The 139,625-nt window shown below is 51.9% G+C and overlaps 4 protein-coding genes and 1 long non-coding RNA gene across 12 annotated transcripts in view; all 5 read left to right on the top strand.

Moving 5' to 3' along the window:
* Window positions 1-186, top strand: part of LOC102400900 (galectin 3 binding protein) — a 10,293-nt gene extending 10,107 nt beyond the window's left edge. For both annotated transcript variants that reach the window (XM_006064118.4, XM_025279623.3), the window contains exon 6: window positions 1-186. This exon is cut by the window's left edge and continues 1,145 nt beyond it. The gene's annotated coding sequence lies outside the window, so the exon portion shown is untranslated.
* Window positions 187-1,983: 1,797 nt separating this feature from the next.
* On the top strand, window positions 1,984-17,386 carry LOC112583626. Of its 5 annotated transcripts, XR_006640768.1 has the most exons (5): window positions 1,984-2,544; window positions 2,665-2,838; window positions 7,494-7,629; window positions 15,637-16,601; window positions 17,249-17,386. It is a non-coding gene; the product is annotated as an uncharacterized LOC112583626 (long non-coding RNA). The 5 variants fall into 5 exon arrangements; XR_006640767.1 differs by lacking the exon at window positions 2,665-2,838; XR_006640769.1 differs by lacking the exon at window positions 1,984-2,544 and having other exon boundaries at window positions 2,553-2,838.
* A 17,087-nt stretch (window positions 17,387-34,473) lies between these two features.
* TIMP2 (TIMP metallopeptidase inhibitor 2) lies at window positions 34,474-86,257 on the top strand. The gene is made up of 5 exons (XM_025279622.3): window positions 34,474-34,909; window positions 71,912-72,012; window positions 74,283-74,391; window positions 84,362-84,486; window positions 85,943-86,257. Exons 1-5 carry the CDS (start codon window positions 34,780-34,782, stop codon window positions 86,138-86,140), a joined length of 663 nt encoding a protein of 220 aa, XP_025135407.1. The 5' UTR covers window positions 34,474-34,779; the 3' UTR covers window positions 86,141-86,257.
* On the top strand, window positions 47,868-59,277 carry CEP295NL (CEP295 N-terminal like). The gene is made up of 3 exons (XM_025279621.3): window positions 47,868-50,135; window positions 51,084-51,226; window positions 57,384-59,277. Exon 3 carries the CDS (start codon window positions 57,557-57,559, stop codon window positions 59,231-59,233), a length of 1,677 nt encoding a protein of 558 aa, XP_025135406.3. The 5' UTR covers window positions 47,868-50,135; window positions 51,084-51,226; window positions 57,384-57,556; the 3' UTR covers window positions 59,234-59,277.
* Window positions 86,258-96,289: 10,032 nt separating the features above from the next.
* On the top strand, window positions 96,290-129,056 carry USP36 (ubiquitin specific peptidase 36). 3 transcript variants are annotated; one of them, XM_025279620.2, is made up of 21 exons: window positions 96,290-96,469; window positions 98,763-98,926; window positions 102,466-102,735; window positions 103,197-103,418; window positions 106,418-106,528; window positions 107,562-107,664; window positions 109,887-109,954; window positions 110,405-110,475; window positions 111,117-111,199; window positions 112,675-112,786; window positions 114,963-115,103; window positions 116,091-116,191; window positions 117,086-117,221; window positions 119,538-120,176; window positions 120,738-120,868; window positions 122,684-123,274; window positions 123,700-123,893; window positions 125,396-125,497; window positions 126,147-126,262; window positions 126,574-126,725; window positions 126,905-129,056. In XM_025279620.2, the coding sequence occupies exons 3-20, from the start codon at window positions 102,483-102,485 to the stop codon at window positions 126,703-126,705; spliced, it is 3,306 nt and encodes a 1,101-aa protein (XP_025135405.2). In that variant the 5' UTR covers window positions 96,290-96,469; window positions 98,763-98,926; window positions 102,466-102,482; the 3' UTR covers window positions 126,706-126,725; window positions 126,905-129,056. The 3 variants fall into 3 exon arrangements, with proteins under 3 accessions (XP_025135405.2, XP_006064175.3, XP_006064176.3); XM_006064113.3 differs by having other exon boundaries at window positions 96,291-96,469; window positions 126,929-129,056; XM_006064114.3 differs by lacking the exon at window positions 96,290-96,469 and adding an exon at window positions 96,547-97,640 and having other exon boundaries at window positions 126,929-129,056.
* Window positions 129,057-139,625: the final 10,569 nt, after the last annotated feature.

Here is a 139,625-nt window from a genome sequence, read left to right as displayed (position 1 = left end):
CCCCTGCTTCTGTTGATCTCTCTGAGCTTACGGAAATTACTGGAAGACTTCAGCTACTGCAGACTTCCCTGGTGGCTCAGATGGTAAAGAATCTGCCTGCAACGTAGGAGACCTGGGTTCAACCCCTGGGTCGGGAGGATCCCCTGGAGAAGGGAATAGCAACCCACTCCAGTATTTCTTGCCTGGAGAATCCCATGGACAGAGGAGCCTGGCAGGCTAGAGTCCATGGAGTCGCAAAGAGTCAGAGACAACTTGTTGCAAAGAGTTGGACACAACTGAGCAACTAACACTTCCTTCCTTCCTTCAACTAGCGCACTCACAAGCTGAGAACTCCCACTTCAACTGCCTGGCTAATTTGTTGGGAAGCAATGAGATGTGAGCCAGGAGCTGTTGGGTTTCCTACCTGGCCTTTCACTTTCTCCACCCTCTGCTGTCCCTTGTCTGAGATCATTAAAATTGCACTGTGGTTCCCAAGTTCTCTTGTTCACGCAGAAGAGGCTGTTGAGTCCATAGGGTGTTGGGACAGAGGATGATTCGCTAGGCCCTGGGATCAAGTAATGAGCTGACATAGTCCCTTCTCTGTGAAGCTGCTGCAGTCTCGTGGGTGAGACAGGCCATCACAAGTAAGCAAACACTTGGGGTGAGGACCAGAGGGAATAATGGGTGATGGAAACCAGAGGAAGGAAGGTGGGAGGCACAGGCTGGAGCTACTTTAGTGGATCTCAGTGGAGAAATGAAGAGTGCGAGGCAGCAGGCGTTGGGGAAATGGCAGGAGGGTGTGTGTGTTCCAGGGAGAAGGAACAGTAGGTGATCGGAATCTTGGCCCCATCAATCTTCCCACTTGCGCACCGGGAAGAGGGCAGAGATTCTCTTCCCAGCATTGTTTGTAGAAATGGAAATTTGCAAAGAACCTAGAAGGCCAATGGGATGCTTGAGCACAAATAAAAGACACCCACAATGTGGAGGGTCAGGCAGAAGAAGGGTGTATGAGGAGACTGGAAGACCCACCGAGTCTAGGGCAAGGCAAGGGAACTGGGCCTGGGGTCCCATAGGGAAATTGCGTTAGAATGCCACCACCGGGTTCTGGGCGCTGGAGGCTGCCCCCACCGCAAGCGGGGCAAGAATTCTAAACTGTCCCCGCTTCTTTGTGTTACACACGCTCCAGGCACCAGGCTCTGGTGGAAGCATCTGGTTGGCCAGGCTCAGACCACGTGCCCTCCACTCTTGGCCAGGGTCTGAGAGAACAAGCATCTGGACTGCTCTGGCCTTGAGAAGGGAGGCGGCACTAGACTCACCCAGTGGGAGTGAGATTCAGAAGCTGGGCAGCCAGGACGGCAGCTGTCCACGCCACACATGCCTCTTCCCTCCAGCCCCACGAAAACAAGAGCAGGGACACACAAAGCCTCCCCCTGACCCCACGCAGCTTCACCCTTTGCCAAAAGGCGCCCCCAGCCCCGGCCCCCTCCCAAGATCCAGGCCCACCATCTTGGCCACCTCTATGGTGGTCCTTTGACATCTTAAAAATCTACCACTTTGTTTAAACCACACTGATGGCCATCACCACAGTCGAGGACTGTAGCTGGTAAAGGAAGACAGGAAATGTTGGTTATCAACGTGCTCCAGACACACACAGGGGAGCGGCAGTCTCACTGACGCAATGAGCCACAAACCCACAGCATCCTCCTCTCCTACCCGCTCCCTGGGCCTCTGCCCAGAGCCAGCACCCCAAAAGTGAAGGTACAGGCCTGGTCAGGTAACCGGAACCTTTCCTCCAGAGTGCTCCGGGCCCTGGTGGATCCAGACTATAAGGAATCCTGCAGCCCCACCTCGAGCCATGGGATCAGCTGTTTGAGGACATGCCCGAGGAATCCCCGAGTTCCTTCCATTCTCCTTGTGGGCGTTCGAGTGGCAGGCTTGTCCCCCTGACAGTCAGGGTCCAGCAGCCCAGGGTAGGCCTCCCACCTTCTTTCCTCACCCATCCCATTTGCCTGAACACATGAGTGGTCCCCTTGGTCAGATCTTGGTCTCAGCTTCTGGCCAGCGGAGTCTGGAGGTGTCTCTTAGTGGAAACATTCCTTTCGTGGGTGTAAAAACTCTAAACCAGCAGAGTCCAGAGTTAGGGGGACCGGATGCAGAACGTCTGGCCCTGGGGAAGATTAGCAGGACTAATCTGTCCTGCTCGGCCACCACTGGCTCCCGCACTGGGGGTGCAGGTTGGGGAGGGACTCACCCTGCCACAGACTGGAGCCCAGGGCTGGGTGTTGGTTTGGGGTTGTTTTGTTCTGTTCTGTTCGGCAGTAAATGATGAAAGAATGTATTGAGGAATCTGGAAGTTGGGCGGTTCCAGAATTGGCTAATGTGCTGTTGATGTCTTCAGACCCAGATCCTTCTGTCTTTCGTCACTGTTATCTTGAGCCTTGGGATTTGTCCTCACCCTCCGATTCACAGGCCAGCTCCGTGTCATGGGCTACTCTTACGACAGAAATCCCTTGACCTCGGCACCTGCATGCTCTGGGAGCAGCCGTCCAGCCATCGTGCCGGTCGGTGAGTCCAGGGCTGGTAACGCTAAGGTGGACTGATGGGTGGGGAGGACCAATCCAAATCTAGTTAAATGTCGACTCCTTGGATGGCAGGTAAGCTGCCTACCTTGTGCTCTGACTCCAGGTTTTGGGTCACCACTAACGGCCACAGCAGCACCAAGTGTGGCACACGCCACCTCAAACGTCCAGAGGGGGTGCCCTCTTCTAAGTGGCCAGGGCCACCTGTCCTTCGGCTGTGGCGTAGTGAGACGGCAGGGGGAAGGCACAGAATCAGCGAGCTGGCGCGGTCCCAAAGCAGGTGGGTGTGTGTGTGCACGTGAGAGAAAGAATTGCTCACAACAGCCGCATTCCAGGTGTTGGGCTCTACAACTCTGCTCCAATCAGGCTGTGCCTGGAAAAACAGGAGGGCCCACTGGGATCTTCACCTGGTCTAGTTCAAGATAGTCTGCTAACCAAGCGTGTACAAGAGCCCACAAAGTCTTTCCCGGGAGCTCCCGGTCACTTGGTTAATGGCCAGGAGAAAGGTTGTCAGGACTACACACTGTTGAAGTCCAGGGCCTAAAAGGCTGACCACTTGCCTCTGAGGGGGCTCTGAGTGACCCAGAAATTGGGAGGGGACCACAACCCTCCCATGATGGCTCTGCTCGGGTTTTTTTCTCAGTGATAAGAATTAAGTAAGAGTTTTGCAAGCTGCTCATCTATTTTGGTCCTGAGCATCTCATGAACAGCTAGCCACATCCCTCCTATTGCAATCAGGAAGCCCTCTCAATGGCAGTGTCTCTAGAGTGGGCCCTCTCTGGCCTTCAGAGATAAGCCACAAGGGCACTTTCTAAAAGGCTGGTGGCTCCTTTCCCAGTGATCTCACCAGGTCTTGGGGCAAACACAGCTGTCTGGGTCTTTCCAGATTAGAGGCTAGAGATTGGCTGCTCACAGTACATTCTTCAGGGGTTCTGGCTCCTGGATTCCTTTCTCTATATTGTACCAAGGAATTCTTGGCCCCCAGGGAGGCCAGTTTTCAGTCAATGAATTGAGGAGATAGCTAGCATCACTCTCAGCTGCTCAAGCTAGTGAGGAAGCTAGATCCCTGATAGATGTACCTATATTAGGTATTTTTAGCTTCAGCTTCATATAATGACAACTGAAAACAGCAGTGGCTTATTTGAGATCCTTTCTTTTTCTCTCACATAGTAGAGAGGTAGTCTCCTTCTCTTTCTACACCATTTAGTATGTGACTGCCATTCTCAAGGTTTCCTCATGGTCCATAATGCTGCTGGGGTTCCAGCCATCATGTCTACCTTCCAGGAAGCAGGAAGGAGGTAACAGAAAAGGACAAAGGGCTTTCCCCAGTCATCTATCCCCTGAGATGGAATGTTTCTTAAATTTTTCACCTAAGGTGCCTCACTTGCTTCTTCCTTGCTTAGTCCCATTAAAAGCAATCATCTCTGACCCTGCAGTGCTTGAACACCTCATTCCAGGGAACCACAGGCAATGACTGAGTCAGCAGCTTCACCACCGGGGGCAATGCCAAATTCCCATCCCTGGCAGCCAGTGGGATTTGGAAAAATGACTGTCCTGGGGTTTAACATACACATATACCTACACATATTTATATCTATGCACACATACAAAAATGAGCTCAGTTCATTTTGATATTACATCTACATACCATGGACCCACCACTCAGACCCAGACAGTGAAACCTTCCCTCATCCCCAGAAGGCTTCCTTCTGCGTCTCCCCCTGGTTAGTACCACCACCCTCAGCACAGCAACTGTTCCGATTTCTGTCAACATAGATTAACCTTTCCTCTTCTTGAACTTCATATAAAGGAATCAGAGTATGTGCCCTTCTGTGGCAGCCTTGTTTGGCTCAATATTTTGTCCAAGATTTACATGTGTTGTTCCAGGCAGCAGAGCAGAATTCCATTTTCTGAATTCACCACAATTCATCAACCTGTTCTGCAGCTTTGGGGCTGTTTCCAGTGTTTTGGTGTTTGGGATAAAGCTTCTATGAGCATTCTTGTGATGTGCTTTGGTGGACACGTGGGCTCATTTCTCTTGGGTGTGTACCTAGGAGTGGACTTGCTGGGCCATGCATTTAGCTCTCCCAGCGCCCAGTCTCCCTGGCAGCATGCATGAATCACTTGCTCTATATCCCCAGCAGCACCTCACAGCCTCAGTCTTTTTAACTGTGGCAGCTCCAGTGTGCGTGTGTGTGCAAATGGGTCTTTCTCTGCTTTCAGCCCCTGGTTCCCTGAAGGTCCTTTACCTGATATCCATTTCTACCACCAATTTCTATACCAGCCAACCTTTTTAGTTGCTGAAAATAGAAACCAGCTCTGGTAAACTTAGGACTTCCCTTGTAGCTCAGACGGTAAAGCATCCGCCTGCAATGCAGGAGACCCGGGTTCAATCCCTGGGTTGGGAAGATCCTCTGGAGATGGAAATAGCAACCCACTCCTGTATTCTTGCCTGGAGAATTCCACAGACAGAGGAGCCTGGTGGGCTACAGTCCATGGCATTGCAAAAAGTCAGACTGGGTCACTGACATTCACACACACACTGGTGAACTTAAACAGAAAAGGGATTTACAGAAGGAATTAGGAAGCTCGCAGAATGAGTGGGGAGGCTAGAGAACCAGGCTGAGGAACTGAGCAGGAATTAAGGAAGGTTAGTGTTCCAGGTACTGGCGACCCACTCCAGTACTCTTGCCTGGAAAATCCCATGGACGGAGGAGCCTGGTAGGCTGCCGTCCATGGAGTTGCTGGGAGTTGGACACGACTGAGAGACTTCACTTTTACTTTTCACTTTCATGCATTGGAGAAGGAAATGGCAACCCACTCCAGTGTTCTTGCCTGGAGAATCTCAGGGACGGGGGAGCCTGGTGGGCTGCCGTCTATGGGGTCGCACAGAGTCAGACACGACTGATGCGACTTAGCAGCAGCAGCAGCAGTGTTCCAGGTGGGCTTCCCAGGTGGCACTAGCGGTAAAGAACCTGCCTGCCAATGCAGTAGACGTGAGACATGGGTTCAATGCCTGGGTCAGAAAGACCTCCTGGAGGAGGGCATGGCAACCCACTCCAGTATTCTTGCCTGGAGAATCCTGTGGGCAGAAGAGCCTGGCAGGCAACAGTCCATGAGGTCACAAAGAGTCAGACGCGACTGAAGCGACTGAGCAGCCGCAGCAGTGCTCCAGGGAACTTTCCACAAGGAGCTAACCACTCGGAACTTAGCGGCTCACTCCCACCACAATTCATCTGTGTGTGATGCACTGAGCTCGGCTGTGACGGGCCATCTTGGCTCTGCACAGGGTTGGCTGGGCTCACTCACGTTGAGGCTTCATCTGGGACAGCAGGAATCGGGGGGGGGGGGGGGGGGGGGCGTGGTGTTCCCTCTATATCGTCTCCCATCCTGGTGGACAATGACCCAGGATTGGTCACCTGGTGGCAGGGTTCCATGATTCAAGATGCAAGGCCTCCTGAGGCCCAGGCTTGGAACTCACCCCCAACATCCCGGGGCCAGCAGGGAGCCAGCGGTTGGCAAAACAGACTCTATCTCCTGCTGAAAGGAGTGCTATTTGTAATCAGCTCCTTGTACATAACCAGAAAGCCAAAGACGGCAGGACCCAGAGAGTCGGGTTAGAAGTAAAACCACCAGAAAGGATTTCCCTGGAGGTCCAGTATTTAAGACTCCAGGCTTCTACTGCAGGGGCATGGGTTCAATCTCCGGTTGGAGAACTAAGATAAAAAAAAAAATATATATATATATATATATATATATATAAAACTGCCAGCCCATGGATGTGCTCACTGCCTCATGGGACCCCGGCTTCTAGATGCTGTCGCTGTGGCCAGTCCACCGCTGCCAGCAAGCTCCCTGGACCAGCCCTGTCTCACTGGCCACAGGCTGAAGACTCAAGGCCCTGAGAGGGCATCTGAGAGCAATGACCTGGTCTTTTCAGCTCACTTGATGGCAGGTTTCCCAAACACAGGAGGGAGACTCAGCTGCACTGAGGAATAAATATATTACAGGCTCTCTGAGGAGTGGAAGACTATACAGCTGTGCAAAAGGACTTCAGGGACCCCTCGTGTGCTGACGTGAAAGAGATGCAAGACACACCATCAACTTGGACAAATGTGGAACAATCGTGCATTGAATACTCACTGTTGTCTATTGAGTCTCCGTTTCCCACGTGTTCTTTCCCCAAATGACCCAGAGGTTCCTTTGGGACCTAACCCCCACCCCCTCCACTGGGCAGCAGCCCCGGGTGACCCCTGGGAGGGGCCCAGGGGAGCCCCAGTTACGGGTTTGGGGTGCGCATGGTTGGGGGTGAGGAGCTTGTGGCCCATGTTGATGCTTCTGTTGGGGGAGGGGATTTGTGGGCAACTTTCCCCCCTGAGGACACTGGTGTATCCTTTGGGCAAGGAGAGGTTTTTGTTTGTTTGTTTTCTTGTAATTTATTCAATTTACTTTTTCATGGAGGTGAAAATGTCACATAATGAAGTCTTTTTAAAAAGCCGTTTCCCCCTGCTCAGGCCCTCAGCCTCTAGGTTATGGCCACAGCCTCACACAAAGCAGCTCAGACCTCCTGAAATGGCCAGAATTCAGGAGGACTGGTTGGTGCCTCACCCATGTGGCCCTGGGTGAAGGTGGTAGGCCCCGGGGCCTCAGGGAGCGCTGGACAGGAAAGGTCTGATGTGGCAGCAGCTGATGTGCCGAAGGAATGTCGCTGGTGGGGACGCCAGGAGCTCAGAGCCAAGCATGTGGTCGTTGCAAAATGTCAGGGAAAGAATGCAGAGCCCTTCTCCCAGCTCCCTGGTCCCCACACAGTCGCTGCCCGAGTGCCAGTCCGATCCGTCTGCACAGATGCCCGCACCAGATATATGCGTTCAGGCTGTCAGGACAGGAGGCTCTCCTGGAGGCTCCTCCAGGCTGAGCCAGGGTCTCTGCCTGCAGGAGACAAGCACGTGACCGGCAGAGATGGCAGAGACAGAGAAAGAAGGACCCACACACCCGGAGAGAGGAGCAGTTGGAACCGGTTTGGAGGAATCATGGGGAGCCGGCTGCAGGCTGTGATCTAAAGAGAGAAAAGGTTGGGGTGTTGGGAGAGGGGCTGAACAAGGCTGAAGATGAACCTAGGAGTCTCAGGGAGGCCAGGCAGCCGATCCAGAGGGGGCGGAGGGGCCCCAGGACGGAGCTGTCCTTATCTCGCCTGGGTAAGATAGGGAGGGAGCAGGGCCAGAGTCACGGTGGCCCTGCCTGGCTCCTTGCTAGCAAGGGCCAGCCAGGAACAGGCTTGGGGATCTCTTCCTTGCCAAGCTCACCATCACCTCTGATCCCTCTGATCCCTCTGATCCTAATCCTGGAGATGGCCTCGGACCCCAGGAGCATCCCTAGAGGTGGATCCTTCACAAGAAAAGAAGTTTCTTCTCCACCCACCCCCAAATCTTAGCTCTGCTCAGAAGAACTTCTTTTCTTCCTTAGACTACACACAGATGGTTTCTTCTTCTGAAACACTCCCCTCCTCCTCACCAGGTTAATTCTTTTTTATCCTTCAGATCTGGGGGCATCTCAACCTTGGAGGAGCCTCAGATCCCAGGCTCTTACTAAAAGGGACCTGAGCTTCTGCATTTCTAACCAGCTCCCAGTATTGCCAGCACTCCTGGTCTTCAGGCCACACTCTGGGGACCACACTCTAGGGACCAGTGACTCAGATGCCTGAACTCTTGGGAAAGCCTCTGTCTTCAGCCTGGAGGCAGCTACCCTGTCCTGTGTCCATGACACACTCTCCATCCCCCCACTGAATAATCTTTTGTTTTGCCAAAAGGTTTACTTCATTTTAGGTTTGAAGGGTTTGTTGAGAAACCACTCATCACACACAATAAACGATTTCAACATTTAATAGGGGATTATTTGACTTAATTTTGATACACAGTCACTAAAAGAAAAGAAACAGAAACAATAGAAGTAACATCACCAATTTGGGTCAACAACCTACATCCAGACTTTAAGTCCCAGTTAGGAGAGTCCCAGGCTGTGTTCACCCCACAGGTGAGACTTCAAATTGCAGCTTTGGGGATGGGGATCCCACTTATCATTCCAGGTAGCAAACTGATAACATCAATTCGCCTGCAAAACTGCAGCTCTGGCTTTATTTTTGACTTTAACAATGCTGTTTGCTTCACCTGGTGAGTCATGGGATTTCATTTAGACCCCTGGGGGATTGGCCAGGTCCTTGGGAACTTAAGAAATTCCAAGCTTATCTTATCTAAAGTGCTTCCTGACTTGGTTGCTTGCAAGCAGGCAGAGAATCTGGGCAGTGTCCAGGAGAGTCAGAAGCAGGTCAGAGGCCTGAGCCCCGGGTTCTGAAGCCCGAATAAGACCTTCCTCCATTTCGATGTCTCTAACATCCTTCCACAGGGCATGGCCAAACCTCACGTGTGTCTCTGCCACCTCTAGACTGATTTCATCTTTTCCACCATCAGATCCCAGGCACGCCCAGCACAGAGCAGCAGCACGGTAGCCTTTGAATCTTGGTTGAATGAGTGAATCAATTCATGCATTCAGACAAAACGTTGATACAAAACGATGCCAGAAGCTCCCACGTCTACACCTTGGGAGAAAAAAACCCCAACACTTAGAACTTAAATCTTTTTTGGAGTTGTAAGAAGATGAAGTGTAAAATCTGTGGAACAGCAGCCCAGTGCAGCTGGGAAACTTGTTAGCAGTGCAAATGCTCAGGTCTGCCCCAGTCTCCCTAAGTCAGAAACCCTAGGGATTGCAATCTGTATCTCCGAGCCCTCCAGGGACTCTGGGTCACTCAACTGCAAAGCGCCCTGAAGTCTAGACCAGTGATAGCTACTGGCCGCCTATGGGAGCCACCCAGAAGCTTTGAAAGCTCTTGTGCCTTGCCCCTCTGTGCTGCTGTTACAAAACTTCTGACTCCAAATAAGAGGCTTCCCCTCCAAACGCCAAATCTGTATTGTCCTTTCTAACACCACGTCTCCAGCCCTCTGACACTACCTGGAGTTATAGCAGACCCCACAAGTTAAGAGCTCAGTCCCTTAACTGAGCTGTGACTCACCCCCACTTCAGATGCCAGTTGCAAGCTAGGGTTGGGAGTTCCTACCACCCCCTCTTCAGGTGTAGGATTTGCTAGAGTGATTCTATCTCAGGGAAATACTGTCCTTACTAATAGCAGCTTATTATAAAGGATGCACGGAGAAGGCAATGGCACCCCACTCCAGTACTCTTGCCTGGAGAATCCCACGGACGGAGGAGCCTGGTAGGCTGCAGTCCATGGGGTTGCTAAAAGTTGGACACGACTGAGCGACTTCACTTTCACTTTTCACTTTCATGCATTGGAGAAGGAAATGGCAACCCACTCCAGTGTTCTTGCCTGGAGAATCCCAGGGACGGGGGAGCCTGATGGGCTGCCGTCTATGGGGTCACACAGAGTTGGACATGACTGAAGCGACTTAGCAGCAGCAGCAGCATAAAGGATGCAATACAGAAAGAGTCCATTGGAAGGTGTGTGGCAGGGGAGGGGTGCAGAGCTGCTGTGTTCACCACCCTCCTGCTCACCACCCTCCTAGCACCTGCACACAATGATCCCTGAACCCCATCTTTTAGGAGTTTTCAGGGAGACCTCATTCCTTAAGCATGATTGGCTAAACTGTTGGCCATTAGGATTAACTCCAGCCCCGGAGAAGGGAACAACAGAGGACGAGATGGTTGGATGGCATCACTGACTCAGTGGATATGAGTTTGAGCAAACTCCAGGAGACAGCGATGGACAGGGAAGCCTGCGTGCTGCCATGCATGGGGTTGCAGGGAGTTGGACACAGCAAAGCGACTGAACAACAAACACCACTTCCCAGAGGCTAGGGGGGTGGGGCTAAAAATTCTAAGCTTTAAGGAAGCTGGTTGGTTCCTGTGGCAATCAGCCCCATCCTGAGGTTACTGAGGGGCCCACCAAGAGCCACCTCATTCTCATAAGCTCAGTTTTGGTCAAAAAGGGGCTTCTCACGAACGCCAAAGGATGCTCCTCTCACCCTCTCATGAAATTCCAAGGGTTTTGGAAGTTCTTGTACCAGGAACTGGGGGCAAGGACCCAGTATATGTTTCTCAGGAGGTGACATTTTACGGTATCACAGCCCGCCCGCCCCCGCCTTTCTGGGGTTAGGTCAGCTCTATTCTGGGTAGGTCAGCTCTGTTCTGGCTCCCCAAACTCCACCTCCTTTTTGCTGAAATGGGGGTGAGGGAAGGATTAGAGAGGAGAAAGCAGGGGTGAACCAGGTGTGTGGCCAGGACAGCTCAATAAAGCGAGGGGGAGGGAGGCTGTCACAGGTGGGAGATGAGGGGTCGCTGACCTCTTTTCCCACAACCTTGCCTGGAGTGGGCCGGGGCCCAGAGCAGCTCCCCGTGACTACGTGTGTGGTGTGCTGAGCAGCTGGTCCCCATCAGACCAGCCTCAAGCCTTTCCTAAGGAGGCTTTTGCTTCAGTCACAGCAGACCCTGTATGGGGATGGGTAACTCGGGAGGAGCGTTGCCTTGGCAACACAACGACTTAGGAGGGTGGTGCTGGTAACCAGGGCTGCTTTTGACCTTCACCATCTTTCCGGCTGGTGGCTTTATCATTGCCTGCTCTGCTGCTGGGGTCTTCCCAAGTCTGCACTGAAAAGCCAGCCTCAGGGGAGACCTTTGGCTACCCCCTTCCACCCACTTTCTCATCTTAGAGGGCATTGCCTTGAATTACATTTCACCAGGAGGTGCCACTTGAAAGCATCTAAGCCAAAGCTGAGCCCCTGTTTGCCCTGGATTTACCCTGTGGCTGCCACGCCAGGCCACCCCTGCTGCTCATCCTGCAGCTATAACCAGACAAGCAAGGTGACCTCCAGTTTCCAGATGGATCCAATATAAAAGATGGTGAAACAGCCTCAGCATCATGTATCCAGGTTTGACTCCTCTCAGCTCGGTGATCTTAGGCAGAAGCCTTCACCTCTCTGAGCCTTAGCTTGATCTCAGTAAAGGGGGGCTGATACCCTTCCTCTCTCCAGGGGATGTCACTTGGGCAGCTGAAGGCTTTCATGGGCCACAGTCCCTCGCGTCATGAGGGTGAGGGTGGGTGTTAGTCTGCTCAGGATGCTCTAATAGAGCACCACAGCCTGGAGGCTTATAAAACAGAAATTTAGTCCTCACTGTTCTGGAGGCTGGAGTCGGATTCAGCACTGGATGAGGTCCTCTTCCTGGTTCATAGATGGCCATCTTTTTTTGCTGCGTCCTCACAGGGCAGAAGGGTGAAGATGCTCTCTGAGTTTCCCTTTATTAAGACATGCATGCATGCTAAGTCACTTCAGTTGTGTCCGACTCTTTGCAACCCAGTGGATGGTAGCCACCAGGATCCTCTGTCCATGGGTTCTTCAGGCAAGAATACTGGAGTGGGTTGCCTTCTCCAGAGGATCTTCCTGACCCAGGGATTGAACCTCCATCTCTTATGTCCCCTGCATTGGCAGGCAGACTCTTTACCACTAGCACCACCTGGGATGCCCTTTATTAGGACACTAACCCCATTCCTGAGGTTCCCTTTCCTGACCAGATCACCTCCTGATGCCATTGTACTGGGGGTTAGTTGTCAACATGTGGATTTCAGGGGGACACAAACATTCAGCCCATGTGAGATGTTTATGAATCTTCTATCATTGTGACCAGATGTTTGCGAGGTCCAGTTCAGTGCCAGGACCTTCAGGAATATTGACTCTTTCAAAGACCCCTGTTAGAGACCCCAGTGCCCCTCCACCCCGGCCCAGCCATAAACCTTTCCTCACCCCCTCCAGCCCACAGGTAGTGTTGCAGGATTGGGGTTCAGGCACCCCAGTAATTTGAAGGCTTTGCGTTGATTGGGGTTCAGAGAGGAGGAGAGGGGAGCTGGCCCCTGCTGGCACGGAGCCGATGCTGCAGCCGGGCAGGCCCCCGGGGGCACCCTCTCGGTGGCCCTGGCCTTGAGAATGGCAAGGAGGCCCCACCGCTGACTGCACGGCGGGCCAGGCCAGCTCCTCCGCCCCGCTGGGCCGGGCAGCTCCCTCTGACCTTGGCGGGGCCAGTTGGACATGTGCACGGGCAGCCTGCCTGGTCTCATGCAAGGTCAGAGGATTTCTGAAAGTGCTTAAAGCCTCAGCTCCTTCAAGAAGGATTCTCTTCATTGTGGCGCAGTGGGGTATTTCTGGGCTGCGGGCTGCCCAGGCCTGGACGCGCCTGAGTTTATTCACCCAGTCTGGGGGTGAGGCCCAGCTGGGGGGAAGCTTGAATGGCATCCCTGGAGGACTAGGTCTTAGGGACTTCTCCTGAGCTTCCTCAGGGTGGCGGTGAACACCCTGTAGCCCAGGAGGAAAAGGAGGCTGATTAGGTGGCTGCCCCCACCCCGTCAGAGTGGCCTGGCCACCACGGTCCCAGGGCTGACCACCAAGGGAGTTCTCTGGCTTGCCAGCCCTAGCTGTCCCGAAGCTGGCACCTGCACCCCACACGAGATCAAGAGGGCACCTCTGGGAAGAACCCAAGGGAGGGTGTCCCGAGGCCCAGAGGACGAAAACTAGCCGGGCCTCTTTAAGAATCTGTGTTGCCAGAGGAGAGAAAATGCCGAGGGAGGCCTTCAGTAAACATCTGAGAGCTTGCAGTAACAACTCCCAGCTGTGTGAGGGGCGTGGGGGCAGGGAGGCCTGCAGAGCTAGACTGGAGGGTGGGATGGGCTGAGGTCAGGCTGGGTGGGGACCGGCCAAGAACGCATGGAGGGCGGGCAGCGGGCTAAGCGGGGGCAGAGGTTTGTCCAAGCACGGTGGGCAGCAGATGAGCCTCCAAGCTGCTGGGCCTGGAAGCTTCCACTTTCCTCGGGGCCTTTCCTGAATCCTTTTGGAGATCTGTAGCCCCTCCTTGCCGCCAGTGAGGACACTGATGGAAAGGAAGTTTTCCATCCCATGGGTGCAGAGGGGAGGGGGCAGGGAAAGGTTGGTGCAACCTTTTCCAAATCAGGGTCAACAGCTCAATTGCCTGTCTGAGTGATACTTAGTATCTCTATCACACAGAGGATCAAACACAGCACCTGTGAACTGCCTTCAGCAGTGCTCTGCAAACAGCACCTGTGAACTGCACTCAGCAGCGCTCTTCTCCAGACCCATGCCCTGGAGCCCCACCTTCTCTGACCCAGGAGCTGACCTGGCTTGTTTCCCTGCCTCCCAGCTCTGTCCAGGCCAGCCCCATAGAGCCGCCACTGTGCTGCTCTAAGATGCCTGATCAGGACATTTCCCTTGGCTTAAACCCAGGTGGTGATCCTGTCAGTGCTGCTAGATATCCTAGTTAGGATGCTTTGGGTTATGAGTAAGAAATACAATTCAGAAAGGCTCAAATGTTGGAGAGGATATTATTGTTCATATTAACTGGAAAGTATAGGGGCTGTATGGGTATCATGGATGGTTGAGCCAGCAGTTCAGCCCCGCTTAGAGGGCGAGGTTCAGGCCTACCTCTTCTTTCTGTCCTCTGGAGCAGCAACTTCAGCCTCACAGTGGCTTCCCTCATGATGCCAAAATGGCTGCAGTGGCTCCGGCTCTATTTCAAACCTTTAAACGGCAGAGGGAATCTCTTTTTCCAAATTCCTGTTCTGGTTGCATTTTTCTGTACAACAAACCGCCCCCCAAATTTTTATTTTGCTGATAAACCTGCTATGTGGGCAGGGCTTAACAAGAATATTTCATCCTTGCTCCACATGGCATCAGTTGGAGCAGATAAACTGGGGCTTGGAGAATCCGTTTCAAGATGGCTCACTCATGTGGGTGACAAATTGGTACTAGAGCTGGATGGGAACTTGGTTCCTCTGCATACAGAGCTGCTTGGGCTTCCTAAGAGCATGGCACCTGGGATCCAAGGGAACAAGGCAGGAATGCGTGATTTTCCTATGATCTAGCCTCAGGAAGCCCACAGTATCACTTCCTTTGTGCTCTGCTGGTTGCAGTGGTCACAAAGGGCTGCCCGTATTCAAGGGGATGGACCACAGTCCTTATCGCTCATGGGAGGAACATCCCAAGGTTGCATCCATGAAGAGTTGGTGGGACAGGAGTTATCATTGTTGCTATCTTGGAAATATGATTGGCCACAACCCCCAGCAAACGTCTTCACTCTCTCTGAGCCACCCTGGGGCACATGCCCAGCACTAAACTGATAACCAAGGCCAGAGGATGGGTTGAGTCTCATCCCTGGAGCTGGGGAAGACTTGGCTCTCCCCAGAGTGTCTAGGCTGTGTGGGAGAGGTGTGGGTCCCCCAGGGAAAGCAAGCAGCTCAGGATGCAATCACTGCCCCCTACAGTCACATTTGTGGCTGGGGCTGTGCTAAGTGTTTGGTCTCATTCACTTCCTTACTTCTCACCACAACCCAATGAGGCTGGTGCTGCTCTTCTCTGGACTTTACAGACACTAAGATTTGTAAATTGCCCAGACCCACAAGACCAGAAGATGGCAGAGACAGAGTTAAAGGTTGGGTTTGTATGACTCTAAGCCTATGCTGGTAGCCATTCCATAGAAAAGTTGAAGGCTTCAGGTCCATGGCTGAAGAAAGCAACTTGAATGTAGAAGCATATAGCCTGGTTGCACTGGCAGCCATTTTGTGACCATGAGGAAATCCAATTTGGGGAAGAAGCAGATGCACAGAGAATGGGTAAACCTTGATCACTCACAGCATCGTCTACCCTCCATAGGGACTCTTCAATTATGTGAGGCAGTAAATCTGCTTTACGGTTTAAGACTGTATGGGTATGATGCATAGTTACTTATAATTGAGAATATCTTAACCAACAAAGGAGGCTATTGTAATATTTTTCCTATTTCATTATAGGAATTGTCTTTATGTCTGTCTGTGATTAGATAACAAGTAGCTTAGAAGAAGAGTCCATGCCTCAAACATTCCTCTATGCCTAGTCCTTAGCACAGCAAGTGATGCTCCATATTTTGAACCATCCTTGGAGAGGAAATAAATGAGAATAGGTATACCCTACTCTTCTAGAAGTTTCAGGTGTGATATGAACTAACATAACCCCCTCCTCTGCTTCCTTATCAGGTACTGTTCTATCACCGTCTCTTGTTTTCAAAGCCCAAACACAGAACACGCATCTCAACTGAGCTCCCCACAGCATGACTCTGGGGAAAGAGGTGAGGAGAAAAGCAAGTAGATGCCTGGTGACTGGAGTGGCTGGGCCATGGAGGTGGGCCTTGGCAGATGGTGTAGAGAGACTGAGGAGAGCCTTCATGAGAAACTGGGGTGTGGTGGGGATGAGGCGAGCCTGGGTGCTTTTACGCTATCAGCACATTTCATGGCAATAAACTTGGCCTCGTTGCTATAAAAACCTTCAGCTCAAGACACACAGCCTTTCTTGTTTTCTTTATTGAAGGTTAACTTTTCACAAGTTAAATTTCCTCCTACTCATCCAGCCTCATCAAGGAGCTTTGGCACATAGAGCTTTGCTGAGCGTGATAAAAGAAAGGCTCAAAAAAAAAAAAAAAAAAAAAAAAAAAAAAAAAAGACGAGCATTCCGAGTGTGTTTCTGGGAAAAGCATGTTCAGCCAACTCACTCTGTAGCCTTCCGTTCGCCTGCTCGGCTCCCAGACTCAGGCCCACCCTCAAGTGTGTGGGCAGCAGGGTCTGCCCCACCCCTGCTCGGGGCCACAGAACTTAACTTCAGAGCAGCTGGTTGGAGCCCAGTCCGAAGGCTGATCCCAGAATGGTGGTTCCCAGTCTGCCCCTTCTGTGAGAAACGAGCAAAACAAGGAAGATGTCTCAATCTTTTCAGAGTGGGATCTCTGCAGCTGATGCGGCTGGCTCTTGTTGAGACATTGGGTCTCTGTGCGGTTTGCTTTCCCCAGCGAATCAAAGACAACCCCAGTGCTCACTTCAGCAGGACACATACTACAATTGGAATAATACAGAGATTAGCACAACTCCCGATAATTCCCTTAATGGGAGGGGCTGCCCTTGCACTAAGGAGGACACACATGTTCTTGACGCCTTCCCTGGTGGCTCAGAAGGTAAGGAATCCACCCGCAATGCAGGAGACCCAGGTTCAATCCCTGGGTTGGGACGATCCCCTGGAGAAGGGAATGGCAATCCCGCTCCAGTAGTCTTGCCTGGAGAATTCCAGGGACAGGGGAGCCTGGCAGGCTACAGTCCGTGGGGTTGCAAAGAGTCAGACATGACTGAGTGAATTACACTTTCACTTCCATATTAAAAAAAGAAAAGGAGAGGAAAACTCCAGCTCGACAGGTGTAAACAAGAAGAATGGTTTAAAAACCTCATCTGACACTGAGCCCTGAATCAGCACCCCGGGGTCCTCACCCACACACACAGCCCGGCCACTCACACCTGTCATTGCTGGGTGCGGTTCTCTTGCTCACAGACCGCCACGTGTTTGCCATTTTTTCCCATCCTAGAAGAGACAGAACCATCCTTTATGTCTTTTCTGGGCTGCTTCCCCAAGAAGAGAAGGGAATTGTTGGACCAAATTCTGGATATTCCAGGGGTCAAGAAATCTCTATAAACATGATTCCTGCCACCTGGCACCTTTCCCTCTGAGATGGTCACCCCAATACAGATGAATACAAACTATTGGCAAGAAATTAAAAGTTTAACCCAATTAAATAGTGACTGCATTTTCTTTCTTTCTTTTTGGCTGCAGCATGCATGCAGGATCTTAGTTTCCTGATTGGGGATCAAACCCACGACCCCTGCAGTGGAAGCTTGGAGTCTTAACCACTAGACCATCGGGGAAGTCCCTGCATTTTCTATATGAATAAAATCATCTTTGCAAAAAGGACTGGACAGGTTTTTGAAAAATGGGGATGTGGATTTAGGGTGGTCTGGTCTATAAGACAAGCCTGTCATGGTGGTTGCACAGTGCTAGCAGTCAGGACTAACCTAAGGTCAACATGAGGGAGTGGCCAGGAGGTGTGCCCCAGTGCTGGCAATGGGCATCTCTCCACTGTTCTGGATGGTGGGCACTCTGTGTCTTACTTTGCAGGTGTGTGTCCAGCTCATAACTTAAGCTGTGTGCACTTCTCTGTATGTCCTGATATATTTGTCCCGGAATAAAAAGTGTCTTTGGGTACCTCTCCAGCCAGGGCACCCATGATGCAGGGTACGTGATCAGCTCACACACAATTCTTGATTGGTCGGTTGGCATCAAGGTGAAGTTTTGAGTATCACTAATCTTTCTGGTTTCAGCTGGTCTGGAGTCCACCTGCTTGTATCAGCAGTTTTCACTGGAGGGGGTCTGCTTCCCATAAAAGCAACTTAGGAATGTGCGTCAAACATTTATTTATCTGTGTCTTTCAGGGAAGTGGGAGTTCAGTGATTCGCTACGTGGCTGGTTTATAGCCTAAATTGTTACCAGTTTCCCTGACCAACAAATATTCTTTGTTTCTACATCTTCACATTTCCTAATCAGGAATTCTTGAGCCAGCCATGCTGAGATTCAGGGGAGGCTTGGGAGAATGAGGCAAAAACTTTTGCTTCAAAGGACAAGGACACAGGGCCTGTAGGCTGTTTCAATCCCCCGTTTTATTTGATACTCCTCAATCTTGAGGAAAACAGGTGTTGGATAAGAAAGGGAATCAGGGTTGGTTGGTTGCTTGGGTTTTGGCCATGCCATGCAGCATGTGGAATCTTAGCTCCCTGACCAGGGGTCAAACCTGTGCCCCTGCAGTGAAAGCTCAGAGTCCTACCCACTGGACCACCAGGGACTCCCTGGGAATCACGTTCTGAGTAGAGAGGCCGCTCACAAACTTGGCAGAAAAAACCGATTTTAGGGGGACTCGGTTTCAATGGGTCTCCTGTCCTCAGCCCCTCACTCACCCTCCCTGCCAACTTCTCCTCAGATGCTCCCTGCCCAGGCCATCCTGTCCTAGCCTAAGTCCATGCCCACAAGCCAGGCTATCGCCCCTCTCTGCACACACCTCCCCACCTCTGCCCAAGGAAATCTTCTCTGCCCTGACTGCCCAAATTTAACCCAGCTTTCAAGATCCAATTTCCATCATTCACATGTCTTTGGGGAGAAAAAATAAGTTATAGGGAGATATAATTCACATATCATACAGTTCACCCATTTAAAGTATACAATTCTATAGTTTTTTAGTACATTCCCAGCGATGCAGCCGTCTCCATAGGTAATTTTAAAACATTTTTATCACTTCAAAAAGAAATTTTCTATTTCCCCTGCCTCTCTCCTTCAGCCCTGAGCCTACTCTGAACACTTCGTATAAACGGAATCATACCATATGTGGCCTTCTGTGTCTGGCTTCTTTCACTGAGCATGTTTTTGAAGTTCTCTGTGCTAGCGCTTCACTCTTTGTGCTGTCTAAATCCTAATCTATGGTCCAGAGGCAGCTCGTTTTGCTTATCCAGTCATCATCCAACCGACATTTGAGTGGTTTCCATCTTATGCTGTGATGAATCCACCATTCACCTTTCAGCTTTTCCCAAGCAGCTGGTCTATGCATTGTAATCTTTGCCTCCCTCGCACAAATCTTGCCGCTACTAATATTAACTACCCTCTACCAAGGAGATCAGCCCTGGGATTTCTTTGGAAGGAATGATGCTAAAGCTGAAACTCCAGTACTTTGGCCACCTCATGCGAAGAGTTGACTCATTGGAAAAGACTCTGATGCTGGAAGGGGTTGGGGGCAGGAGGAGAAGGGGACGACAGAGGATGAGATGGTTGGATGGCATCACTGACTCTATGGACGTGAGTCTGAGTGCACTTCGGGAGTTGGTGATGGACAGGGAGGCCTGGCGTGCTGAGATTCATGGGGTTGCAAAGAGTCGGACACGACTGAGTGACTGAACTGAACTGAACTGAACCAAGGGGCTTCCCAGGTGGCTCTAGGGGTGAAGAACCTGCCTGCCGATGCAATGTATGTAAGAGACACAGGTTCCACCCCTGGGTCAGGAAAGAGGAAAATGGCAATTCACTCCAATCCCAGGAGGAGGAAATGGCAATTCACTCCAGTATTCTTGCCTGGAGAATCCCATGGACAGAGGAGCCTGGCAGGCTACCATCCATAAGGTCACAAAGAGTCAGACATGACTGAAACGACTTAGCACACACACACACGCACCAAGCACTTACTATGTGCCAGACTCCAAGTTGGGCTCTTCTTATGTCAGTAGGTTGAATTCTCACCGTAACCCCATGAGCATGGTGAGTATTGTTTCCCTTTTATGGATGAGAAAGCTCAGGTCCAATGAAATAAAGAGATTGGCTGAAATCACGGTGGAAATGGGACTTGAACCCAGGTCTTGCCTGCCATAAAGTCCTTCTGTTGTGTTTATTTCATTTTTGTCATTTCACCTTTCTTTAACTGGTTTTACATATTTTGGGGTCTCCCTCAAATTGTAAGACTCTTCAGGGTAAGGACCATGTCTCACAGTTCTTTAGTCTTAGACCTACTACCTTGTTGGACATTCTTTCCACGCATATTTATGGGAGCTCCTACTGGCTTGCAGTCTGTGGGGGGATCAGTGCTTTTCGTCTGCTCTGCAGCCCTCCCCTTAGCCTCCTCCTGGCTACAGGATGGGCATGTGCCTCAGGCCTAACCAATCAAAGCCCTCAATCCTGCTGGCCACAGTGATTGGCTTAAGGATGGGCCTAGGAGCCAAGCCCAGCCAATCATAGCCTTCTTCAAGTATTTTGCCATAGTAACAGCTGAGGACACCTGCTTACTCTTTGGGACTGGGAGCTATAGGGACCATCAAGCCTGGCACTGCCATTGGCAACTTCATCCTGCCTCCTGGGCAGAGCCTACATCAGAATGCCATGCAGATGTTAAAAATAGTATTGCAGGGAAATAATCACATAGAGAGATCTTCGGATACCTTCCTGGGTTTTAAATAAGGCAGCTACAAAGTAGAACATATTATATTACTTGCTACATATGTGTTCACATACATACATGCAAATGAAAAATGGATAATAGATGCCAAAGTACTAACATCACTTCTGTGTGTATGAATATTGATTATGTAATTTTCTTTCTGTTTATTTGAGTTTTCAAAACTCCAACTGATTTCTATACATCTTAGGGTTCTTTTTTGTTCTTTTTTTTTCTGTTTGTTTAGTTTAAACTAGAGCCCTTCAGTTCAGCCTGAGTCATTTCATTCACCTTTTTAGAGCACACACTTCTCCAACAACCCCATCATCTGCCCTGGTCCTGGGCCTTCCCTAATCTTGGCCACTCTGTTCACCTGGGTCCCTCCTGGCCACCAGGTCCTGCTGACCCAGCTGTGTTCAAGTCATGCCATCCCCGGGTGTCTCCCCAACTCTCGGAGAAAGGCAGGCCTCCCTCCCCCACTCATCCCACTGCGTGTTGTGTTTCCATTCTCGGCTCACAAGGAACCTGCAAAAAATATTTTCTTTGGCAGTCAATTAGAGAGTAGCAGCCCCAGACATGCCTTCCAGGCGACGTCCGAGCCTGGAGCGGCTGCTGCTCTGCCCTGCTGCCAGGAGACACGGTCAGAGACGAGGCCAGTGTTCTGACATCATCGCCTCAAATAGGGCTCTTGCCCCAATCAAGGTGTAAGCGATCTCAGAGCCCAGGAGGTGCAGCCCCCACAGGAATCCCCTGGTGGACCAAACCTCTCCGACCCAATGGCACAGAGCCATCCTTCTGGGTCCAGAACCTGACTGCCTTCTCCTGCTACTGAAAGGTTCAAGGGTACGAGAGTCTCACCATCAGGGAGTCAAGGGCCCGACTGTCCCCTACCCCGAGTGTCTCCCTGGGGAGGGCCTGTCCATTCCAGAGAGATGTCCCTTCCTCTTCCTCTTCTGGGCTAGCCTGTCATTCAGACCCCAGGACCTGATACACAGGTAGTTGTTGTTCAGTCGCTATGTCGTGTCCAACTCTTTGTGACCCCATGGACTGCAGCATGCCAGGCTTCCCTGTCCTTCACGATCTCCTGGAGTTTGCTCAAACTCCTATCCATTGGGTCAATGATACCATCCAACCATCTCATCCTCTGTTGGCTCCTTCTCCTCCTGCCCGCAATCTTTCCCAGCATCAGGCTCTTTTCCAATGAGCTGGCTCTTCTCATCAGGTGGCCAAAGTATGGGAGCTTTAGCTTCAGTGTCAGTCCTTCCAATGAATATTCAGGGTTTATTTCCTTTAAGATTGATTGGTTTGATCTCTTTGCTGTCCAAGGGACTCTTAAGAGTCTTCTACAGCACCACAGTTGGAAAACATCAGTTCTTCAGTGCTCAGCCTTCTTTATGGTCCAGCTCTCACAGTTGTACATGACTACTAGAAAAGAACATAGCTTTGACCCTATGGACCTTTGTTGGCAAAGCGATGTCTCTGCTTTTGAATATGCTGTATAGGTTTGTCATAGCTTTGCTTCCAAGGAGCAAGCATACCCAGTTAGTATCAGAAGCCATAGTCACTGAGCCAGGTATGGGTGTAGTCACCTGACCCTGGCTGGTCCTTTGATTCTGTACTAATAAGAATGATCTGGATAGAAGGGCCAAGAAGGTAGAGCAGTCAGGCCTAGCGGTGAAAATGCAGAGAAGTTTGAGGAGAGAAAGGAAAGAGAGGCAGGCAAATGGTTGAGATTAGCCATTCCTGGGAGTGAGAGAAGCAAGAGGGATAAAGTAGCTCTGAGGGCTCTCCATATTTCAGATGTCCAGGGGTTAACATGACATTTGCTGCACCACCTGCAGAAAGCCCACTTTAGTCAACCCATCTCATCTGGGTATTTATTCCTTACAGCCCATAGATTCAGGGTTACACGGAGAGCACCTGTTTCCAGGTGGGAAGAGCTGAACCTCATCCAAGTGGAGGGAGATGCCCTCTCCTCGTCCTTCTCCCCACCCTCCCACAGGCTGGGAGACTCTATTTGCTGCTCATCCCCATGGGCCTTGAGTTCTTGAAGAAACCGCTTCCCCAGGACTCCCAATTCTGGTGTCCAAGAGAGGGGTGTTTCAGGGGTTCATCCAAATCATAACCAAAAGTCACTCAATGGGCCCTAAAAACCACGCTGACTGGGTATGCTGACCATGCCCAAGGTATAAAATAGGTAACAGGCTTTGGAGTCTGCAGATTAAGGTTGGTATCCGGGTCCCAGCAGCCTCCTAGCTGTGGGACCTGCTTTGTTTCTTGGCACCTTCATCACCAATATCATCAGGGACCTGCTAGATGCCTTCCTGGAGGGTACCGTAGGCAGTAGTACCAGTGGGATCTCATTTTTCCAAACAAGGAAGCAGAAATGGGAAGAGGTGAAGCCTTGGACATAAGTCACACAGCTGATGATGGAGGATAAACCCCAGCTCATCTGATTCTGGGAGCTGGTTTTGCCCAAAGAGCAGAAAAAAGTCTTGTGAAAAACCCTCACAAAATGAAGTTAACACGCTTCCCTACCTGGGAAGAGAGAAGGGAGACCTTCAACAAAAATGTTCTTCCAGTGTTTACAGAGGAACTACAACGTCTGGGATTTGCTTCCAAACCGTCCACGGGGGCACGTGTTGATGGGAGCAAATTGGATGAGCTGATCGTTTTCAAAGCTGGGCACTGGGGATGTGGGTGAGCATTACACTGTTCTCTTTCCTTATAAACATGTCTGGAAGTTCTCAGAATAAAAAGCTTTTTTGAATGTATCGAGTAGGAACTCAGCCAGAGTTGAGGAACGTTATCCGGCAGAGGAAGGCAAGGCACAGACAGTGGGCATCAAGAGAAAGCTGGGAGCCCAGCCCTGCCGACTATGCTCCCTCCCCACTAGTCTCCTTCTCGCCTCCCATGTGGTCCAGGAACCCTGGGCTGTGAGTAATGCATGCGCCTCTCTGCGGGACATGTGTTTCCAATCATTCTGCTCAGCAGTGAGTCACCACGGACAGCTGCTGGCTGTCTCGTCTCCCACCCCTCACCTCCAGATCTGCCCCACCCCCACCCAAGTCTGAGCTCCTGTGTTCTCCTACCTCCAGGGCCTTCTGCCTAGGACAGATGTCGTTGTTGTTTAGTCGCTAAGTCGTGTCCGACTCTTTGCTACCCAGTGGACTGTAGCCCCGCCAGGCTCATCTGTCCATGGGATTTCCCAGACAAGAATACTGGAGTGAGTTTCCATTGCCTTCTCCAGGGGAACTTCCTGACCCAGGGATCGAACCCCCGTCTCCTGCATTGGCAGGCAGATTCTTTACTATTGAGCCACCAGGGAAGCCCATCTAGAGCAGCGCTGCCCTTGGTCTGGATAACTGTGACCACCTCCGGTCTCTAGCCCAAGCCACCCGGACCTCGCTGGTGCCCTTGCTCCTCCACTGAGCCTCTGACACGCTTTGCCATAATCTCTGTCTTTATTTCTACTGAAGGGGGATCACGCTGTAGGAGGCAAGGGGCTACTTTTGTTCCATTCACACCCCCAGCACCTGAACGTGCCTGGCCCACAGCTGGGGCCCAACGCAAACTTGCTGAATGAATGAATGAGCTATAACCTAAAGAAGTCGGGAGTCTTGGGGAAGGCAGACATGAAGATGCGTAACCTGCAAGAGAAAATGCAAGGGGTCTGAGAAATCCAGGTAAATGGGCTGCGGAAGGGCAGTTTCCATCTCTACCCCTCCCTAGGGTGACCTGCTCTTGGCCCAACCCCAGCTGGGCACCTCCCTGGGATGGAAATCAATCACACGCCCCCTTTGGCTGGCTGTGCTGACTCCTGGGGCATGGTGAGGAAGCTCCGAGGCCGTGACCAGGCTCAGTGGGGAAGGAGTGCTGGAGAGCGATGTGTCTGGTGGGGGCCTGGAGTGGGTGGGTGGGGGGAGTGGACAGAGGGTCTCCTGGCCAGCCAGGAGGCCACATCTGGGACATCCCTCTGCTTGCCCCGAGGAGTCAGATCACAATTCAGTGGGAGACCACTGAGGGGGACAGACCCAGGGCACCCTCCACGTCTGCAGGAAGCCCAGCATGCCTGGTGCTGGCTAAGACGCAGCCTCCGCAGTCCTGGTGCCTTCTCTGTGGGCATCCAGGTGACCCGGCTCTGGGGTTGGTGACACCTGTCAGGAGAGGCTGAGCTGGAGGATGCAGGGGCCACTCAGCAGTGACTCGGCGTTGGCTGTGTTCCCAGGCCAGGGGACGCTGGGGCAGGGCCGGGGCCACGCGGGAGGAGGGGAGAAGCAGCGGGACTTGGGGGAGGGCTGCACACGTGGTCGCACTTGTACACTTGTACACGTCTCCCCGGCAGGCCCTGCAGGCAGGCAGGCAGGAGACGGGGTCCCGGCCACCTCTCGCCTGTGGGCCTGGGCTGCCGTCTCGTAACTGAGAAGAGGGTGTGAGTGCCAAAAGCCAGAGAGTCAACCAGCCAGACTCACAGCTCCACACACCAGCTGGAAATGGCGGTGAGGATCCAATGAGTCACTTTCCAGGGCCTTTTTGCCGGCTCTACTTGCCGTCTTCGGATCTCTTTGTTGGTGACCAGAGACACAAAGACCCTGATCTCTAACTTGTCAGATAATTCAGCTCAAGGTTGAAGGAGGGGCTGTAGGCATTCTGTCCCCTCGCCCTCACCCTGGACGCCATGGACAACCTCTAGGGGCTGGGACCTCATCCGTGTGCTCCGAAGCTGATCACAGAGGGAAGGAGGCGGGTTCGAATCTGAAGGTGATCAGAAACCGGACTGGGGATGCAAGGAGCTTGGTGATGCCGACCACCGGCTGGCCCCGCTGAGAACCTGAGGCACCCTCAGAGAAGAGAGACTTGAGGGGGCGAGAAGGCAAGGCAGGAACACAGAAAGAAAAATAGGATTGGGGAGAGGAAGGAGAGAGAGGAAATTCTTGGGCACAGTCCTAATCATAGCCTTGAAATGAAATTTACTGCTGCACTCAGCATGGGACGCCAGCCAGCGCCGCCAAACCAGCCCCCCTTCTGTTTGGATTAGTCGATGACATCATAGCCATGGGCCATCACTCCCAACACCAAAGGAAGAGCAGGATGGCGGGCGGGAAACCTGAGCCTCCTGCCTCTGGCTTCCAGGGAGGGGAACCTGAAACCAGGAAAACTCAACCGCAACCCTCCCCTGCTGAGCTGGGCAGCCAGTCCCCCAGCTGTCCCAACCCCCCCGCTCCTGGCCAGCCCCTGGTCCCCAGAACGCCAGCTGAGGCTGCTTCCGGGAGAAAGGCGGCGATGGAGGAGCACGGATCCCATCTCTGCTCGCTGGCCCTGCTCCCTAACCCGCCCATGAGAGGAAGCACATGACCGCATGCCCAGGGCCAGAAGGAAATGGCCTGGGCACCAGAAAATGCAGAGCAGCGCCCCGAAGACAGCCACTGCTTAGCTCTCGTAATCCTTTGTTTTCCATGGAAAAGAAGCCTAAAGGGGGCTCCGAGGGGAGCCCATTTCGGGGATACCTGGGAGGCAGACAAGTGGGGAGCCAGAGGAGAAGGGCAGAGCTCCAGGGTATGGACTCCCGGGGCACAGACTACGCAGGAGGAACAGCTGTTAGGGAAATTAAAATGGACGAGGTCTTGTTCAAGGCTTCAGAAGCAGGGGAGCAGGCCTCAGATTTGTTTCTGAGCTGCCTGGACACTGCCTGGATTCCATACCTGTCTGCAAGCATAACAGGCCAGGCAGTACTTTAGATAAGAAAGGAAGTGAATCTTGGAATCTCTTAAGTCACCCTGGCCAGGTCCTCAGGTCTAAGAAGTGTTGTGACTCACAAGGTGAAACAGACAGCATTGTAAAAGTTAAAGCAGAGCTGCATTTTTTTTCCCCAATGTAGATGTGCTGGGTCTTCGTTGCTGTGTAGGCTTTCTCTAGTTGTGGCGAGTGAGGGCTACTCTCCAGTTGCAGTGTGTGGACTATCTTTGTGGTGGCTTCTCTTGTTGGGGAGCACGGGCTCAGTGGTTGTGGCCCATGGGCTTAGTCGCCCTGTGGCATTCCCAGACCAGGGATCGAACCCATGTCCCCTGTATTGGCAGGTGGATTCTTAACCACTGGACCACCAGGGAAGCCCAGAGCGGCTTTTTGCAGGCAAACTGATGATGATATCAGTTTGTGACCTGGGATGATAAATAGGAGCCCTCAGAACTGCAATCTGAAATCCCACCTGTGGGGTGGACATAGCGCTGGGGGACCCTTTCCCAGCTGGGACTCCAAACTGCTGTTAACGAGGGACCTCCCATCGCGGTTCAAGTCTGGATATAGGCTGGCTCAGCTTGGTGATGCGTATGCTATTACTTGTCTCTATTATTTCTATTTCTTTTCCTTTAATGACTGTATATTGCAATCAAGTCAATCTTCTATAAAAATTTGAAAATTGTTTATTTGTGTGTAGTGAATGGTTTATTTTTTTAACAAATCCTTTGAATCTAAAAGGATTTTGGCTTTACCCTGGTGGCTCAGATGGTAAAGCGTCTGCCTATAATGCAGGTAGACCCTGGTTCAATCCCTGGGTCGGGAAGATCCCCTGGAGAAGGAAATGGCAGCCCACTCCAGTACTCTTGTCTGGAAAATCCCATGGACGGAGGAGCCTGGCAGGCTACAGTCCATGGGGTTGCAAAGAGTCAGATAGGACTGAGTGACTTCACTTTCACTTTCTTTTGAACTTTCTGCTAAACAGTGGCTCCCTGGCCCTCCCTCACTCCAAGAAGGAGACGTGTCCTCGCTTGGAGGACTGGAGACCCCTCTGTGTCACAGAGGCAAAACATGGCCAAACATGGAGAAGAGGCTGAAAAGGCTTCCTGGTCCAGGGGTGGAACCACAGCTGTGCCAGAGCCGCCTCCCTGGAAGAAGTATTTACGGGCTGTCCATCTAGCTGTCTGTCTGCATACTTCAGATGTGGCAGTGTCTTCAAGCCAATGACTTACTTCACCGGCTTCCTGTTCACCACCTCTTTTCTTCTGAATCACTCTAGACGATCAGAGCAGCACGGTTGGTGTGGGGACTGTCTGTGAAGACTGTGCATAGTGGCGAGCAGGGGTTAAGGTGCGTGGAAGGTGCATGCCCGGGTCAAGGCTGCCTTTGCCCAGAGGAGGGAGGGGGTGTTGACAGGTACAGACGCAAGGAGTAAAGGAAAGAGGCCAGATGCCACCTTCTTAAAGATGCCTTATGGGATGGCATAAAGTATTAGCCAAGTGTTAGCCAAGGGTGCAGCCAAAAAAACCCCAATGGGAAGCATGAGTCAAGAGCAGTGCAGATGATGGAGCAAGAGCCCTGGGAAGCCAATGCCTGGAGGGCAGGTTTCAGTAGCGATGTACAGGAAATGTAGAAAACTATCCATATTTCTGCCCCCAGGGGCTGTCCATTTTAGGGTCAGACCATCATCTGAAAGGGCTTCTCTGGTGGCTCAGTGGTAAAGAACCCACCTGCCAATGCAGGAGACGTGGGTTCAATCCCTGAGTCAGGAAGGTCCCCTGGAGAAGGGAATGGCAACCCACCCCAGTATTCTTGCCTGGGAGATCCCATGGACAGAGGAGCCTGGTGGGCTACAATCCCTGGGTTGCAAAAGAGTCAGAGATGACTTAGTGACTCAAGAACAACAACATCATCTAAAAATTGCTCTCCCTACACGACGAGCAGGATCTGACATCTATCCTGTCACCTAAGTTCCTACCACTCAGAGACATGCATCACACTTTTCGGTGAACACCTATTTATACATCTGTCTGCATCCCTGCATATGCATACTGCTGCTTCTGCTGAGTCACTTCAGTTGTGTCCAACTCTGTTCGACCCTATAGATGGCAGCCCACCTGGCTCCCCACTCCCTGGGATTCTCCAGGCATATGCATACTTTTCCATAAACGAACTATCACACATTTGCTCCTGGACCCTTTTACTTTTTTTTTTTTCGGCTGTGTGGCTTGTGGGATCTTAGCTCCCCAGCTAGGAATTGACCCTGGGCCCTCAGCAGTGAGGGTGTGGATTAACTGTAGCGCCAGGAAATTCCTGTGGGCACTTTTTAAACAACAGTCTTCTTCCTATTTCTTGCCTTTCCTCTCTCCCTGGAGAACAGGCGTGGGCAGAGTGCCATCTCCTAACCTGTTCTTTGGGTGATACATGGGTACAGGGACCCCCTGCCCACTCTGTATTACTATCTGCTCTATAGAAATGGAACCTTGTCATTTATATCTTTGCAGTTGGTCTCAAGACCTGTGGTTTTCAATCAGTTTCCCTAGTTGGACAGGGAATCCTGGAGTGCTACAGTTCATGGGGTTGCAAAGAATTGGACATGACTTAGTAACCAAGATCCCCTGGAGAAAGGAAAGGCTACCTACTCCAGTATTCTGGCCTGGAGAATTCCATGGACTGTACAGTCCATGGGGGTCACGAAGAGTCGGACATGACTGATTGACTTTCACTTTACTTAGTGACTAAACACACGACCATTAGGGGTTCTGCTGCCCCTAGGACATCAGGCAATGTCTGAGGACAGTTTGGTTGGGGGTGGGAGATGCTATCACATCTCAAGGGGAAGGCCAGGCTATTGCTCAGTACTCCACCTGGCACAGGGACAACTCCCCCAGAGAAAGGTCTGGCCCCAAGGTCAACATTGCCAAGGCTGAGAAGCTGGCCTGGGCTGAAGAGGATTAATAATGAAATTAATGAAATGAAAATCAAAATGGCCTTGAGAGTGTTCCTGCCTGATCACGGAGCTGCTTACGCAGACTGTGCATTGATGTGCGGCCTGTCTTCACGCCGCACACAGCCCAGTCATCCTTAGTCACCTTCTTGTCACCTTTGGGATGTCCTATGATAAACAGCCCACCACAGAATGGAACTTCAGGGGCTGAAGTCTGAGCTGGGTGGTACCACCCACCTACTGTGGCCATGAATCTGATGCCTGGATTTGACTGGGGCAGTGGCATGACCCCAATGCCAGCTGCCCATCCGTCTCCAGGGGCCGCATATCACAAACAGCTGGGCACATGGACACATCTCCCACCCTTGCAAGCCACCCGACCCTGCTGACCCCATACCTTTCCAAGTGACGCCCACAGCCCATGGGGCCAATGTTAACTCTGTATACCGGAGTGTGTCTGGCTCTTCAGAACCTGCTGGAAGGAGTGTGGGGGCTTCATCTGTCTCTAGGGAGAGAGCACTCTAAGCTCAGAAGGAAATGGATCGTCTCCAAACTGGGAGAGTGGCTCTACCGAGAAGAGGCCCCTCTGATGCCCGTCTCTGTGCTGAGGGGACAGAACCTGGTTCAGCAGCGCCTCCTGCCTAGGGCTGTGAGGTCATTCTGACTCTGTTTACCTGCCAGGAGCCGGAAGGAGGCGGTGCTGGCACTTCCTCCTGGCCCTGGACGACGCTCACTCTGCCAAGCCCAGCCCAGGACATGCTTGCTGGGCGTGCTCCCACCTGGATGGGACCACCCAACAGTTCCGCTGGGTTCTGCCTTGAGACAGTCTCTTTAAGAAGGAGGCAGGGGCAAAGTGGGCATTCCTGGTGGGAAATAGGGACCATAGGAGTGTGATCTGAGGGTCCTAGAAGCCCCTCCATCCCCAACTAGTCTGGTAGGTGCTGCCCCCTCCTGTCTGTCCTGAGTCCTGCTGGGAGCCACAGACCTAGGCCAAGGTCCGGCAGGCTGTGGTCAGTATGCATATGGGGGCCAGACCGGGGTGTCTGGTGTGATCGGGGTCTCCTGTTAAGGCTCCCCTGTTAGCCTGCCCCCTAGGATCAGGGTTGCGGAGGCTGGTTAGGAGAGAAGCCCACAGAGGGAGCTGTCAGCCCCAGGGTCCTCCTTCTTCCTGAGGCTGGGATGTGTCCTGACCCTGACCTGCCTCCTTGTGGCAGTGGTCAGAGCTGAGCCCTCTACCTGCATTCCCCCAGCAGCTACCTGCCCTCACCCGCAGCAGCTGAGCCCTCTTGTCAGCAGAGAAGAGAGTGTATGAAAGGGCCACTGTTAAGTAATCTACTTCTTATGAGTATCTCTGGTAGATTTCTCATCAAAGGGCTCAGTTCCCATGGTCTGAAGATGGGAAGATTCTAGCTGAGAGCACAGGCAGAGGATAACGAGGAAGAACGGAGAGGTAAGGACGGTGAGGCGGGGTGCCCAGCAGCCAAGGCCACATGGGCACCATGAAAAGGCTGGGCGGGTCAGGGTGTGGCGAGCTTTCAGGGGCCATTCTGAGTGCCAAAGAATTGATGCTTTTGAACTGTGGTGTTGGAGAAGACTCTTGAAAATCCCTTGGACTGCAAGGAGATCCAACCAGTCCATCCTAAAGGAGATCAGTCCTGGGCATTCATTGGAGGGACTGATGATGAAGCTGAAACGCCAATACTTTGGCCACCTGATGCGGAGAGCTAACTCATTTGAAAAGACCCTGATTCTGGGAAAGATTGAGGGCAGGAAAAGAAGGGGACGACAGAGGATGAAACAGTTTGACGGCATCACCAACTCAATGGACATGAGTTTGAGTAAGCTCCAGGAGTTGGTGAAGGACAGGGAAGCCTGGCGTGTTGCAGTCCATGCGGTTGCAAAGAGTCGGACATGACTCAGCAACTGAACAACAAGTGGATTTCTGGGCATGCCTGACCATGCCCAGAAGGTTCTAAAATCTGGTGCTGGTGGTAGCTGCTGTCAGGAGGCACTGAACATTAAATGATTTATTGACTATCCCAAAGCCTTTGACTGTGTGGATCACAATAAACTGTGGAAAATTCTGAAAGAGATGGAAATACCAGACCACCTGACCTGCCTCTTGAGAAACCTGTATACAGGTCAGGAAGCAACAGTTAGAACTGGACATGGAACAACAGACTGGTTCCAAATAGGAAAAGGAGTACGTCAAGGCTGTATATTGTCACCCTGCTTATTTAACTTCTATGCAGAGTACATCATGAGAAACGCTGGACTGGAAGAAACACAAGCTGGAATCAAGATTGCTGGGAGAAATATCAATAACCTCAGATACTCAGATGACACCACTCTTATGGCAGAAAGTGAAGAGGAACTAAAAAGCCTCTTGATAAAAGTGAAAGTGGAGAGTGAAAAAGTTGGCTTAAAGCTCAACATGCAGAAAACGAAGATCATGGCATCCGGTCCCATCACTTCATGGGAGATAGATGGGAAAACAGCGGAAACAGTGTTAGACTTTATTTTTCTGGGCTCCAAAATCACTGCAGATGGTGATTGCAGCCATGAAATTAAAAGATGCTTGCTCCTTGGAAGGAAAGTTATGACCAACCTAGACAGCACATTAAAAAGCAGAGATATTACTTTGCCAACAAAGGTCCGTCTAGTCATAAAAGCAGAAATAGATGGTTTTCTGGAACTCTCTTGCTTTTTCGATGATCCAGCAGATGTTGGCAATTTGATCTCTGGTTCCTCTACCTTTTCTAAAACCAGCTTGAAGATCTGGAAGCTCATGGTTCACATATTAGGAAGGGGCTTTTATCCCCATGTTGTAGATGGGGAGGCAGAGGCTTGACAAGGCCACTGAGGCAGCTGGGCTGCTGCATCTCTGAGCCACAAGGTGGACCCTTTGCCCCCACTCCTGCCTATCCCACCACAGAAAGCATCCTTTCAGAGGGGATCGCTTTGTTCCTCTGCTGTAGAAGCTCTGACCTCAGAAGAAGATGAGATCCCCTCCCAGACCCTCAAAAGTCTCCTCCGTGGCTCCTCTCCCTTCATTTCTTTCCTCCTCCACCAGCTCAGGAGTCTCACTGGTCCAGGGATCGTTGTCTGTTCCGTGGAGGCCGGACCGTCCCACTTTTTGAACAGTGTCCGCTGTCGATGTTTAAGAAAGCACTCCTGATGGAAGGAAGGCCAGCCCAGGCACCTCCTTTCCTGCCTTGTGCCCAGCGTGGACCCTAATCCCCTCCTGCACCACCATCAACCTACCTGTAATGTACTTCTCATCCTCTGTGTACTTGATCATCTATGTGTCTATCTTGCCTAAAAGGCTGAAAGCCCCTAGCTTATCTATTTCTTTCATAAACTGATAAATGGATTTTAGCTTCTGTAAAGTTCAACAGCACTTTGTTCTACCTGCAATAACAAAGAAAGAAGAGGCTACAGACCGCCAACTTGTCATAATTTTCTGCATTAACTGTACTCACTAAGTTAGCATCAAACATCATTTCACAAATGACACTTTATTTTACAGAAACAGAAGCTGAAGCGCTGACTTTGGAATTGTCCGGATTCTAAGGTATTAATAACTGCTCTACCAGTTTAACTTTTCTCTAAGTTGTCTGTTTCCAAGTGATCCGGGGTGGCCACGGCTGCAATGGCTTGAAGCGGGGCTTGGGTTCCCAGCCAGAGATTGGCGCCAAGTCGCAGCAGTGAAAGCACCAAGTTCTAGCCACTAGACCAGTGGTCATTGACAAGGCTCTGGCGCTTCAGCTTTGCAGAAGAGAATCCCCACAAAGACAGAAAGTAGTGACTCAAAGGATTTATCACAAGGAAAAAGAGTACAGTACGTGCGGATAGAGACACGGGCAGACTCAGAGGGAAAGTCCCTGAGTTGCACCTTGTGGCAATTTAAATCACTTAAATGGGGCGTTTCTTTCTGGTTTCCTTTGGCCGATCATTTTGATTTGTCTGCTTCACAGTCTACATTTGGTGTGTCTCAGAATCCTTCTATATGGGCGCATGCATCTCTTAGCCAAGATGGATTCTACCAGAAAAACCTATGGGTAGCCTGGCATTAGGTCAGCATCACTCCGCTTTGACCTCCAACAAACCTTTCTGTGCCTGTGTGGTTGGGAGATCTCCTGACCTCCAGAATGAGAATGACACGGCAGAGCCCAGCCTCCTCTCTTAATTATCCTGCTGTTCTCCTCTTGGTTTTCAGTCCGCAGGGAACGAATCTCCAATCAATTTACTCTGGGGGTGCCCATCTACTGGCTCAAAAGCATGCATAAACAGAAGGCAGCCATTTTTAAAATTTCTTTCAGTATTTTCCCGTTTCATATCTCAAGTCAGCATCACATAGTGGAGTGGACAATGATTGTTTGTGTCATTTTCTCAGTTTACAACTCCTGGGCTGGATGACAAGAATGAGGCCCTACGTGTAACAGTGCCCACCACAGAGGGGGCTCAGAGACACAGACAGAGATCCCCGGGGGTCACATTTTCCATGCCATCCACACCTCTAAGACCCTCTGCCTTTCCTGGAACACAGAACTGTTTTGGATAAAGTATTTCAGCTTCCACATTTGTGGGCTAAGGGAGGAGAGCCCAGAAAACACCTTCATCCAACCCTCTTTTCTTCTGGGCCAGCTCCTCACTCTTGCCGGCTGGTCAAAATGACGGCCAGTTTATATGAAATCCTGTGTTGTTCATAGTACCCACATCCCACCGCCCCCCCCGACACTCCCCCCCACGCCCGCACCCCCTGACTCTACTGGCCAAGCGCACTTAAAATTCTAAGGCCTCCAATTGAAAAAGGCGTTCTCAGTAAGTTTCAGGAGTCCACCCAGCCACAGGGGGCAGGGAGAGGGGCGGCAGAGAACGATCCGATCCGTGCTCCAAAGTGGCACATCCTTTTCCTCATCCTTGGCCAGAATCGCAGGGATCCCAGGGGTGGAAGGGAATCAGGCAGTGTACACCTCCCGCGCCAAGCTGGAGGGGAAGGGGTGATGGGTGGGTCGCCTGGTGCCCTGGAGAGGTGGACTGCGAGTCCCGAGTGCTGAGTCAGGGTCCACTGGGCGCTGTCTGCCTGCAGTGTCCTCCCTCCCCCAACCTCTGGCGATCTGGGAGGCTGCGGGGGTGCGGCCCCGAGCGGTGGGAAGCCAGGTGCGCAGCTGGGAGCCCTGGCCGTGCCAGGCTGGGCACAACAAAAGCCGGACTTGGGGGAGGGCCGGGAGGCGCGGGAGGCGCGCGGGGAGGGAGGCGGCCGAGAGCTCCCGGAGCCGGCATTGGCCGCCCGCCACCGGGGGGCGGAGCCAAACCGCCTCTGAGCGCAATAAAAGGCCGGCTCGGCCCGCACCCGCAGCGCACACATCCATAGAAGGCAGTGGAGCACTCGGGACCAGTTCCGCGGCGCGCGCACTCGCTCGCTCGCCGCCCCCCAGCCAGCTCTCGCTTCCGCGCCGCCAGCCGCGCCCCGCGCCCTCCTCGCTGCACCCCGCGACCTAGAGCCAAGAAAGTTTGTGCAGCGAGTGAGGGCCGGAGAGGAGAGCGCGCCCGCGGAGTGCCGTCCAGACCAGCGCGGCCCCGGCGCGAGAGGGGAGCGCCCCGAGCCCAGGCGGCGGCGGCTAGCCCGAGTCCGCGACCCCCGCCCCTCCGCCCGCCATGGGCGCCGCGGCCCGCAGCCTGCCGCTCGCGTTCTGCCTCCTGCTGCTGGGGACGCTGCTCCCCCGGGCCGACGCCTGCAGCTGCTCCCCGGTGCACCCGCAACAGGCGTTTTGCAATGCAGACATAGGTAAGGACGGCGACCCCGCCCCGACCGGGCGCCCACCACCCCCGCGGGGCGCGCGGGACCTCGAGGTTTTGCCAGGGCCCCGCCCGCCCGCATCCTGCAGAGGGACCCAGCGCCCGCCTCCCGGGGGCCTTGGTGCTTTCTAGAATCCTGCAAGTTGACACCAAAATCGTACTTTCTTTTTCCCCATTCCCTCTCTCCCTTTCTTTTCCTCTCTGCCGAGATGCTTCTCAACCTCAAAATTCCACCGAAATTCCGCTGCATTTCCAGCCCCAGAAAGGGAGCCAGGGAACGGATTGGGTTTTGGCAGGCGGAGGGCCCCGGGATGCCAGCGAGGGGGGGCGGGGAGAGTGGGGGCCACAGCGCGGGGGTAGGGGCCCTTTTGACCTCGGTGGGTTGAAGGACGGGGGACCCCAGGAAGAAACTTTCACAGGTGAGATGGGACTTGGGCTCCTTTGGGCTTGGAGCTGGGTGGGGAAGAGCTACTCCGCCTGGGCCTCTGCCAGCAACCCCATGTGGGGTTCACCAGATCCGGCTGGGGCTGGATGGAAGCGTCCCTCCCTTGGGCAGGTTCCCCACGGGCTCAGTGGGGCAGCCCGAAAGATGGGCCCAGCCCCAGGGCCGTCTCCTCCCCTGCTCTGCCCAGGAGGCACACCTCTGCAGGGACAGGCAGGATGGTCCTTGAGTGGGGACCGCTTTTTCTGGACACAAGTTTTGGTGACTGGAGATGGCAGGTAGGGTTGTCTGGCTGCCCAGAGTCCTCAGCACATATCCTTTCCCCTCCAGATTCCTTGTCCCCCAAATACGAGAGCTGGCAAGGGAAAGAGAGCCCAGTTATTCTGAGCCACATAGGGGCAGGAGGCAGAGTGGGGAGAGAGAGCACCGCAGAATGGGGAGAACCAGCTGAGCTTGGAGGTTTCCATCTAGTTCTGTCACTTGCGGGCCTCCACTGCCCTGGTTTTCCTGGGACAGGTTTCACCAAGAGGACAGATGTACAGCAGCTGGGTCTCTGTGGCTCCCTCTCACTTCCACACAGGTTTATTTTCTGCTTCTAAGTCTCAGCCAGTCCCGCAGCCTGTTGCCAGGGGTGGGGAGGCTGGGCTGCCCTCACCTGTGCAGGCTCAAAGCCGGGGTCTCTGGGTTTCTCCCCTTGTCAGCCATACCACTCTGACCTCCCCACGACTCCTGGCCACACCCCAGGTGGCCCTTGGAGCTGCCGCCACCACCTGCTCCAGGAAGTCTTAAGGTGATCCTACCTGTGCGAGTCACATAGCTCAGGCCAGCCTGCACTTGGGGCCCAGCATGTGCTCCCAGAGTGGTTCCCTACAGCACCCCGACTGCGGGAAGCTCACCAATTTGGATTCACTGCTCAGGAAGATTGGCATGGGGAGGAGAGGCTCGTGCCAGTGTGGGAGCCAGGATAGGCCTTCCAAGGGGTGTCCCCTGGGAGTCCAGACCTGTCCAGGCCCCTTGCAGAAAGAGAAGCTGTGTTTCTGGGACAGGATCAGGCCCAGGCCCAGAAGGAATCCATGAATTAGAAGATTCTAGGAGCAGGAAGGGGTTGGGCTTGGGACCACCTCACACTCCTCAGCTGCACAGAGAGGATGTCCAGCCAGCCACTGCCCTCCTTGCCCAGCATCAGCTGAGGCAGGGCTGGGGCTGTTTTCTGCTTTAGATTTGGATCAAGGGCAGCACAGGTCCTTCAGGGTCCAGGAGTGTCCATGTGCCTCAAGGCTCCTTCTTGCTTTGTAGGTTGCCCTCTCTTCCACCTGCATCTCCTGGCATTTGTGTCTCAATCATTGCATCAGAGTCGTCACAGAGCCAAAACTTTTCACCTCAGCCCAGCCCAGAGGTTCCACAGGGCATGCTGATGCCAGGGTCCTGCTGCAGAGCCCAGTGTTTTTGGTCCCTATGGTTACTGTAACAAGTGACCACAAACGGGGGGCTTAAGACAGCAGAAATTGATCTCTCACAGCTTAGGGGCCTCACGTCCAAAATGAAGGTGTTGGTAGTGCAGGTTCCTTCTGAAAGCCCGGAGAGAAAATCTGTGCCAGGCCCCTCTCCTGGTAGCTCCAAGCAGTCTTTGGTGTCCCTTGGTTTGTAGACACATCACTCCCATCTCTGCTCTGTCTTCAGGTGGCCGCCTTCTCTGTGTGTGTGTGTTCTCTCCTCTTACTAGGATACCAGTCACTGGATTCAGGGCCCACCCTAGTCCACTGACCTCATCTTCGTTTGATCACATCTGCAAAGACTCTTATTTCCAAATAAGGTCACATTCACAGCTTCTGGATGGACGCAAATTTGGGGGGAATGCTGCCCAGTCTTGTTGCACGGGCAGCCCTTCTGTGCTCACTCAACTGGGGACATGTCGCAGAGACAGCCCAGGGTGTCAGACCTGGGTGGCAGTGGAGGAAATCTTGCAAAGTAATAGTCTTTCCACCTCCACTTTACATGGTACAAGTTCATGACTTCTTTGATGATGATGATGATTTCCTACTCTGACTGACAGCAGAATTGCCTGGGGTCTGGAGCTCTTTGCAGACACAAAATCTGGCTCAGACCTTGGCTTTTGTTGTTGTCAAGCTCTACAGGTGACTGCCACCAGGGAAGTGGGTCAGGGATCCGAGAAGGGTGATGGCCTCTTGCACACTGGGGTTCCCTAAAGACTGGTCTTTAATGCAGCGTGCCGGCTCCTTTCATTGTTGGCTGGTTGTGGGCTTAATAAATGGCTTGGGGTCAGCAAGAGGCAGTTGGCTTAAGAAACAGTCATGTTTCTGTCTGCCTGTGTAGAGATTACTGGGGGAAGGGTGGGGGATGGCATCTCCTTAGCTCTTGCAGCCTGTGGGATTGGAACTGGGGTTAGCACAAAGTTTGTTATGAGGTTGTGCAATTGAGGTGGAAGGGGCGGGAAGGGGTGACGGGGGCTCCTCCTGGGAGGCCCTGCTCCCTGACCTTTCCAGGAAAGTGGGAATGATCCAGAAGCCTTTTGGGTCTCAGAGCCCTGCTCCAAAGTGCTGCTGGCCTGGCCCTATCTCATCTAATGGATGAGTCCTTCGCCATCTCCTGCAGGCCCGCATGGCTCCAGGAATCTGGCTGGAAACCAGCATTGGGCTTGCTCTTTGGGCAGTGCCACTGTGAAGGAGCATGGAGTTCCTTAAGCCAGCTGAGTGACTTGGCAGACCTGGGCTGCTCCGGCTGGTTTCTGGAGTCACAGGTAAATCCAGGAGCTCCTTGGACCCAGAGGGTAAAATCTCCACCAGTCCCCACCCACCCTGGCCCTGGTGCCCAGAGCCACTGTCTTCCAGAAGAGCGCCTCCAGTCCATCTTTCTCAGAACACTCCCATCTCCAGTCACTGCTATCTGCAGACCCTCCAATGGTCTCTAGCACCAAGTGGGGCAGGGCCCGCAGCCAAGACCACATGCTGGTTGCCAGGGCAAATGGGCTGGCCTGGGGCACAGGCCAATGGGTTCCAGGTAGTGGGCTCTCGGGGAAATACACAGCAGACACTCAGAAAGGGCAGTGCCCTCTCCAGACACGTGCTGGGGGAAAGCAAGGCAGAGCTTCCTGTGAGCAGAGTGAGACCTTGGGTGCAGTGGGGGTGTGGGTGGGTGCTCTTTAAAGACACTGTTGGCAAGTCCGTTTGCAAAGTGTACAATCAGCTGTGTTTTATAATCCCAGTTTGCCTATCGGGCTTGCTCGTGTTTCAACAAGCAGTTACGGAGTGACCCGCTCCACCCCAGGGGATGGCAGGGAGATGCAAGGCATTTTCCCTGCCCTCGGGAAGGAATGCCAGGACTCTGGCTCCAGGCAGGGTGGGAGCGGGTGTAAGACTGTGTGGATCAAGGGGGACCAAAGCCCTGTAGATCCCCCCACCCCAACCGACTGCCAGGGGATGGTTTAAAGTAAACCCGACTCCATGGGCTTCGGGCAAATAATGAACAGAGTAACTGGGTCACAAGATGAAAAGCATTTGGGGTTCTGAAGAGAGATTCCAGGTTCTGATGGGAGGAGGAGGAGGGTACCGTGGCAGGGGTGGGGCACTTGAGTTCCTGGTCCTGGACAGTGTCCCTGGACGGATGTATTCTCCAGGGGGTTGACTAGAACCTGGGTTGGGAAGTGGGAAGAGATGTGTGCAGGGCTTAGAGGCTGTGCTGTGGGTGTGGCACGTGGCTGGGAGGGCCCTCTCCTACCCTACACATTCTTCCCTCTCTGATCTGAGGGCGTGGTGCCAGCTTGCAGCTTGGGGACTGCCGTGTCCTCTGCAGTCAGTGGTCTTGGATGCTAGTCCTTGAGCTGCAGATGGGCTGGGATCCCGCTCTTCCTCTTTGCCATCTCTGCTGAGTTGCCAAGGGCATCCCATATGTGCGGGTGCGGATGAGTCCCAGGCTTGGATGGGGGCATGCAGCCCTCCTCATCCTGATGCAGAGCCATTGATCCAGTGCCCAAGGCGCTGTGGGAGCAGATGAAGCCCTTGGCTCCCAAAGCAGCTAAGAGATACGCTTGGAGGACCCCAGGCAGTCTAGAGGATGGGCAAAAAAAAAAAAGGCAGGAAAAATAAAAAGTGTGTATATTAACCGAACCACTTTGCTATACACCTGAAACCATCACAGCATTGTTAATCGACTATACACCAATGTAAAACAAAAAGTTTAAAAAATGAAAAACTAGTACTAAGGATGTCATGTACAACGTGATGCCTGTAGGTAAGACGGCTGGGTGATAGATAAGAAAGTTGTTACGAGGGCAAATCCTAAGAGTTCTCATCACAAGGAAAAAAAATTGGTTTTCTTTTATTGTGTATTTATATGAGATGATGGGTGTTAATGGAATATTTCGTGGTAATCATTTCATGATATATGTAAGTCAAATGATTATGAATGCTGTACACCTTAAATTTATACAGTGCTATATGTCAGTTATATCTCAATAAAGCAAAAAAAAAATATACACTAAAGGAGATAAAGAGAAGGCAGACCGGGAGTAGGAGTGTAAATGCCACTGATTCTTCTCCCCTGTCCTGGACATGCCTCCAGCCTGCATATACACACACACACCCGGAGCCAAGAGCAAATGGTCTTGTGGCTAGGACGGGCTTTCTGAAAAGAGAAGGGCAGACTTAGGAAGTCAAGGTTGGAAGTATAAAGAACCCTAAATTGGAGGATAGAGCTAGGGGAACATGGACTAGGCGTGCTGCTGCTAAGTCGCTTCAGTCGTGTCCGACTCTGGCGACCCCATGGGCAGCCTCCCACCAGGCTCCCCCATCCCTGGGATTTTCCAGGCAAGAACACGAGTGGGTTGCCATTTCCTTCTCCAATGCATGAAAGTGAAAAGTGAAAGTGAAGTCGCTCAGTCGTGTCCAACTCTTAGCGACCTCATGGACTGCAGCCTACCAGGCTCCTCTGTCCATGGGATCTTCCAGGCAAGCGTACTGGAGTGGGATGCCATTGCCTTCTCTGTGGACTAGGCATGGTTAAGTGCCATTTCATGGTGTCAAAGTAAACAGACAGGCTACTTGGGAAAGGTGAGAGTCTGGGTACATAGCAGCAGGGCCCAAGAGGACGAATGAGACTAGACATCTGGTTTATCACGTGGAGTTTGCATTCCATCTCGAAGGACCCGAGGAGAGGCATTGAGGTTGTGCACCTATGCTTACAGTGGGCATCGCTCAGGGAGTTTGCCAAAAGGCAGATGTCTGAATTAGTGTCCCATACTGGGGCTTTCCAGGTGGCTCAGTGGTAAAGAATCCACTTGCCAATGCTGGAGACACGGGTTCCATCCCTGGGTCAGGTAGATCCCTTAGAGAAGGAAATGGCAACTCACTCCAGTATTCTTGCCTGGAAAGTTCCATAGACAGAGGAACCCGGCAGGCTACAGTCCATTGTAAAAGAATCAGACACGACTGAGTGCACACACAGACACACATGGGACCCTCAGGACCCGGGGCTTGGGCATTGGTATCTCACAGGTGATTCTGATGCCCGCCAAAGTTTGCACAGAGCCTTCGTTTCCAAAGTGGGTAACCAAGGCAACTTGGATTTGAGAAGAGAACCTTACAGATCCTTAGTGTACAGACTGACAGCAGCACTTGTGCCTAGTTTTCAAATGAGCAGGTAGATTTTGAGAGTGATTGGCTAGGTTTCTGGTTGGTTGCTACAGGGTCCGTAGACCGTGAGACCACAGGGTGTCAGGGTACAGGAGGGGTATGTGAGATGCCCTGGAATGCTGGGAGGAAAGGCAGTCAAGGGAAGTGAGGCTGGGGAGGACTTCCAGCCTGAGGGATGGTCAGGGGCACCAGCGTCTCAGAAAGGGCAGGAATGAAGCGGGCTTCCCCCAGCCCGGGGCCCACAGTCCCGGGCCTCCGAGGCCGGGTCTGGCTGGAATCCTGGAGCCTTCGGTGCCACCGTCACCGCATGGATGTGCAGCTGTAGTGGAAAAGTGATAGAGACCCAGGGGAATACTGTTTTGTAGCTGATAAAGTTGGGGTCAGCTGTGTGCAGTTAACCTCCTGGGTTAAGCTTCTGAAGACCCCAGCAGGGTGGACTGGGTAAGGGTTTGCTGTAAAAATCAAATTGAGGGGCTTCCCTGGTGGCCCAGTGGTTAAGCCTCCTAGTTTCCATTGCATGGGTTTGAACCCTGGTTGGGGAACTAAGATCCTACATGGCCTGCAGATCAGCCATAACAAATTTTAAAATATAATAAAAATTTTTTAAAAGTTTAAAATCAAATTGAGATGTTACCTCTAAAGAAGGGTCCTAACCCGGGGGGCAGGGAGCTTCCCAGATGCTGCAGTGTGGTAAAGAATCCGCCTGCAATGCAGGAAGCACACGAGACTTGGATTCGATCCCTAGGTCAGAAAGATTCCCTGGAGGAGGAAATGGCAACCCGCTCCAGTATTCTTGTCTAGAAAATCCCATGGACGGAGGAGCTTGGCAGGCTACAATCCATGGGTCGCAGAGTTGGACACGACTGATCCTTTGCATCCTTTGAACCTGGGGGATGTGGATGTGTGTCCAGAGATGGGCCGGCAGGACAGCCTTGAGCCCTGAAGCAGTCAGCTCAGCTGAGTGTGTGCGTGCCCGTTTTTGTGGCTTCCACCAGATTCTCAAAGGGGTATGTGACCTCTAAAAGGTTAGCCACTGCCTTAGAAGGCGTTCTTATGGCCTGTGGGGGGAGTAGGGGCTCTGGAACCAAAGGGTGAGCAGCCTTGAGCCCCAGCAGTGGGGACCAGGGTGAGGGTCTTTGCTGTCCCCCTGAGAGCTGTTAGACATGGCAGGGGAGGAAGAAGGAAGCTGCAGGCAGGAGAGCTGGGTTAAGGGGCTTCTAGTCACCCAAGAGCGCAGAGCAGGTACCTCACAGGGGAGGAACTCAGGAAGGAGGGAGGGTGACAGGCTGGAGGGGCGGGGCGGGGTGCGTGGGGGGCCGCCTCTGGGGTCTGGCTGGGGCCAGGCAGCCCCTAATGTGGTCAGGTGGCCAGCAGGGGTGCGTTCCCTGCCGAGTTCTGCTGGGAAAGAGAGACAGAGGGGTCTCCAGGTGTAGCTCCAGCAGATCATGGGAATGAGTGAGGGGCCTTGAAGGGAAGAGGCAGAGAAAGGGGTGGGGGCACGTGGGTTCGGAGCAGCGTGGTCAGGATGGCCGCTCTGCAGCCCACGCCTCGGTCCAGGGGTGAGACTTGGGCAGGTGCCCTGTGCCTCGGTTTCTCAATTTCCGAAGAAGTGATGATCCCTTCCTACCTCCTAGGGCAGAGGTGCAGTGCCTGGCACGGTGCCCATGGCGGCTGTCGGGGTTGGGGGGTATTGACTTTTTGCGCTCGATGCTGTGCTGGGTGTGTAACCCTCACCCCACCCCGAGAGCGGGCCGTGGCTCTCACACAGCGTGGGGGGTGCAGAGACGCACAAGCTGGGCTCTGGTGCCTCCGGGAGGGCGGCCAGGAAACCGGGAGGGAAACGGCTCTAGGTCTGTGACGGAAAAGTGACTGACGACGGTAAGCAGCAGTCACCATGGGCGCTAAGCGCTCGGAACCGTGTTCACACAGTCTTCCTGTTAATTCACCTTATTTATAATTATCCCTATTTTACAGATGATCAGATTGAGGCACCAGCTGATTCTTTTGCTTGGGTCACATGACTATCAAATAGCAGAGTAAGAAGACAGGGTTTTAAAATGAGAGGGGGCGTACGGGGGAAGCTGAAGGCGACCATTTCGGTCCACCTTGGCTTGGAGGGGGTGGTCTCTGCAGAGCATGAAAGATGGAGGACCATGAAGGAGAACTCTTGAGAGCTGACCTTGTTCAGGAGATTTCCCCATCAACTGGAGATGAGCTAAATTAAATTAAGCTGTATCCTGACAGCAGAATATTAAGCAGTCATTTTAAACAGTATTATAGATTCATGTTTATGACCTAGAAAAATGTTCAGAGTGCATTAAATTTAAAAGCCCAGGTACATCTGTATGCTTTCGCGTTTCAAACCCTGTCTAATATAATTTTTAAATGCACAGTGCATAACTGTACACTGTTAACAAAGTTATCAAGCAAATACTCAGGTTAAGAAAAACAAGACCCTGCCACCCTAAAAACTCTCTTAATTCTTCCTGGTCCCTAAGGAAAAGGGGACCTCCTTTTCCTTAGATAACCACTGTCCTGGGTTTTATGGTGAAAATTCCCTGGCTCTTTTAATGTAGTTTACTGATTCCATATTTATCTGTAGTCTATTGTTTTTTTTTTTTTAATTATTCTTATACATACACATGTAGAGAAAAGTCTAGAAGGATGTCTGTCAAAATTCTAGGCAGTGGGTGAGATCAAGGGTAATTTTTATTTCGTTCTGCTTATCTGTATTTTCTAAATTTTCTGTGACTAACGTGTGTTCATTGTATAATTATTTTAAAGTGAAAAGGCAACAAGGAGACTGGGGTAGGGGTATCTTCAGGATGGGAGAGGCGGAAGAGAAGGCTACAAGAGAGGCAGTGAGAGCCCTGAACCTAGAGGGTGGGGATTACGTCCAGGGCTGCCTCCCTTTTGCCTTGTTCCTCCGAGAAGCAGATTCGGGAAGGGTTTATTGCTTCTTGAAAAGAACTGTTACCATTTTTCTGCCTCAGAGACGTATGCTTTTTATCTGCTTTGTTGACGTATGATTCTACTGTTCACCCATTTAAAGTGGGCAATTCAGGGAGGGACTTCCCTGACGTTCCCATGGTTAAGACTCTGCATTTGCACCGTAGGGCGGCACAGGGGTTCGATCCCTGGTCAGGGGAACTAAGATCCTGGTATGCCGTGCAACATGGCCAAAATAAATAAATTTCAGTTCTCCTTTATAAGTTAATTAATTAAATTATAAATTAAATAAAGTGCAATTCAGTGGTTTTTTTAGTGCAGTCACAGAGCTGTGCAGCTTCACCACTATCTGATTTTACAGCATCCCAAGGACCCCTGTGCTGGGTTCAGTCTGATATTTCCGATGAGACTCAGGTAGTATGTTTCCACCTGGTGCTGCCGCAGCAAGGCCATGCCCTGCAACAGGACGCATAGAATGTAGCCTTTCAGGGCTTGGCAAACAGTACCCCCACTACCCCCCCCACACCTCTGATCCCCTATTACGGTAAATACGGTTTTACTGGAATGCACCCACACCCATTCCTAATACAAAGTCTGCAGCTGCTTACCGGCTGGAAAAATGGCAGCCTTGAGTGGTTACAACAGAGCTACATGAATTACCATCTTGCCCTTTATGAAAACTTTCCCTCACCCCTGGGTGTGAACTTCCTGGGGCCGACTTACCTCTCACCTGGTGGCCTGCTCCTTGCTTTCCAGAAAGATTGATGCCTTGGGGTATCATTCTCTGAACTGACCCTGAAGATGCAGTGAATCTTGAACCTGTGAGCCCGAGAGAGGGAGAGATGAGTTTCAAGGCCATAACCCTTCTGCTGTGAGACGTTCTAGGGTGGAGAGTTCCCGGGGACAGAGCCTGGATTGGGATGAGTCTTCACTTGGCCCTTTCTCATCTGTGGTCTGGAGGTCTTGGTTGAGCTTCCTGGAGACCCTGTAGGGTCAGGTCATCTTCATGACTTGGCTCAGCACTCAGGCTCTGCATCAGGCTTTGCTTTGACTGACTGATGACAGTCAAAGGCTCTAGTTAGGAGGGACTTCAACAGCTGATTCTTAACCAAGGACAGGATGGGGAAGTGGACTGACATTTTAGAGAAAAAAAGATGAAGTAAAAAATATCAGAGGAAAGGCCTGGGTCTTTGGAGCCTACTAGAGCTGGTTCTGAGTCCTGACTCTGTGCCTCTGTGAGCCTCAGTTTCTTCTGTAAAAGCAGAATTAAATGTCTCGGGGACTTCCCTGGTGGTCCAGTGGCTAAGACTGTGTGCTCCCAATGCAGGGGGCCCAGGTTCAGTCCCTGGTCAGGGAACTAGATCCCACATGCTGCAACTGAGTTCACATGTCGAGACTAAGACCTAGCACAGCCAGATAAATTTAAAAAATATTTTTTGAAAAAAGAAACTCCTCAGGGCTGGGCCACAGCAGATGGTGAGTGAATTTCTGATGAATGAGTAAAGTGTGCGAAAGCATGGGAGGGACTCAATAAATGTCAACCCCGCCCACTCCATCTAGATTTCTGAGATCCTGGATCATGTTTCTGTGAAACCTTGTGGGCCTCTGTCCCCAGAGCTCCTCGAGAAGAAAGTCATGTGCATAAAAAAAGAAATAAACCTCCTCTGACGTTCCTGCCCCCTCTGGTTTTTTTTTTGGCTCTTCCTTGTCGTTCAGTCGCTCAGTCGTGTCTGACTCTTTGTGACCCCATGGACTGCAGCACGCCAGGCTTCCCTGTCCTTCACCATCTCCCGGAGCTTGCTCAAACCCATGTCCATTGAGTTGGTCATGCCATCCAACCATCTCATCCTCTGTGGTCCCCTTCTCCTCCTGTCTTCAACTTTTCCCAACATCATCAGGGTCTTTTCTAATGAGTCGGCTCTTCGCATCAGGTGGCCAAAGTATTGGAGCTTCAGCATCAGTCCTTCCAATGAATATTCAGGGTTGATTTCCTTTAGGATTGACTGTTCTTACAACGTGAGAAACTCAGCCTGGTTTTTCTCTTCGGCTCAGCTCACTTCTGCTGCCCTTCCTTTGGTCCAGATCAAGAATTCAGGGCCCCTGGATGGGTTTTTAGTGCAGGCATGTGATATGAGGGTAGTTGAGAATTCACTGTGCAGAGTTGGTTGACACGCCCCAGACCACTGTGACCTCACATGGGTCACGTGACATGTGAGGTAGTGAAGAACAAGGACCGGGAGGGGAGGATGCCAGGAATGCATTAGACATGGAGATGCGTAGGCATGATCCTACAGGGCCCCAAGTCTAGAGAGTTTGCACACACACAATGAAGTGAGTGCCCCAGGCGCTGGAGTCCAGGAGGTTGTTAGCAGCGCTCCAGGGACTTCCTTGGTGGCCACTGGACCACCAAGGAACATGGAGTCTCCCAGGGCAGGGACCAGGGTTCAGTCCCTGGTCAGGGAACTAGATCCCCGCATATCACAACCAAGAGTTTGAATGCTGCAACTGAGACCCAGCGCAGCCAAATAAATAAATATAAATAAATATTAGACAGTGTTCCATGTATCTAGGAGAAAAGACTGGGGGTCACTCATGGACTTCAGGTCCGTGTGGATTTTTCCACTCCCAGAGAAGCGTCCCTTTTCAGAAGGACTGTTGACCCTGTGACAGGACGGCTTTGAGGGCAAACACAGTTCTCTCCTGGGGGCTTTTCTCCACAGCCCCTCCAGCATTTACCCTTCAACCCTCAGAAGCCCCTGGGAGAAATGGCCCCGCTAGGCTCTGCCCAGACAGAAACCAGGTATCTCGGGAAGAGAGGCATTGGAGCAGAGAAGTGATGAGCATGGCTGGTCTCTGATTCTCTGTTGTGACGTCTTGGCCTCTCGGGCCCATTGGCTCCAGGAGGGGGCTTCCCTGGTGGCTCAGATGGTAGAGAATCTGCTTGCAGTGCAGGAGACCTGGGTTTGATCCCTGAGTTGGAAAGATCTGGAGAAGGAAATGGGCTCCCCCCTCCAGTATTGTTGCCTGGAGAATCCCATGGACAGAGGAGCCTGGCGGGCTACAGTCCATGGGGCCGCAAAGAATCAGACACGCCTGGGGGACTGACACTAGGAAACAAAGGAACACATTTGAGGAGGTGTTTATTACTTATGCGCCAATTCTGGAAAGCAGGGAGGAACGACCGGCAAATAGTCTCCAATCAGAAGTCCCTTTTTTGGTGCAAAAGGACTTTGTCTCTTCCTGTTGACAAGGACTCAGGAGGAAGGTGGTAGGTCAGGCAGGTGTCCTCCCCTGTCTGGATGGGGAACAGTCGATGACTCACCCAAGGTCTCGTGGTCGACACGGTGCCAGGAATCTAATGAGCCAGAACCTGGCTCAAGTCTCTGGAAACAGGTTGGACGTCACAGCTACGGCCTTTCCATTGCTGTGTTCCACGTGGCCAAGAAGTGTGTTGTCCTTGGAAGGGCTGACTCTAGGTGGGTGTGTTTTATCTTAACCTGAGCAGTTCAGAAGTTTGAAGGACATTTTGACAACGCCGGTCTACAACTTTAAAAATAAGTCTCCCCTTGAATGTAAATTGGTACAACCGCTATGGACAACACTGTCGAGGTTCCTTAGAAACCTAAAAGTGGAGTTCCCATATGATCCAGCAATCTCATTCCTGGGCTTGTATCTGGAGAAAGCTGGTTTGTAAAGATACATGCACCCCAGTGTTCAGAGTGGCACTATTTGCAATAGTCAGGACATGAAAGCAACCTAAATGTCCAACAGATGAATGGATAAAGATGTGGTTTGTTTATACAATGGGATACTACTCAGCCATAAGAAAGAATGCAATAATGCCATGTGCAGCAACACAGATGGACCTAGAGATTATCGTACTAAGTGAAGTAAGTCAAAAAGAGAAAGACAAATATCAGAGGATGTCATTTATATGTGAAGTCTAAAATATGATACAAATGAACTTATTTACAAAGCAGAAACAGACTCACAGACGTAGAATGCAAACATGGATGCCAAAGGGGAAAGTGGGTGGAAGGATATATTATATAAACCACTAAATGTAAAGCAAAGTCCTATTGTAGAGCCCAGGGATATAGTCAACATTCTGTAATAAATCATAATGAAAAAACATATGTATAGTTTAATCACTTTTCTGTACACCAGAAACTAGCACAATATTGTAAGTCAACTATAAGAAAAAGAAAGGGAGAAAAGAAGTCTCCCCTTTGGTCAAGCAACTCTAAATCTAGAAATTTTTCTGCAGAAAATAATAAAGGATGTGTGGTAGCATCTCATCACAAGGGTGCTCGCCTCCATCTTGTTTATCTCAGTGTTAGATACATCATAGCCGCAGATGCTCTGCAGGACCAAAGGTTGCAGATTTTTTTTTTTTTTTTGGCCAAGCTGAGCAGCATGTGGGATCTTAGTTCCCTACCGGGGATAGAACTTGCGCCCCCTGCAGTAGAAGCATGGAGTCTTAAACTCTGGAGTCCTCCTCAAGGACTTCTTACTGAATTGTAAAATGTTCAGATAAAGGAGAAGGAATTAGACTTGCTTCTGAAATATGGTTTTCTAATTTTTCTGTGTTGAACTTGAATGACATGTGTTGTTTTTAAAAGAGTTTGCTGAAGGATGGGTCTGATTGTGGGCAACAGTGGGATGGGGCCCAGACTTTTAAAGCTGGTTTGGTCCATGTTCAGCGATGGGCCCCATGAAGAAGGGCCCGCTGAGCAGAGCAGGATCATGCAGAGGATGGGAACCATGTTCTCGGAATCACTAAGCTGGTGTCGGGAGAGCCTGGGCTTGGGAGAAATGCCTTCAATGAGGATCATCTGGAAGAGGTGGCAGCGGTGGCTGTGCTGGGACATTCTGGAATGCCATCAAAGGCCCCACAGGCTGTAGGTTTTGGTCCCCCTGACCCCACTCCAAACTTGTCCCATGCTGAAGGTCAGTGTCGATGACCTTGCTGAGAAGAGGCTAAGAGACTGGGGGCTGAGTATGCTCTGGGGAAGGAGAAATAGACATAAGATTTTGTATCTAGGGGGCCTGGAAGAGGGGCCCAGAGAGTGGGTGGTGGGGGGGCTCCCACCACGTGCCGGGTCAGGGACCAGATGACCTCTCCAGAGCCCTTCCAGCCCCACACAAAAGAGTTTCGTCCTTGGATCCGCTCTGCCTCCAAGATTCCAAGTTCCTGCTATTGACTTTGTCAAGAAACCAAACCCTGTGATCGGTTGCTTTAACATCTCGGGACCAATATCACGTCCTCCAAACTAAATTTCTCAATTGTCATATTTGTGGCGAGTGCCCTTAGTCCTAGCCGAGGTCAGGCTTGTATGATTTCTTAATTTGGGTGCTCAGTGGGGGCCCCAGGCCAGCATTCCCTCCCCCCACCTCCAGTCAGCTCGGCTCAGCAGTGGACCCTGGAGGGGCAAACGCCCCCAACCTGAGTGGGACCAGACGCCGTCCCTGTGGAAGGAGGGGTGGCCAGCGTCGTCAGGGAGCTGACCCTGAGGTGCCACAGCTCAGAAGAGAGGCGCCCTGACGAGGACCACTGTGACCGTGCTGCCAAGCTGGAACGGGAAGGGTTTTCTCCCTGCCAGGCCGTCTTTAAACATCGAAAGCACGCAAGCGCGCTCTCAACAGGCATCTTCATGGTGCCCCTCTGCCATCCCTCTGCTCATTGCCATCCCTCTGCCCGTTACTGGGCACTTCCCAGGTGGCGCTGTTAGCAAAAAACCCTCCTGCCAGTGCAGGTAGACATAATAGACATGGGTTCAATCCCTAGTTTGGGACGATCCCCTGGAGAAGGAAGTGGCAACCCTCTCCAGTATTCTTGCCTGGAGAATCCCATGGACAGAGGAGCCTGGCAGGCTACATTCCATATAGGGTTGCAAAACGAGTCAGACACAACTAAAGTGACTTAGCGTGCACGCATGCTGCTCATCGCCCCAGCTGTTTAAGCCAAATCTTCTGTGATCAGTGGACCCAGAACCGGTGTGCTGACACATGCTCGCCCTCTGGCTGGCCCGTCACTATCCCTGACTTCACCCCTGCTCTGATGTCACAGCACAGCAGCTCTGTTGTTTCCGTGGCAGCGGCTGCCAGAGTTCACCAGCTAGGGTGGGTGCTGGGCTGCTGGCGAAGGTGGGGAGCTGCGATTCCAGCCAACTTTGGTCAGTGGGCCCTGGAAACCCTATGCAGGCCACCCAGGGCCGAGGTTCTTGGGTCCGGCACCTTATCCATTGTGGGGGCGGTGTTCTCTGTGGCCAGTGGTTTGGTGAGGCTCTGAAGGGGGCCCTAGGAAGTGGGCCGATAAGGATGTCCAGGCCGCATGTCCAGAGGCTAACTGAAAGTCCTTGCACCACGGGGCTCTGCATCTACAGTTCGACTGGGGAGGATGGACAGTGGAAGCTAGTGGGACAGGATTGGGAGTGAATGTGGTGGTTTGTCGGGGGCGGGGATAGGTCATTATACAACGAGAACAGTTGTTGGTGTTGGGGACCCTGACGTAGGCGGGGTAGCCACAGTCATAAGGTCGGAGGGAAAGCGATTGACGTTATCAAGTGACATTTAGCTGGATCAGCCATAAGCAACCCCCCACGCAGCCAGCCTCGTGTCTCCCGTAATTTTGGAAGAGTCTATGCCTTATGACTGTCTTAATGAAGCTGGTTGGGAAGGTAACAGACACAATGACCGAGGCTTGTTCTCCTATGAGGTTGGCTGCCTGGCCATCTCAGCTTTCTAGAACTGTCCTGGTCCTGAATGTGCATCAGGGAGATGGTTAAACATACAGGTTTACAAACAGCATGCCAGGAGAAACCTGTGGTGGGGCCTGGCCAGGACTCATAGTCATGGTCTCTGTCCACGATCACCTCCTTGCCAGGTGATTCTGATACAGCTGGCCTAACACCCAGCCGGCTTTAGGAACCACCACTTAACTGAGGGAGAGTTGGGAAGTGAGCAAAAACAGAAATGGGCAGGGAAGTGAGCAAAAAGCGGAAACTCTGGGCAGCACCTGGGGTGTCACAAAGTGTGCTTTTAGAGGCTAGAACTCAGAGGAATGGAGTTTTAAAAATGTTTCTGATGTTTGTTTTATCCCGGCTTGACTTGAATGTTTCCAGTGATGGGTGTCTCACCACCTATCAAGTCAGCCCAATGATTTCAAGACAGCCCTGTAGAAAGTGCTGCTTTCCACCTGGGCCAATTTCTGCCTCCCTGTAATGTGTTCTCAGTGGTCTGGTCCAGGCATCTGGAGACACGCACAGTAAGTACCACCCTCTTTTCTAAACAGCTTGCCAAGCTTGTGGGTGTTTCTGATAGTGATGAGCATCTGCCCAGATGGATGTTGCTGTTATCATCCCCATCTTACAGGCGAACACACTGAGGCGCCTAGGGTTAAGAAACATGCCCTAGGTCACACAACTGCTCGATACTCTGAACCACCAGAGTATACTGTTCTAGACTTTTCTACCACCTGCAAGCATCCCTCCAAGCATTCTTGGTTCCATAGGGCTTTCCTTCCTATGACCTGTTTTTGTCTATTTTTTTCATTCTCCTGAACTTTGAGGCCATCCTCATCCGTAACCATTCTCTGTCTTTCTGAACCCTATCTGGGAAGAGGCAGCCTCTCCCTTACTCAGGTTTTCTCCTTATCTAGTAAATGTGTCATTCTTATTTAGTATACATATATTTTTTATATATTGTTTTATTTATTTATTTAGGCTGTTCTGGGTCTTCGTTGCTGAGGGCTTTTCTCTAGCCGCAGTGCACAGGCTTCTCGGTGCGTGGATTTCTCTTTGCAGTGGCTTTCTTGTTGCGGAGCACAGGCTCTAGGTATTTGGGCTTCAGCAGTTGCAGCACGTGGGCTCAGTAGAGGTTCCTGGGCTCTAGAGCACAGGCTCAGCAGTTGTGGCGCATGGGCCCAGTTGCTCTGCAGCATGTGGGACCCTCCCAGACCAGGGATTGAACCTGTGTCTCCTGCGTTGGCAGGCAGATTCTCCACCATTGAGCCACCAGGGAAACCCTGCTGTATATTTTCTACTAGGTGAATTCCTAAACATTTCAGTTATTATATTTTGATTTTGAAACTTCCAGACTATTTTGTTTGGATCCTCACACATCCTGTGGGGTGGGAATGGCATGGATATTCTTCCAAGTACCTGTTTCACGGGGCTGGGCTGGATCATTGTCCTGCTTGTTTTTGGCACTTGTAGCAGAACAGGTAAAGATCACGTTGGCTGTTTTGGTGGCCACAGGTCTCTGCCGACTCTGAGCTCACAGCTGGCTCAGACCCTCTCGTTTCCTGCTTTGCTTCTTTAGGAACTATGGTCTCCCACTTGGCACATGCAGGGTTGGACATGGAGACCCACGTGTGGGTTGTCAATGGGTTCCCAGGACACTGGGCCTTGTTAGATCTGACCAGGTGTTCAAACCTGTGAGAAATCTGAGCTGAAGCCTTGCATTCCAGCAGCATGGCTGGTTTTCCATCTCCTTGTGGGTTATTGTGTGCTGGGGATGTCACATTCGGCGACAATGGACTTGGACTCAGACGCTCGTGCGCTTGACTCATGGAAAGCCCATCAGAGCCCCAGACTCTGTTCACTCTTCTGGCTTTAGACACAGTTTTAAGACACTTCTTTGTGTGAGTCCCAGTCAGTCCAGAGCAGTTTAGAAGCTGTATGAGAAAAGGGGGCTAAGACGCCATCAGACCTCCCAGAAAGTTACAACTATGGAGGAAGCTGTGAAAAGGCGACTTAAATTATATTCTGGGGTCATTTCGTTCAGAGGAATTGTGTTGTATATGTATGGTTTTTGATGTTGTTCAGTTCCCAAGTAGTGTCCAACCCCATGGACTGCAGCCTGCCAGGCTCCTCTGTCCTCCACTATCTCCCCAAGTTTGCTCAAATTCATGTCCATTGAGTCAGTGATGTTATCTAACCATCTCATACTCTGTTGCCTCTTTCTCCTTTCGCTTTCAATCTTGCCCGGCATCTGGGTCTTTTCCAGTGAGTCAGTTCTTTGCATCAGGTGACCAAAGTATTGGAGCTTCAGCTTCAGTAACAGTCCTTCCAGTGAATATTCAGAATATTCAGAAATGTTTTTTGGGGGGTCCTATATATCCTCAAAGCTCTTGAGGGATTTTCTATATTGTAGTCCTAAAGGTAATCCAGAGTTCTAAAAAGGTCAAGTTATATCTCTTCTGTACATTCAGGAGACAGAGAAATGTTTAACTTTACGTGTGAAAGAGCTTTAATTACATGGAAAGGTTCTCTCTGGCCATGCCACTAATTGGGCGCCCTTTTATTTCTATTTTTAAATGTTTCAAAGAAAATGTGCTAAACCATGTCACCTGGGCATTGAGCCTGTGGGCCTTGGGAGAAAAGCCGGAGCATTTTTCTCGTTGCTGCGGAAATCAGGGGCCACCTTGTCAGGGAGGAGGAACCAGACCAGGTCTGGGAAAGGTGGGTGGGTGGGATGAGGAGGGGTTCTGTTTGAGCAAGAAGGATGGGATTGAGCACAGCGTAGGCGCTCGACCTGCATGGGGGACATTTGGGATGGCTCGGAGCCTGGCCGGCTGGGGAGAAGGGGGCAAGATCATGAACTGCCAGAATGTTCTCAAGCCTGCAGATCAGGGATCGACCAACGGACTCTGATGAGATGGTTAACCGAGCACATTCCTGGGCCCCCTTCCCACTGAGGCTGGGGTGGGATCATCAGTCTGAGGCAGGGCCCCAGAATCTGCATTTTAGCCAGTAGCTCAGGTGACCGTGATACAGGTGGCCTCGCGTTCTGCTTGGAGACTTGCTCTGCGGACCAGGGAGTCGGTTGCAGATGCTGAAGGGACACAGCTGGCTGAGTCAGAACAGTGGCTGTAACCACAGTGCCGGGGAGGAGGGCAGGGGTGATGTGGAGGTGCGGGGCGAGGTGGAGATGGGGGAGGTGACAAAAGCCTGGTTAGGAGGCTCAGGTGAGACCCTTCAATCCAGCCCGCCTGGCATCAGAGCCTCACCGCCTCCTTCGTGGTCACTGTTCCTCCTCGTTGGAGTGGGGTTGCCTTGGAGGCTCCATTGAGGGGTCAGAAGGCAGGAGGGCTGCTGTGGGCCTGGGCGCTTCCCGGTGGCCTGGGAGGGGGTCTGTCTTGGCTGAAGAGTCATCTAAGCCGCTGCCCAGGTGACCACCGAGGGCTGGCTCTGTGCACCAGGGACAGCAGAGGGTGAGAGGAGAATGGGCCCAGTGTTCCTCACGGCGGCCGTGCTGAGCAGGCCTTCTGTAGGGACGGGGCTGTGGCTTCCTGAGGGTTGAGGGTGGTAGTCACAGCCCAGCCCATCGCCCTCTGGGGGAGCAGGAGCAGAAGACCCAAGGGAGAACTGGATGCCCAGAGCATTCTGGTCTGGTCAGCGAGCAGGGCAGGGCTTGGAGGTGAGGGCCCCAGGGAGCTGGGGACGTGGGCAGAGGGCCCAGGTGCATCTGCCAGTTGCTCCAGGGTTTTCAGTTCCTGAACAAGGGAGCTGACTAATTTCTGGGCTTTTTCCCCAAGGTCACCATCCAGATGTTATAGGTTTTCACCCATTTGCATGTGTCTAGGAAAATCAACTGGACTGCACTGGGGCGCCTGCCCCAGCCGGCCTGGCTTGGGCTGTAACGGGGTGATTGAGTGGGTGGGGGCCTCAAGAGTGGGAGACACTCGTCCAGGTTATGCTGATTGTCACCTGTTAGCAGTGCAGTTTACGCTGTTCTCTCCAGCTGTCTTCCAAGATGGACAAAGAAACCTTCACAGCTCTGTCTCTCTCCTCATCTGTTTGGACACCCCTATGGGCATTTCTGTGCTGTGCTCAGTTACTCGGTCATGTCTGACTCTTTGCAGCCCCATGGACTGTAGCCGGACAGGCTCCTCTGTCCATGGAGATTCTCCAGACAAGAATACTAGAGTGGGTTACCATGCCCTCCTCCAGCGGATCTTCCCAACCCAGGGATCAAACCCAGGGCTCCTTCATTGCAGGCGGATTCTTTGCCATCTGAGCCACCAGGGAAGCCTGTGGCCATTCCTAAGGGTAGGAAAAGCTGTCTCTGATGTTTGGGACTCAGATTCAAACCCAGCTCATCCCTGTGAGCTGGGACAGTTACTCAGTTTCTGCGCTTCCCTTTCTTGGTGTAGGGACATGATTTCCTTTTCCTTGGGCGTGTACTTAGGTAGATCTACTTTTACCTTTTACTTACGGCTGCACTGGGTCTTCATTGCTTGGCATGGGCTTTCTCTAGTTGCAGCGAGCAGGGGCTCCCCTCCAGTTGCAGTACTTGGACTTCTTACTGCAGGGGCTTCTCAGTTGTGGCACATGGGCTTAGTTTACCCCGAGGCATGTGGAATCTTCCTGGACCAGGGATCAAACCAGTGTCGCCTGCATTGGCAGGCAGATTCTTAACCACTGGACCACCAGGAAAGTTCCATACATTTACCTTTGTATAAAACTGCGAAACTCTTTCAGAACAGCTGCAGCATTTTGCATCCCCACCAGGAACCAGAAGTCTGTGAGGGTTCCAATGTCCCCACGCCCTCGCCAACATTTGTCATTGCCTGTCTCTTTCATTGTAGCCATCCTAGTGGGTGTGAAGTGGTATCTTCATTTTGCATTTCCCTGATGAGGGTTGATGTTGAACATCTTGTTATGGGCTTTATCAGCCATACATAAATCTTCTTTGGTGATGTGTATATTTCAGCCTTTTGCCCATTTTTAAATGGATTGTTTGTTGTCTTCTTACTGGGTTGTACGAGTAGTTTATACCAACTGATTCAGGTCTTTTGTTGGGTGTGTGATTTGCAGGTATTTCCTTCCAGTCCGTGTCTTGTGTTTATACCTATTAACAATGTCTTTTGAAGTGCAAAGGTTTTTAATACTGATGATGCCAAACTTATCAATTTCTTATATTGTTTGTGCTCTTGGAGTTGTATCTAAGAATGTGTGCCCAGTCTGAGGTCATGAAATTACACTTCTGCTTTCTTCTAATTGTAGCTTTAGACTTTACGTTAAGGTCTAGGATCCATTTGCATTCATTTTTGTATATGATATACAATTTTGTATATGGTAAGATAGGGTCTAATCTTTTTTGTATGTGGATACCCGTGTCACTTTGGTTGAAAATCTCAACCATTGTGTTTAACGCCCTAGCTTTCTCTTTCTCTCTCCTCTTGCTCATCATGGGGGTTGGCAGACTGGTAGAATATGGTATTAACCAGGTTTCCACATGTCTAACTGCATGATCACAGTTACCAAAAGCTGGTGGCTATGTGACCATTGGTCAAAGACGAGATGTCTACCTGAGCAGCAGCTGCCACTTGCCAGCTGTGTGATCTGGGTCAAGTTTCTCAGTTGCTCCCTGCCTCAGTTTCCCCACCTGTGAACCAGGGGTGCACAGGTTCATTCACCCTTGCACCCTCGATAACTCCTTACCTCTAGGATTACTGGAAAACAGACGAGTGGAGGGCAGCCCGCAAAGTTCACATTAGTTGTTCCAATTGATGCAGTGGGATTTCTGGGGACCACCATTACTTTTGAGCTAAAATTTGCTCAGCCTGACTCCACCCCTCATACCCTAAGATGAAAGAAGGGAAGGGAATCCTACACAGGTGAAGCGGGCTCCGTTCAAACTGCAGTGTCCAGGAGGCGGCTCATGTAGCCCGCAAATAATGGCGGTTTTGGACACCAGCTGTGAGTGGCCACAGGCTCCATACTCTTTTTTTCTGGTATAAATGCAGGTCCTTCTTTAGGAAGGTCTGGTGGAGCACGTGTCCCTGCCTGATGCCAAAGAGATGTGAAAAAAGAGATACCACCAGCTTAACCTCTGTTTGCACTGAATTTTAGTACAAACATTCAATCTGCAGTCATCTGCGCACCTCCCCCCACCCACGCGCGCACACGCACACACCTTTCTCACCGGGGTGTGTTCCTCCTACACTCCTTCCTCCTTTCATTTATAAGTAGCTCCCTCCAGAGGGCCAGGCATTTGCACACACACCCCCGACCCGAGCCCTAACTCGTCTCCTAAGGTGGGGTCTTAACCTCAGCACTGTGGACATCGAGGGCCAGGTCCCTGCTAGTCGCAGGGCCGCCATCCTGTGCATCACGGGCTGTTTCATAGCAACCCTGCATCCACCCGCTCGATGCCTCTAGCACTGCCCCCTCCTCCAGGTGTGGCAACCAAAACTGTCTCAGAAATGGCCACACGTGCCCCTCGGAAGCAAAACCACCCTCCGCTGAGAATAGCTGCCCTACAGGTCTTGTGTGGAGGCTTGTGAGACAGAAATCGGGAGCTGAGAACGGGCCCTTGCGGGAGGGGGTCTGGAGGACAGTCTGAAGGGACGGGTCACCTCCCCTAGGCACCCCCAGCCCGCCACACTCAGAGTCCCCCCTTTGCCTTGTCTCCAGGGTCTCGCTTTCCTTGGAACACTCAGGGCAGCGCTGTGCATCTTCCTTCCGGGTGGGCTTGACCCAAAACAGCCCTGGCACCTGTGGCCTCTCGGCCCCTGGTGCCCTTGAACCTCCGCTCTCTGGGTTCCTACCACCTTCTCTCCAAAGCTGTGTCTGTACAAGTCCCTGACATGCGAAGAAGCTCGGAGAGAGCTGCTGGACTGAGCCCCAGTCCCGACAAGGAAGCCTGGTTCTCGAGGCAGAACCTTTCGGACAGATTGCTCCAGGTCCGAGAGAAGGGAGCCTTGGCCCCGCAGAGAAGACAGAAGGACCCCCAGCAGCGGAAGACCCAGCTGCTCCAGCGCTTGGTCGAGGAGCTGAAGGCAGAGTGGCCAGAGGCCCTGGACCAGCAAATTCGAGGCCTGGGGCGGCTGTACTTAGCGCATCTGTTGGGCTCGGGGGGCGAACGGGCCGAGGACCATGAACCCGACTCAGAGGGCTCGGCCCAGCGAGGAGCAGCCAGGTTGCCCAGGGCCAAGGGGAAGCACAGAGTGGCCGCGCGGGAAGAGAAGGGACGCAGGGAGGAGCTGGCCCGGCGGCAACCCTGGTGCGCCACGTCCCGGAGGAGAGCAGTGGACCGAGAGAGGCAGAGGGCCTCCAGAGCCACGGGCCCATGTCCCCCTTCCTTGAACCCCCCGGAGAGGAGTAAAGGAAAACGAGCGCCTTCCACGAAGACCGGCGGGGGCTGCCGTCACGGGACAGATGTGAAGAAGCTCTTGGCTGCCACGGAGGGGATCAAGCACCTGGAGGAACAGGAGAGTGACGCAGCCCGGGAGGGCAGGAGGCAGCTGGGGAAGCGGCCAGCTCGTCGTCAAGGCCCGAAAAACAACTGTCTGGATCAGAGCCCCGAAGGCAAAACCGACCACCTGGAACAGCTGTGTCCAGTCGGCTTGACCCTCAGAAGGGGGGCCTCGCCGCCCGCGAAGCTTGGGAACAAGAGCAAGTGGCAGAGAGAGCTGGAATTTGCCTTCGAAGAGTTGTTTGATACCAACAGGAAGCTGAAAAAACACCTGACCTCGCAGCTGGATCTCAAGCCCGGGGTGGAGCAGAGCCCTGGGGAAGACCAGGACTTCAAGGAGGAGACGCAAGCACGGAGAAGGGAGAGCCAGAGAGAGAAGGCGGAAGGAGACGCAGAGATTCATGTGGTGTCCGCCGGGGAGCCCACGAATCCAGTGGGGATGGAAGCCCACCTGACGCCGTCCAGAGCCAGCTTGCAAAAGTTTCTAAGCAAGCTCGAGAACCAGAAATACCATAGGATGGCCAAGGGCGTGGTTAAGAGCGACAGTATACTTGGGTGTCCCGAGGCAGGAACCTCTCTGGATGAAAAGCACTGGCTCTTCTGCAGCCCCAGATCCGGATGGGAGCCGCCCCAACTGGATGCGCTGGTGCAGGGCTCCCTTCAGCTTCACCCGCAAGAACAGGCAGACAGGGTTGGCTTGATGGCGGCAATGCAGAAGCAGAAAATGCAGGTGGAGCAAAGAAGACTAAAGCAGCTGGACCTGCTCGAGCAAATCGAACACCACAAGGTGAGTTTGGAGGCCGACCTCCAGACGGAGCTGAAAGACGGCAGGAGGGAACAGAGGCAAGCTCGTCGGGTTCATCCAAAGCCTGACTCCCCTCCAGACCCGGAGAAGGAAGGCGGGTATGACCGCAGCCCCACTTCCCCCTCGGCTGCCATCATCGACGATGACAGGCACAGTCAGATGATCCGTGACATTCAACAGCAGATTCTAGAGCAAAACAAGTTGCACAAGCAGTTTCTTAAAGAAGCCAGGAAACGCTTGCTGGAGTTTCAGAAAATATGTTAAAAGTGAGAGTCCCACCCATGGTAAATACATCACTGATAACTGGGCGTTCTGCCAGAACTGGTACCCAAGTCTGTGCGATTGTATTTGCGTCATCTGCTCAGAAACCCGTAGCCTCTTTAAAATGGGCCATCAGTCATCCTTCTGTGCTTTTGGCGCGAGTTCCTCTGCAGAAATCCTACTTACTCCCCATCTTGCCTTTAAAAACTAAGTCCTATTCGGAAAGAATCCTTAGCACGAAAATAAGAACCCGTGTAGGGCGCGGTATGTGGGTCTGGCCAGCGTTAGCCCAGAGGTGTGTCCTGGAGCTGAGGCTGTTTTCATGAACCGCGAGCGCAGATGGAAGTGCCAGGTACATTTAAGCGCTTCAGATGTTTTAGTCGAATAAACACAGGACTTTGAGGGGCATCCAAGGTCAGACGGGCGCAATTTCAAAAGATACATCATTGGTTGCTTAGCCAGTGGCTGAGACGTTCACGGAGAGGTCTAACAAAAATCTTTCAGTCTTTTCAAAGCAACGTCATTTCATAGGACATCACTTGGTAACATTCTTGTAAATTTAATATTAGAAAGTGGGAGGGAGGGACAGAAGGGGGTGGGAGCAAGAGAAGAAAGAGGAAAGAGAAGAAAAGAAAGGGGAAATGCTTCTCAGTGACACAGCCCTACAGACTCCTTTGGGGCTGGCAGTGGTGGGGGATGGGGGCGGCGGGGAATAGGGTGTCTGATCGTTGCCTTTTTCCCAGCTTTACCCCTGACCCAGAAGCCTCAGTAGCCACAGAGACCCTATACTGGGTGGGGCTTTATCTACCAGTTGCATACTTAGGGATTGGAATGGAGTGGACAAACCTTTTCTGCAAGGAGCTGAGAGTAGCATTCTAAGCTTCTCTGGCCATATGGTCTCTGTGGCAACTACTCAATGCCTGGAAGGCAGCCATAGACTAAATGAATGGGTGTGACCGAGTTCCAATAAGACTTGATTTACAAAAATAAGGGGTAGGCAGGCTTTGGCCCTCAAGCCAGCATTAGCTGACCCCTGGGCTTAGCATATCAAGGAGATGGGCCTCCCTCCCTTCCCTTCCAGGAACCTCAGCTGTCCTGAGTAGGAGCCCCTCTTCAGTCATGGTATGTGGGCATCACTGGGCCATCAATGGCCTTTTTAATCTTACGTATGTTTTGCACCATAGCCTAGCTGTAGTGACCGACAGGGAGTGAAGGCAGGGTCTGTTGGGACCCCTGCCTGCCCACATGTAGACGGTATAATCATCACCTGTGAGCCCACCATTCAAATCTGAGATCTGAAATACTTGCCGAAAACCAGCTTTATCTGTGTGCCCCTTCCCTTTTCTGTATGCTGTTCCTCCTTAGCTGTATTGTGTATCCGCAGAACTTGGGAGTTGTCCCCACTTCACACACCAGTACACACCCTATATTGTTCAGCTTTACTTATGCTTGACCCCTATAAAAAGGATGTTATAGCACCTGTGGTCTCTTGGAAGCTTTTTTGGACCCAGCGTAGTGAGTTCGTCCATCTCACAGGCAGGTGTCAAGTTTGCTGCTGCGTCACGTTATCATGGGACCCTCTGAGCCTCCTTCCCATCGCTGCTTGTTTTGGGCCAGTTCCCAAAATGAGAATAACATCCCTAATGCACGGGGGTCAAAAGGCCTGGCATCAGACAGTGCTTTGGGGATGTGTGGCCACCCCAGCTGGGACGGAGGTGTGGGAAAGGTCTCCTTCCTCCTTTCCTTCCCATTTTCACCTCTTTTTTTGCCTCTGGAAAATGTTGGCCTGACCTTGTGCCATTTTTCCTGTGCAAATATTGACTGGCAGACACTGCCTCACAAGCCTGGAGGTGAACAGTGAACAACACACACATGGAAACATTACATTCTAGTGGAGGATACAGGTAACAAGTGACCACAGTGACTTAGATGGCGGTGGAAGAATACTCAGAGAGGCGGGGTGAGTGACCGGATGCGCGTCTCTGAGCATCCAGCCCCCAGCCCCTGAACTTGCCCATTTGTATAGAGCAGTAATGGCATCCAACAAGGTGTTTGGTGGTTTTGGTTTTTTTTTTTTTGGTTTTGTTTCAAAATCAATAGTTTTGAATGAGGATCCTCCCACCATCTCATGTCTCCATCATGTGGGTCTCTGTTGTCTGTGGCTTTCCCATTTGAGGTAGAGAAAATGTTTGATCCCAGCCCCATTTCTCTCATCTGCTTCTGCAAAGTCATGGGTCAGGGCTGCAGAGCCGCTCAGTGTGGTCTGAGTCCAACGTGAATAAAAACAAAAGTCCTGGGGCTGGGAGACCTTTGTCACTCCCGGGCCAAATGAGGATTCCCCGCAGGGAGGGGCACAGGCCTTCAGCAGGTGCTCAGCCAGAACTCCGTCTGTCGCCATGGGATTGCCTCGGTCTGAAGGTGGAGGGGGCGCCCTGGGGTCACCGGGTTTAAAGCCGTGGCCACGATGGGACCCAAACACTGAGTAATGGTGTTCTCCTGACTCGGCCTGAAAGCCACAGTCTGATGAAGCGGCAAGCCTGCCTTTGAGTGCGTTATTTTTGTTTCCACTTACAAAGGTCGTGTTTGCGCCGCGTGTGTTCTAGGTGAGGAGTCGTCCCCTCTTGGCCACACTTGAGCTAAAAGTAGGTGTCGGGGCAGGGCAGCGAGACATGGTGGAGGGTGACTCATCTCTGCCTGGACGGTCCCTCCCACACTGTCCCCCAGCAGCTGTATGAGACACCTTGCCCTTCTCCACCTGACCTGCAGAAGACCGAAGCAGGGTGGTCTGGAGCACCCTCTTGCCCGGACCAGCAATGTGAGCAACAGAACAGCCCTCCAGGACCACCTCCTCCCAAACAGGTGACCCTCCAGTGGTTCCCAGCAGAGGCGTCACCGGTCACTTTGATCTCAGTGGTGTCCCAGGGGCCCACTGTGGCGTCTGCAAAGACACCGCCTTCACTCCTTGTCGGTCACTTTGATGCGACTGGACGCAGGTACCAAGGACCCTGGGGCAGCGCCCCCAGGACGGTTTCCACCCAGTCCTTCCAGAGAGCAGTGAGGACCCCGACACGGTGGCTCCTCCTAGGGGGTCCTCCCTCCTTCCCCATGGGCTCTTCCTCTCTGAAATTGCATCTTCTAGAACGTTCCCCTGGTTGTGTGCTTCCATCCCCACACTTGGGGCAGCTTCCTTGTTCCTGTTTCACTCTGGGTCATCAGGTCACGTCCTTGCAGCCAGATGGTGGCCCCTGGGGAAGGCCTCCATGGCCAATGGGCTGGTGGACAGCCCCGTCCCCCCCGCCCGTTTGCCCAAGCAATCTGCACGGGGCAGGCAGCACAGGTGGTACCTGTCACAGGGTCCACTCTCCACGGGCACGTGTGGGCCGGCAGTGACGGACAAGAAGCGGGACAAGGGACAGCAGTTCAGCCGAGATGGCGGGACAGGTCCTGCCCTGGTGGGGCCAGGGGGGCACCCTTGGTTTTGGATGTGTCCCCACATTCCGTGGGTGCTGCCCTGGGGGGTCCTTGTGCCTGTCCCCTCCCCCATCCGGCCAGGTGCTGGGTTGCAGCGTGCACAAGAACATCCAGAAACTCAGAAATGTAAAATGACGGGAAAATAGGTTTTTAAAATTAAGGCGTGGGGCAGGGGTGCCTCTTCCGGTGAGCAGAAGGAGGCCATAAGGTGCGGCCACTCCTTGCTTCCACGCTATTTGCTCTGTAACAGGATGGAGAGTCGATGGCAGAGTGTAGCCTACCCTCATCCCGGCCTGGAGACGAGGTGGGGTGGGGGGGTGGATTGCACCCCACACACCACCCACTCCAAGGGGCTGGTGAGCTAAGCTCACGAGGACTAGCTGAGGAGTGGGCGCATGACCTCCCAGCCCACTCGCCCAGAATCCCTCCACACTGACAGCTGGGGGTGTGGTCCTGGGATTCCCGCCTTCCCATCCCTGCCCCTGGCTCCTGAGCAGTGCGGTGTGTCGGGGTCAGCCCACAGACCACGTGCTTCAGCATCCCACGCCAGGGCCGCTGCTGCTGCAGCGTCCACGCGGATGGGGCCTGAGCCACCGGCCCGGCACTCTGTGTGTGTTCACACCCTAAAGTGAGACCTGCCCAAGGTCCCGGCCCACCAGTGAGGATGGGACCTTTGTCTGCTGCCCCTTGCTTCTCTGCTGTCCATCAGGCCCCTTCCTCAGCCTTTGGGCGGGGAGGGATGAAGGCAAGGCGGGGTAGCCGGGAGTCCTCCCAGCTTCTCTCCCAGCCTCCCGCTGCCCCCTGCCCCGCCCAGTCCTGCTCCTGCCCCCGCTCCAGGCTCCAGGCTTGGGTTTGCAGGGCTGAGCTTGGCTCCTCCTCAGGGTCTTGGCGGAGAAAGTGCAGAGCAGCAGTTCCCTCCACAAAGCCGCACTGTTCTCAGCAAATCCTCCCAGGAGCGGGATGCATTTTTTTCAAGTGATTCAGCAGCACGTGAATGGGAAGGGCCCCGAGCCCAAGGCTTCAGAGACCGTGATCAAGGCCTCTGGCGTGAGATCCCGCTGGGCCGACAGCAAGAAAGGAGGAAGGGTGGTGGGGCTTGAGTTGCGGTCCTATCCGAGTCCTGGAGGGGGGGCGGTCAGGAGGGCAGCTTGAAGTGGGGCAGTGAGGCCTGCAGCGTGTGTCTGCATGGCAAGCCTCTCCTAGAGTTGCTTCTCTCCTGCTCCCCAGGGGAGCCAAAGCAAACGGACAGAAAATGGAGATGGGCGAGCTGGTCTCCATGGAGACGGGGCATCCAGTGGACAGCCGCTCACGTGTGTGTGCTAGAATCTTGAGCAACAAGGGCGGGCCTGGCAGATCCTCAGGTAGCAGGCTCTCAAGCAGCGTGGACCAGGGCTGGGGCTGTGGTGCTATTTCCTGTTGTCTGTCTGCACCGTCCCTGCCCCACCCTTGATTCCCGAATAAACACATCTGCGCTGAGCAGTTATCATTCCAGGAGTTTTTGACCTTGGCCTGAGTCATGCTGGCCAAGTCTTGTCCTCACCCTAGAGAGCCCAGCCCTGCTCCGCCCTGGACATCTGTTGGCTCCTGGAGTTGGGGAGGTCTGGGGAGCTTTGGGGGACCTGGTGGTGGGGGGAGGGTCCGGTCTCTCACAGCTGCTGCAGGGACAGACGAAACCCTCAGTTGCCTGCAGCATCCCAGGCTGTTTCTGATTACTTCATTTCCCTGAAAGCAGCGAACTTCGAGGTCTCCTCCAGCCAGACTGAAAGGGGCCTGGCCTTGAGGCCAGGGAAGGCAGAGCTGAGTACCCAGGGAGAGCTCCCAGGGCTGTGTCCACCAAGGGACAGCTGGGAAGGTGAGGGCTGGGTGCACAATGAGGCTGGAGGGGAGGTGGGGCTGGGTGCTCCCAGGGATTTCCAGGCACCAGGCCAGCGCTGACGTCATGCATTCCTGTGACATCTCCCAGGACCCGCAGCCACACCCTGTTTCCACGTGCTGTTTAGTAGGGAGGGGCGTGGCCCTGAAACGTGGGGCATCAGAGCGGTCTGCAGTCCCTGTGAGCACGACCCTGTCTCTTAAGTCACCATCTACCCTCCCCCCACTGCTACTCCAGCCAGAGAAGTTTGTCTCCCCTGCCCCCACTAAACAAGCAGATGCAGCCCCATTGCCAAGGCTCACAGTGTCTTTACCACACACCCCATGGCCCCCTGAGATGATTTAGTTACATGCAAGCAGTTAGAACTCTTTCAGTAATACCAGGCCACAGATCTGAAAAAATATAATCATTCCATTACAGCTTCAGAGAGCAGAGCAGCCGACTATGTGTCTGGGGTGGTAGATGCAAGAAGAGGGTGCCCCTCGCTCTCCTGACTCTAGCCTCAAAGGTTAGTGGCAGCTGGGATGGAGGTGCCCCCGTTCACATCCCCCTGAGACTTGGAACACGTTCATCAATCAAAGGTTAAGGGGCCTCAGCCAGGTCGACCAGCCTACAGTGTCACTGTGTTCACCCAAAAGGGACAGGAAACCCTCAGCTAAAGTGGCAGCCCCAGGATGTCGCTGCAGGGATTAAGCAAAGACTTCGGTGGCTCTGTGATTTGAGGGTGTAGATGTCTACACTCGAGGTGCCCATTCTCCAGTGAGTGTAGACAAAAGTGTGGAATCCTCCACCCCCCTCCCAAGTACCCCAGTGGAGCAGAGCACAGCTGGAGAGTAGGGGTCTGGAGCCCAGCCTGAAATAAGTGGGGGCTAGGAAGGACTGATGCTGACGCTCCAATACCTTGACCACCTGATGCTAAGAGTTGACTCATTGGAAAAGACCCTAATGATGGGAAGGATTGAGGGCAGGAGGAAAAGGGGGCAACAGAGGATGAGATGGTTGAATGGCATCGCGACTCAATGGACATGAGTCCGAGCAAACTCAGGGAGGTCGTAAAGGACAGGGAAGCCCAGCGTGCTGCAGTTCACGGGGTTGCAAAGAGTCAGACATGACTTGGCAACTGAACAAGGTCCTGTCTGGAGCAAAATTGTTTCTATCTGAACTGTTCTGAAATGGTTGGTGTGTAATTCTTCCCAGAGACAAGCAGATGGACCAGGCGACCCTCCTGTTTGCAAACCAGGGCTCCCATTCCAGGCACAGCAGCAGAGCGGCCCCCCACCCACCCTTGACTGGGGCCAGTAGGGTCTTTGGCTGATGTGCTGGCCAAAGTCCCCTGACCCCTCCCCTGCAGTAGATGACTCTCAGGTCATGTGTCCCTCACCAGGGGGACCACTGGGCATTTTCCATGTGACTGTGAGCAAGATTGAAGAGCAGGGCAGTGGGGTCCTGGTTAATGCCATCTCCCTGGGCACCCCTCCCAGGTCCAAGCAGAGGCTGCGGTAGGTGCGCTGGCCTGGGAGAGGACTGGTGGCTTCTGTAGACGCTGAACCACCCTTGTCAGTTTGAGTCAGTACACACGTAAGGTTCAGATGGTTCAGGCCGGATTTTGACCTTGTATTTAGATGGATGTTTTTCCGAATCCTGGAGATGCCCACAACTCTTCCAGGCAGACCCGTGACTTTTTTTTTAAGCTGGAAGCTGTGCAAGGGCTGGCACTGGGCGCTCGGGATTCAGGGATGTAGAGTATGTTGGGGCAAGGCCGTGAACATTTACAAGTCAGAGTCCTAACATCCAGGGGCTGACCGTGCTCTGGGGTCGGGAGCCCATGTTGGCAGAGTGGCCCCACTGGGAAAGGTCCTATAGGATATATACGTAGCATATGGGGTGCCTCCAGAGAGCATTTGGGCCCGTGGCAAGACAAGATAATTCAGTTTATTTCAGTGTGAAATAAATGAATTTCAGAAAGGCAGTTCTCCTTGGGGGGGTCTGGCTTCCCCACAGACTATGTCCTTGGCTTGTTCTTAGCCTCCATTGCTTCCCCGATAAGGTCCGCAGACACTGGAGGACTCATGTCAGTGGGAGAGACTTGAATCAACATGGGCTGGTCAAGTGTGCTGTTCTTCGGGCCACACCATGTGCTGGGGACACCCAAGATTTCCTGCCCGTCCTCTCCCTGTCCCCTGCCCGGCTCCCCACCCAGGGCAGTGGCACAGTCTGGCCTCCGTTGGTTTTGCCTGGGCTGTCGTCATCTCTCAAAGTCTGAACGTCGCCTGTGTTCCTTGGATGGTCGTCCGCAACCTTGACTTTCCATCCACTCCGTTCTTTTCCATCCCAAATCTGGCTGGGCGGACTAAGGATTGTTTTTGCAGGCTCCTAGTGGGGGAAGTGACGTCGTGTGGTGTCCACAGCCCAGGGGTGGGGCCGGGCGCTCTGCGGTCGCGTGTGCTTTGAATTAAGTCCACGATTGTGCATTCCAGTAGCCAACATCTGGCGGTGAATTCATCAGCCAGCAAATCACCCTTGATCTCAAACCCAGATGTTGTGTTCACAGCCGAAGGGAAAGAAACAGAAATCTGAGCGGCCTGGGGAGAGACCATCATTTTGGGGTGCAAAGCAGTCAGAACAGGGATCTTTGTAAAGACCCTCCCTCCTGCTGCTGCCTTTGGTTCTTGAGGGGCGGGGCGGTGGGGCAGAGCTGTCTGCTCGTGGGGGTGGACAGGACATAACCTGATCCCAAGCCCCAGGGTCAGACATTGGGCTTAGCACGCAGCAGGTGTTTGGTAAACAGGAGTCCATGCCTCGATTTTAATTTCTTCCCAGATTCTTCGGGTCTCTTCGCTACTCCCCAGCCCTGTCCTTTGGGCCTGGGTGTCAGAGAGGCCCGTACCTCACTTGGAGCGGCTCCAGTCCAGAGCTCAGGGTGATGCCATCGTGCTGGGTGCAGGAAACGTGTTTCTGGAACGTTCTCCTTGTGTCTTCCTCTGTCTGCCATTGGCAGGTAGAGATGGTGCTCCTCTGTTTTCCAGCCCATCATCCATCTGTCTTGCCTGGGTTGGATCTTCTTGAAGGCAGGCTTTCTTACTGAAGACTTTCCCCTACCTTGCACCTTTCTCCCTTTGGACAACAGAATGGGGCCCCTGCTCTCCGGGTTTGTACTTAAAAGGTAGCCCAACTCTGAGCTTGGCAGGGAAGACAGTCCCCACTCGGGCTCGTGCTGGGGGCCGAAAGCTGAAGGTCAGGATGTCCGTGGCTGAGCTGGCTGGGGTCCACCGAGATGCCATCTCGCCCTCCCTCTCATGTGGGGCCTAGACATCTGTTTGGGTCTGCTATCTGTAGCTTGCCCATGGGATCCTCTGGTTGTAATCAGTTCCTTTGCCAATTCTTATGTGTGTCTCCCTACCCCCACCCCCTGCAGAGGGTGCTGAGCCCAGATGGCACTTCGCACCCAGGTGGACAGGAGTGTGCCCAGCCTCTCTACTTCGTGGTTGGAGGATGTTGATGCTTTGGGGAAGGTTTTCCATTGAACTGAGCTCTTTTTTCTCTTTCTTCTCACTTTCTTTCCTTCTCTTTCTCTTTCATTCTGTAAAACATTGAGACTCAGTTCACAGACCCTGAAGAATCTGAACTCCTGTTCTGTGGTGACAAGCCCAATCAGAGATCCTCCCCACCCCACCCCCGACCTCCCTGCTGGGAGCTCGGGCCAGTGAACGTTAAAGGCTTAACTCTCTTCTTTTCTGACAATTTTTTGAAGATGAGCGTGTGGTCTGTAGCCCCAGAGCAGGTCCTCCAGGAAGCTGTTACCAGACCCAGATCTGGCGTCCGCGATGCCCAGGGTGGGTTCCTTGGCTGTGTTTGCGCTGAGCTGCACAAGCATTATGTGCCAGGCATCTCTTAGGCCCAGCTGTTCCTCCCCTCCCTCACCCTGAGGGTGTGCCCATACTGGCGGTGGTGGTGTTTCTCTGTTTCAGAAATGAGTAACTGCGTCCCAGCAGGGTCAAGGAGCTTCCCTGAGGCTGTGTCGCAGGGAGGGGCTACGGCAGGATGGACTCCTGGTGCTGCCCGCTTTCAAATAAGGACCCAGACTGCCCGAGAGCTTTAGGAGCTTTTACGAGAGAAAAATGCATGGACCTTATTGTGTGCAATGGAATGGGGTCTCTTGGCTATTTGGGAGTACTTTTTGCTTATTTTCCTTTTTTAAAAAAAAATTGGTTTCAGTGTAGTTGATTTAAGTGCTGTTAATTTCTGCTATACAGCAAAGTGATTTGGTTATATTATATACATTCTTTTTCATATCCTTTTCCATTAATGATTTATCACCAAATATTGAATATTATTCCCTGTGCTGTATAGTAGGACCTTGCTGTTTATCCATCCTGCATATAGTAGTTTACATCTGCTAATTTCAAATTCCCAATTCCTCCCTCCCCCCACACCCCTCCCCGTGGACAGCCAGAGTTCTGCTCTCTCTGTCTGTCTGTGTTTCATAGATATTGTTCATTTGTGTCTTTTTTTTGGATGCCACATGTAAGTGATATCATATGGCATTGGTCTTTTTCTGACTTGCTTCACTTAGTGTGATAATCTCTAGGTCGATCCATGTTGCCGCGAATGATATTATTTTATTCTTTTTTATGGTTGAGTAACATGGATGAAATGTTACCCATCCATTCATCTGTCAGGGGACATTCGGGTGGTCTCTGTGTCTTGGCTACTGTAAATAGTGCTGCTTTGAAAGTGAGGGGGAGTCTGTGTATCTTTTTGAATTTCAGTTTTATCTAGATATATGCCCAGGAATAAAATTGCTTGATCATAGGGCAACTCTAAGTTTTAGTTCTTTGAGGAACTCCATCCTGTTTTTCATAGGGGCTGCACCAGCTTACATTCCCACCAGCAGGGTAGAGGGCTCCCTCTTCAGCATTTGTTATTTGTAGATTTTTTAACGATGGCCCTTCTGACTGATGAGCAGTGTTACCTCATGGTAGTTTTGACTTCTTGCTTGTTTTCTGATGGTCAGCAGAGTGTTTATTGAACACCTGTGGTGCGGTAAGCATTGTGCAGAGTGCTGGGCCTCTGAACAATAGTACCAAGCAGCTTCAAAAAGCACGCAGGATTGGGTACACCATACCACAGTTCAGCCTTGCTTCTTCTAGACCCATGATCTCCTTTGGATGTTCCTGGTTCGTTTGATAGCGTGCACTGAGGATGACACTGTGGAAGAGCAAACTTGGGACAGACTGATCTGATGTTTGCTGATGCGCAGAAAAACTTCCGTGCAGTGTGGCGATAAGGCATAGACTAGGCAGGCTGTAAGAGGAACCGAGACAAACCACCTCACCTGTGTTGCCATCCAGTTATCTCAGGTTCAGCTCAGCAAATAGAGCTAACTGTTCTATGGTTAGAACATAGCTTCTGCCTGTTAGAAGCTCCCTGGTCTCTGCGTAAACAAGGGCACAGGTGTTTATAGCAAAATGGATTAGAGGTGTGGGATATACACCAAGTGCCACAAGAGGACAGGATTTCCCAGACGGAAGATGGAGAAGGGCTATTTCAGCTGGGTCTTGAAGGATGAATAGAAGTTCTCCAGGCAGAGAGGAAATGGCATTCAGGGCTGAAAATATGGACACCTCTGGGCAGGTTCAGATTCAGGAAGTATTATGGACTGGCGGAACAAACAAGAGCGGGTGACCACCAAGGCAGCTGAAACAGTCACTGACTGGTGCCAGGTTGCCAGGAGGATGTTTAGAGGGCGGCAGCGGGCGGCCAAGGAAGATGCTTGAGCTGGATGGGGTGTGGCCATGAAAAGGCAACACCTGCTGGGGTGGGAAGATGGGTGGAGGGGTGGGAAGAAACGCTGAGATCAGGACGACCTGCCACAAGGGCAAGGCCCTCTGTTCTGGCGTGGCCCACCGCTTGGCATTTCCTGGATGTGGCTTCGTAGGTTGGGGCCTGGCTTAGCCTGGGAAACAGGAACCTGTGGCCTCCGCCAGTCATGACTCAGCGCCAACAGAAGGAAAAATAAGGATGGCTTTGCGTCGGGGCGGGGCACTGGAGCTGTGGCATGGGGCTCTGGTGCCAGGCTGGGGTCCAGAGAGCATTTGGGGGATCCAGAGGGGTGGGCACAGATGGGGGTCTGTGTCCTGGACCTCCCTGCTCTGCAGGAAAAGACAGCCCTGACCAGGGCTCTGAGATTCCAGCCGCTCACTGGGGTGGAGGGTGGGAGGCTCCTCCAAGCCAGGCCCTGTCTGCTTCTTGTTTCTCTATTTTGCTCACACCCATGCTCACGTGACACTCATCCACAGTGACCCTGAACAGCCGAATCTCGAAGGACAAAGCTTTTAAAGCCATTAGAATGGCCTGTGCCACCAGCTGACGAGCCTCAAAATGAAAAAAGGGAGGGAGGGCTCTGCCCAAGTGACAGCGTGAGCTGCTGATCCCCGCCTGTCAGGTTACGGGGCAGAGCAGGGTCCCGCTTAATTGCTGGTAGGAAGCCCTGGGTTGCAGGGCCCGCGAGCAGCCTCAGGCCTCGGGGAACATTCCGGAACCTTCCCAGCCTGACCTCTTCCCCTCTCCTCCATCTTGTGTCAAGGTCCAGGACCATCCTTCTTTGTGTTTTGGCCTTTTCCCTCGGCATCTGTCCCTTTTTTCTGCCACAGACGCTCTCAAATGTTTCCTTCTCCGTTCCACGCACTTTGGGTTAAAATGTTTGACCTTTCTCTGCCATTGCCTCTGATAGAATGTGTGTTGTTACAAAAAGCAGCCCCAGGACGTTTCTCAGGGACTTGCAGAGGACGGATTCAGAGGCTGGCAGGATAGACTTTTTTGATGTCAGACCCCCAACCTAAATATGATGGGGCCTCTTACAGGAAGGTAACTCCCCCTCTATCTTCAGCCTGAAAAAGCCTGACTGACCGTAGGCTATGGGAGGAGGTGGGCAGGGTAGGACTCTCACCATCCTCAACTGCGTGAGCAGGATGGCAGGCCAGTCAGTGTGCTCATCTGCTTTCCCAGCCACCGGTACATACACACTGGAGAGAAAGGGAAAAAAGCCCCAGAGTCCCATCGTGTGAGATCCACAGTGATCCGTGTTCAAATCAGTGATGGCCTCAGCCACCCCCAGGTCTTGAGGGACAAGAGCTGCTCCGGGGTCCTGTCAGCAGAGGGCTCTGGCGTCATTCCTGGTCTGCCCCCTCTGGATGGAGTCCAGTGCTGTGCCCAGGCTGGGATTACCTGCCCTCACCTCCCGCCTCCCTTCTGTCACCTCTGCCCCGCCGCCCCAACCTCGGAGCCAGGACGGTCTTGCGGGGGACTCTGCTCACCTTTGCATCTTTGTTTTGCAGTGATCAGGGCCAAAGCGGTCAGTAAGAAGGAGGTGGACTCTGGCAACGACATCTACGGCAACCCCATCAAGCGGATTCAGTATGAGATCAAGCAGATAAAGGTAACGGTGGCCGTCCTGGGGTTGCTGTGTCCGGCAGAGCCGTGGGAGGTTTGGGAGCACAGCAGGGTGTCCTGCTGTCTCAGTGCACCTCTAGGTCCCTAGAACTGGCCCAGCCACGTGTGGGGCGGACGGTGAGGAGCAGGGGCGTCAAGCTGCAGGTGGATCTGATTCTCCTTAATCTGTAAATGCCAGAAAACTTGTGTGTACATGGTATGTTCCCATCGGCTCAGTTCTTCCAGAAATGTGTTATCTTCATTCTGATGGCTATAAATCAGTGGCAGAGCTTCAGTGTTAAGTCACCAACTTCACAGCTTCTGTGGAACATTCCATGAGTGCCTCTCTGCCTCTTCCATGGTGGGTGGGTTCATAGGCAGTGGGAACTTGGCCATTGTTTCTGGGAGCCCACAACCAACGGGGCAAATGACCTAATTCCCCAAAAGTGTGAGTGGGCTCCGGTCTTGCCTGGTTAGCTTTACTTTCAAGAGGAGTGAGGATTTGGAGAGAGGCCGGCTCCTATGGAGAGGTGTGCTGGGACATTACCTAAGAGAGGGGAGTTAGGGAAGAAATGGACTTGGCAGCCCAGCCGGTGATGGAGAAGATGCTTTGCCAGGCCGGATAGGACCAGAGGCATTGAGAGCTGTAGACCCAGTGGGAGGTGACTGGTATTTGTCAGTTTTTCTGAATGTGGGCTGTGTTCAAGGTCATATGGCAAGGAGCCCGTATTTGGGAGGGAGGGAGGGAAGACACGGGGGAGGTTGGGAGGACAGAACCAGTGCTAATGGAAGGTTATTACTGACAGTAACTAATGGAAAAGACTGTGATACTGGAAAGATTGAAGGCAAAAGGAGAAATTGGTAGCGGAGGACAAGATGGTTAGATGGCATCACCAACTTAATGGACGTGAATTTGAGCAAACTTGGGGAGATAGTAAAGGACAGCAGAGCCTGGCTTGCTGTAGTCCATGGGGTCGCAAAGAGTCAGACATGACTGAACAACAACAAAACTTGTTCTGTAAGAGGGAAGAAGATTCTAGGCTGTAGCTGGAGAGACAGCTCTGTGACCTGGTTAGTCATTGTGGCCGTCCATATTGTTACAAAAATAGAAAATACATGTTACCAGAAGGTCAGCGAAATGCTTAATCATTATGTCTGTGTCATTTAAAGGGGTGCCCCGGTCTCTCAGTGCCAACGTCTCTATTTTTTTTTTTTTTTTTTCCAACGTCTCTATTTATGAAGCAGTTAAGACAGTATCTCTGCTCTAATGACCCACTGTGGGGTTATGAAAAGGAAGGTGTTGACACCGAGGCAGCACTTTCAGCCCTTTGGTGACAGACGTCATTCATAACCTTCCTTGGCATGGGTTGGGGTATAGCTCTTGCAGAGCTGGTTCATTGTGACATTGGGATGACCCTGTTCCATTTGGGTTTGCTTCTTGAGGCTCTCCTCCCCAAAAACCAAACAATACCATTAACCTGGGTTTAACCATGCAGCAAGAGTCCTGACGCAGTTCGTGTGGAATTGTGGAGCCTCAGTTGTGTGTGTTCCACGGTGCTGTGTGGCCACCTGTTATGTGTTGGTCCTGGCACGTGTGCCCTCCCCTTTCACCAGGCTGCGAGTGAGCTGTACCCCTAAAACCGGAGTGGAGGGCAGTTCTCAGCCCACGCTCACGTCCCCGCCTGTCATTGGCCCTGGGGGAGCAGCAGGAACCCCTGGCTGGGGCTTTCTCACTTCCTGCCCAGATGCTGGAACAATGCACCCCTTCTCCTGAGAAACAGGTCTGTTCCCAAGGGGCTCTAAGGAAATCGCAAGTTGAACTCCTCTTGCCCAGAGTTACATCCTAATTAAGAGGTGCCTCTCTGCTCTGGAATCAAGTAGCCAGTACTTGATCAGAATTCCTGGAAAGAGACAAAAGTGGCTGTCCTCCGTGGTGGGTCTGAATCACCTGGAGGTATCCAAGCCCCTTCCCGGAGATTCTGTGATGACCTCACACATGTTTGGGAAGGCAGGTGTGTCTGAGGCGGGTCCTTCTGGATGACCAGGTCATCCCCAGCCTGGAGACAACTGCCACCCTAGGCAGTGAATCACAGTGACTCCGGAGAGCCCTGTGCGTTAGGAATACTTGTCTTCCAGCCTGTCTGACTGCTGTGTCCCCATCCCCTTTCCGTGCTGGCAGTACCCCGGGTGCAGGTTGGGGCACGTGTTCAGGGAGGCATCCGGATTCCTGGCTGTGCCGCCCACGTTCACTTACGTTCCTCATCCTCCTTTTTCCAGATGTTCAAGGGACCTGACCAGGACATAGAGTTTATCTACACAGCCCCCTCCTCTGCCGTGTGTGGGGTCTCGCTGGACATTGGAGGAAAGAAGGAGTATCTCATTGCAGGTGTGTATGCGGATATGGGTGTGGGCTGCTCTTCGAGGGCGTCCAGGGGAGCAGAGGCGGGGTGGCTGGAGGTGAACTAGAGCCTTGACGACACGCATGATGCACACAGTGCTACTCAGAAGTCGCGAGGATTCCCTGCTTTTTCCCATCAGAGGACTGATGAATTTTCAACCGTCCTCCACATTCCCCTTGTTAGAATAGTGAAACCAATGTGACTTAAGAGAAAGAATAGAGTAAACCAGTGTTCATAGGAAATCTGAGGTCAGGTGGACACAGATGAGAGGCTGGAGGTGCTCAAGGCTGGGCAAGAGGTGAAAGGCAGAGTTGAAACCTCATTTTGTTATTTTTTTAAGTAGCTTTTTATTTATCTGGCCGTGCCTGGTCTTAGTTGCAACCATGCAGGATCTTCGACCTTCGTTGCAGCACACGAGATCTTTAGTTGCGGCATAGGGACTCCTCGCTGCGGCATGTGGGGGCTAGTTCCCTGACCAGGGATCGAACCCAGGCCCCCCCTGCATTGGGAGCTTGGAGCCTTAGTCACTGAACCGCCGGAGAAGTCCCAAAACCTTGCTTTAAATCTCTTAATATTACTGTGTGTGCTACTCGCCCATTCCTTTGTTCATCGTATCCCTCTTTCATTTATTGTGATAAAACATACATAGCTTATGGAGAAGGCAATGGCACCCCACTCCAGTACTCTTGCCTGGAAAATCCCATGGATGGAGGAGCCTGGTGGGCTGCAGTCTATGGGGTCGCTAGAGTCGGACACGACTGAGCAACTTCACTTTCACTTTTTCACTTTCATGCATTGGAGAAGGAAATGGCAACCCACTCCAGTGTTCTTGCCTGGAGAATCCCAGGAACGGGGGAGCCTGGTGGGCTGAAGTCTGTAGGGTCGCACAGAGTCGGACACGACTGAAGTGACTCAGCAGCAGCAGCAGCAGACATAACATGAAGTTTACCATGTTAGCCAGTTGCGGGTGCCCAGTTCAGCAGCACGAAGCTCATTCACAGTGTTGCACAAGCATCACCAGCCTGCGTCTGCAGAACGCTTTCACTTTCCCAAACAAACCCTGTGCGCGTTAACCTCCCCTTCCCACAGCCCCCTGGCAAAGTTCTGCTTTCCGTCCCTGTGAAATCTGACTCCTCTGGGGACATCATAAAAGCGGAGTGGAGCACCCTTTGTCCCTCTGTGATGGGCTTATTTCACTAAGCGCAGTGTCCTCAAGGGTCCGCCGTGTTGCAGCGAGTGTCAGAATTTCCTCCTTTTTTCAGGCTGAATAATATTCCATTGTATGGATAGACCACAATTTTATCATTGCGTTTCTTTTAAAGTTTTATTCTTTTAGTCTTACATAAAATGACTTCTCTTTTTTTTTCTTATTCTTATTACTACACTTTATTTCTTAGAACAGTTAAAGATTTACAGAAAACTTGAGCAGGTTAGTACAGTATAGCCAGCGCCTTCAGGTCTTCCTACAGCTTCCTCTGTTACTAACATCTTAACATTAGTATGGTACCTTTATTACTATGCATGGACCAGAATTGATACAGAAATCCCTTTACATCTTTCCTTTGCCGCCTCTGCCTGCCCCACTAGCTTGCACCCCCAGGGGCCAGAACAGAGCTTCTCAAAATCAGTACTATTGATATTTGAGATCAGATCATTTTTTGCTGGCAGGCTTGTCTTATGCATGGAGAATATTTAGCTGCATCTGTGACTTCTTGGAGTAGGAAATGGCAACCTACTCCAGTATTCTTGCCTAGAAAATCCCATGGACAGAGGAACCTGGTGGTCTTACAGTCCATGGGGTCGCAGAGTCAGACATGACTGAGCACGTGTGCACACGTGGCTTCTACCCACTGATTGCTGCAACATCCTCCCCCGAGTCGTGGGGTCTTCCACATCACCAAATGTTCCCTGTCAGGGGAGCAGAATCATTCCCAGTTGAGACCCACGGGTCTAACCAAACCTCCACTGATGCCACAAATGCCCTATGTCCGAGCTGTTCAGTGTGCTACTGAGCACTTGAGAGCTGTGGCTGGTGCAACTGAAGAGCTAGGGCTTTAATTTTATTTATTGCAATTGATGTAAGTGTGAAGGTGGGGCCTTCCCTGGTGCTCCAGTGGCTAAGACTCTGAGCTCCCAATCAGGGTGCCTGGGTTCGATCCCTGGTCAGGAGCTGGATCCCACATGATACAGCTAAACATTGAAGATCCTGCGTCCTGTAACTAAGACCCAGCCCAGCCAAATAGCTAAACTAAACAAAAATAAATATTTAAAGAGATTATATTTAAGGAGATTTTTTTTTTCCTTCTCTTAAAGGGCCTTCTGAACTTCCTAAATGTCTTATTCTGAGCATCTGTTATTTAAACTGTATTAATTCAAGGGTCAGGGTGTATTTATTATTGAATGTATAATTCAAGGGTCAGAGTGCAACCATCACCATGGTCTAAAGGCAACCCTGTACCTTTTAGTTATTACCTTCCTAACTCCCATTCTCCCCCCATCCCCAGCTCTCAGCCACCACTAATCTCTAGATTTCTTTACTCTGGACTTTCTTATAAGTGGACTCATGTAATATATGGTCCTTTGTGTCTGGCTTCCTCAGCATAATGTTTTGGTGTTTTAAGTTTTTAATGTTTTACTCATTTGAACATGTATCAGAACTTCACTCCTTTTTATGGCCAAATAATAGTCCATTGGATGGGTGTACTACATTTTGTCTATCCATTCAGCATTTCACTGGGGCTGTTTCTACCTTTTATGTACTGAGTGATGCTGTTCTGAGCACATGTGTTCTAGTTTTTGCCTGGATATATGTTTTCATTTCCCTTGGGTAGATACCTAGGAGTAGAATTGCAGGACCTATGGAAACTCTTGTGTTTAACCATTTGAGGAACTTCTAAACTGTTTTCCAAAACGGCTGCACCATTTCACACTTGCAGTATCTTACTATTTTTACAATAGGAGAGATAATATTAAATAGAAGAGAACAGGGACAAAAATCACAATGCAGAGAGCTGACGATCTGACTCTGAGATCACAGTAGCCCAACCTCTGTGCTGTAGAGACCTCATTGCCCTAACAAATCAACAGCTTCTAGTTTTCTGAGTCCTTTTTTTTTTTTGGTCCTTTTAAAGGCTATTGTTTAGTTGCTAAGTCATGTCCGACTGTTTCGCAACCCCATGGACTGTAGCCCGCCAGGCTCCTCTGACCATGGATTTCCCAGGCAAGATTACTGGAGTGGGTTGCCATTTTCTTCTCCAGGGGATCTTCCTGACTCAGGGATTGAATCTGTGTCTTCTGCATTGGCATGTGAATTCTTTACTGCTGAGCCACCAGGCTATCAGTTCAGTCGCCCACTTGTGTCTGACTCTTTTCGACCCTATGGATTGTAGCATACCAGCCTTCCCTGTCCATCACCAACTCCCGGAGCTTACTCATATTCATGTCCATTGACTCGGTGATGCCATCCAACCATCTCATTCTCTGTTGTCCCCTTCTCCTCCTGCCTTCAGTCTTTCCCAGCCTCAGGGTCTTTTCAGATGAGTCAGTTCTTCACATCAGGTGGCCAAAGTATTGGAGTTTCAGCTTCAGCATCAGTCCTTCCAATGAATATTCAATAATCAATCCTAAAGGGCTGATTTCCTTTAGGACTGACTGGTTGGATCTCCTTGCAGTCCCTTGCAGTCCAAGGGACTCTCAAGAGTCTTCTCTAACACCACAATTCAAAAGCATCAATTCTTAATTCTTCGGCGCTCAGCTTTCTTTATAGTCCAACTCTCACATCCTTACATGACTACTGGAAACACCATAGCTTTGACTAGATGGACCTTTGTCAGGCAAGTAATGTTTCTGCTTTTTTATATGCTATCTAGGTTGGTCATAGCTTTTCTTCCAAGGAGCAAGTGATTTTGGCTGTGCTGCTGCTGCTGCTAAGTTGCTTCAGTTGTGTCCGACTCTGTGCGACCCCGTAGACGGCAGCCCATCAGGCTCCACCATCCCTGGGATTCTCCAGGCAAGAACACTGGAGTGGGTTGCCATTTCCTTCTCCAATGCATGAAAGAGAAAAATGAAAGTGAAGTCGCTCAGTCGTGTCCGACTCTTAGCGACCCCATGGACTGCAGCCTACCAGGCTCCTCCGTCCATGGGATTTTCCAGGCAAGAGTACTGGAGTGGGGTGCCATTGCCTTCTCTGGATTTTGGGTGTAACACTCTTTAAAATGAGAGCCTCAGCCATCCCTCTGGGTCTCCACACTACCCTCTAGGAGCTATGTGGCCAAACCGCAGAGCTGCAGAAGCCCTTATTCAGAAGGGAGAGCCCGCATCCTGTTGCTGGTGGCTCCTGGTGGGAAGGTAACTTTGGTCTGGGCCAGTGTCTGCCTTCAGACATGCACAGATGAATCTGTCTTAAAGGATTCTACATCAGGCCCTACCAGCTTCCTGTTAATAGAAATAGGAGTGCCCTTTTCCTGGCACTGATGTTCTTCAAATGCTTTTCATGGGGGTTCCATTTAATCCTCACTACCCTATCACGAGAAGGAAATGGCAACCCACTCCAGTGTTCTTGCCTGGAGAATCCCAGGGATTGGGGGAGCCTGGTGGGCTCCCGTCTATGGGGTCGCACAGAGTCGGACACGACTGAAGTGACTTAGCAGCAGCAGTAGCACCCTATCACGAACCCCATTTTATAAATGAGAAGTGGAGGATGGAGCCATGTGCTCAGGCCCCATGGTGTGTACCTGAACCCACTTTCACTTTCAGACCGATGATTAAACTTTGGTTGATGTCATGTTGGTAGCTTGAAATTGGCCAGGGTAGGCGTATTGATAACACAGAATTCAAATGCTACACAGTTAATGCCAGGAGAGCTACTGGTTAGGCGTTTCTCAACACATCCCTGCTGGCGTCACACTGCCAGGGAGTGGTGCCATGGAGCTGCCAGAAATTAGACCCTGACTAGCCTAACCCTAGGCTTCCCTGGTGGCTCAGCTCGTAAAGAATCCAACTGCCATGGGGGAGACCTCAGTTCGATCCCTGAGTTGGGAAGATCCCCTGGAGAAGGGAAAGGCTACCTGCTCCAGTATTTTGGCCTGGAGAAGTCCATAGGGTTGCAAAGAGTCAGACACGACTGAGCAACTTTCACTTTCAGCATAACTCTTGGTGGCTCAGTGGTACAGAATCTCTTCCAATGCAATGTTAGATCCCTGGGTCAGGAAGATCCCCTGGAGAAGGGAATGGCAACCCACTCCAGTATTCTTGCCTGGAAAATCCCACAGACAGAGGAGCCTGTTGGGCTACAGTCCATGGGGCTGCAAAAGAGTTGGATACGACTGAGCAACCACACAACAACAACAGCCTGACTCCTGGGTCTATTACACTCTGCTTCTTCCATCACTGGTCCAGGTTTAGAAGTCTCGCTGCCCCAACACCTAACCCAGCGGTCCTCCGCTGCCACTGCTCCTTGGAATTCCACAGGGAGTTTGCAAAATTCCTGAGGCCCAGGCAGCTCCCCAGACCAATTCAAGCACCATCTCTGGGGGTGGCTTCCACCCCCAGAGCATTGGTAAAGCTCCCTAGGGGAGTCCAGTGTACAGCCAGGGCTGAGAACCTGCCCTGCTCTGGGTCAAAGGCAGACCTTTTGTTCTAGAGGTGCCAAAGAGCCAGTCTGCACACACTCAGGAGGGCTGAGCCCTAGCAGCCAAGGTCAGTCGCCCCCCTTGCACAGTGGCCTCTGGACATGATTTTCATCTGCTGGGGCCCTTCCCGGGCAGTCAGACATGCCTTTTGCCCAGAGATCCTGAGGAGTATGGCACTGCTCTTTTATTCCACGAGATGGGTGGTCCAGACCGCAGGGCCCTTTGGCTGGATTCCAGGGCAGGATGGGGAGAGGGCTTATGTCCAGCAGTCAGGAGCCCTGGCAAGGTCTCTCTGGAGTGTGGGGCTTGGGTCCCCTCCTGCCCTGCTTATCACTGGAGTGCGAGGAAACCACGGGGCTGCTAAGAAGGTGGATCCAGGACAGGCATGGAGGGTGGTGCGATGAGTGTTTTGCTGGTAGTTGCTTTTCTTTCTCTTGGGAGATGTGATAGGAACATCCGTTGTGCTCAGACCCTTTTCTGAAAGGGAGAGGCTTCATGTCCAAAGGGAACATGGTGAGTCAAAGGCAGAAAGCCCCATAATTTCAGTCACTCTCTGATAACATTTCTTTTCACTCACGTGTCAGCTCAGCTGTTCGTATCTGCCATCAAGGCTATTTAACATGTGATATGTACGTGACCTGTGAAACTGCTCCCACACCCAAGCCCTTTCAGTTGTTCCCAGGCTGAATGAGAAAACAGTTACACGAGTAACTGCCACACACATCTCAGAAACTTCAGAAAGCATCCAAATTGTAGCTTCACTTATGAGGAAAACTAAAAATGTTTGCAGATGCACTCAGTTGATAACTGTGTGCCTGTCAGCTTAGTGCGAGCCTGCTGTTTGCGACCCCGTGGACTGCAGTATGCCAGGCTTCTCTGCCCGTGGAATTTTCCAGGCAAGAGTACTGGAGCAGGTTGCCATTCCTTTCTCCGAGGGATTTTCCGACCCAGGGATCGAATCTGCATCTCCTGCGTCTCCTGCATTAGCGAGGGGATCCTTTACCCCTATGCCACCTGAGAAGCTATCGTCTTAAGCTACCATACATTTCACATAGGAAGCAAGCGACGTGGGGCACAGTTTAGTTTCCTGACTGGCCGTGGAGGGTAAGATTAATAAAAGGCCTTTCCACTGGCTGCTGACTCACCCCATTACAGAGGAACCTCTCTAAGCCGGCTTCATTCCCTGGCTCAGTGAGACGGCTCTGGATTCAATCTGGTGTTTACTTTCTGAAGCACAGAATCTAGATCTTATTTTCCTGGAGTCACAACGGGCTAACCAAGAATCACGGGGCACAAAAATCACTCAGCCGGCGCTGGCTGCGGCCCCACGAGTGACCACACAGCTTGGGGCAGCCCACCTCCTCCTGGGCTGATGACTCAGCCTCACATGTCGAGTTGGCACCACGAGACGCTTGTGTTCAGGAACTGTTAGAGATTCGGCCCTGTCATTTTCTTCTCCAGTCCTCATCTCCGGAAAGAAAAGTAAACATACAACCCTCAGTTACAAATTTTAATTAATTCCTGTTTTTCTGTGTCCAAGAAAGACTTTGCTTTTTTTCCAAGGCAGACAGATGCTCACGTACCAAATCAAGTCTTAATTATCTCTACTGAAAGGCATTGCTTCTTAACATTCTGAGATGCTACACCATTTACACGTGACATTTAAAGCTCATGGGAACTGGGAACTGGGGCCATTGAAAATACACAATTTCAGACTTCCCCGGTGGTCAAGAATCTGACTGGCAATGCAGTGGACATGGGTTCTATCCCTGGTCCGGTAAGCTCCCATATGCTGCAGAGCAACTAAGCCCATGTGCCACAACTACTAAGCCTTCTTGCTGCAACTTGTGAAGCCCGTGCTCTGCAACAGAAGAAAGTGCTGCAGTGAGAAGCCCGTGCACTCTCTGCAGCTAGAGAGTAGTCCCTGCTCGCTGCAACTAGAGAAAACCCGCACGCAGCAACAAAGACCCAGCACAGCCCAAAATAAATAAACATTTTTTAAAAAGAAAAAATCTGCATTTCATCTCCATGCCCTGCCTTTGCCCACTCTCTGTGGAAGCTTGAATCGGTGGTGAAAAGGTTTAAAAAGGAAGACAGCAAAAAAAAAAAGATATTGGAACACATTGTTAGAACAGATAACCACGTCATCATCAGTAAACTTTTACTGAGCCATTATTATGTCCAAGGAACTATGGATAAAAAAGGATTAAGACACAACCGTTACCCTTTGTGCTTATGACCTGATTAAAGAACATGATATGCAAGAGAGGCAAAGAACAATGTGACGTGGGAAACTGATGCCAGTCACGTGACGCAGGGGAAGTTGCTACGTAAGTTTGGAGGGAGGGACTGGAATGAGTACTCAGCCTGCCTCTAATGAATGACCAGGCTGGGCAAGGTCAATGCCAGAAGAAACCAAGATGTAGGAAAGAGTTACTTGCCATTGTCAATTTAGCTCCCTGTCTATTCTGTACTTCTTTAGAGAATGGCTGTGTGTGTGTGTTGGGTTGTCAAGTTGCGTTCAACTCTTTGCAACCCCACGGACACCAGGCCTCCCTGTCCCTCACCATCTCCTGGAGTGTGCCCAAGTTCGTGTTTGTTGAATTGGTGATGCCATACAACCATCTCATCCTCTGTCGCCTTCCTCTCCTTCTGCCTTCAGTTTTTCCCAACATCAGGGTCTTTTCCAGTGAGTCAGCTGTTCACATCAGGTGGCCAAAGTATTGAAGCATCAGCTTCAGCCTCAGGTCTAGAAAAAATTACAGCTGTTTTTGAAGCTTAAGGTCACCCAGATACATCTTTTTTTTAGTTATTAGGATCAGAATGAATGCAATCAAGGAGTCCTGCTTCTTGATCCTTTTCTTTACCTGAAATGTCAGACAAGTCCAAGAAAAAAATAGAAGGCTTGAAGGTTAGAGGCGTGGTTAAGACAGAAAGAAGAGCAGGAGAATTTGCACCTGGGCACTGCTGCCTGCCACCTGCCCAGCACAAAGGATGTCATCGGCGCTGCTTGCAGCCTCAGGCAAGCCCGTGTCTTTCCCCTGATGACAGGTTTCTGTTTCACTTCCTCCTGACGGGATGCAGTGGATAAGCTAGCTGCATCAGCACCTCCTTGAGCTATATTTCTGTTAGCGATTGTTGGTGGCCAGGGCTGTGCCTGAGATCATTAAGTTGGACGCGCTGCAGCTTTGTCAAGCCAAGATGCCCAGGGTGCAGCCCGGGGCTCCTGTCTGCCTCTCAGGGAGGCGCGTGTCACTCTCTGCCAGGCTCCGGTGTCATCACTGGCCGTCTGTGTCTCTTGACAAGGTACCATTGTAACAGGAAGGACAAGATTTTAGACAACCTCGCCAGCCCTCATGAGGTCCTGTCATTCACCAGAATACACTGGTCTGTCTTTTTCTTCTGCTCTGCTAATGCCTGGGCTGTCACCAGTGAGAACTCTTCACAAAGGGAGGAAGGGGGCTGAGTTAGGAGTCTAAGGTGCGAACGGTGTCTTATCAAGCGTCTCATCACGCTCAATACAGGGAATTTAGGGCAGATTGCTGATTTTATAAAATTCTGCTCTTATTGTTCATAATGGGACCACCCAGAATTACAAGTTCAACATCAAATGGAGGAAAGGCTTGTGAATAAATATTTGGGGGGAAAAAAAAAAACAGGAAACAATATAATCTACATACAACAGTGACGTTTTTCACTTGAATACATGTGCACAAAAGAATATTGGAAGGAAACGCATCAGAATGTTAGCTCTAGGTAATGAAAAGAGAGACGCTTTAAAAAGTTACTTTCTTAAGTTTTCTACATTGAGCTTGCATTCTTATACTCAGAATACATATTCCATGGTGTATGAGTCTTCTCAGGCTGCTATAACAAAAACCACAGACTGGAGGCCTTAAGCAGTAGAAATGTATTTTTTCACGATTTTGGAGGCTGGAAGTTCAAGATTAAGATGTTGACAGAGTTGGTTTCTTCTGAGACCACTCTCCATGGTTTGTAGGTGGCCAGTTTCTCCCTGTGTCCCCATGTGGTCATCCCTGTGTGTCTGTGTCCTAATCTCTTCCTCTTACAAGGGGACCTGGAGTCAGACTCATCCTAATGACCTCATTTTAATCAATTCTTTAAAGACCTTCTCTCCCAATAGAGTCACACATCCTAAGGTGCCAGGGGTCAGGGCTTTAACCTCAGAGTTTTGGAGGAGACACAAAATAGTCTACGCCTCAGGGTACTGTCAGAACTAACCCTCCCCATGCCTGAGCCTCATCCAGATGCAGGAAAAAGAGAACGCGTAATTTCGTTCTGAGCTTGGTGACCCCTGTCTCCTCAGGGAAGGCCGAGGGGAATGGCAATATGCATATCACCCTCTGTGACTTCATCGTGCCCTGGGACACCCTGAGTGCCACCCAGAAGAAGAGCCTGAACCACAGGTACCAGATGGGCTGTGAGTGCAAGGTAAGCCGCCACCACCTCCTCCAGCTGGACTGCTGGGCTTTGATGCCAGACTTTCCCAGGGCCTCTCAATCCACAGGGTCCTGACTCAGGACAGGGCTCTGGGGAGGTATGACACACCTCGCCCACAGGTGAGGGTGTCCGTCCAGGGACTTTTGGGAGGTAAGGGGAATCTGACCACATGGGCTGTAGCTTCTAGGAAGGGAGCCTTCTAGCAGGAGGAGTTTCGTGGGCAGAACATGGGCCTTAGGAGTATCTTTCTACAAACGTACAAGTGCAGAGACTTGGCATGCCTTGTGAAAGAACATCTCAGGTGTTATGGTTTTGCCAGTGTACCAGCCATTTCCACGCATGGGTCCATGTAAATATGGGGTCTGTGTGATGAGAACCCCTGAAGCCCCTGCCTTTCTTCTTGAAAGCACCCCAGAGGCGGTGCCAAACACAGTCACAGCAGTGCTAATGCTCAGATGCAGCATAGAAGGTGAGATCTCCGTGCCCCCAGGGTCCCATTTTGTTGTCTCCTAACATCCCTCGGTCCCCACCGCCCCTCCCCCAACCCCAGCACAGGGTGTGAGTCTGGGCCCCATGTGGCCCAGAGATTGGCCTGTGCCTGTTCACGCTGCTTGTGTGGCCTTCCTGCCCATCCTGGTAGATCCTCGATAGCCCACCCCTTAGCTCGTTCATAGTGTGAATTCTGACTCACAACTACTTGTAAGTCTAGCAAACTCCCCTGTGCCTAAGGTGAAGTTAAAAAAAAAAACAAGTTCCGCCTTTTTCTTTGCGCTCCCGGAAGGTTTGCACCCTCCTGTGAACTCAGGTTCTTTTGCCAAGATGCTATTAATCCTTGCTGATCCCCTCGAAGCATCTGTTTGCTTGAGAGCAAGACGCTGTTCTTTTTACTTGAGTTGAACCTGTCTGATAGTCAAAACTCTTTATTGTTTTTTGTTTTATTTATATATTCTGAGACGTCCACTTCCGTATTTTTGGCCGTGCCATGAGGCATGTGAGATCTTAGTTCCCTGACCAGGGATTGAACACATGCCCTCTGCCGTGGAAGTGCAGAGTCTTAACCACTGGCCCACGAGGGAAGTCTCTCAAGGCCCTTTATTGTTGTTACTGTTATACTCTCTGGAAGGCTGGGACTAAGCTGAAGCTGGTTTGTTGTGCTCAGAGAAGGTAAACCAGATGGCCCAAAGTAGAGGGCGTGCTTGGTAGTTGGTGGGTACAGAAAGGTTTCTGTCCTATCTTGGACAGACTGCCTGCTGCCATTTGGAGAGTTTGGAGCTCAGGAAAGCCTACTGGTGGAGCAGCTCCATCCCTCCTTCCCTGCTGCACTTACCTGGTCATTCATTCTGCACATTGCCCTTGAACCCCTTCACCAGGTGAAGGCCAGGTTCTGGAGATGCCCCATGAATGGCCTCGGTCCCCAGCTGAATCCATCTCGTGTCCCCCTTCCTAGATCACACGATGCCCCATGATCCCATGCTACATCTCCTCTCCGGACGAGTGCCTCTGGATGGACTGGGTCACGGAGAAGAACATCAACGGACACCAGGCCAAGTTCTTCGCCTGCATCAAGAGAAGCGACGGCTCCTGCGCCTGGTACCGCGGAGCAGCACCCCCCAAGCAGGAGTTTCTGGACATCGAGGACCCGTAAGCAGGCCACCAGCACTCCTGGGGCCAATTGACAGTGTCCAAGAGTTCAGACTGGTCCAGCTCCGACATCCCTTCCTGGAAACAGCATGAATAAAAACAGTCATCCAAGTGGCTTTAAGTTAGTGTGATTCTCCTCTCCGCCCCCATCTTCCTTTTAAACACACAGCTGTGGGTCTGGAGGCAAAGATGGGTCCCGCACCCCATCCACCAGCCTGGGCACCGTGCGTCTCAGTCTCCTGTCCCTGGGTGCGGGCAGGGGCCAGACGCACAGGCGTCCCTCCCGGGCCCAGCCCTGGCACTGTCACAAACGCTGAGCAGACAGCACTTGGGGTCCCCAAGCTGGTCAGGGCAGAGCCTGGAAATGTACATTTTGCAGGAATTTTCGAGGGTCGTTGCCAGACTGTGTAGCAGGCCTACCAGGTCCCTTTCATCTTGAGAGGGGCATGTCCCTCGGTTCCTGCAGTTTCCACACCTCTGGCCCTAGGGTGGTGGTCCCTGTGCACCCCCTGTCTCCCCCACGCCCACCACGGACTCCCAGCGTCTGACTTCGGGAGCAGCCCTGGATCAGTGGCTTGCTCTTGAAGGATCCCCAGTTAATCATATTAATCTGCAGGATTCCAGCAGGAGCCTCCCTCCCTGGCCTCATAGAGATGTGAGGGCGGCAGGCGTCAGCTCCAGCCAAGTCCTTTCGGTTCCATCCCCGGCCCACAGGACCCGCCTCAGCCCTTGAGGGAGTCTATAACGTCATGCCCTGACGCAGACGTTTGGCAGGGAGGCCTGGCTGCCCCTAGAGTTCGTTCCTGAGCTGCTAAGGCCCCTCTCACGCCTTCCTCTTTCTGGCCTCAGGCACCCAGGTGGAGGGACATGAATTGGCTTTGCGAGGGGTTCTGTGTGGCCGGTGGCATGAACTCCCCCTGTTGTCTGGCACATCTTGAAGACGTCAAAAGCTGGGTCCTGCCCTGTCCCCCAACACACCTCAGAGCCCCCCCAAGCAGGTGCCAGAGTTTTAACAGTGTGAGCTCCCTGGAAGACTTGACTTGTCAGTGTACCCCAGGAGTGCAGGGGTTCCCCAGAGTGAAGTCAGCGAAGCGCAGAATGAAGTCCTCCCTTGGGAAGAATGAATTTTGGTGGGGAGGTGGTGTCAGTAAAGCGCTCATGGCTTTTCTGGGCCTCCAGAACACTGTAGCCGGCTTTAAGAGACATCTCATTCTGCTAAAAATGAATTCTTAGAGAATAGGTGAAGCCAAATTTACCGGTGTACCCGCCCTCCTCTGCTTATATTTCTTGTATTACAAAGATCTCCAAGTAAGAAACTTCATAGGGAGCTAAGGAGCCTAGCTGTTCCCTAAAGGTAGTTTCCTGATGCCAGTAAATCGGGGGTTAACGGAGGCAAAAATTTCTCAGTAACAGTAAAGATAGTCTCCTTTTTCTCCCCACTTGTGTTGTGAAGATCAACTGCCCTGAGTTTATCATGCACGCTATGCAAACACACACAATGAAACTGGAGTCTGTTGGCTCGGGAGTAGTCATTCTGTAGAGTTGTTCCAAAGTCATCTTCTAAGCCTGCTCTATTCTGTGGTGACCCCAAAGCACCTCTAAGACTCCTGACCCTCCCCCGCCATGGCGTGCAGCCCACATGCCCACCCGGGGGCCTGGTCAGCACAGATTTTGATGACCCCCTTTCTAGGGCAGACTAGGGGACTCTCCAGGAATTCGGCCCGCTCCAAGGGCAGCTTCATGTTGTGCAGTGATAGAAAGTTTGTAAGATGTCATAATGGACCAGTCCGTGTGATTTCAGTATATATAAGAACACCAGACCCTCCAGTCAATATAACACCCCACCCCCGTCTGCTTCCTGTACGGTGTTATCATATGTAACATTTACTCCTGTTTCTGCTGATTTTTTTTTTAATGTTTTGGTTTGTTTCTGACATCAGTTGTAATCATTCCTGTGCTGTGTTTTCTATTACCCTTGATAGGGGTTAGACGCGCACCTTTTTTTTCCCAAAGGTTTCTGCATCGTGGGAGCTTTGGATCCAGAGTGGAAATGGCATGGTAGCTAGCCTATGATGGTGATTCCTTCAGATCTTTTCTTCCGTTCTTTGAGTATCATTGCTTTTCTGTCTCCTATTTTTTGTTCTCTGGTTCCAGTTATCACAAAGCAAAGAATCTTTGTGTAGGTTGGTTCTAAAAGATGGCCTTTATATTCAGTCCACACACATTGATCTTGTAGCCATGCTGAGCAGGAAAAAAAAAGTCAAGATGAAGAACACAATGGTGGCTGAGAAGCCACTCAAATACCCTCACAGTCAATAATTGCCATATATATATAGTTTAAGAAGGCTCTCCATTTGGCATTAATTTATATGTTATGTTCTAAGCACTGCTCTTTCCTCCCTCTATTCTTGTCTTCTGCAAGCGACTCAAAATATTTAAAATAAAGTTTACATTGTAGTTATTTCCAAATCTTTGCTTGATAAGTATTAAGAAATATCGGACCTGCCGCCGTAATTTAAAGCTTTGTTGATCTTGTTCGTTTTTGTTTGGATTTTTTTTTTTTCGTTTGTTTGTTTTTTCAATTTTGGGGCAATGTGATTTTGCTGGAATATGAAGTCTTGAGACCTTCCTGTGCTGGGAACACGCGAGAGTTATTGAAAGTCGACAGGCAGACCGCGCATGTCTCCGATGCTTTGTGTCGTTCTCCAGTGGCCGCTCGGCCCATGGACAATAAACAGTATTATCAGTGAGAACACTGGCTGTCTCCGTGTGCTCATTTTCGACGTTTCAAGCCACCCCTTTCTAACTTTGGAATGGGGGAGGGTGGGGGTTGGCCTGTTGTCTAAGTCGTGTCCGACTCTTTTGGGACCCCACGGACTGTAGCCCACCAGGCTCCTCTGTCCATGGGATTCTCCAGGCAAGAATACTGAAGTAGGTAGCCATTCCCTTCTCCAGGGGCATCTTCCCAACCCAGCGTTGGAACCCGTGTCTCCTGCATTGGCAGGCAGATTCTTTACCACTGAGCCACCAGGGAAGCCTATGGGTTGGTTTATCTCCTGAGCAACAAACCTGAGGGCTTGGAGGTCTACATGGGATGTGGCAGACGACAGTGAATGTGGTTTCTTAAATTGGCCAAGAGGCAGGACAGGGTCCCTTCGTTTGCCACATACATCTGCCTTTCTGTTGTGGAGCATATCTTAGACACACACACACACGCACGCACACAGACCTGCATCCGTCTTGCCTCTCCCACCATCGACCCACTGTTTTCTTTCTCTGCACCTACTTGCCCAACCACCTGCCCAAGGTCATCAGGAAGTTTCTAGACATCAGTTTTGTCTGTTTTCCGTACGTATCTCTAAAAACAAACAAACAATTTTTAAAACCTTTCCAAAATACTTAAATCACACCTTGAGAACATAATTCATGAATGTCATGGACTAGTCGGTGTTCAGACACCTCTGATGGTCTCATAAATGCTTTTTTACAGTTTGTTGCTTTGAATCAGGATCCAAATAAGATCCATACGTTGCAGTCGCCCCCTCAAGTCCCATGTTTACAGATCTCCTCCTTGCCCCCTCCCTCCTTGGCATTGGTGCCCGTTCTGACCTGCAGGCCACACTTGGGGTCTAGACACAACCATTTCATTTATTTTATGTATTTAGGTCAAACGTGACTTTTTAAAAAGCGCTTCTTATGGAAATTTTCAAACACATACAGAAATGCAGAGAATGACATCATAAACTCCACGCATCCATGATCCAGTTTCAACAATCTTCCCTTTTCTTGATCTTCGCAAACAGTTTTCAGTCCATCTGAAGACCCACATATGGGGTAAGCAGATTGTTAGGGATCCTACCAGACACCACTGTTCCCCCACCTCAGCTTTGCTCATTCTGTGAAAGAAAAGCATTGGGGGCAACTGAGGACAGCCTGGCGCTCGGGTCGGAACCCACAACAGACACATGTGGGTTCAGAGTGGAAACACAGAAGCCTCTGGAGGACCCAGTTTAGGATGAGGGTTGGGGGCAGAGGGTGGGAAGCGGGTGGGGGAGCCACCCGGGCTGGTGAAAACCCTTCAGATGTTTTCTTTCCCCCCCTAAATTATTCCTGGACATGTTTAGCTGATCTAACTTAAACCAAGTGAGCAGAGCTTGAATAATTTTTTAAAATAATTTTATTTATTCTTGGCTGTGCCTTCCATTTCTAGGAAGGGCTTGTAGTGAGTGGTTTGTTTTTAATGTGTTTGTTTTCAGAACAAAGGCAAATTTCTCTTCTTTATTTATGAATTTTGCAGCAACGATGACAGCAAAATCCTAGTCTCAGTGAGGACACTTGATCACATCAAGATGCCTTGTTGCGAGTTGTAATTTCCAAACTTAAAGGATAAAGTTCAGTGATCTGGGAAATTCATCTCTATATTCTGCATCTTCCAAACCAGGACACTTTTGACAGAGAAAGGGGGTGCTGTGAACAATTAGTGGGGCCAGTAGGTGTCCAGCCGCCTGTCCTGGGAAACTGTGATGCAGGGTCACCCTGTCATTATGGGACATCTTCCAACCACAAAAGGAATATCACCTGCCACCCCATGCTGTATTCCCAGGTGCTAGGGCTCATCCTCAGATGTAGCACTCCCACAACCCTGAGACCCAAAAGGCTTGCCCTGTGATCTGGGAGCAAAGGTGTACCAGCTAAGGCAGCTCTGGATGCCAGAACAAATGACCCCAGAAACCCAGGGACTAACACAAAGGAGTTTATTTCCTGCCAAGACCAATGGAGACGTTTGGCGGACTTCCTCCACGGCTGATTTGGAAACTGGACTCCTTCCCATGGTGTCCCCCACTACCTTCCAGAGCCTTGGAGGCCTCTGTTTTCAGCCAGAAGGAGGAGGGAAGGAGGCACCAGAGATTCTCAGACTCTTTGGCTTGGGAGTGACCCCTACCACCTCCTCTTGCAGGCCCTGGACAGACTGAGTCACCATTCAGCCATTCAACAACATTCAACACACAGCTTCTGCCCATGGCCCCTCTGTCTCTACCCACCTGCTTCCCAAGTAAGCCCAGATGGCACGGAGAAGTCTTGGTGGGCCTACTATATGTTCCCTGGGCAGTGCTGGGGGTAAGGGCCTGCAAGCAAGGTGGTGTCTTGAACACTCTTGAAAAGTTTATGCAGTCTAGTCCTGAGGCCAAACAGACGCACGCAATGCTTTGAGGAAAGTAGCAGAGCCATGCAAAGGACCACTGTGCTACAAAGAATAACCAGAGCCACCTGAGGAGAAAGGAGCGGACCAGACCAGACCCAGCAGCAGGAGCAACACTCAGCTGGATAAGGCCTTGTGGGAGAGTTTGGGAAAGGGAGATGGGTTTGCAGAGAGGAGGGGGAGGCGTGATGAAAGCCATGGGGACTGGGGATCGCACGGTTTCTGTAAAGATTCAAGCAGGATTTCAGTATTGGCAGGTGAGGGAAGCGACTCCCAAACACATAGGGAAAATACACACCCATGGCATTTATTCTGGGTGAATTTTCCATTTTATTTATTCATTTGGCAGCATTGGGTCTTTTTAGTTGTGGCATGTGGGCTCTAGTTCCTCAACCAGGGATCGAACCTGGGCTCCCCCTTCATTGAGAGCCTGGGGCCTTAGCCACGGGACCACCAGGGAAGTTCCAGGATGAGTTTTCTTAGAGAGGAAGCTTTGCCTGGGTAGGGAAGGAGGAGGCAAGCGTGTGGCCACGGCCAGCACAGGGATTTAAGGCCCATCGGCTACTTTTTGGCCAAACCACCAAATGCCGGCCCAGTTCCATTGCAGGATATCTGCATGCAGGCGAAAGAAGGGCTAAAGCAAAACTCTGGGAGCCCTGCCACATGGCTTTTCCTTGGTGAGTTCAACCAGACCGGGTTTAGATCTAATTTGGCAGTTTCTAGAAACTGGAAATTGTAAGGGTTGTGTAGGCCCAGCAGGAGCAGCTCATAGGAACCAAAACTTAACAATGTCTGATGTAAAAGAAACAATGATTAATTTACAATTAGAAATGTGATGTAGATATTTCCATAAATTAGCATAAATCTTTGGTCATCTACAGGCTGTGAAATGGGGGGGGGGGGGAGCATCTAGTCCCTTTTACCTCAACCTCCAAGGTAAGGAACCCCCAGGTGACTTCTGGGCAACAATACTGTTAATTTGTTAACCCACTTCTTTTTTTAAAGTCAAAGTCAAAGTAGCTCAGTCGTGTCCGACTCTTTGCGACCCCATGGACTATATACAGTCCATGGAATTCTCCAGGCCAGAATACTGGAGTCGGTAGTCTTTCCCTTCTCCAGGGGATCTTCCCAACCCAGGGATCGAACCCAGGTCTCCTGCACTGCAGGCAGATTCTTTATCACCTGAGCCACAGTTCAGTTCAGTTCAGTTGCTCAGTCATGTCCGACTCTTTGAGACCCCAACTGAGCCACAAGGGATGCCCTTTTTTAAAAAAGGTAAGTTCTAATTAGATTCATTTCAGTTACAGCTTTATTTTTTTAACTGAGAATACTTCGTTCTTTCATCTTCAGTGTTTCTCTGGTTTCCTCCTTCAGGATTTAGGGATTATTCAGTTATCTCATCTATAGCATTTTATTTGCCATTTAGTTGGATTTCACATTTATCCACCGTACCTTTGTGCACCAGGCCCAGCGGACACACAGATGAGATAAGGTATAGTGGGGAAGGGAAGAGAAATCCAGAAAATTTCCAGCTGAATGTATAAGTGGAATGTTCTGCCAGCCAAATGCAGCACCAACCAAATGACAGGGATGGGGGGAATCCAGAAAGACTTCTCGGAGAAGGTGGTGCCGAAGGAGGTGGTGGCAGGCAAGGGAATTTTAGGCCAAGGACCAGCCTGAGCCTGGAGTAGAGATGGCCTGACTGGGGCCTGGTAAGGTGGGGGGGGCGGGGGGGGGGCGGGGCGGACTAGCTCTACTGAAGGAAATCAACCCTGAATATTCTCTGGAAGGACTGATGCTGTAGCTCTGACACTTTGGCCACCTGATGGCCACCTGATGTTACGAACCGACTCATTGGAAAGGACCCTGATGCTGGGAAAGAATGAGGGCAGGAGGAGAAGGGAGCGACAGAGGAGGAGATGGTTGGATGGCATCATTGACTCAATGGACATGAGTTTGGGCAAACTCCAGGAGATAGTGAAGGACAGGGAAGCCTGGTGTGCTGCAGCCTGTGGGGTCACAGAGAGTCAGACATGACTTAGTGACTGAACAACACCTGCTGAAGGAGCCAAGGCAGGGAGTAGCTGGGGAGGAGGGGGGAAGGCAGGCAGGAGCCAGCCCCTACCACCATCCCCAGGCTATTAGAGACCATGCTAAGGAGCTTGGTTCTCCTATTAGCAGGGCAGGGAGTTTCAGGAAAGGATTTCAGACAGGAGTGAAATGGGTTGGGTAGGCCTTTTAAGTACATCATTCTGTTTGGCAGTTTGAGCAATGGACTCAGCTATAATCCAGTAAAGTAGGGGAAAGCAGAGTGGCTTTCCTTGGGCAATTGGATGGAGTGGAGGGAATGGCTTGAGGAAATCTTTGGAAAGTAAAATTAGCAAAATTCATTGAGAATTTACATGGGGGTGAGGGAGAGAGGGGAACCCAGGATGCTAGCCAGGCAGGTGGATGTTGGGGTTACAGTCTGCATCAGTCCAAGTCCAACCAGGAACCCCCAAACCACTCTGCACAGCCTTTAAAACAGCAGGGATTAAGGCAGGGACTGGTTACATTCTGATGGAAGAAACTCTGAGAAGCCAAGGGAACAGCAGGAAGCTGTTAGCACCTCGAGGGTGGAGGGGAAGAGACAGGAGGCTGCCCTATCACAGCCCAGGGAGAGGACAGGTGGGAGGCTGCAACCGCAGTGTGCCTCCCTGGATGGAGCCAAAGCCACTGCCAGAAAGCCACTGCCAGTCTCAGCAGTGCCCCCATGTGGCCAGACTCACTCGGAAAACAGCTGAAAAGGGCAAGGATTTGGTCTGAACTCCAGCACACCAGGCCAAGTGGGCAACAGGGCAGAAAGGCAAGGAAGCTTAGCGGAGCGTGGGGAGCATCCGTTTCTGGGCATGATGAGTTTCAAGATGCTCATGGGCCCTTCAGCAGAGGGGTCCAGAAGGAACTGGATAAGGGCGGGAGAGGTCTGCACCTTTGGAATTTACCAGCCTACAGGCAGTACTTCAGTTGCCATGGTGACAGCAATGGATGTGTTCATAGGGCAAGTATGTTACATAAAAGAAACATTCAAATTATTTTCCCAAATGTTTGCATCATTTTCCAGTCCCTGCAGTTTTACAATCTATCCACCCCACATTCTCTCCAACATGTAGTCTTTTAGTTTCCAGCAGTTCCAGAGAGTGTGGAACGCTAACTCACTGTGGTTTTAATTTGCATTTCTCTGGTGACCTTTGAGATTGAGCATTTTAGGAAAGACTTGCATATTGGCCATGTGAACGCACCTCTAGATTTCACTCAGAAGGTTTCTAGGAGGGTATTTGAAAGGGGAGTAGGGTGGAAATGTGTGTGGCCAAAGGTTCCTCCCAACTTTGAGGTCTCACATCACATTTTAAAGCAGTATGTGGGCCTTTCAGGCAACAGGCTTGTCATCTCAGAAAAATTTGGGGGTTACCTCTGAGGGCCTGAGCTAAAGGTGTGAGCTTGGAGCCTGAGAAACCTAGGTTTAAACCACCACTTGCTTGCTGGGATGCGGCAGGCTCAGTATTTTCATCTGTAAAATGGGCACAGTATCTTTTTGTAGGGTTGCCATGAGGATTAAATCAGATAGTGTGGGTAAATGGCCAGTTCGGTATCTGGCATATAATATGAACTCAGTTAACAGGAGCAAATGTCATTGGCATTGTTATTAGAATCAAAGATCTGCTGGAGATTATCTATATTTCATAGATGGTCACATGGAGGTCTGGGTTAGTTAAGTCTCCAACCTGTGAATTAGCACAGAGCTGGGATAAAACTGAGGTCTCCTCATTCTCTAGCTAGTTACTAGCCCTCTGACCACCTGTCTCCAGGTTTTCATCACTCATTTATACACTGTATCAGGCTTGGACTAGTGAAAACAATCTTTGTCTGAATCATTGTTTTAGGGCACAGAATGGACTCAGTGACAAATTCCAATCTGAATCTCTGTAGTTGAGGATTCTTACAGACAGGGCAGAGCTCAACCTCAGGCTCTTGCCAGCTTATGTTTGTTTGCTTTTTCAAAAAAACATCACCCCCACCCCCCAAGTGATAACTACAGGTAAATTTTGTCCCAATTACACCCATTCTCTTTCCATCGCCAGCCCCACCCCCCTCTGCCTGAAGGACTGGGCGGGAAGGAGCATGACAACTAGTTCAAGGCTTCTAGTTGCTTCACCCGGTATCGTCCATCCTGCCTTTCACATTTGTCTCCCAAAGACACAGCAGATTGGGTTGAGTACTCCAGCGCTGCCTTTTGGAAAAAGTCGTTTACTGTGGAATAACAATATTCCTTTGCTTCCGTTAAGTATTTGGAGGTAGGCCTAGGATCACACCACCTCCACCTGCCCTGGAGACCAGGATGGGTGGCAACCAAGAGGATTCAGGTGAAAAGAATTTTTTAAAATACGAGAAAGAGAAACGTGTTTGCAAACATTCAACCACAACCTTAACGCAGTTGTCACGGGATGACGGTTCTGAAATGAAGCAAGGGAGTGGGGTCAGGAAATTGATCAGGGCCCGGAACACGGCGAAGGTCAAATGCCATCACTCCCGACCCCTTCATCCCAAGAGCTCTCGGTCCGCTCTCGGGCTTTACTGGGCCTGCTACCCTCTTGTCGCCCGATCGGTGTCTCGGTCACTAAATGCCCTGAAGGGTGCGACGAAGCGCCCGCCCCAGGCCACCGCCGAGACCGCAGGCGAAAATGAGCAGCCCTCGAGACGCAGCCCAAGGAACGCCCCGTGCGCCGGACCCGGAAGCAGGCACTTCACGTGCCCTGCGAGAACTTGCCAGGTACCGGCCGAGAGGGTGGGGCGCCTCCGACTCTGCGTGCTTACGTCATCGCGTAGGCTGGCGGGGCCGCGAGATGGGGGAGATGACGTATTGGGAGCGTCAAGCGGCTGTGGGCGGACCCAGGGACTAGGGCGGAAGATAGCACCGCCTCTTAAAGCCGCCGGGGGCCTCTCGGGGTTCCGCCGTGCGGGCCTCACGCCGCGTCTGCTTTAAGAGTCGCCGTGACACGTGTGTGAGGCGCTGGAGACCCGGATGGTGCGTGTGCGGGGCCCGTGCCGAGTAGACGCCAACGCCGCTGGCCTGTAGCCGGGCCGGCTGAGGGCCGGGTAAGCTGGGACCAGGTTGGGGCGGCGCGCAGGCTGGCTGTGGGACTTACCCCGGGAGTTTGCCGCCCGACGCGGGGCGCACCCGTGGACACTCGGGGGGAGACATGGGTGTTTGCGCGGAGCTTGGAGGTCCACGGGTTCTCAGAGCTGCGCAGTCCGCGAGGGGCTCCGGGGTCCACGGGGAGGCCCTGGGGCGTGCGTACGCCAGGGGCTCTGGGGCCCACGGAGAGGCCCCTAAATGCCTGTCCACGAGGGGTTCTGGGGAGGCCCTAGGGCTGCGCCGTCCCCGAGGGCTCGGGAGTCCACGGGGAGGCCCAGGAAGTGTGCCTTCCGTCCGGGCTGCCCCAGGTCTGCTCTCTGCTCTTTCCTGCACTTCCAGAGCGACCCACGGTGCAGGGGAGAGCTGGCCCGGTCAGGAGCCCAGGCAGGCCAGGAGGCAGCAGCCTGTGACGGTGTCGGGCACGGTCGTTACGAACAGAAACATCATTTATCCAGGGTTCAGATTTTCTCTGGAGTGGCTTAAGTTAGAATCAGAGGGAGGGCATTCGGTTTGGCAGCAGGGCTGATGTCTTATTCCTTTATCTTATTTGTAAGAAATGTGGGAAGGTTCACTCCTGGAGAGAATAATGTTCCTCATGGTTATGGTTAAGGGGTGGGTTCAAGATGGTGAGTTTTTAAAATACCCATTTCTTTGGTCTGGCAGTATTAGGTCTCCCCTGGGGTTCCCGGAGCTAGAACAGCCTCCTAAAATAAAGATGGAAGAAAGGAAAAACATCCTGATCCTGCCTCAGTCCACCGTCTGTAAGGGAGGTGGAGAATCAGGTCTCTGGGGAGACGGACATTCAGTTTGCTCTTTACTGGCTGGGGCCCGGAGCTGGCTTTGCTGCAGAGGCCCCTGTAAAAGTGCCTCAGGGAGGCCCCAGCCTCTGGGACTCCTCCCCACCAGCACGTGGTTGACCCTGTGAGTCTTGAGCACATTTTTTGCTGGAAAAGTGCATTTACAGGGAGGAGGGAGAGAAAATGTGTTTGAATGGCGATCGAGAAAGCTTTGTTTGAGTAGAAGTAGAAATGTGCATGGAAAAGTACGAGCCTAAGTATGAGCCGTTCCTGGACAGTGGGAAACGTGGGCTGGAAAGAGCATCCTGCAGAGTTTTGAAGAGCGTGTTACCAGGTGTGTATATCAGAGGCCTTTTGATGGTGTATTACAAGAGCATTTTTCTCAAGGTGGCTGCACCTTGGAGAGAAATCATTTGTAGGTTGTTGCTTAATGTTTCGGGTGGGATTGGTGATGTAGAGGTTTCATCTTTCTGTCAAAACTGGAAAAATTTGATTTGTTCAGTCTCTTGACTACACATTGAGGAGTGGGCTCTGTAGGGTAGGCGTTCTCTGAGTTATTTATCTCAAATGAAATGTTAAATCTCCCAAGTTCTGCTTATCCTCTAGCTTCAAGAGTTTCCCGAACCCATGTCTCTGCTCATGACAGTCCTCAGCGATACAGGATGTTGACAAGAAGAGGGACATTGTAGGGTGTTTTCATGAGAAAAATCTTTACACATTGACTTCATTCTGAGATTGTGTTCATTGTGTCTTTTTTTTTTTTTTTTGAGTTAATATGCTTTTATTTATGGACATCAGACATGGTATAGTATCTAGAACTTGCTGTTGAAGTAATGGGGACAGGAGAGGAATTGCCTGATCCCACCCAGTAATTATTGAAGCTGAATAAGGGGAGCATGGCGGTTCCCTGTGCTGTTCTCTCTACATTGTATATGAATGTTTTCACAGTAAAAAGTTTTTAAGTACCTTAATTTTCTGTAATCATAGTGATTGTGGTTGGTAATTCAGGAAAAAACCCACAGACTTAGCTAGAGTGAAAATTTGGCAACTGTCATTGCACGTTCGGGTTTCTTTCTTTTTTGTTGAAGTCTTACTGGCTCATGAAAACTGAATGTTGGAGATGATTATTATCTCTTACTCTTTGCAAATGCAATGAAGATTGGAGTTGACTAGTGAGTGTGAGGGAGATATTTGTTCATTGGGCTTGTCGCTGGCATGAAGGTTAGGATCTCTAGCGGAGGGCAGGGTTTTCGTATTGTATCCATCAAAATCGTTTGCAGCTAGTTAGCTCAGCTGTCCTCCGCTCTTCCTGTGTCTCACACTATCCGTATTCCTTCTGCCTTAATGCTGACTGTTACCGGAAGATGGTTGGCCTTCCTGCTTGACAGCCACGGAGGAGGGCTGGTGAGATGTTGGGAAGAGAGGTGGCTTCATGTGGTGCGCTTTCATCCCACAGATTCTGACGCCCCTTTTGGACAACACGCTTGCGGCTCTGATGATTTAACGGGCCCAAAGCTGGGAAGCACGTGATTTTGAGGGCCCAGCACCCTGCCTACCTAGTCCGGCCAAGTACCTGACCCCACGCTGCAGGAACAGCACTCCCGAGTTCAGACACCCCAGGTAAGCCCGCTAGTGGTCCAGCAGCCATTATTCAGTTTGGTGGGCTCTCGTAGATAATTCTCCTTAGGAAAGCTTCTTTTATTTTTTTTCATGTCAAAGAACTTGTGCTTGCTTGCTTTTTTTTTTTTTTTTAAATAATGTTTTTACATTTCTGTTCTCTATAGAAATTTTTATAGAAAAAGAAATTTGATCCATATACAGAATTAGGTGCCCCATAACTTAAATCTGGGTGATTTCATCAGAGATTCTGGAGGGAGCCTTTTCACTCCAGCAGAGTTTTGGGTCCACCTGATCAGGAGACAGTTGGGTCTCCTGGGTCTGGCCAGAGACCACATACCCAAGGGAGTCATCTTTTTTTTCTGATGGGAGTGAGTTATATAAGGAACCTCTTATCTAATTGTGACTCAAATAGTCCTTGAGCTTTGGCCAGATGGTTGAGAGGTAGTGGATGGAAAGGAAAAGTGGTAGGTCCACGTGTAGCAGTCAGGGGTGATGGGGGTTTCTGGTTTGTTACACTGCGGTTCCTCAGCTAGTACTCAGCTCTTATCCAGTGTGTGTCTCCCCATTAACCTCACAGGCACCTTTAATGCCGTTCTTATTCTTATTTTATAAAGAATAGGCTCTGGCAGTCACAGTGATTTTTTTCCCTGGAGTTTATAGCTAATCCAAGATGGAATAACGCAGGCATTCCAGAGTCCAGGCTGCCGCCACGCCCCTGCCTGCTCCACCGCCTCAAGCTTCCACATCTTGGGTATACTTTTCTGGTCCTGTTACTATCATATGTCTCCTCTCTCACTTTTAAAAAAGATAGCCTGCACAAGCGCTATCTGATAACGGAAGCAACAGGTATCATCGGGTTTTACATTGGCCACATTAGAAAATGAAGCAGGTGGAATGAATTTTATTTAACCCAGTATATGTAAAATATGATCATTTCAGGGCTTCCCTGGTGGTCTGGTGGTTAAGAATCAGCCCGCCAGTGCAGGGGGCATGGGTTCGATCTCTGGTCTGGGAAGATCCCCAGTGCTGCAGAGCAACTAGGCCGGTGTGCCACAACTACTGAGCCGGCGCTCTAGAGCCCACGAGCCACAACTACTGAAACCCAAGCGCCTGGAGCCTGCGCTCTGCAGCAGGAGAAGCCACTGCAGTGCGAAGCCCGTGCATCGCAACCAGCGTAGCCCCTGCTCGCCACAACTAGAGGAAGTCCGGGGACGACAAAGAAGACGCGGAGCAGCCATAAATAAATGAATAAAATAAAAATTACATTTTGGCATATAACCAGTCTTAAAATTACTGAGACGTTTTACATTTGCAAACTTCGAAGTCCACGTGTTTTACACTTCCAGCACATCCCAGTTTGGACCAGCCTCCTCTCTTGTGTTTGGTGGCCCCTAAAGGCTCATGGCCTTCTTGGTTTTGAAGACTGTGGGTCTGAACACACACACACACACACTCTTATCTCACTCATCTTGGGAATTCCTTTATTACGTGGATTTGTGTGTGTGACCAGAGTAGACACTCTGGTTACAAGGTTAGCATTTCCCTGGTTTTGAGCAGACGTTAGCCCACGTGGCCGCCCTTTGAGGGAGACTACACCAGGCGTGATGTCCAGAGTCACTCGATGGTATTTCTTTCTTTTTATTTGAGTTTTGTGTATGTATGTTACTTCTCGTTGCTGCATGCGGTTTTCTCTAGTCGCACAGGCGGGGGCTGCTCTCGAGTTGCAGCGCGGGCTTCTCATTGCGGTGGCTTCTCTTGTTACGGAGCGCAGGCTCTAGGCTTACGGCCTTCGGTTGTTGCAGCGCGTGGGCTTAGTGTTAGGTTGGTACAGAAGTAATTGCAGTTTCAGACCGTGAATTTTAAATCATTATAACTAGGCTTAACCACGTCTTTATTAATCAAAATAGGAACCCTTACAATCAACACATTTTTGCTGATGAGAAATAAGTTTGTTTATTCCTGTAGCATAAAAAGTCCTTGCTTCAGGATTCAGCGAACTCTTGGAAAGCAGTTTCTGCCTCCTGCTGGTTGCGAAAACGTCTTCCCTGCAAAAAGTTGTCAGATGCTTGAAGAACTGGTAGTCAGTTGGCGAGAGGTCAGGTGAAGGTGGTGGATGAGGCAAAACACTGTAGCCCAGTTCGTTCACCTTTTGAAGCGTTGGTTGTGCGACGTGGTCGGGCGTTGTCGTGGGGAAGAATTGGGCCCTTATCTGTTACACCGATGATGGCTGCAGGCGTTGCTGTTTTTGGTGCGTCTCGTCGACTTGCGGAGCATACTTGTCAGATGCAATGGTTTCACTGGGATTCAGAAAGCTGTGGTGGGTCAGACCCAGCCACAGACCACCACTCACCATGACCTCTTTTTGGTGCAAGTTTGAATTTGGGAAGTGCTTTGAAGCTTTGTCTCGGTCCAGCCACTAAACTGATGGTTGCTGGTTGTCATAGAAAATCCACTTTTCGTCGCACTTCGCAATCCAATCAAGAAATGGTTCGTTGTGTAGAATAAGAGAAGATGACACTTCAAAATGACATTTTTTTTCCAGTCAGCTCATGAGGCACCCACCTTCTGAGCCTTTTTCACCTTTCCAGTTTGCTTCAGATGCTGAAACGTTGAGCTCTTAGGCAGCTTCTTGTGTAGTTGTGAGAGGAACAGCTTTGTTGATGGCTCTTAATTGGTCATTGTCACCTTCCACCAGCTGGCCACTGCGCTCCTTATCATCCTGGCTCTCGTCTCCTTTGCAAAGCTTCTTGAACCACCACTGCGCTGTACATCCGTTAGCAGTTCCTGAGCCAAATGCATTGTTGGTGTTGCAAATTGTCCCCACTGCTTTATGACCCACTTTGAATGTGAATAAAAAAAGGCTCGATTTTGCTTTTTGTCTAACATTTCTATAGTCTAAATGTAAAATAGCAAATAACTTAATTCATTAGCAAAAAAAAAACCAGAAAGCGAGAAATATGTATTAAAATGATGTATAGCATAATCACATTTATGTAAGAGTGTATTTCCAGTATCAAACAGCAAAGTGCAACAGTGCAAAACCGCAGTTACTTTTGCACCAAGCTAATAGTTGCGTCACACAGGCTCAGTGGTTTTGCCACAGGGGCTTAGTTGCCCCGAGGAGTCTGAGATCTTCCTGGACCAGGGATCAAACCCATGTCCCCTGCCTTGGCAGGCAGATTCTTCATCACTGGCCCACCAGGGAAGTCCCTACTCCATGCTACTTCTTGAAGAGATGACATCAAGAGGGTAGTCTGACCTCTTCGGGGAGGTCTGTCTATTTAGCGCTGTTGGCGGAGGCACTGTGTCTGTTTTGAGAGGAGAGGGGTGGATGCTGCTGTGTCTGAGCGGTCTCATGTCTTCCGCTTGCTCTGTAGGGTTGGCGGCTGATCCAGAGCTGCTTTCATGGTGGGACCCATCCCTAAGGCCCAGGAGGGGTTGTCAGAGGAGGGACCCATCCCTAAGGCCCAGGAGGGGTTGTCAGAGGAGGGATGCTCTGCTCCCGGGGCCTGCTTACCTGCTGCTCTGTGTTCTCCTAGTCCCCCAGTGATGCACCATGCCCATCGTGGACAAGCTAAAGGAAGCCCTCAAGCCTGGCCGCAGGGATTCGGCTGATGATGGGGATCTGGGGAAGCTTCTGGCCGCCTCTGCCAAGAAGGTCCTTCTGCAGAAGCTGGAGTTTGAGCCGGCCAGCAAGAGTTTCTCCTACCAGCTGGAGTCACTGAAAAGCAAATATGTGCTGCTGAACCCCAGGACAGAGGGAGCCGGGTGCCACCGGAGCGGAGATGAACCGCCGGCCCGGAGACAGGGTACAGACGCAGAGGGTGGTGCCAAGGGGGCCCAGCTGTGTGCTGACAGGCAGAGGGACGAAACACTGACTGGTAGTGGGAACAGAAACAACAGTGTGGTCAGCTGTGAGGGTCGGGCATGGGGCCAGTAGCTTTTAGCCGCAGAAGTAACAGAACAGGGTTGGTGAGAGAGCGAGCTCTGTCTCGAGAGGTTCAGGAACAGGGCTTGGAAACTAGAAGGCGACGTGGGTGGGGTCAGCGCCAGGGCCTGCTGACTCCAGCTGTCCTCTAAAGCTCGTGCACAGAGGGGCTCTGGGGCTCCAGGCCAAGGCCATTGAGGAGAGCTGTGGGGTCACAGGCTTCCTCCTGGGCTCTGGAGTGAGGACCCAGGTACCCCCAGATGCTGCCTCCTGAGCTTGCGCCTGTGGACTGTGTTGGGGCTTGCACATCAGGCTCTCCTCTATCCTGTCCCCCCACTCCAGGCAGCGAGCGCGCCTACGAGAGCTGTAGCGACGGGGTCCCCGCGCCCCAGAAGGTGCTCTTCCCGGTGGAGCGGCTGTCACTGCGCTGGGGGCGTGTGTACCGCGTGGGCGCTGGCCTGCACAACCTCGGCAACACCTGCTTCCTCAACTCCACCGTGCAGTGCTTGACCTACACACCGCCCCTGGCCAACTACCTGCTCTCCAAGGAGCACACGCGGGGCTGTGAGTGAGCGCGGGGCTGGGGCGGGCTGTTGCACACGTGCGCGGCTCTGAGCGTGCCCTTGCCGTGGAGCCGCTGTGGGTGCTCAGGACCAGACTTTCCCTTATTTGGACAAACCCGTGTTCTCGTGGTGCTGCCATTCTTAGCCTGGGTCAGATTTAGGAGTCAGGTTCATGCTACGTAGTGACTGATAAATCGTAAATTTGAGGTGCGCCACCGCAGGATGGGCAGTGGAAGAGAATCCAGGTAGAGTAACGGTCTCTAAACTGATCTGAAAGTAATCACCTAGACAGCAGAAAGGGCTTTTGGAAAACACCTCCAAAATACGTACGTTCAGTTATCACATCCATTATAGTAGCACCATTTTTCGTGCATCATAAAATGTTCTCCAAAGTGTAAATTGAATATCAGTAAACTAAAGATGAAAGAAAAGATAACTTCGCCAAACAGAACAGAACAGAAAGTCTGACTAACCTTTCAACCATTAACAAAATTAAATCAGTGGTTAACTTTTTTCCCATGAAGAAAACACCAGGCTGAGACAGTTAGCGAATGAGTTTTACTGAAACTTTTAAGAAACAGATCATTTCAATGCTTCACAACCTCTTCCAGAGTAAAAGAAAAAGAGAGAAACTTCCTAGCTCATTCAGTGAGGTTCTCTTGATTTGGGTAACAAAATTAAACCAGCACAATACGAGAAAAATTATAGTTCCATCTCGTTTGTGAATATATATGTAAAAATTCTAGGTAAAGCACCAGCAAATTCAGGAGTCTTGTAACCACTGTGAGCACCTTGTGCTCATGCTAGAAACGCAGGGATGTTCTGATGTCAGACAGTCTCCACGTGTAATTGTGGAGCGAGCGGAGCACAGCAGCTACGGGAGCACCCCCGAGGCCGGCCTGCCTGGTTTACGTCCTGGTTCTGCCACCCAGTGGCTGTGTGTCCTTGGAAATCACCTGACTGGTCCCCCATCTGCGAACTAATAATAATATCGCCTTCGTAGTGTTTTTATAAAACTTAAGTGAATCACATACAGTGCTTAGAATAGCCCTTGGCACACAGTAAGTTCTACATCAAAGTGTTAGTGTCTCACTCGTGTCCGACTCTCTGCGACCCCATGGACTGTAGCCTGCCAGGCTCCTCTGTCCATGGGATTGTCCAAGCAAGAATACTAGAGCAGATAGCCCATTTCCTTTTCCAGGAGATCTTTCCAACCCAGGGATCGAACCCCAGTCTTCCGCATTGCAGGCAGATTCTTTAACATCTGGGCCGCCAGGGAATCCTCAGGTTCTATGTACGTGACTGTTAATTTTGCTACCTTAATTGCTATCACTTAATTAATAGATTAAGAGAGAAAGGTAACTTGGAAATAGATGTCCCCCCCAAAAAAATTATGATTAAAAGAAAACAGCACAGTAGCAATAGAAAGAATTTTTACTAATGTTTATAAAAGGTGTCTCGCAAAAACTACAAAACATTCCAATTAGGAAAATACCAGAAGCACATTTTTAAAGTAAGAAGAGAAGCAAGGAGGGCCGCTCTGTGCACTTGTGTTTGATGTATGATGTGCTGGTCCTGGCCAGAGCAGTGACGCAGGAGACAGGAGGGAGTGACGCTCTCCTTGGTTGAAAATGATATTCCTGCAGCAGAAGTCATAGACAGATTGGAAATTGGGGGAATTCCTCGGCAGTCCAGTGGTTAGGATTCTGAGCTTTCAGTGCCAAGGGCCCAGGTTTGATCCCTGGTCGGATCTGTTTGGGAAGGACATGCACTATATTTGAGGTTACAGTTTCTTGTAGAACTAGAGATGTGCTTGCCTTTGGACCCAGAAGTATATCTTGTAGGTGTGTGCCTTAGAGAAACCCTCACACATACAGGAGGTGGGTACGGGACCATTCACCCCAGCGTTGTGACTGTAGGAAGAGGGAGGGGTTGACGTGAGTGAGTAGGGGACTGTGTGGATAGACTGTGGTCTGGAGGGAGGGCTAAAGGGCAGCTTGGTACAGTTCATAGAAAGTGAGCTTAAACGTGCAGCTGCAGTGCGCTGGCGAGTGCCACGCGTGGAGTAGGGCGAATCCATGGCTGGGAACAGCCTGACCTGTCAGCGGGTCCCTGCTGCCCGAGGTCAAGGGACAGACAGAGGACGTGGGGAGCGGGGGTGTGAGAGGCTGAGAGGGGAGTTCAGCTGTCACACCTGTGCTTGCCTTACAAATCGCCTAAAATGGGGTGTCGTCTTTGCTCTTCTCTTTGTATTTAAGATAGTTCATAATTAGAAGTGTAGCTAGGATCTGCCTGCCAGTGCAGGAGACGGAAGAGATGCAGGTTCACTCCCTGAGCCAGGAAGCGCCTCTGAAAGAAGAAATGGCCACCCACTTGAGTATTCTTGACTAGGAAATCGCGTGGACGGAGGAGCAGGCTACATACAGTCCAGGGGGTCACAAAGAGTCAGACACTACTGAGCACACACACACTGAGAAGTATAGCACTGTCTAGCCTAATGCCTGGGGGAACAAATAGTTTATCCCAGCAGGGGGCTGCCCCAGCCTAGGGGGCACCATCTGGTCAGCAACCAACTGGTCCCGCCTCCATGTATGTGTCCCCTGGGGCAGCAGAACCGCAGAGTTGGGCAGGTAGATGGGGAGGGAGCAGGTGCCTGGGGTCTCCCCGGAGCTGGCTGAGCCCTGATGTCTCCTGAGGGCAGCAGAGCAGAGGTTCCACGCTGAAGAGCGAGTGAAGGGGGTGTCTGTCGGGAAGTCCGAAATGTTCTCTGTCATTGACCATGTGATGCGATTTGCAGGTCAGAGGACACGTTCTAAACCGAGCTTGGCAGCTCACAGTCCTTGGGCTAGGTCTCACGGAGAGATGGGTTCCCAGGTGCCGCCAGCCTTGCAGGGCTTGGGCGGGCTGGGGAGCTCTGCTTTCTGCCAGCCAGGAGGCTGTGTCGTCAGCTCTCCTGGGAATTCCCAGGGCCCTACTGTGACCACGTGTCCATGCCCGCAGGTCACCAGGGCAGCTTCTGCATGCTGTGCGTCATGCAGAACCACATCATCCAGGCCTTCGCCAACAGTGGCAACGCCATCAAGCCCGTGTCCTTCATCCGGGACCTGCGAAGTAAGAGCGGCTTCCTCCTGGGGAGGGCGGCATTGCCGGGGGGTGCTGGTGGGGGTCAGGAGGCGGGAGTGGGGTCGAGCCTGGAGGCCTCGTGCACAGAGTGGAGCAGACTAAAGCCGGCCCTGGGGCTGGATGGACATGGGGCAGTCCATGTCAGCCAGTGGCGACCCCCACCCCCGGCCCCTTCTCCCAAGATCCTGTGGGTTGGCCAGGCCGGGGGCTGTGTGTTTTGGGCAGGGAGGTAGGTGAGGAAGTGCTGGGAGACCTTTTCTCAGCATCTGAGGAGCCAGGGTCCATGTGTTGTGAAAGTCAGGTTTCTGTTTTGCTTGGCAGAGGTGGGCCCTTAGTTTTGTTGCTTTTGTTTTATTTCATGTATTTACGTCTTTATTGGGCTGCACTGGGTCTTTGTTGCCGCTTGCCGGTTTTCTCAAGTTGTGGCAAGTGGGAGCTACTCTCTGGTTGTGGCATGTGGGCTTCTCCTTGGAGTGGCTTCTCGTTGCTGAGCCAGGCTCTGGGGCGCACGCGCTGCCGTGGTTGGGGCCTGCAGGCTTTGCGCTCAGGCTCAGTCGCTGCGGTGCATGGGCTTAGCTGCCCATGGTACGTGGGGTCTTTCTGGACCAGGGATTGAACCTGTGTTCCCTGTGTTGGCAGATTTTTAACCACTGGACCACCAGGGAAGCCTACCCATTGGTTTTTTGAAGCCTGTGTGTGTTGTATTGGGCTGACATGGTGGTGATCTGCCATAGTCTGTATTGGCTCTTGAAAAGCCAGCTTAATTAATTAGCGGAGCTCATATCCTTACTGCTTGGCGTCCATTCGTGCTTTCTGTTACCTGTAGAGGGTCTCACTGGGAAGATAACTGCCATCAGGGAGGTGCCTGGGACGTAGGGCGTCTCGCAGGGCTCCGTTTCCTCACTTGGGTTTAGTCCTGGGTCCACTAAGAGATGGCCACAAGACCAGCGGGAATGGGACATTCGAAGAGAAGGCGGGGGCTCTTCTCCGCTGGACTGATGTGTCTTCCTTCCCTCCTTAGAGATCGCCCGGCACTTCCGCTTTGGGAACCAGGAGGATGCACACGAGTTTCTGCGGTATACCATCGATGCCATGCAGAAGGCCTGCCTGAGCGGCTGTGCCAAGTACGTGCTGCCCTCCCCCCATGCTACCTCTGTGGACGTCCACACTGGGCCCCTGAGCGGTCCAGCAGCGGATCCACCGCTTCCCCAGAAAGGGCCTCTCCTGCTGCAGGTCAGGTGGCGGCGTCTCTGCCCCAGCAGCTTGCAGAGGGACTTGCTCTAATAGATCTCTCCAAGGACCTTCTACTGACAGGGGCTCTCCCCATCTTTTTAAAACTGCCTTGTCATTTCAGTCCCAAGGATGGGGCAGTGGGAAGTGTAATCTTTAGGCAAGAACTTGAAAGTCTGCAGGAAAACTCAAGGGTAAGGAGATGATGATTTTTGAGGTTTGCTCCGCCCAAATTTGAGTGCATAGACCAGTGTTCCCTTTTGTGAAACAGCTGCTGCAAGAATGTTTTTGTATCATTCCTGGGTTTGTGGGTTCAGTTGAGAGAAAGCAGGCAGGAAGTGCTGCTGCCTGGGCTTGGAATGGAACTGAGTGCTGGACTCTGAAGTATGGCTGAGGAGTCATGTCTGGAACGCCCTTCAGGAAGGTTAAGTTGAGTTGTAGCCGTGAGGATGGGAAACCTCTGTTTCGGAGGATGAGACTGATGGAATTGAACCTGACGTGTCTCCTGGTGAAGCCATCGGTCTTCGGTGACCTCGCCCTGGCTGGGAAGTAACCCTCCCGTCGGGAAAACAAGCTGGCATTGCTTTTGCTGGTGTTAGAGGTCCCTTTTCCCTTTAATTCCTGCGAGTGTTTCTTGTATTCTGGTTTATGTATTTGATGGTACGGTTCCCTTTCTGGGTGTTGGGCTGTTGGTGGTCTCGCATCTCAGCTGTCCCTGCCACACTCACACTCACACACAGCCCCCCCACTCTCCCCTTTCCCGTGCCCCTCAGTCCCTCCCCCATGGGCACCTCGAAGTTCAATCCTCATTTCTTTTCCTAGTTCAGTGAACTTTCTCTCCTTTTGGTCATGTTATATTAGTTTTAAGGCTTGTTCACAGTGGTCTTCCGTCTCCCCATGCTCTCGTTTGGGGTCTTCAGTTCACCCCGGAGTTTTGGCACTGCTGCCCCCGGGGGCTGGTTCTTATTTTGTACTGGCAGCGCCGGTAACTTTCAGATACTAATGAGGATTTGGCGATTGGCCTGGTTCTTACTTCGGGTGCCCCCTTCTGGCCGCTCAGCGAAGCGCACGCTGGGGGTGGGTGGCTCTTATCCCGACTGAGAAGGGGTGTGGCCTTGGTATTTTTTTTTGTTTGTTTCTTGTTCAGGACACTCCTTTTTCCCCTTGCCCTGCCTCCCCCTCCCCCCAAGGAGCCTGTCTGCCCTTGCTGCCCCCAGGGGCTGCCTCCCCGGCAAGTCCGGCTGCCAGGACTCCCAGGAGCCTCCCCTCACAGGAGGTGCCACACAGGCCTCGGGTCCCGTAGTCCCTCCCGTTTCCTCCCGACCTCAGTCTCGGGTGGAACGCTCGGTGGCAGTGTCTCGGATAGCTTCTTGGTCTGACTCTGCTGTCCTGCTTCTGGGTAGTTGAATGTCTGCGCTGTCCCTGCATCCCGGCTGGGCTGAGAGTATGTCCCTGTGTGGTCCTCCGGGCTCCTGTCCTGACGGATCCTGTTGTCCTGGGGGCATCCCACCCAGAGGGTCTGGGTGTATCTGAAGTTATGTCCTTGCCGATGTTTGGACCTGTGATGACCCTTCTCTGATGAGTGCTGGTGACAGATGGTGGCAGTTGCTTTCTGTTTCCTAGTTTTGCAGAGCAGAAGTCTGCTGCCCCAGTGTTGGCCCCCGTGTGTCTGGGCTGTACTCCTTAGCCAGCTGCCCATGTGTGGGCAGCACAGCCATGGACAGTCACGTGGCCTGGATGGGAGGCTGAGACCAGGGCGCCCTGGCTTGCCCTGCAGGAGGCGGGAAGGGGCCACCTGCGGAGAGAGGAGCAGGGTTAGCAGCACGCGTGCAGCCTCCAGAAAGTGTGGTGCCCACGCGGGACTGAGGGCAGAGCTGGAGCGGGAGCAGGGAGCACTGAGGCAGGGTTGGCCTGCAGGCCCATCGGGCCTCTTGCTCCCAGTGGGAGGTGAGGCCGCCTGCTGAGAGGGCAGGAGGGCGTCCCGCGGGAGGTGGCTGCTCTAGGGGAGATCTCCAGGCAGAGCTGCCGCTGAGTAGGTGATGGGATGGGGCCTGGTGGGGTGCCTGCCTGTTTCTCGGTCCCTGTCCTCCACCTGAAGGCCGTGGCCTTTCTCCAGGTTGGATCGTCAGACGCAGGCTACAACCCTGGTCCATCAGATTTTTGGAGGCTACCTCCGATCTCGGGGTAAGTGGAGAAATGTCCTGTGTCCCTTCTGGCCGGGGTTAGAGTATTAACCCGAAATGTTTCGTGTCGGTGCCCAGGCCGACCCGCCAGGCCTCCGAGGCCTCCAGCCTGGTCTGTGCCTCACAGCCCTGCCTGCAGCCTTCCTGGGAAGGGGTTTGGAGGAGCAGAGAGTCCAGAGTCTGTAGACATGCTGGTGTTGCTTTTCCTTGGACTCTGTAGTTAATCAGACGTGGCTGCTGCCCTTAGGGTGGGGGTGAGTGCCCCTGGCCAGGCCAGCCAGGCATCTCAGGGTTTGCCCTCCTCTCCTCCTGAGCACTTCCTGTCCCGGGATCTTGGGGAGCTGGTGAGCTGGGAGTGTGCCTCCAGTTCTCAGACTTGAAAACCTGGGTGACCTGGGGGTGGTGGCCCGGGACCCTGCACCCACCCCACCATTCCCTTGTTCTCTCGCAGTGAAGTGCTCCATGTGCAAGAGCGTCTCAGACACCTATGACCCCTACTTGGATGTGGCGCTGGAAATCCGGGTACATACCTCATGCTGATCGATGTTCATTCACGTTAGGATGGGGAGGCCAGAGGGCAGAAAACCCAAAACAGGAAAACCGATCAGGGCATGTGATCCAGGTAGATCAGGAAAGAGATACTTGGAATCCTCCATTCTTGTGTGTTTTGTCTTAGCCATCTTCCTCTGTGTTCCTTTTTTTCTTTCTCCGAAAAAAAAGGGGTTAAAAAAAAGACAGTTTGTGCCCTCAGATGTGAATAGCGACCCCACCACGTGCAGGGCTTAAGCAGAGAGGCCCGCGTGGTGCGGGGAGCTTCCACACAGAGGACGCACAATTCCGAGCGGCCTTCCTCTGTCCCTGCTCTGAGGCTGCCGGAGCCGAGCTCACCTCAGCTTGAGGTTTGGATCAGACCCACGGCAGCCGTGATAAACCCCCGGGGCTGTGATCCTGGTCCACAGAGAAGGAGTAACAGCCTGGCTCCCTGTTGCCTCTGTGATGGGATGCTCTGACTCCCAGAAGGTGGCAGCGAGCAGACCAGTTCTTAGGCAAGTGAAGTGCCGTGATCTGCTGCCTCAGCGTGAAAAAGACCTTACATTTGGCATTTCTGGAGTCAGCCTTTTTCTTCCGCTGTTCACTGTACTCCCTGTTTCTGTCCTTCTCAGCAAGCTGCAAACATCGTGCGTGCTCTGGAACTTTTTGTGAAACCAGATGTCCTGAGCGGAGAGAATGCCTATATGTGTGCAAAGTAAGTTTCAGTTTGATCGTGGCCAAAAAGATCAAGCCAGCCAGCAAGGTAAAACACATCACCTAACCTGACCCAGGTGCCGTCCCCTCCCTCGCCCCCGCAGGCGACGGCCATCCACGTTCTCTCTTTGGCCAAGCCTTGTGGCATGTGGGATCTCGGTTCCCCGAGCAGGGGTTGAGTCAGGCCACGGCAGTGACAAGGCCGAGTCGTAACCACTGGACGGCCAGGGAACTTTTAACACCATCCACGGTCTTGAGTGGTGTAATATGTCTTAAAACTAAAAGCCTTGAAACAGCACAGATGAAGAAATAATTGTGGCTGTCCTAGCTGCCACTCATGTGGCACTTACCCCAGGCTGGTCTCTGTTCTGAGGAGCTCACATGCATGCGCGTGTGAGGCAGGGCTTGTTGTTACCCCATTCCACAGGAAGAAAAACTGAGGCCCAGAAGTGGGGTGATTGCATGTGGAGGCCATCCTGCCGCCTCCATGAGCCGTGCTCTGCAGCTTCCGGTTTGGACTTGAGTGGTCCTCGGGACTTCTCCATTTCAGCAGACATGACTCTAACCTTCTTCTCTTTAGGGTTGTACAGTCTCTGTGGGTGTGTTACCTTATATCCAGGTCATTTTTTGATTTCAGCAGACGTGACTCTAACCTTCTTCTCTTTAGGGTTGTCTAGTCTCAGGGTATGGGTATGTTACCTTATATCCAGGTCATTAAAAGCCGTAATCACTAAAGAAGGTTTCTCTCCCTGTGTTTTCTTAGGTTTATGATTCTGTGCCAGAACCCTGCTTTTTGTCCCTCTCAGTTCACGCCCCTCAGCTCTAGACGCTGTTCACTTTAGCCTCTTCTCCCCCTTCATTTCCTCTTCTGGCTTTGCTTTCGGTGATTTCCTGCCTGCCTATTTATCTCTTGGCCACATCTGCTTGCATTTGTTTCTTCCTGTGTTAGCCCGTTATTTCTCCATGCATCTGACTTAGTCTCCGGTGGGACAAGCGCTTCGTTTTGGTATTAGCATCTCCACCTTTTTTCTAGTCCTTGTCCTGCTGTTGCTTTCCTTTCCGTAAGTGACGTTGATTTGATTTTTAGGGATGCAGAGTTAAGTGCCACGTGAGTGGCAGCTAGGACAACCACGACTATTTCTTCTCATTCAAGAAGACTCCTTGTTAAAGAGCAGGTCTCAGGAGACTTCCCTGGTCCAGTGGTTAAGAATCTGCCTTGCAGTGCAAGGGACGGGGGTTCCATCCCTGGTCGGGGAACTAAGATTCCCACGTGGCCTGGGAGCCACTAAGCGCTTGTGTCACAGCTAGAGCGTCATCCTTGCACCACAACACAGGCTCCCACTTGCTGCCCCTAAGACCCGATGCAGCCAAATAAATAACAATTTTTTAAAAAAGCAGGTCCTGATGCTAACCCTGTGTGAGGACAGGAGTCCTCAGAGCACAGGCCAATAGCTCTTCCTCTCCCCTTCCTCGCAGATGCAAAAGGAAGGTTCCAGCCAGCAAGCGGTTCACCATCCACCGGACGTCCAACGTCCTGACGCTCTCGCTCAAGCGCTTTGCCAACTTCAGTGGGGGGAAGATCACCAAGGTGAGCCCGCAAGCCAGTGCCCTGGACTTCATGGTCGGCGCTGTTTAAAATTCAGATTCCAGGCTCTGTTTCAGAGAGTGGATTCAAGTCTCTGGAAGCCAGGGCCCAGGAGCCTGCATTTCTGCAAAAATCCCTAAACGATTGTTAGGCAGTCAAGTTCAAGAATGACTCCCCCCCCCCCCAAACTCTGCTTGTGCTTGGGGTGTTCCTGCAATGGAGGGTCCAGGTGGCCTTAAGAATCAAGGTGATGAAGGCTGCACTCTGTAGCTCCCATCTCCCGTGTCCTGTTTGCCCCAGAGCAGGGGCAGCTCCGTGCTGCACTTCTTTGTGGCATGTAGAGGAAAAAGCTTCTGCAGAGTGGTGGTGTAGTAGATGGTGCCTTGTTTTATAAGGCTCTGAAGACCTGTTCTCAGTTGGTGGAGCCTAGCTGTGTGATTTCGGGCAAGGCGCTTGTCTCAGCTTCAGTGTCCTCACTGGTGGTCGTAGGGGCTTGTTTAGGTCAGCATTTCCCAAACTGCTGTTCTGCAGAACGGTTGCATGGTACCCTGAAAGATATTCTGTGTTCAACTGAGCTTGGGAGCCACCACCCAACGTTAAAATAATTCTTTTTTTTATTTGTTTATTTTGGCTAAGCTGAGTCTTGCAGCTGCTTGGGCTTTTCTCTAGTTGCAGGGAGTAGGGGCTCCTCTTTAGTTGCGGTGCTCAGACTTCTCATTGCAGTGGCTTCTCTTGGGCTTCACAGGTTGCAGCATGTGGGCTCAGTAGTTGAGGTTCTTAGGCTCTAGAGCACAGGCTCAGTAGGTGGGGCACACGGGCTTAGTTGCTCCGTGGCATGGGAATCTTCCCAGAGCAGGGACTGAACCATGTCCCCTGCATTGGCAGGCAGATTCTTTACCACTGAGCCACCAGGGAAGCCCCTAAAACAGTTGTTTTTGATCGCAGGCCTTCTCAGAGCCTTTATTAAGCTGTGTTGCATTTTGAATCTCCCAGGGGAATTTATTATGAGGAGTTTCTTAGACTCAGTTATTGAGGGAGTCGCTCATTCCTCCGTTTTACTGACACTCATGTGTTCACATTGCACTTCGCCATGCGAGGCTCTAGGAAATCAGGGAGATGATCAGTGCTAAATGAGGTCACATTGCTTCTGCCCAGAGGAGCTCACATTTCTCCATAACACCTCCTGGAACCAGTTTGCTGTTAGAACACAGTTTTAGAGACACTGGTCTGTTTGATTTTGGCCCTGTGTCCGGCAAGACTGGACTGGGGTTCCTGAGCCTACTGGGTGTGTTTGCCTTTAAGATTTCTGAGATTGTCAGTAGATGAGAAAAGACATGTTGATGAATAGCATGACATTCTGTTGATCTAAAGAAGCCAAACACAAACAGGTACCGACTGTGCGAATCCCAGGAACAGGCAGCACTAACCACTGGCCGTGGGCTCGGAACAGGCAGGATGGGGGCATTCACTGGAGAGAGAGGATTTTCTGGGTCTGTGTCTGTCTCTAGAACGGAGCGTGGGTTACCATCAGTGGAGACGGGTCCGAACTCAGCAGACTGGAAGCTCCTCAAAGAGCTACCTGTTTCACTCCACGTGAATTGTGCCTCGTTTTTTAAAAAAGTCCGTACGAGCACAGGCAGTAATCGCAGTACATTATACCCTTGTCATTCAAGACGCACTTCTGATAGTATTTGCTTACGAAAGATTGTTCATTCCTGAAATAAACTTTGGCATGACCTTTGTTCTGATCCATTAAAATTTTAACCTGCTGTTGCAATTGCCCATATGGGGTCAGCCTGTTTTTCTGAAGCCCTGGGTCCCTGCCCTGTCCCCTGCCCTCCCCTCAAAGGCTTCTGCTTGGGGGCGGGGGGGAGAACGAACAGCTCTCCTCCTCCTGCATGTGGGACCCAGGTAGCAAGAGAACCAGTCTGGGCGTACGGCCAAGACAGGAGACCGTAAATCGCTTGACAGGACAATAAAGGAAGAGTTTCTCAGAGAAACTCCCTTAAAAAGGATGTGTTTTCTGCTTTCTTTTTAAATCACTGACCAGAGGAGGCTCCTGCCTCAGCCTTGCGTGCCTGTCGCCCCACATAGTTCAAGACCCACTGATTGGGAGGGCGAGTTGACCCTTACTCTCACTGATGAATTGTAATTTCCTGTTCCTTGGCTCTTCCAACAGGATGTGGGCTACCCAGAGTTCCTGAACATCCGCCCGTACATGTCCCAGAGCAGTGGCGAGCCTGTCATGTATGGGCTGTACGCTGTCCTCGTCCACTCGGGCTACAGCTGCCACGCCGGGCACTATTACTGCTACGTGAAGGTCAGTGGCTCCGGTGTCGGTGTCTGGCTGCCGCAGGGGTGGTGTATGCACTGCCTCCTGGCCGGGGGGTGAGGAGAGGCAGGTTGGCAGTGCCCATTTGCACACCTCCAGGTGGGCCCTCATTCTACTCCGGGAAGTGGCCTTGTTTTGTGTTACGTCCAGGTCCTATTGCTGCTGCTTCGCGGAGCACAAAGGCGTCCCTCTGACCTGTCCCACTCGGATCGGCCCCACTTTTGAAGGCCTAGCAGTGAGACACGAGGGGGGCTGCTTTCGGTACCCTGTTCTTAGACCCCTGAGGAAGTCTCAGAAGGCCAGATGTTGGTGGTTGGTGGGAGAGGCTGTGCCAAGGAGACCTTCCAAAAGAGCCTTCAGGAGGGAAAGCTTGCATCTTTGGGGGTGCCAGGAAGGAAGGGGGGTCTCCAGCACACTTGTGGGGGCATATTCAGAGGTAGCTATTTGGTATTTTCATGTGAAATCATTGGAAAAGACCTTGATGCTGGGAAAGATAGCATCACCAACTTTATGGACGTAAGTTTAAACAAACTCCGGGAAACAGTGAAGGACAGGGAAGCCTGGTGTGCTGCAGTCCCCTGGGGTCACCAAGAGTCAGACATGACTAAGCGACTCAACAGCAGCATTTGCTAACTCAAACTCGGATATATGTGGCAGTTAAAAGATTTGTCCTTCCCTTGTTAAAATGCATTGTCCACCAAGAAGATCTGGGCAGCTTCTGTTGCTGCACAACAGTTATGCTATCCTTGCAGCTAATCCCCTTCTGTTACTGTTTAGACAAGAATTCTGCTCCTCTGTTTTAAGACTTACTTTTGGTCTTGTGCTCAGAAATGCTCAAATGGGTACAGCCATCACCAAGGGTGGGTGGGAGGGCAGAAGGGAAATAAAAAAATGAAGCATCAAAAAAAAAAAAAAAAAGTAAGCATCACAGAAGTGTTGATCATTGGTTTTCGTCCTCACCCTCTGCTGCTTCAGGCAAGCAATGGACAGTGGTACCAGATGAATGACTCCTTGGTCCACGCCAGCAACATCAAGGTGGTTCTGAACCAGCAGGCCTACGTCCTCTTCTACCTGAGGTAACTGACTCCCACCCGACCCCCTTCCCCCAGAGCCCGCACCCACTCTCGACCTGACAGGCCTCCCTGGCCTTCTCCTGCGTGAAAGTAACCGAGAAATCTGAAGGACGTACAGCTGTCCTCCGGCCAGTCAGGGGTAACAGAGCGCAGCCACCGGGAACGATGCTTAGACCGCGTCTGCCTGGCTGCTCAGTCAGAGCCCGAGAGAAGGTCGGACTGAGTGCAGTCCATCTGCCCCACATGGAAGTGACTCGGCACATAAATGGGAAGGCCGTCTGGCATTTTACATTATTGCCCCCGAATAGCTGCGCTCCACCTGGATATCGGCTCACCCCACCCCGTCCTCTTTGCGGGGAGTGGTCGTGGTGGGCAGGGAAGTGGGCCATCAGAGGGTGGAGGCCTCGGGAGGGGCTTCTTTGTGGGACTGGTGGTCGCCACCTGGAGGATGAGGACGAGGCGAAGGGCAGTGCTCTGCTGCTTTGGGATGGCGTTCATAAACTGAGAGTCTAGTTTTGGAAGAGCTCTCGCGTAATTTGCTCTCTGCTCATATTGAGCGGAATCCAGAGCTATGTAGTAAGTTCTCGTGGTCTGCCTTTGCTTGGTCCCCACTGCTTTTTTTTGGGGGGGGGGGCCGTGCCACTCGGCTTGAGGGACTCAGTTCCCAGACCAGGGATTGAACCCAGGCCATGGCTGTGAAAGCCTGGAATCTTAACCACTGGGCCGCCAGGGAACTCCCTGCTTGCCCCCCCATGAAATTGTACTGACTTGGGGGTATTTTGACTTTGGTATTTACCAACTTGACTTTGGTATTCTGATTCCTTCTCTCACTCACTTTGGGTCAAGCCTCTGCAGCTTCAGTAAGGCAGTCCCTGCCTCCTTCTGTCCCTTTGACAGGATTCCAGGCTCTAAGAAGAGTCCCGAGGGCTCCATCTCCAGGACTGCCTCCCTTTCCAGCCGCCCCAGCGTGGTTCCGGACCATGTCCGGAAGAATGTCAGCAACGGAACCGCGGCCTCTCCAATGACTGGAAAGGTACTTGTTTAAGAGGATCAATGTAAACCCTGCTGTTCTTGCCGCCTGTGCCTCTTGGGGTATCATGGAGCACCACCCCCCACCTTTGTATGCCAGGGTGCTTGGCCCAGTTGAAGGAGAGCACAGACACGGTCCTGCTGTGTTCCATGTTCTTTCTGAAGCGGGTTACAGGGCCGATGCTGGTGAGGAAGAGGGAACAGTGAATAGAAGACGCGACTCAGCAGATCAGGACTTAGCTCCCAGCTGCCTTATACAAGTGCAATGACAGGCCCCCCAGGCACACCTTAAGCGCCGGGAAAAGTCGTTACCCCCACGCTTTAATACCGAAAATGTGAGTAGATTGTACCAGGGCATAACTGTTGCAGTTTTACTATGGTGGTGGTAAGAGAACATCCTTTCCTTTGAGGAATACTTGCTGTATATGGAGGTAAAAGGACGTCTTGTTTAAAATTCATTCAAATGGTTAGAAAAATATATAGGTACATACACATGCATATATTGATACGTATATGCAGGGAGAGAGAGCAAGAAAATGTGGTAAAGTTAAGGAATATCCCTTGAAGGTTTTTTCATATGTATTGGAAAAAGTTAAACTCAGTTTTATTACCAAGATAAATAGCAATTTCCTTTATTACAACATAATTTGTAATTCAAACTAGAACAACCATCTCTGTTGACTGCTTCTGTGATCCCAGTCTGAAGATGAGATCAAACCCAGACTGTCAATGGCCTCCACAGCCTGCAGGGTTTTTAGTCTTTTACGAAAATCTGTTTCCCCGCCAACGTTGAAGAAAATAGAAGCTGAAATAGAAGCATTGGAATTGACACAGCAGTGATGAGCTATGACCCAGTTGCAAGGGTGATGGTCACTCTGGCCAGAGCAAGAAAGCCAGACACCTCAGTCACAGCTCAGAGGAACAGCGAGGGGCGCAGGGGAGCCTGAGGGTGAGCGTGGGTAGCCCTGGGTTAGGCTGGGTTAGCAAGGCCAGTCCACTGACTGTGTGTGTTTTCATTACGAAAGCAACTTTCCAAATACACTGTAGTTGCCCAGAAATCGTTTTACTTTAAATAACATTGTATGGTCCCAGGTACTTAAACGCTCAACAATTGAATAGGTTGTGCAGCACAGTGGGAAGGTGTATTCCCTTTAGGAGGAAAATTAATAAAGAGATAAAAAATGACCTCAGTAACTTCAAGTCACTCTGTGGCCTGTGCAAAGGATATGGGTGCTTAATGATTCAAAGTAGTATGAATTTAGCAAACGTTTTGGGAAAACCTCATTGCTGGTAAGAGGATAGTAAATTCAGTGTGGCAATATGCATCCTAATTTATGAAAATATTAATAGTCTAGTCATTCTATTTCTAAAAAAAAATGAGTATGGAGTACTAAATACAGGAGAAGATTCAGTTTTTTGATTTTTCATTGACAGGTAGTTACTAAGCGTAGGACCTTGACCTGTTAGGAGGGGGAGGTGACCGGTCACGGTGAACAGGCCTTGGGGAGCGTTTCAGGGTGTTGGTGGTATAGACCTGGGTGTAAAGGTGCTACAGAGAAGGATGGGGCACTTAGCACCTGGCTGGTCATTTCAAGGCTACCTGGAGCCAGTCTAGTTTATAAGCTCTTCACGCAGTGAGCTGTCTGCTGCTGAGTCGCTTCAGTCGTGTCCGACTCTGTGCGACCCCATAGACGGCAGCCCACCAGGCTCCCCCGTCCCTGGGATTCTCCAGGCAAGAACACTGGAGTGGGTTGCCATTTCCTTCTCCAATGCATGAGAGTGAAAAGTGAAAGTGAAGTCGCTTCAGTCGTATCTGACTCTGTGGACCCCATGGACTGCAGCCCACCAGTCTCCTCCGCCCATGGGATTTTCCAGGCAAGAGTACTGGAGTGGGGTGCCATTGCCTTCTCCAAGCTGTCTGCTAGTCAAACGTTAAGACCTTTGTTGAGGGCCTGAGTATTTAAGTGATACGGCACATGGTTAAAACCGAGGTGCCCCTGTGTCGGCAAAGAAGCCAACATATCAATCAAGGGTTATGTTTAGGTGATGGAACTTGGTAAATTTTTTCTCGTTATACTATTTTTGTATAACTCAAATCCTGATGAAAACGTCCTGCTTTCATAGTCGAGATGCTTATGGAGATGCGCCCACTTGTGCAGAACTCAGGAATTGCTGAAAAGAAGCAGCGACATCTGTATCATGTGCCCATGTCAATTTGTTTGGAGTGGCTCCTCCAGAGCTCCCGCCTTCTGTCTCCTTGTAGGGGCCGGCCCCGCTCCCTCTGGCTTTGATCACATTCTCTGCTTTGCTCCTCTCTTAGAGACCAGACCCTGTGACGATGAAGAAGCCACAGACACCTGAAGAACTTGGAGTACCCGTTGCCGGGAATGGCTCTGTGTTGGGCCTGAAGTCTCCAAATGGATATGCTCCTGCCAAGCCCCCCCTGGCGTCCCCTTCTCCTAAAGTCTGCAAAACACCCACCCACGCGCCAGCCATTCTGGATGAGCCTGGAAAGAAAGTCAAGAAACCAGCCTCCCTGCAGCACTTCTCCCCTCCACCCAGTGCCAGTGCGCCGGGAGGCAGCAGGAACGAGGGTCGCAGGCCAGGCTCCTGGGACGGCCGGGCCGCTGTCTCTACCTCACTCCGGGCCCCAGCTGTGGGGACGCCCAACGGGCTTGGGCCCCAGGCGGGCGACGAGGGCCCCACCCCTGAGAGGGGGGGCTCCAGCCCCGAGCACCCCACCAGCAGGCCCCCCCAGGCCCCCCAGAGCGGAGTCACTCCCCTCGGAGATTCTCAGGGAACCCACTCCGTCACTGCCGGCCCCACCAAGGTGCTGCCGGCCCGACAGGATGCCGAGCTGGAGAAGGCCAAGTGCCCCGTCCTGAGCGGCACCAGCCCTGAGCCGGCCAACACCATGTCTCCTCCTCCGGCCAAAAAGCTGGCCCTCTCTGCCAAGAAGGTGGGTGTGTGGGCAGCTCGACCCCGAAGGGTGTTGGTAGGAGCCAGGAAGTGGGGCTGCTTTTAGCTTTGGGGAGGGCGGTGGGACAGCGGCTGAGGGTGTCCGCCAGCGTTGGAGGGCTGTCCTGGCCCGGGCCGGGGCAGCAGTAGTGTGATCAGATGAGGCTGGGGGCCGATGGGCCTCCGCTTTTGTGGACAGACGTCCTAAGGGAGCCTCGGGGATGGGCCCTGGCCGGGAGCCCAGCACAGGGGCACAAAGCTGACCGGCACCTCTGTGTGCAGCCTGACGCGCTGTGATGTAATTGTTGTACTGAAGTTTCTGTTTAAACGTCCTTCCTTTTTTCCTTTTTGTTTCTAACCAAAAACACTTCTGATTCTTCTTCTATCATGCCCCCCCTCCACCCCTCACGCTCTCTTTTTTTGTTCTCCTGTCCTCTCATCCTCCCTTCTGGGCTCTTTTTTCTTTTCTTTTCTTTTTTTTTTACTTTTATTTTTATTTTCCTCCTCACTCACGGCAACCTTTTTTAGACCACCAAGTTTTTATTTATGTCAATAACTGCAGGCCAGCACCCTGCGGAGGGCAACCGGCAATGACCTCCGTCCACCTGCCCTCTCTCCATCCTCCGACCTCACCTACCCCGGGAAACCCACTCACCCCATCGTCGCCGCCCCCTGGCCTGTCCGTGCGATACGGTAAGCAGGGCAGCCGCTCCTCCCCGTGGTGCCGGCGCAGAGGTCTGCCAGTGTCCCCTCTCTCCTCCTGCCCGAAAGGCTTCCGCGGCGCACGGGCAGCTTGGTCTCTGTGGTCCTGGCCTTTTTGACTCTGTCTTCATCTCCCGTCTGTCTGCCACATGCCCTTGGTGATGGGTGTGCTATGAACTGATGTGTCTGGGGATCCCCACCGCCAAGACAGGACCCCAGAGTAGACGGCCGGCGTTGCGGGGGTGGTGGTGTCTGGACAGACGCCGTGTGAGCTCAGAGTCCTGCATGCAGGTTGTGTCTCCCAGCAGCGCTCCAGGGCTTATCTTGGGGCAAGGTGGGGTCTGTTGCCCTGGCCCTCAGGGCACTCCCAGTGGGCTCCGGGGGCCGCTGCAGCGGACGTGGCTCCGTGGGGATTTTCAGCATCCTGGGGAGATGGCCCAGAGGCGTGGGCTGTCGCCTCCAGGCCCACTCTGCACAGGGACGCTTGAGTCCCTTCACGTGTCGAGGGCAGAAGGCCCAGAGTTACTGATAAATGGCTGGCTGAGGAGTGAGAGACTTTTAAGGCCTTTGACAGCTGTGGAGGGAGGGAGGAAAGAAGGAAGACGAGGCAAAGCCGTGAGGTGGTTTGGACGGGTTCAGCATTTACATGGCACCATCATGCCCTCCCTGCCCCCCTCATTCGAGGCCCTGCACTCAGGGCCCGCTGTTCCCTTCCCCCAGCCCCCCTCCTCCTACTCTCACTGCTGGCACAGGGGTTTTGCACTTGGAATGTCCTTAAATGTTCACAACATATATTTGGTATTTTTTTCTGTGTTTCTTTGACGTACAACTTTTTTTTTAATTTCAAAAAATGCAGAGTAACGTGACATAGTAATGCAATTTATGTGACCATCAGAGTTTGTTCTGATTTAGACAGTGATGAGACAGTTCTGTTTAATTAATAACCCTTGGACGTAGGCATTATTGTCATTCATTCACAGATGAGAAAATTGTGGCTCAGGGTGGAAAATTGACTTTTTTCCATGGGTGCATGCATAGTTGACAGAAGGGTTTCCCAGATGGCTCAGCAGTGAAGAGTTGGCCTGCCAACAGGGAACCCGGGTTTGATCCCTGGGTCAGGAAGATCCCCTAGAGAAGGAAGTGGCAGTCCACTCCAGTATGCTGGCCTGGGAAATCCCATGGACAGGAACCTGGCGGGCTACAGTCCATGGGATCGCAGAAGAGTCGGACGTGACTTAGCTACTAAACACACAGAGAGACACAAGTTAGCAACACACACATTTGACAGGAAGGAGAGCCAAGAGTCTCGCCTGTCCGGTCCTACCCCTTGCTTGTCTTGCTGTATAGCTGGCTGGAAAGTCTGTCTCCCTGATCTTCATAAACCCCAGGTTTCAGAGGAAAATCCTAGGAAAGTAATAGCAAAAGACAGGTAGGCTTGTATCTGCTTTTCTTGTAAGACTCAGCTGCCTGTGCTCAGACACGTGATGCTTGTGGAGGCTGGACGTTTATTGCTGGGTGGAGCTTTCCTCTGAACACATTTGTATTGAAAGGTTAAAACACTGGAGTTTGTAAAAGTACTTTGGACCAACTGGTGACAAGAAACTGAGATACGTAGTGATTTTTATGAACTTTGATCTTGAGGTTTGAATTTGCTTGTTAGCCTGTGTTTTCTAACTTCTCTGAAACATGTACATATTTGAGGTTTACAGGGGAAAATCATTGAAAATTCTTACTTGAGAGGGAGGGGGCCGAAGGAGGGCAGGGTGAAGAACTCAGCCTGTCCTCACTGCCTGCCTCTCCCTACAGGGCTGTCTCGCCTGCTCCCAGACCCTCCAGCCATCTGAAGCCCCCCTTCGGCCCCTGTCCCCCATCACTGTCCAGCAGCCCCCAACCTCTTGGGACATCAGACCCACAGAGCTGCTCGCCCGCCTCTGCACCCCTGCCTCAGGTCAATGGGGCCTTCCGGGCCCCCCCACACCAGCTGCCAGAGGCCAGTGAGCCCCTCCAGAGCCTTGGTAAAAAGAGGAAGAAGACCCGTGTGAAAGTAGGGGGCTGTGTCTCGGAGACCTGCACAGCCGTGGCAGCCCTGCCCGGAAAGAGGAGGAAGAGGAAGAGGAAGCACACGGGGGACGTGGACGCCACCCCCCTGCAGGACGAGCGGACACCGGGGCCGCCCTGGAGCCCTAAACGCAGGAAGGAGGGCCAGGTGGAGCCACCGGCAGACAGATCGGAGGAAGAAGGCAGACAGCAGCCAGGGAGTGGCCAGTGCCTGGAGAACAGCTGGCCCGTGGGATGCATGACCAATGGCCCCCATGTGAGCAGCAGGAAGAGGAGGAGAAAGGGACCAGAGAGCTGTGACGAAGAAGACTGCCTCCCCGGGGACCCACCTTGGCATGGGTGAGAGCAAGGAGCCAGGGGCCCTGCACCTCCACTCACTCACACAAAGTCTGCTCCGGGTGGGTGCTGTCTGGAAATACAGGTGCCCAGACCTCTGGGATACGACCATGTTGTCCCGGGGTTTGGCGAGTGGAGGCATGTCCCGGATCTGTCCAGTACCATGTGTGCTGGGAGGTCACGTGACCCGGGCTGGGCTGGGCTGGGGTCCTGTTGTCCAGTTTGTAGGACTTGCCTCAGTGAGGATTAAAAATGCGCTCGTGTGCTCTCCTGGGCTGTGGCCATGGATCGCTGGCACACTCTGTCTTGGTTGGGTTCGGGTGGTGTCTCCCGGGGCTCTTCTGCAGGGCTGGGCACACGCCAGCAGAGTTCTCGAGGTGTCTGGGCTTTGGTTTGCTCGGAGCTGACTGTCCAGTCTGACTTCCCAGGAGCTGCGCGCCCTCGGACGTTGTCCAGCCAGAGACTGTTGCAACATCACCGAGGAAAAAGAAAAAGAAAAAAAAGAAGCAAGAGCCACGACAAGAAGTAGAAGAGAAGGAGCCCGTGGGCCAGAGGGGCCCGGCTGTCCCTGGGTGCAGGCCCCTGCCAGCTGTGAATGGCCAGGCTCCTAGGGGCCCCACAGGTGTGCATGGGACGAGGAGGGGGCGCTAAGGGTAGGAGCCAGCCTGCCGTGTGTGTCCAGAGGCAGATGCAGTTCACTGGGGAGCCCTCTGCCCTGGTGCGAGCCGTCTGCCCACTGGGCCTCCTCACCTGGCTGATCATTCAGCAGGATCTACCCCACAGGAGAACGCAGGACACACGTAAATGTCAGCACGTTCGTGAGCCCAGCGTTTCTTCTGATTCAGGGCTGTTCCCTTCTGGACCTTGCCACTGGAATGATTCCTGGCCGTCCAGCCTGATGTTGTCCTTTGCCACTTGACCCTGGAGCATTGAGTTCAGAAGCTCACTTCCCTCTGCCTCTCTCAGTTGTGAGCCTGTCTGACGATCATGTGGCCTCTTGCATTTGGGGTTCCGTGTGCTGTGGGTCTGCCTCGGCTGAGGCCCCCACCAAGCAGCTCATTCGTGTTTTGTCTTCTCTCTTTGTTTCTGGCTGGTGGGACTCACTGGGCTTTCCTGGTGGAGTGTGTCTGTTACACGAGGGAGGAGAAGGTCCTCAGCTCCTCTGGAAGGGGCCCAGATCTCAGGGCATCAGCTGTTGTGTTAGTTCTTTGGGGGCACAACCACCCTGGGGATTGACCTGGAGTTTGTATCGGACTCCAGAGAAACGCAGCCATGAATGAATGTGGGGTTTTGATAATTACATAGCAAAGCGCTAACTGCTAGGCAGTGAGGAGTGGCTGCAGCAGGCGGCCAGAGCATAATTGGAGAAAAGGCGGCAGAGAGTGGCCGCCCCCAGACCACGGCATCGCTTTGTGAGCCTGCTGGTCAGGCCGGGGGCGCCATGCGTGCCCGCTCACAGTCCCAAAATGGGGACGGGTGTCGGTGGCCGAGAATTGGCTGGAGCTACAGTTGTCCAGGGCTCCGCGTTACCGCTGGGCCCGAGCCGTGCTGAGGAGCAGCCAGTGCGGCTGGTGGGAACAGGCTGGGGGTGGACAGTGGAGCTCTCCTGCTCTGAGCACTGAGCCTGAAGGACACAAGGTCACTGCCAAGTTGGCAGCCCGGAGAGACGAGATGAGGCTTGTGTTTAGGACGGCGAGTCCATTCAGGCGGTTGGAGTTGGTTGAGGGGCAGGGCAGAGGCCAGGGCTAGCTCAGATGTCATCTCTAGAGCCATGATGAGGGGCAGTCAGTACTGTCTGTGCAGATGTCCTTTCTTGCTGGCCAGGCTCTCTGAGGACAGGGCCAGCAGATGGGAACTGCCCCACCAAGCTGCGGTGGCGGTGGTGGCGGTGGAGAGAGGCGCCTCGCCCCTCCAGTTCCCTCAGCTCCATGTTTCTGCCAGTTCCCTACAGGCGAGGAAGAGAAATCATTAATTCTCTTGCCACAGGCAGGCAGAAACAGCTTGCTTTTACACATCCTTTCAGTAATTTGTGATTAGTAAGTTTTGCAATGCTGTTGTAAATAAAAGGTGTGTGGTCATTTTCTTGGTGACTTAAATGTATGTAAATTGTTCCTCTGGTTGCAGGGCTGGGACCAGCTCCACTTGCATCCTGGGACAGAGAGAAAGAATCCGATGTGGTCCAAGAATTGCTCAAATATTCATCTGATAAAGCTTATGGGAGAAAAGGTACTGTTTTGAGACCTGACTCCTGTTTTTCTGCGATTGGCTTCCGTAGGAGATAAAGAGGCCTGAAGCGGGCCTGCAGTTTTGAGCCTTGTGCACAGAGATTGCTTGGCTCTGAAGACAGGAAAAGGAAGCCGTTGCATGCAGGTCAAGAACCCTGCAGTTGGGGTTAGTCTGTGGAAGGATCCAGAACAGCTTCCCCCTGGGCTCTGGGAGCGGGGAAAGGATGAGTGTGTGTCTCGGGGCGGGGATGGCTGGGGCGGGGATGGCTGTGGCGGGGATGGCTCGTCCAGCTCGCGTGCTGTACATTCTCATTTAGAACATTATTTTTCTAATTCGGACTTGGAGAACACAAGATCTTTGTCTCTCAAATGAGAGCAGGGGTTTATAAAAACTAAACTTTGAGGATCGGTGGTAGAGTTAACAGTGTTTGCTCGTGTGACAGAATCATTGACTGACTGTCCTGCAAATCAGAGACCACCCTGTCCCTCTTCCTTTTCCTTCTGTGTGTCCATTTTCACCAGAAGGTGGCCCTCAAAAACGGTGAATCGTTAGGAGCAGACCAGCCTCGTATGTAAACTTCACCCTTGAAGTAAATCGCCAGGGCAGCTGGGAGCCCACCCAGGTCCTGACGCATGTGTCTGCCTTGCAGTTTTGACGTGGGACGGCGAGGTGTCGGCCGTCAGTCAGGACGCCATTCAGGACAGCAGGCTGGCCCGCACGGCCACGGTCATTGACGACTGGGACGAAGAGTTCGACCGAGGGAAGGTGTGATGTGTGGTGGCACCTGGCAGGGGGGACTTGGGTTTTCGGGCGGTTTGAAGTGGCCAAGGGCAAGGCTGGAGCCTGGCTGCCTGGCAGCACGTGGCTGGGTGCAGGGTCTCCGTCCTGCAGTTGCTCCTGCTCTGCCATCAGTGAGGTTGGGGTCATGGGGACACCTCTCGAGGACCATGTGGAGGATAGATCTGTTTAGGTCACACGGTGAGACTCGAGCTGGTGTGCGGTAAGCACTTGGAAGGAGCCACCAGGACCTGGGGGAGGCCTTTGTGGGAATTGTGACACTGTGATTCTTGACATAGGAGAAGAAATTGAAAAAATTCAAGAGAGAGAAGAAAAGAAACTTCAACGCCTTCCAAAAACTTCAGAGTAGACGGAATTTTTGGTCTGTGACTCATCCAGCTAAGGCTTCCAGTCTGAGCTATCGCCGCTGAACGTGCTGCTGTCAAGATAGGTCAGTTTGCGTGCGTGTGGCGGTGGGGGCGGGGGGGGGGGGGTGTTTACACATGTGTGTGGAGTGTGGTGTGTGTGCTGTGTCTTTGGGCTCCCTCTCAGTCACATGTTGTGGCCTGTGTGGGACGCACACTTCAGGGATGGTGGTGGGACCCTCAGGGTCTCATCTCTCTCCATCAGGAGCCATGTTCTCTGCTCCCACAGCCTCCAGAGACATGGCATCCCTCCCCGCAGACGGTCTGTCTGGACTGAAGAGCCGCTTGCCATGGACTCGCTGGCCTGTCGGTGGGGGGACGGCCCGCGGAGGCCCTGGGCTTCTGCTCAGGTGAACACGACGTGCACTGTGACAGACCGCATGGTGACGCACGGAGCAGGGGCAGCACAGCGATAGGGACGCGGGGTGGAGCCGGCGCCCTGTGAGGCTGGCCAGCAGCGGCCAGCCTGGGGCCACAGGGGAGGGCGGGGAGGACGCGGCCGAGCCTTCCAGGGCGCCCTCGAGCTCCGGAGGCGACAGCGTGCGGCCGGTTGCCCTTCTGCATGGACCGTGCGGCTCCCACTTCCTCCCGCGGGGGCTCTGTATGCCTTACCAGTCCATCCTCGGAAAGTCAGAGCGCCAGGCTGGCCCCACGCTGCAGCCTCTCCCTTCTTTTGGAGTTGGGCAGCAGGGGTGGAGGGCAATGCATCTCTCCATCTCAAGAAACTCCTAGACCTCCTCTGGAGAGCAGACGGCTGAGGTGGGGCGGGGTGGGGGCCGAAAAGATGCGACAACACATCTGCTGCTCAGGCTGCTACTATTCCGAGGTGGCTTTGCTGGACCTCCCCTCTCCTGCCCCCAGCCCTTGCAGCTGCAGTAACCCCGGGGTCCTTACCGAGGTGGTGTTCTTGGGGTAGATTCCTCCTTTTATTTTACTACTTGATAAAAAACGTTTATTTTTGACCAGGACTGTGGCTTCCATTAGCAATATGTCTCCTTTCCCTCATATACAAATACTGGCTTCATTTGCTCAATTTTGTGAGTGCTTTTGAATTGAAGATGATTGTGTAACTGGAGACGATCACTGTCCCTTTTTTTTTATCCTGCTCAAGCTGTGCCTGCGAACTTGTAATTTAATAAATACGGGAAATCCTCAGTGAGCTGATATTGTCCAGAAAAAAGACCAGTGTCCCAGTGGTAGAAGGTACAGAGGTTAAGTCTGAAGATTATCCCTCAGCACATGTCCTCTTGGGATCACTTCCTCTCCTCTTGGGATCACTTCCGGTGGGCGTGGCTCAATGTCTGGCCTGGTCCTGTGCTCCAGGGGATCTCCTTGGCCTGAGCCCCAGTGCACTCATCCAGCCCCTGCTTTCCTCCTCACTGAGCTTTGCCCTTTGTTCTGGGACCTGGGGGACCCAGGTGGTATCAAAAAAGCGTTAGACATTTTTTATACGGGGAGATAAATTAATTTTTTCATGTGGGTTGTTGTTTTTGTTTTTCCTGGTTTTGTATTTCTCTCTTAAAAGGTGGGGAGGATGATACCCCATGGCCTGAGCTGGGGCTGCTCTGGCGCCAGCAGATGGGAACCAAGCTCTGCTTGGACTGGCCAGGGAGCCTTTTTCTGGAGGCCTGACTCCTGCATGTCAACCACGCCTGCTCAGAACTGAGGGGCCCGCCCAGTGCCCTGTGACTTTGTCATTTGTCACGTCAGGAGGGAAGGCAGGTGCCTCCATGGGCAGGGTTTTCTTCTCCCCATCTCAAGATGTCAGCATTCATTCCTGTGTGAACTGTTTCCCCGACCATATTCTTGTCCTGTGTTGTTAGTTGGAAAAAGAAAAATTCTGTTGTCTGCTCGCACAAAATTTATCTCCTTTTCTTTCTCTCCCTCTTCTCTAAATCAGTCTCTTTCTCTCTCCACTATATAATTACAATGCCTTTTTCTGAGGAAAACATCACCCGTTTTCTCCCAGGCAGTGATGAGCACTGGCCTGACTCCACAGTGTTTATCACTGTTAGCTAGGCGAGTCCTCCCCTTTCAAGGAGAAGCATCAGCCAAACTGAGGGAAAGGAGCGGCCCAGAATGCGAGCCCAGATCCTGGGTGCGTACACATCAAGGTGAAGAACTGAAGCTTTTAGGGTGACGGTTGTTGACTGAGAACGTGGGTTTAATTTAACTTCATGTTTGTGAAGGGGGCACCTCTCCTGGTGGTCCCAGTCCTCCCCCTGCCTCTCCGCTGGGGGCCCTGGTTATACCGAGGCCCCATGTGTGCGATGAGCCCGCAGCTCATGGCCAGGGACCGAGGGGGCCACAGATGTTGCCAAGATCTCAGTGCAATAAAATAACAAGTTTTTGTGGGACCTGCCTGTCTTTTCCCTTTCGCTTTTTTGGTTTCCTCCCACCCCATACTTCAGTCTGCTGGCCCTGTTCACATGTGAGGTCAGCCTTGGGTGCTTTCTGTCACCTGTCCGTGAGTGGGAACCAGGCACTTCGGGCAGTCTGTGCAGGAAAGCTTAGACCACATTCCTATTTAATTAGGAATAAAGAGGTTTATCTGAATGTCTTAATGTTATACATACACTTATCCGAATTTAAGAAGGCAAGAATCCTTTGAAGTGGCTCCCTGAGCTTTGTGGATGAACATCAGATTGAAACACGGAAACAGTATCATTCCACTGAGGTCTGTTTGAAAATTTTTGTAACCGAATGTTTGGATTTCTGCAGGTAAAGATGAGGGAGACTTCATAGGTTTTACCAAACTGAGTTTTTTTGACAGCTGTCAAGGGTAACGCAGGCCTCCAGTTTGGGGACACTGCCCCTGCTCCCAGCCTGGCCCGGGTACAGTGATATAGTCAGGTCACCTTCAGCCCTGGACGTGCCCAGCTGCTGCCTCAGCCACGTGCTGGAGGCCCTGGTAAGGAAGGCTTGGTTCCAGCAAGCACTGGAATTCAGTGGCCCATGTGGACATTGCTGGTCTGGTCAGGCTGGGCCTAACAAGAGCAGGAAGATCATGTCTGGCTGATTGCACGAGTCCTGGAAGTTGGTGCATGGCCTGGAGGGGCCCAGGACCCTGTAGAGCCCCCTGTGATTGGGAGGTTACAGGTGGCAAGGGCAGCACCAGTGAGTGGATGACAGTCCGGGGTAGGGGCAGGTTTCCAGTGGGTGGGTTTTGGTAGCCAAGCCCCACAGCTCCTCACCCCTTCCTTGCCTTCAGGGATGCCCTCAGACACAGGACTCTACCCTGGTCACCGTTGGAGTATGGCCAGATGGCTCAAAATGACAGCAAAGGAAGAGGTGAAGCGAGGCATCAACCGGACCCAAACCAGAGGGGGTGCTCGGCAGGTGGGCGAGAGTTTGGGGTGACAGATTATAGTTCACAGGCCTGTCTGACCAGCCGAGCTTTTGTCCAAAGGCTGTACATCACAGGCTGGGCGGCGGCTGGAGTTGATCCACCACAAATCTGGGCACGGGTCATACAAGCAAGACCATAGCTCTATCCATATTGTGGTTCTGGGTGCATGGAAGACAAACACAGCCAAGTTTCCCCCGTCAGCCTGTGGTCTCAAGCTCAGAGCTGCTGTCTCCAGTGGGAACCAGGAGGAGGCCCAGCTCTACCAGATGTGGCCTCAGAGACAAGGGGACGCTGTGAACGGATCCTTGGCTGGTGAGCAGGCTCCGGCCAGCCGGGCTTCCTTGACTGACATCATCAGGTGACAAAGTGAAAGCCCAGGCTATTTCTCATTTGATAACTTCAGCAGGAACTTCGTCCCTCCAGCCTTAGTGTGTCTTTCAGGCTCTGGTGAGTGCCTGTGGTATTTTCAGCAAGAGAATACAAGGTCTGATTCACTCTTTACACACCCGAGCCAGATGACAGTGTGTGTGCCGGCCAGGGGGTGGGGGTGGAGAAGACGGGCGAGGATGACCAGTCCAACAGGCTGGCCAAGAAGTGCTCCTGTCTGGAACTGTGACATGGCAGTAACTAGACAGGTGGGGCCACCTGGGCACTTGGAATCAAGAGCAGAGGTAACAAATGTGGAAAGTTCAGGGCCGGGGGAAGACCACTGGCTTGGGAAATCGAGTGGTAGGGCACCGTCGTACCAGAGAGGCAGGCGGGTGACAGGTTCCGGGGCCATGATACAGACAAGCCTGCAGTGTTAGCATGCTATCAGAACAGGAAATGGGGAGAACCACAGGTATGAGAAGGACGTGACCCAATTAAGAAAAAAGCGCAGTTATCTGAACATCTGGGGAACTAGGCGGGCATCCATTAGAAGTGCGGCCTAACCTCGGGAGTCAGGAGTGAGCAGTGAAAGGCTGGCCAGTGTGATGGAGTGGGGAAGGCCAGGGTGTGAATCCTGCCCAGTCTTGGTAGCATGGACAGCCTCGGTATAGACAGGACCTGGGTGAAACGAGGTTCTGGGAATCCTCTCCCCTCACTGGGGGGGCAGCCTGAGGATGTGTCATGTGACACCTGGTGGGAGCTCAGCAACATGATTCCTTCTTGGCCTTTGGGACCTTGTGGCTAGTCACCTGCACCGCTCCTTCCCTTGAACCCACAATCACATGTGTTTGATTCCTGGGTTGGGAAGATCCCCTGGAGGAGGGCGTGGCAACCCACTCCAGTATTCCTGCCTGGAGAATCCCATGGACAGAGTAGCCTGGCAGGCTACAGTCCACAGGGTCGCAAAGAGATGGACACGACTGAAGCAACTTAGCAGGCACACACAGGCCTGGAGGGGCCCCTGCTGCACACACCCTGCTTGGTCCAGTCCCAGCCACGTGCTGCCCCTTCCTTCCCCACTCCCTCAGGACCAACTGCTTCTGTTGGGGAGGACCATCTGGCTGCAGAAGCTGGTAGCCATGCTCCGTTAGGCTCTGTCTTTAGACAGCCCCGCTCTCCCATCCCTTCTGCAGTTACTGCATATTTGTCCCCTCTCAACTGCCTGTGTGCCCCTTTTGCAAATGATTTTCATCCCACTCCAAAAGTAAAACAGCGAAACACGAGGAACCCAAAACTGAAGCCAGCTGCTTTCCCTCCCCTTGTGATCTATTCCCCTTCTAACATAGTGGTAACAACACTCACGGAGCAGCAAAATCACCTGGGAGAGTTATTTAATACTAATTTAATTGACAATGAATGTGCTGGAAAGGAGACTCTTGAGGGTGAGGCTCGGGCATTGGCATTTGAACCCTTCCTGAGTGATCCTACTGGGCAGCCAGTGTTGAGAGCCGCTGTGCCAGTCCCAGGTTTGAGGGTCAGAATCACCAGGGGGTTGTGAAAACACAGGTTGCTGGGCCTCAGCCCCTGACATTCTGTTCAGCAGGTCTGGGCTGAGGTCTTATAATTTGTGATTCTAACATGTTCCTGAAAAGTGAAAGTGTTTGTCGCTCAGTTGTATCTGACTCCTAGTCCATCAGGCTCCTCTGTCCATGGGATTTGCCTGGCAAGAATACTGGAGTGGGTTGCCATTCCCTTCTCCAGGAGATCTTCCCAACCCAGGGATCAAACCCAGGTCTCCTACATCAACAGGCAGATTCTTTACCATCTGAGCCACCAGGGAAGCCCCTAGGGATGCTTACCCCACTGCTGGGTGGGGACCACACTCACAGTTCTGATCTAACAGTTCTGACATGGAATGGTCAGTAGGACCCTCTGTGGGGACCTCAGTGTGCTCTCCAGACCAATCTCTTCCACCCCTGGGGACCTCACCTCCTAGTTGCCTCTTGTGTCTTGCTCTTCCCCCTTCCTTCTCTCATGAACATGTTCAAGTGTCTGCCATCCTAAAAGAGACCCCTTGTTTCCATGTCCCTTCCCAGCCACCCTCCCCCTCAACTGCTAGCTTTGATTTGCCTTCTGCTTCATTCTCCTCTTAGTCTGCCTTCTGCCCACATCACTCCACTCAAGTGATCCAATTCCCAAATTTGATGAGCGTTTGCCACGACTTCTTTTCAGGATTTGACACTGTTCATCCCCCTCTCCCTGAAGAGCTCTTCTTTTTCTGTCCCTTAAATGTTAAATCTGTTGGATCTGGTGAGCCCTGGATACTTAGATGGAGCCAGGATCAATCTACTCCAATCAATATACCCCATTGTCTAATCAATGTATCCAGAGGATGTTCATGGGTATCCTACTGGCAAATTTGTGGCCCAGAGAGAGTTCACAGCTGTCTGCCCTCCTCCTACTTGTGTCCAACTCCTGTGTCCCCGCCGAGGCTGGGGGCCCACCGTCCACCCAGATGCCAAAGCCAGAAATGTGCCTGCCAGGCTCAGCACCGTCCTCACGTGACACCCATGCATCAGTGATGGAATTCTGATCTTTCCACCCAGCTGTCTGGAAAAGTCCTCTTTCCTGTCCCCACTGCCTGGCTCTCAGCTTGAGTCACGGCCATGTTTCTCTTGGATTCGAATTGTCTCCTAACCAGTTCTCCCTAGAGAAGGAGACCAGCTTTCTGGTCCACATTCCTGGCCCCCAGGACAGTCCTTGAAGACAAGAAGCCCTAATCCAGTGACTCCTGTCCTCAGGTGTTCCCAGCACCAGTCACACTGTGTTATTGAAAGGACGTGTCAGTCTTTATCCTGTGCTAACTGTGGGGACTGCTAAAATGCACCTTTATGTGGCTTTTTTGCTCTTACAGTATTAGAAATGATTCGTGTTTCATGCACTTTATTCTCCCTTCTTATGTGTATTACCTGGAGAAGGAAATGGCAATCCACTCCAGCACTCTTGCCTGGAAAATCCCATGGACGGAGGAGCCTGAGAGGCTACAGTCCATGGGGTTGCAAAGAGTTGCTACAGTCCATGGGGTCACAAAGAGTCACCTTTGCATGGCCTTGGTGAGATGCTTTCCCTTGGCAGAGACCAGTGGGCGTTGATTCTATCAGGTCTCATTTTCCAGTCCCCCCCCCCAACAAGAAGTCTTGGTGGAAGGGGTGAGTCAGACAGGAGTGTGGTTGGTGACTGTGCCCTGGTTGAAAGTAAAAGTTTCTCAGTCGTGTCCAACTCTTTGCAATCCCATAGACTATACAGTCCATGGAATTCTCCAGGCCAGAATACTGGAGTGGGTAGCCTTTCCCTTCTCCAGGGGATCTTCCCAACCCAGGGGTCAAACCCAGGTCTCCTGCATTGCAGGGGGATTCTTTACCAGCTGAGCCACCAGGGAAGCCCAAGAATACTGGAGTGGGTAGCTGATCCCTTCTCCGGTGGATCGTCTCAACTCAGGAATTGAACCGGGGTCTCCTGCATTGCAGGCAGATTCTTTACCAACTGAGCTACTAGGGAAGCCCCTATTCACAGCTCAGAATGGAGCCAGCCTGCCTCCGTCGATGTCCTTGGCCCAGAGGCCTTGCCCGGTCCTCCTGACGCTGCCGTCTCTGAGCCCCTGCCCCCCATCCCCCACTTTTGTGGTTTTTTTTTTTTTTCCGCAAGTGAAAACATTTTGGCAGGTCTGGCAGGAACCAGAGCATTAGCTCCTCTATTTGAAGTGAGAGCCTGGACTGTGTGGCACGTGGCCAGCTGTCTTTCGGGCGGCAGGGGAACAGTTGGTGACAGCTGGATACAATCAAGATCCATTACAAACAGATTTCCAAGTGCCATTCACACACAGAAGAAATTGCAAGCTTTAGCAAAATAAAATCTGGGGGTTTTCAAAGCAAGACAATGCCCCAGCCTCGGCCCGTGCGAGCGGTTTAGTTCCTCTCTCTGTAACCACACTTCCTTCCCCATCCCCACCTCCCTCTTGAGTGTAGGCTTAGGGGGTTGGGGGAGGCTGGCAAAGCTGGCAAGGGTTCTCCCTAGGCCAGGGTGTCCATGCCCTGCCTTGTATTACAAAGGACACTCCTGTCTAAACCTGGGTGGGCAGGGGTCCGAGGCTGGCTTCTAGCAGGGCCTCTGGCCAGCCTCAGTCAGGCCTCCCACCTTGGTCTCCAGGAGAAGGAAGGGTTCACAGAGTGGTTGGTGGGTGACTGCTGGCAGGCCCAGCTGAGTGCATTCCTCGTCTGTGAAACAGGTGTTATCGGACGTAGCTGTCTGTCAAACCCCGGCCCTGGCCTTGGCAGAGCTCTGAGCTGTGGCTCATTAGGCAGCTGATTATGGTTCTGTACGGAGGGGAGGGCTTAGGATGCGGTTCTGTTGGGTCTGTGGGTCTGTTGGCCTCAGCAGACAGTGTTCCTTGACCCCATGGTGGTGGGAGGTGGTGGCGGGAGTTGTTCCTTTGGCACTTGGAAGGGGTATCGGTGTTCATGGAGGGAGGCGACACTGTCCTCCCTTTTTTCATGAGAACCTCCAACTTGTACCACCCGCTGGGGCCCCTGCTGCCTCATCCTTTTTTTTTTTTAACTTTTGGCTGCACTGGATTTTTGTTGCTGTGCGGGCGTTTCTCTAGTGGCAGCGAGTGAGGGCTACTCTAGATGTGGTACACAGGCTTTTCAATGCGGAGGCTTGTCTTGCTGAGGAGCACGGGCTTCTCTGGGGCACGCAGTCTCAGGAGCTGCAGTTCCTCAGCTCTAGAGCTCAATAGTTGTGGCACATGGGCTTAGTTGCTCTTTGGCATGCAGGATCTTCCTGGATCAGGGATTATTCACCTTGATGGGAGAAGAGAGAGAGAGAACAAATAGAATCATTTGTTTTAGAAAAAGGAACCAGATAAAAAAAATATGGTTATGAGGAAGAACAGAAAGGTCACAGTAAAATCCCTTGCCATCGTATCTTATATCTAAGTCCACTCTAAAAGTTTTATTTAAAATAGGTAATAATATCATATCACTTACATGTGGAATTTAAAATATGACAAAAATAAACTCATTGACAAAGCAGAAACAGACTCACAGACATACAGAACAAACTTACGGTTAAGAAAGGGGAAAGGGGGTGGGTGAGGAATAAATTAAGAGTTTGGAATGAATAGATACTAACTACTATATATAAAATAGATAAACAACAAGACCCTACTGTGTAGCACAGGGAACTATATTCAATATCCTATAATAACCCATGATGGTAAAAATATGAAAAGGAATATATATATGTATATAAAATGGAATCACTGCTGTATACCCAAAACTAATACAACATCGTAAATCAACTCTGCTTCAATAAAAAATAAATAATATAAAAAATAAATTAAAACAGGTAATACCTGTATATGGTACATCACTTAAAAGCTGTGTATTTCCCAGGGCCACCGCAACCAAGTCCCACAGACTGGGGGGCTTAAAATGACAGAAATTTATTCTCCCACAGTGTGGAGGCTGGAAGCCTGAAATCAGTGTTGGCAGGACCCACTTTCTCTAACGAGCCCTTCTTTGCCTCTTCCAGCTTCTGGTGAGCCAGGCGTTGTTGGCCTCTCAAATGGCTCTCCATCTCCACATGGCCTTTTCTGTTGTGTGTCTGTGTCCTGATCTCCCCTTCTTAGAGGGACACCGGTCATTGGATCTGGGCCACCCTTATGATCTCATCTTAACCTGGTTACATTTGCAAAGATCTTATTTCCAAATAAGATCACAGTTGACAAGTGCTGGAGTTACGGCTTTAACATATCTTTTTGGGCTCCCAATTCAATCCCTAAGAATGGTGTATGTAACGAAGAGTCTCCCACTCCTGTTTCCCTGGCGGCTGACTTTCCTCCCAGAGGCAGGGTGGCCCCCAGTACCCCGTGTGCCCTCTTAGCCATGGTCTGTGCTTGTCCACTAGTTTGGGAGCCCTGAGAAGACATGGCTTTACAGCTGTTCGCTTTGTTGCTGTGTCCTCAGTATTTTGAACCGTGCCTGTCACAGCATTGTCCCCCCGTCCTGCATATATGTGGAATGGCTGACTGTACAGTGTAAATGTACATCACATGTAGATGCATTTTTGCTAGGAATAGAAATACATTATACACCCGTGTTCTGTCCTAGCTTTTCCCACTTCACACAGCTTGCAAACTGGCTTACTTTGGTAAACGCAGAAATCAGCTTCAGTCTTTTAAAAGACTGTGGGTGCTCCCTTGCATGAAAGTACTGGTATCTAGTAACCTGTCCCTTTTTGAACACTTGTTTCTAAAAAAGTTCAAAACATCACAGTTTAAGCATGGGATAAAAAATAGATATATTTTGGGTTACCTCTGCTCAAAAGCCTCCCTTCATCATTCTAATTTTTTTGGCTGGGCAGCACAGCATATGGGATTTTAGTTCCCTAACCAGGGATCGAACCCTCATCCCCTGCAATAGAAGTCTGGAGTCCTAACCACTGGACTGCCGACAAAGTCCCTCATTATTCTAATATTTGAGATTATTATGTAAGGCAAGGACTTCGGAAGGGAGGCATCAACTTAAAAAAAGTTGTCAGGCTGATCAACCCACTAAAGAGAACAGATCACAGTGACAGGCTTGCAGGGAGCCCCAGCCCATTTAAAAAAGTTCTTGCTGTGGGTGGGGAGGGGGTCAGGGGAAGCAGCAGACCAGTGGATTCCAGATGCTGGGTCCTCTCGGCTCCTCCGCTCCGTCCTCCCTTTGAGGCTGTCCCTCAGAGGTCTCCCTCTGAGGTCCCCAGGAGCTGAGGACACAAGTAGTAAGAGAAGCTGACCTACTGGCTCCCATTTTATACTGTGACCTCTATGGGCCTCAGTTCCCAAATCTGCAGTATGGAGATAACAGCTCAACAATGCCCCCTCCCCCGGCCCCGACACCCCCAGCCCCTGAGCCAGGAACGTGAGCTAACAGAGGGTCTTTGACAGTCACCATCGGTCAAGTAGGGATTCCCAGGTGACGCTAGCGGTAAAGAATCTATCACTGTGAGAGATGCAAGAGACATGGGTTCCATTGCTGGGTCAGGGAAAATCCCCTGGAATAGGAAATGGCAACCTGCTCCAGTATTCTTGCCTGGAAAATTCCATGGACAAAGGAGCCTGGTGGCTACAGTCCACGGAGCTACAAAGAGTTGGACACGACTGACCATGCATATGTTGTCAAATACATTTTACATCCCTACCCAGTGCATTCATTTACAACCAAACCAAACATCCTTATGGTACGAGGTGGACGCTGATTCTCTTTTATTCTATCTTCTCTTCCTTCAATGGAGATTGGTTTTTCAACCATTCAGAGTCAGGACCGGAGAAGGCGATGGCACCCCACTCCAGTATTCTTGCCTGGAAAATCCCATGGACGGAGGAGCCTGGTAGGCTGCAGTCCATGGGGTCAATAAGAGTCGGACACGACTGAGCGACTTCACTTTCACTTTTCACTTTCATGCATTGGAGAAGGAAATGGCAACCCACTCCAGTGTTCTTGCCTGGAGAATCCCAGGGACGGGGGAGCCTGATGGGCTGCCGTATGGGGTCACAACAGAGTCGGACACGACTGAAGTGACTTAGCAGGAGCAGCAGAGTCAGGACCTGCCATTGGAAAACACTGTTGTAATGAAACAATGTAAGTTAAGGGAATTTGTTTACAGTCAAAAACCAGGCTAATCGAAGTGATTAGCATTCATGCCCTTCCCATCCAAAGGTTTGGGAGTTCAGATCACAGGGAGAATTAACCTGTGGCCTCAGTTGCTTTTCTGCCCAAGTTTTGGTCATAGAGCAAGAGTTATGTAAAATCAGTGAAGATTAAACTCCTAGGTCCACCAGAATCAACCTTCTATGGGTAAAATAATCTCTGAGGGAAGTGTCTGATTTCTGGAGCTATTGGAAAGAAACACTTGCCTAAGGAAATAAAGCCCATCTTCTTGGACATACCGAAGACATCAAGCTTCACCATCAAAGCCTGGGCATCAGACAGCTCAGGGAGTAACAGGGATATTTTTGTTTGTGAATGCATGGTTTTCTTAGCCACCAGAAAGGTGGGCCAGAGCTGCGCCCTGATGGAATGTGAAGATTGGGATCCCTAGACTGATAATGTTGGAATCCGTCTCATCTAACAAAAACATTGTCAGCTGTGCTTTAGTCAAGTAGAAGACAGCAACAGATCAGAGATCAATACTGGGCAGAAGCCTGGATTTTATAGGCAGATACTTCATTTCATAGGTGTGAGACAGGTCCAGGGGGCTGAGGTATTTGCCCAGATCACAGAGCTAATAGGAAGCAGATGTGGAAAGAAAACCTAGAGTTTCCTCATTCATTTACTCCTTTTCCACGAGAGGAAAGGGACTTTCCTTTGTTGTCTCCTGGGAGGCATATTTTGGAACGGTCTGTAAGGAAACAGACTGCTGAGGAGGGTCACAACTCCCCCTGATGGAGATATTCCCTGACCTTTCAGGGGCATTGCCAGGACCTTGGGCTGAGCTCTTCTCTCGCAGCACCCCCCAGTACAGCACATTGTGCTAGGGGGTCCAGGGTCCACAGGAGGGTCCTGGACCATCCCTGTGTGATCCTTCTAAATGACACACTTATAATTTTTATGTGTAGCACCAAACCAAGAAAGAGCATATCCATCCAGGAACAACTAGAAAAGCAGCATTTTCCTTTATTTTTCTAAATTAAAAATTGGTGATGTCCCCACCTCCAGGTGCAGAGCTACTGCCCAGGCTCCTCAAAGGGCAGCTCAGTCTAACCAGTGGGTGGGGATTGGTCGGTCGGCCCAGTGCAGGCAAATTAAACATGTAAGGCACAGCCTAGAAACGTATGAATCTAAGAGTCGCAGGAATCAAGGTCACCAAAATCCTGACATGCTGTGAGGCTGAGGTGCCTCTCTTTGAAATTTGATCGGGGTAAATTCAGAGGACAAAGAAAAGGAAGTATATAAAGGCAATGAACTGGTGACATTCACGGAGCTAAGGTTCAGACTGCAGAAAAAATGAACTCAAAATATTCTGGTATTCGGCCAAGGACTAGCCGGACCTGCGAAACTAACGTCAGCGAGGACCACCCTGCCCTTGAGTGGCCGGACACGACCTTGGTACCTTTGTGGGCAGCCAGGCTCTGGTCTGTTTCCCAGGCCTGCGCCACCCTTAGGAA

This window comes from Bubalus bubalis, chromosome 3 (genome assembly GCF_019923935.1).
Source record: "Bubalus bubalis isolate 160015118507 breed Murrah chromosome 3, NDDB_SH_1, whole genome shotgun sequence".
In the NCBI taxonomy this organism is placed as follows: Eukaryota; Metazoa; Chordata; class Mammalia; order Artiodactyla; family Bovidae; genus Bubalus; species Bubalus bubalis.
The sequence above is the reverse complement of the archived record's forward strand: the minus strand, read 5'-3'. Positions and strand labels throughout refer to the sequence as shown.

What these genes read in the sequence shown, in the direction of transcription:
- USP36 (XM_025279620.2), top strand. Translation starts at nt 102,483, where the DNA reads ATGCCCATCGTGGACAAGCTAAAGGAAGCCCTCAAGCCTGGCCGCAGG. An exon ending in TGCCTGAGCGGCTGTGCCAA is followed by an intron (nt 107,665 to 109,886) that starts GTACGTGCTGCC and finishes GCCTTTCTCCAG; the next exon opens with GTTGGATCGTCAGACGCAGG. An exon ending in GTGGGGGGAAGATCACCAAG is followed by an intron (nt 112,787 to 114,962) that starts GTGAGCCCGCAA and finishes CTCTTCCAACAG; the next exon opens with GATGTGGGCTACCCAGAGTT.
- CEP295NL (XM_025279621.3), top strand. Translation starts at nt 57,557, where the DNA reads ATGCGAAGAAGCTCGGAGAGAGCTGCTGGACTGAGCCCCAGTCCCGAC.
- TIMP2 (XM_025279622.3), top strand. Translation starts at nt 34,780, where the DNA reads ATGGGCGCCGCGGCCCGCAGCCTGCCGCTCGCGTTCTGCCTCCTGCTG. An exon ending in GTTTTGCAATGCAGACATAG is followed by an intron (nt 34,910 to 71,911) that starts GTAAGGACGGCG and finishes TTTGTTTTGCAG; the next exon opens with TGATCAGGGCCAAAGCGGTC. An exon ending in AGATGGGCTGTGAGTGCAAG is followed by an intron (nt 84,487 to 85,942) that starts GTAAGCCGCCAC and finishes CCCCCTTCCTAG; the next exon opens with ATCACACGATGCCCCATGAT.